The sequence below is a fragment of the Mus musculus genome, chromosome 7 (genome assembly GCF_000001635.26).
Source record: "Mus musculus strain C57BL/6J chromosome 7, GRCm38.p6 C57BL/6J".
Taxonomy (NCBI): Eukaryota; Metazoa; Chordata; class Mammalia; order Rodentia; family Muridae; genus Mus; species Mus musculus.
The window spans coordinates 123,361,516-123,474,963 of NC_000073.6; the positions used below are offsets into that span (position 1 = coordinate 123,361,516).

The following is a 113,448-nucleotide window of genomic DNA, read 5'->3' on the forward strand; positions in this document are numbered from 1 at the left end:
ACAGAACCCTTGAACTCACAAGTACTCCACTAGTGAGCTATATCCCTAGCCCAGCAAATTCACTGTCAACTCTTGGGGTTCTATGGGCCACCCAGCTCACCTTTCTAGTTATTCACCCCTACTACTGTAGTATGTGACTGTGTGAGTTGCAAAAAGCCTTTGACAAAACAAGATGGGTAAGATTCAGACCATAAGCAAAAGTCTAGTGATCCATGGTTTAGGGAAGTGAAGAACATGAGGCAAATTTAAGGATGACGGCCATGAGTTCAATGTCTGCAGCACACTTAGTGAGAGATGTTCAAGACTAAGATGGGGGTATCACCTAGGAGTGGAGTCATACAGGACCAGAGCATGAAACTGCGAATCATCACCCAAGAGGTGAGGGTTGCTGGGCTGAGATCACCTAGGGGAGGGGTTTGGGAAGAGAAGAGACCAACAGTGCTTTGGGGGAGAAATTGCTTCTGATCCGAACAGATTTTTTCCTTTATCACTATTCCCTAAAATATACAGCATAACATTTATACAGTATTTACAATATATTAGTTATGGTAAGCAACCTAGAGATGATTTAAAGTATGCAGAACAACTTCAATGGCTATGTGCACACACTATGACATTTTATATGAGACCTGAGCATTTGAGAATTTTCACATCTGTAGGTGTCCAGAAACAAATATACAAGGAGTGTGCAATGTACAACCATTAAGGTCTGGGAAAGAATGAATAGCATAGCACAACCTTTTTTAAGTCATCCTTTTTAAGAACAGGGCTCCTCTTGTTGGTAATGGTGGGGCAAGCCTTTAGTCCCAGCACTTGGAAGGCAGAGGCAGGCTGATCTCTGTGAGTTTGAGGCCATTCTGGTGTACATACAGAGTTCCAGGACATAGAGAAACCCTGTCTCAAAAAAGTCGGGAGGGGGCTCCCCGACTTTAAAGGTTTATCTATTTTTATTTTATGTGTAGGACTGCTTTGCCTAAACATATGCATGTACATCATGTATGTGCTGTGCCTCTGAAGGCCAGAAGGCAGCCCTGGGCCCTCTGGAACTTGAATACAGACAGCTGTGAGTGGACATTCTGATGCTGGGAACCCAGTCCTCTGGAAGAGCACAAATAATCTTAAGGTATGAGCCATCTTTCCAGCGCTCTTTTTAAAGGAGGGCTTCCATTTCCTTTTCTAAGGTAAATAACTTTGAGTTCAGCTGGTAGTGGTAGATTAAAAGGAAACTCTCCAATTGGCTAGAAAGTAAGGCAGTTCTAAAATAAAATACCTACCAACTTTCTTTTCTTCTTAGTATAAGCTACCGTGTATGCAAAAAGTAGCATAATATGTAAGAAAACAAAACAAATAATGACAAAACAAATTAGCCATCTACATCTTAAGGAGTAGCCTAATCCTAACTCCACAGGCAACAACCTTTCATGCCACAAGCATTAGTCTCTGAGCTAGAGGTCAAGGCAGACAGCCCAAGGCCAGATAAAGTTTGCAGATATGTTTTCTTTGGCCTACATGGATGGAATTGTTTTCATTTTCGTTGCTAACATTTAAGTATCATAAAACTTTGCAGGAAAATCAGCCTTCTGGAGCATCATTAGAAATGGGAGATGTGGGGCTCAGAGATGGTTCAGCTGGTTACAACACTTGCTGTGCTTGCAGAGGACCTGGGTTCAGTTCCCAGAACCCACGTGATGACTCACTGCCATCGGTAACTCCAGCTCCAGGGATCTGATGCCTGTTCTGACCTCCACAGACTCATGCATGCATGTGGTGCACATTGACACGCACAGGCACATACACTTACACAATATATGGATGAGTATGTGTGTCCCTCTTTTTAAAAACAGGGAGTTGTGGCTAAACCATATGCTTATTCTCCAAGGCAACAAGTGGCTAGAGCTGTAAGCAGCCCCCCTGTAAATGGATGTGTTCAACAGCCCCCACCACTCCCCAGCCTCACACCCGCCTCTCACCTCAATTCTTTATCTGTCCTGCAACTTGAGTGTGTGAGCCTTGCTCATACATAGTTTCAATCTCTTGGAGTATGGGAAACATTATTTGAAATAAAAGATTTATAGACAATCATATAGGTACATTACTAAAACGAAAATAGATCCACAATCCTTTTTCCTGGGGGGTGGGGAGGACAAATATAAAAATAAGCTTGAAGCCCACTGACTATAAACTTGGCCTGTGATGGCAATAACATACTGTGCATGGATGGCTACATTTTTATGTATCCTTTGGGGTAATTATATGCACATGTTTTGCTACAGAAATAACATGCTGGGTGTGAAGAGCTGTTAGGCAGATTCAGTTGGAGGTTACCTGTAACACCGGCAAATACACACAAAAGTTTTGAATTCTGAAACTCATCTGAAGCTGATACATCCTTGTCATCAAAGCACATGGGAGGCTAGACAGGAGTATCATGAGTTCAAGGCCACCCGGGCCTATACAGCAAGACCCCGTCATCAAAACAAAGATCTCAGGGGCTCCACATCTGGAACCACAGGTCTTTCTGCCTTCAGGAAATTACATAAACAGTCAGTAGATGGAGTGCCATAACATGTTTCAATGGATTTTTACTTGGTTACCATGGTATCCACCTACGTTAGAACGATACATCCAAAATATTCCATAGTCTGGCATGGTACACCCTTCCTTACAACAACAAACCATGAAGGGTTCTCCCCAGCACCAGAACTTCTGTCACCAGATGACTCACAACAGTGTCCCATGTTACCTTCATAAATAAAGATGATCTAGGCGACCGAATCCTTCTGGGGCTGGTGTTTAATTCTCCGGCACCCGGGCGGGGGGAGGGGGTGTGGATTTTTATATACCTGTAAATAAGCTGTTTGAGATTCTAGAATTCTACAACCTGCCACTCACCCAAGGTGGCCTCAGAAAGCCTAAGAAGATGCTCAGATAGAGATCCTTTCCCTAGCCTGCTGTATCAGAGGCTAGATGGAAGCCACTGGGCTTGGGACCTCGCTTTCCTCAGACGCTTTGTTCAGAGATCTCTGGGGAAAGGTAGAGCAAACCCCACGTGTGGGAAGACGCTTGTTAAGTCAGTGAGGACTACACAGTGTTCCCACAGGCAAAGCAAGGAGCTGGTATGTGACAGGCATGCCCAGGTAATGAATGCTGCCTCACGGAGAAGTTTTATACAACATGGTACCAGGGGTATACCATGGTACTGTGACATCAGCAGGCAGCCATGCACTTCGACTGCAAACTCCTACTGCTGTAATGGACAGCTACCTCTGCTCCTAGACAGAGTCCTAAGATCTCGATGATCAGGAAGAGGTCAGCAAGGGATATAAAGAGATAAAACCCATTAGCCATGGACTGCACACACAGGGAGCCGATGACCATCCCCAATGGGAAAGCTGTGGCTTGCTTCAGGACCTGTACTGGACAGGGATATCAGATCCTGACAGAATTTCCAAGATTCTTCTAGAAAAAGCATGAGTTCCATATTTTTCAGATGACAAGTACTAATTTTTTAAAGTGACAATAAATGTACAAGCATCGAATAATACAAAAAGAATACATCTGTGACCTGCAAGCCAACAGTGCATGTTTGGCTGTGACCACTCATATGTCCAGAGAATATATGATTTAAAGAGGACTAAGTCAGGATTCTAAACCTCGGCACAAATGTGGCTGGTGCTGTATAATTCTTTGTTGTTGGCACTGTTCAGCACGCATGTCAGCAAAAGATGCCAGCAGCAACTCCCGCCCCACCTACCCAAATTATGACCATCAAGAAGGCTGGAATGTGGCTCTGTGATAGAGCATCTGTCCTAAGAAAGGCATCTAGATACCGCCTAGGGTCCCCTGAGGAAACACAGCCTCAGGTAGCAAGCCCGCTATTACAGTAACACCCAACTCACAGCTCCCAAGATTTGATGGAGGCAGCACTAAAAATGAATCAAATACCATGCATGTCTGCTTTGAGGTCAGAACCTGGTTTGGATCCACAACTCTGTCATGTTCCAGCTCTGTGACCTCTCTGATCTCTGGCTTCCTTATTGTTCAATTAGGAATAAACAACACCACCCCAGAGCTGCCCGGAGAATGCTGTGAGTTCCTTATGAGAAGTGCATCAGCTTAATGATCACGGAAGATGTTCAAGACATTTGTTCATAAACACGCCACCTTTCCTGGTGAAGAGTTCTGTGGTTAGAAATATATGGGCTGCAGAGGCGGAAGGCCCACACCATGTCCTGTGTGGGTCACCGAGTAGATGTGCCAGCCTGGCAAATCATTTGTCCTTCTTCATAAAATATAAATGGTAGTCACTGTGGGTGAGAACCAGGCCAGGTGCTGAGGCACAGCCCTTGGTAAGACACGCCGCTGTAGAAAGGCGAGATGATTACTGTGTCCCTATGAAAGATCTCAGCAGTGAGAATGAGCTCTCCACAGAGCCAGAGAACCAATGGCACCATGGGGTCAGGTAAAGAAGGAATCAGGAAGTGGAAACTTGCAGGTCCTCTCAGATAAGCAGTTGCCAACACAGCCACAGACCACATCTAGCCTCAAAAATTTTTGAGTAGTGTAATGTTGTAATACTGCTGTGCTTGCTTGAGTTAAATATCAGCTAATGTTCCCTTAAATTTACATTTTAGGCACTCCAGAGGTTGGGACCCATTATTAGAACATGGCCCTTCAGGTTCTCTGTGGTCCTTCCCTGGACCTTGACTTGCCAAATGAAAGCACTCAGAACAACTCCTGAGACTCTCAGGGCAGACTCTCTGCCAGGGATGTACTCCTGACCCACAGCAGCTCCTAACTTCACACTCCTTATCCTCCTGTCCAGTCTCCTCTATCCAGACAACACTTGCCCACCATCACCCCTGACTCCCTGCTGCACCATCTGCCCTCTCTAGATTATCTGAAGCCAAGAGTGAGAGAATGCTTCTCCTTTTCCACAACCAGACTGCAAAAGCTCAGCAGGGCTTTTCTTGCTTAACTGATCGGTGTCTGCCCATTCTCCTTCTGCTGGTAATAGTGCCCCAGTTTACCGTAGGGAACCAGCACTCCTCCACTCTCTATTTGGGTGGGGTTGAGTCCATTTCATTTCCCATGAAAGGCATGTGACCCAGAAACAAGAGCCAATCCGGGGACTTTGGCCACAGTCACACAGTATTCTTTTCCTCTGAGACTTGCGCTGAGGATAATGGAAATCTGTGAACACGGTTTGTCTAAAGAGTGAACCATCCAGAATGCCCTCAGATCCAGCACTGGGAAGGCTGGGGCAGGAGGACTGGGAATTCTGGGCCATACAGTGAGATTGTCTCAAACAAAAGCCGTCCTATGCCTAGACTCCTGCTCACAGGCCAACGAATTCTTTTCTGCTCGGGTACCTTGAATTATGTTTTTTTTCTTCACCAGAAGAGACCTAATTGGTATCAGCAAGTCTGAAAGAAGTTGGAGAGGGCAAGAGAGCACAGGCCCTGCTCACACCTCCCAAGAGCAGCTGTTCTGAGCGTCTCCGTGCAGTGGCAGGCAGGCTCTCCTCCGTGCACTGCCATCCTTCTGCAAGTGCTTATTTTATGTGTATAATGACTTGGGGTTTGCCCATCTCCTCCATGTATCTACTGGGAAGCTCCAGGGCAGAGATCTCGTTTGTATTCTTGGTCTTTGATTCTTTAATATCGCACAGTGGTGTACAGTGTAGCCTCACTCAGTGCTCACTGAATATGAGACTCAACAAAGAGCAGGTGACAAAAACATCCACCCCACTACATTGCCCACACTGTGAGACCACCCCATAAGCCTTGCCCACAGACTCATCCATCCACCCTCTGCACACAAAGTGCATCATGTTAGCTCATCCTTTCTAGGCATTACTAATCCTCAACCATGCCAGGCCCATGAAACTTCTCGGGGGAATTACTCACGAGCATTCCATCCTAGCGAAATTCCTCACGGCAAGATAGCACCTAGAACTCCACAAACTGATAACTGTAGTCGATTACACAGATAAACTCCTCCTCTATCCAGATCACAGCTGGGAGAAATCTGTGCTAGAAAAGCATTCTTCTTTGCCCAAAGACACCCACGATCTGCTTCTGATGGGAGTGTACCAACCATCTGGCTCACTGAATAATAATTCTCAGTTCTAGCCTCCATTTTTCTTCCTACCCCCTTAGGGTTACTTAAATAGGGAAAACTTGAGCTCGTGTGCGCGCGCACACACACATACACACGGGGGGGGGGGGGGGAGTTATCTAGGAAATCAACGACAAGAGAGCAACAGATTTTCAACCCAGTAAAAACAGATGTTCTGACTTTAGTCTCATGGCTACCACACCCTTACAGCTCTGTAATAGCTGCAGCTTCCCCTGGCATCCAGCAATAAAGACTTTCAAACAGAGTCAAAGGTCAGGGCCAGAATTACTGTCCCAGTATGAATCACTACCACTCCATCCTGTTCATATTTTCCCAAACTTAATTCCGCAGCACCAGGCAATGCAGGACAAGCTGGAGTCCCAGAATTGACAATTTTGACAGGTCATCTGTCCTGGGATGGGAGTCACACACAGACCCTGGGAATCCAAGACTCATAGGAAAGACTCTCCCGGTGCTCAAATAGCCAACACGAGCAGGTAAAGAGGACGTTTGAAGATAGAAAGCAGGTAGCGCATGGCCTCAAGACGGTGCCCATCCAAGACATCAAGGATCTTCTAAGGACATGGAGACTGAGAGAAGTGAAGAGCATGAAAGGTTATCTATCGGCCAGGTGTGGTAAGAGAGGCTTATGGGAATTCCAGGAAGAGGTTAACATATAAGAAACATAGGCCTCCTGTGGGAACTGAAAGTGGGCAAGTCTGGCCAGAATGTAAAACTAGGAAGAGAGACTAAGGAGAAGCAGGGGCCCACAAAACCCTAACCAGCTTTCAAGGCAGAAAGCTCTCAAGACTTTGCATAAAACCAGCAACTTTCCCTTGTCCCACACAGGACGAAACCTAATCAATAACAAATCTAACAAAGGCATTGTGGCAGCCACTAAGTTTTGATTCTGCCATGCATATCTGCAAGGAGTACAAGACTCACAAGAAAATTATCACTTCTCATCATATTTCTTGTTCATGCCATTAGGATTACTCGCCTTGACCCTAGTCTTTCTCTAACTCTACACGCAACAAAAAACTAGGCATGTGTGGGTTTAAGGGGCAGGGACTGAGTCTGGATAGAGGATACCAAGATTACATGATGGAGGGATTTTTCTTCCCTTCTATTTTTCTTTTTAGAAATTCAATAACAAAACTTAGCAAAAGGTTGGGGGAAATGAAACATTGTAAAAAGCAAATTTAGAAAACCCAAGAGGAAGTAAAAGTATTTTCGTACACATAAAAAAAGAAGTGTCTCACGTGCTTCAACCAAACCAAACTGTCCTTAACTGCTAAGGGAGGAGGGTAACAGCAAGAGCTGTGAAAAACCCATCTATCTTCGTGCAGAATAACCAGCAAATTGGTTCGGCAAAGCTATCCGCCCTGCAAGACCTTGAAATATTTGTTCCAGATAGCACAGCACATGACAACAGCCTCCTGAAAGCTCTAAAAACCGCAAATCGTTCCTGTTCTACAGCCTACTCATCTACTGTCCCTCCTGTATTCTTTCATTAAAAAAAAAAAAAATCAGTTTCTTGTCAAGCACTCACTCAGTGTCAGAAAATACCACATCCAAGGTGAGATGAGAAAAGGCATCCTTTTCGCTTTCCAAACCTCTAGACCTCAAGAACTCACAGCAAACTCCCAAAAGCCTGGATTTTGAGACTGCAGTTCTCGATTCCTTCACAGAGGGGAGGGGGGCTGAACTTAACTGGGCAAGCCACAGTAGCCTAACACCCCTTAGGTTCCCAGTGACCAGCAAGCTCTTCTAGGAGGAAGGCTGCAACAGCGGATCAGCGGGGAGAGCCTGAGAACACCGGCCCCAAAGCTGCGCGCCTGGCACTGCGAGAGGCACACAAGTTTACGGAGTTTTCGCACCAGGCGGCGAGCTCCGGCTGGCGGGGACAGGGAGGAGTAAAGACCCTCGTGAGTCTCCCGAGGACGATGCTCCTCCGGCCAGGACAATGGGCAGCGCCCAAGCCGTAGCTAGGCGCAGACCCCCGCCCCGCGGGGCCCAAGGCCGGGCCGCGCCCGGCTCTCCCCGCTCCCCGGCTCCTCGCGCGCAGGACCGGCCCGCCCCCCGCGCGCCCCCCGCCGGCGCGACCCGCGCACTCGCCTGCCGACAGTCTGATTGGCCAGCTGCTTCATGCGGTTGAATTGCTTCTTCATGGCGGCGGCGGCGGTGGCGGCGCGGCAGGCGGGCGGAGGAGAACTGGGGACCGTCTGGCGGGTCCTACCTACATCGCTTCCCGGCCCCGGAGGCGGTGACGGAGGCTACAATTCGGCCCCGCCCCTCGCCGCGTCACTTCCAGCGTCGCCGCCCGCCCCTACCACGAGTTGGGCCGAGCCTAGCCGAAAGAGGCCGAAACCAGAGAGGTGGAACAGGTGCGGACGGACCCAACATGGGCGGAGTTAAGTGGTTCAGGGCGGGGACCAATGAGGCCGCGCCGAGGTGGGTAGAGCCGAGCCGAACAGGGTCGAAACTAGATAGGTGGAGCCGAGCTTGGTCCGGCCGAAACCGGAGAAGTCAGGCGTAGCTGGACGGAGCAGAGCTGGGCGAACTTGAGTGGAGCCGAACCAATCGGTGAGCGGAGAGGAATGGAGTTGAGCCAATCGGAGACGGACGAGAGTGGCTCTGCTAAGAAGAGCGGAGACTACCCCAGCCCGGCACCTGGACACAGCGGTTCTGAATTAGAGCTGGGCAGGATGGGCCGAGCAGAGCCAAACTTAGCTACCTACTCTAGTGGTGACAACTAGAACGCAAGTGAGCCTCGCAGATCCTGGTCCGGTCCGGCAAGGCGGAACACAGGGATGGGGTCTTGTCCAGTCGGACCCGGAGTCAGGCCAGCCCGGGAAGGGGTTTGGGGGGAGAAGAGTCCGGCCAAGCCGAGCGGAATAGTAGTCCTAGACGAGTGATGCCCGGTCAAGTGAAGGCGAACTGAAACGAGCTGAGGTTAAGCTGAGCGAGTGGACCTAACCTATAGCGGCGGGTCAGACCAGGGTTTATCCTAACCTAGCAGGAGTGAGCTGAAGCAGATCTATAGGGTGAACCAGCTCCGCGCCCTCAGTACTTGAACTGGTCCATGGGAAAGGCCAAAAGAGTAGGGTCAATCAGATGAGGACCCCCAGACTCCCCAGCCAAAGGAGACTGGCCTTCCCTAGGCCCCTGCACTGATGGGCCTCTGAGTCCCCGCTGCCATAAATGACCGCGAGGTTCTGATTCCCAGCCCTACAGTAACAGGCTGGGGAACTTGGTGGGATCATTTCGCATTGCTGAGCCCTTTCGTCCAACTGAGCCAAGTTAGTTTTATGACCCGCAGCCATGTCCTCCTGACTTGGCAGCCTTGGCTCCACACAACATTCCCTGTGCCCCGTGGGCTAAGGCATCCTTTACAGGCTGTGCGATGGTTTAAAGTGTCAACGTGACAGAATCTAGAATCACCTTGGAAACAAATCTCTGTGTGTGTCTGTGAAGAAGTTTCTACATCAGGTTAATTGACGTGGGAAGATCCACTCTAAATGTGGGCCACAGCATTCCATCATCTGTGGCCCCAGACCGCAGAAAACTAGCTGAGTTAGGAGCTTTCGTCTCCTTCTGCTTTCTGAACGTGGAGGCAGTGTGGTCTTCCTGCGAGCTGCCTCAAAAAACTGTCTATTGCAGTGCCTTCCCCATCATGGTAAACATCCCTTCCTAGAACTGGAAGCTGGTTTAAATCCTTCCTCCCTCACATTGCTTCTTGTCCTGCATTTTCTTAAAACAGAGAGCAAAATAACTAATGCAGGATGCATCTTGAGCTCAAAGAACAAGAAAATTAAAAATCTGTAGCGATTACAACACAAGTGTGGACCCTCAAGTCAGGCAGCAAACTGCAAGTCACCAACATTAATTACAACAGGAAGTGTTGAAATAAGGCTTTGTTTTGGTTTGGGTTTTTGTTTTGTTTTGTTTTGTTTTGTTTTTGAGGAGTCTCATAGCTGAGAATGGCCTTAAATTACTGATCCTCCTGCCTCCACCGGCCAAATGCTAGAATTACAGGCTTGTGGCACCCCGTCCAACAAGATTTATTAAAGCAAGACAGACAGGACTTCAAGACCATTTGCCAAACCTGAGTCAGCCATTGAGTCACTACATTCAGATGCTACCATGAAACTAGACAGTGGCGACATAGGCCTGAAAACCCAGCTACTCAGGAGGCTGACACAGAAGGATCACAAATTCCAGGTCAGCCTGGGCTACAGAAAGCAGTAAAAGAACAATGCAGAACAGATGTTGTCATCCTATCAGGGAACACTGTACAGACTTCATTCAGTTCCTGTACCAGTCATGCGCTAGCTTACCAAGTGGATGGCGTGGATTTTAATGTCAATTCGGTCACAACATGGACAAGTCAAAGTTTTAAGACGTGAGTGTGGAGCTGATCCTTATGGAGTGTTGCTCAGACTTGCCGGGTAGAAGGAAGAGCTAGTAGGTGGAAAGTGGCGTCTACCACCATAAAGAACTTAAACAGGACAGAAGCCAGGGAACTGTCAACCATCAAGTTCAATTGTCAACCACTGGCATCCAGAAAACCTCAGTGACACTGAACCAAAGACAGAAGAGTTAGAAATCATGTTTCAGCCAAGTGGCTCAGGAATTAAAGTCACCAATCTCTAAACCTCAGACCATGCTAAACACCAGTCTAGAGCGCAAGATGGGTTCTAGCTGCCAAACTTCACAAACTGACTTCCATCCCTGGGACTCGCATGGTAGAAGCAGAGACCTGACTGCAGCAAGTTATTCTCTAACCTACTCTCATCACACACATCCACACCCACCACATACATACACACACACACACACACACACTTAATTTTTTAAAACTGGCCTACCTACAAACAAAAAGAAGAGTCAAGCCCCAAAATTGAAGAACTTGAAGATGCAGTTAAAGATTTAAGTAAATTATTCCCTATAGAAAGTAACATAGAGTTTGACATAGGAAGAATGTGTCTCTGTTTCCATTCAAAAGAAACAAAGTCTTAGATGTAGACCTTTGAAAGTACAGGCTTGTGCAGTAGACCAAAGTGATTCCGTGGAAGAAGAAGGGAAATCTGAAAAGCCTAAGGGAAGTTCAGAGTTTCCAAAGGAATTCAATGCATACACCAAAGAAAACAAGAACACTTATAGCATAGGATGAGAAAAGATTCCTCGAATCCACAGATGAACTTCCTGGAAAAGATGGAACACCTTGGGGAACAACAGAGCAGGGTAAGCCTGTGGCTAACCCTAAAATGCTACATGTTGTCACAGAACTATGTGTCAACATAGTGTGTCTAACGTGTCAAACCACTGAGTCTCAGCCACATGTTAGAAAGACCTGCTTAAGGAGAAAGAGCAACATCAGTGAAAACTCCTGAACCTAAAAAGCAGTGTAAGATGTCCCTGCTTCAGTTTTTAAGAGACGGGCAGGGGTTAATTTAAAAAACCAACACAGGCAAACAACTACCTTCCCTATTCCCAATTCTTTTCAGGGAAAATTCAAGAAGCAGCTCAGTTGGTAGAGTGCTTGCCAAGTATCCCTGGGGCTCTGGGCTCAATCCTCAGCACTGTACAAATTGGCTATAGTAATACAGATCCAACAATTGGAAGGTAGAAAGAGAAGGGTTGTGAATTCAGAGTTACTCTTGGCTATATACAGAATTAGAAAGCAGCCTGAACTATATGAGACCCTTTCTCAAAAAAAAAAAATTCACAAAACAAAGTAGAACAGATCAAAATTCAGCTACATAAAAAAAAAGACAAGACTCAAACACATTCTGATGTTTTTCAAGTAGAAAATGTCCAGTATCTGGATATAGAAACTAACGTAAAAGGAAGAAAAGAACAATCATTTGATTGTTCAAGTAGGACACTCCACTTGCAAATGAAGAGAATGTGTCTCTGATTGAGCACAGCCTGAGCAGCAAGAACTTAGCTCATCAGACACCAAACAGGAGCAGGAACTTCCCAGGCTCTAAAACTGTGAGCAACAAACTTGCCATTTAAGAACCACCAAGTGCAGTGATTGTAGTAGAATGAGGAGGCCATGTTCCAGCTCCTGCAAGCAGGAGAACTCAGCAGCTTCAGTCCTGAGTCTCTTACTTGATTGTCCAGAGGAGGAGACTACTGGAACAATTGATGCTGGTTAGCTGAAGCTAAGAAATTAGTGGTGACAAAGAAGAGACCAACATCACTGAGGTGAAATCTTCTGGGTAGTGTTTTCTGAGAGCACAAAGGAGCTGTATTCCAGAGATAGCCAACCAAGGTTGTACCTTATGCTGCAGCTGGACTTGGTAATGTGTAAGAATCACTCAGGTGGCACTGGTTTCGAAAGCATGAAGGGGTTATGAAGAACAGCTGAGGCTCGGCACTGTGAGAGGCTATGGAAGGCCATTGGTGAAAGTGCAGCTTCAGTTGCAGCTTATGGCCCTGGATTGAAGGGGTCATGCAAAGGAGTTGAGGCTTGGCACCATGAAGAGAGCCTATGAGAGGTTATTGGTGAAGACTAGTTGTAGTGGAAGACCCCAATATTGTAGAAGCCAGTACCATGGGATGATCACCAAGAACAGCAGCAGCAGTAGAGTGGGTCAAACTGTGTTTAGGGCAGAGCTGGAAAAGTGATGGCAGCCCTTTGGAGGAGCCCAGAAGATCATGTATGGATCCCAGACATTGGAACAAGAACTATGAAGTTGACTTGGAGCCCCCAAGATATTAAAGATGCCGGAGCAGGGGGATATCTGTTGAGGAAAGCAACAACACTCCTTGCTGCAAACAAGGAGTGGAACCAGCCCAGGAGAAAGCAGGCAACACAGGTGAAAAAGGAGTTAGAGATCTGAACACTGCTTTGACATCAGCCACGGAGATGCAGAGTATGGAGTTTGCCCAGCTGGTTCCCTATCTTGCTTTGGGAATTACTGTTAATTTATTGGTTGAATCTCAGAAGAGACTTAGAACTTTGGACTTTTAATGTTGTTGAAACTACTATAGACTATGGGGACTTTGAAAGTTGGACAAAATGTATTTTGCATTATGCTATGTTTAGGTATGGCCCCCATAGATTCATATGTTTGAACAAGCCTATGGGGGCCAGGGAATGGAATGTTATGGTTTGTATATGCTCAGTCCAGTGAGTGGCACTATTAGAAAGTGTGGCCCTTTTGGAGTAGGTGTGTCACTCCGTGTGTGGGCTATAAGACCATCCCCCTAGCTGCCTGAAATTTAGTCTTCCATTAGCAGCCATAAGATGAAGAGGTAGTTCTCTCAGACCTTTCTTACCATACATGCATAGATGCTGCCATGTTCTTGCCTTGATGATACTGGACTGAATCTCTGCACTTGCAAGCCAGCCCCAATTAAATGTTCTTTAGAAGAAAAAAAAAAAACCTCACCAAATGTATGCTCGTGTGGCTGCCCAGATTTTGGCCAGTTTTGCTGACTTTTGTGCCTTGTTTATAATTTTATTAATATTTTTTTAAATGTGCAAATGAAAGCATCATGCACAAAGATTAATCAGACCCAAAGTTTAAAACTTGATGAACTTTCATACAGTTAGAGTTGGCATTCCAAATAAAACTTGGGACTGCATACCACTCTAATGGCAGGGGTGCATGGCCAAAGAAGTGATTCGTTGCATTAGAATCCCATAGACAACTTATAATCATGTTGGGTCACCTGGAAGCTCCAGAAAACATGAATGGTTACCACTAAGTCACTGAAGGGATCTCTGATGATAGCAACAGGAGTACCTGTCGATTTTATTTTGGAGAAAGTCTAGAGCTTTTTGTTGGAGGGTCTTATTCAAGGCAGTCCGAGTTGTTCAGGTACCCTGAGTAGCCTGACCCTTCCAAGATAAAGCTAATTGTGACTGAAGGGTCATTCAGAGAGGCAGATCATTATGGGATGACATCCCATACAACCTGTTGTTGACATATTTGTTACCTATGGACACCCGCAGGGGGTGTAGAATGAGTGCCACATGAAGATGCTAAGCCTGTGAGTTGCTTTGCAGAGGACTACTTCAGGGAAAGATGTGTTATTTCCCTGTGATGGTTAGCGTTAAATGCCAGCTTGGCAGAATCTAGAGTTTCTTGGGAGATGGGCTCCTGAGGATGCCTATAGATCATTCTCCTGATAATATTATTTGAAGGAGGAATACCCATGCACTATGGGTGGCACTATTCTCTGGCTAGGATCCTGGGGTGTATAAGTGGAAAAAAGGAGCTGAGGCACTGCATGCACCCACTGCTCCCTGCTTACTAATCATGGATTCAGTGTGACCAGTAAGTCTCCTGGTCCTACCAACATGTCTTCCTTACCTACTTTCATGTCTTCCCTGACATTTATCCCCCTGGAACTATGTGGTGGTTTTAACAAAAGAAACCCCATAGGCTCATGTATTTGAATGCTCGGCCTATAATTGATAGAACAGTTCTGGGAAGGATTAAGAGGTGTGGCCTTGTTGAAGACACTGTGTCACTGGGGGTGGGCTTTGGGTTTTAAACCCCCCCCCCTCTCTCTATCACTTCCTCTCCCTCCTCTTCCTCTTCCTCTTCCCTCCCTCTCTCCCTCCCCCTTCTCTGTCATTCACTCTCTTTCCCTCCATCCCTTCTCCTCCATCCACCCCCAACTCTCAGGCTATATTATCCAAGCCTGCTTACATGCTGCCCTGTTCACCATTATGATAGTCATGAAGTGGCCCTCTGAAAATGTAAGCAAGCCCCTGATTAAATGATTTCTTATATAAGCTGCCTTGGTTATGGTATCTTTTCACAACAATAGAAAAATAACTAAAATAAACTGCAAGCCAAAATAAAGTATATTGCCCTTTAAGTTGCTTTTGTCAGGGTAATTTATCATAACCCCTCAAGATTAGCTTCAACGACACTTCAGAACTCCAGTTATTCCTTTCGCCATCTCTCCCTGAAGTATCAGTGGTTACTTGTGTCTCCAGTGAATAATAAATAAAACAAAATATATGAACATATATAGGTTGATTTGCTGTTTTCTTTTTTAAGGAATTGAGTCAGTATGTAGCTCAGTTGGTAGAATATTTTCTAGATTGCACTAAACTCAGGGTTTGAGCCTCAATAGTGTACAAATTACATGTGGTTACACATACCTACAATCCCAGCACTGGAGACGTGTAGGCACCAGAAGTTCAAGGTCATTGAATTAGAAGTTCAAGGTCATTTTTGGCTACACAGTGAGTTAAAGGCCAGGCTTCATTATAGGAGAACTCATCTAGTTTTTCTTTTTTTAATTTGAAATATAGTCTTGCTATATTATCCAGGCTGACCTCCAACACTAGGCTCAAAGGATCCTATTGCTCTCGCTTCCCAAACATTCTCTCTCTCTCTTCCTCTCTCTCTCTCTCTCTCTCTCTCTCTCTCTCTCTCTCTGTGTGTGTGTGTGTGTGTGTGTGTGTGTGTTTCTGAGCTCAGATCCAAAAACCCTGGAAAGGGTGGGCAAGTGTTTATCACTGCCCTATCGCCACAGAATTTTTATGGGTATGATTTAGACTTCTTAAAGCTAGAGCTTATCCCTTCCTCTCTCCCAAACAACAAACAAAATAGAAAATAACCCTTCAATTTTATTTAGAGTTTTATAGTGATCCATTATGGAATACCTGTAAAGTACACTGCACACGCACAATTATGAAACATATTTACTCATTTGAGAAACTGTCCTCCCTCTGTCCTTTCACTGGTTTCTCTTCCCCCACCTTCCCCATTCATGTCACCTAAACCTTGATTTCTATTCACTTGTTCCTCAGTCCCGCAGACTATTTTGATTACATCTGTTGATTCTGAAACAGAGTTCAAGAAATTTTGTAGCCCCATCCCCAATTTACTCTCATGGTTACAAAGTTTTCCATTTTGTTCTTCACAACTCTCTCTTTCACAACTTTTTCCCCCTTTTCTTTCTGAGAACCCTACTCCCAGGCGAGCGCTCTGAGCTATGTTCCTAGTCACTTCCTAACATCTCAAAGGCATTGATTAGCACAGGACCTGACACAGTGTTGACTCCCCGACTAGAAGTTTGTTACAGTGTTGAATGATCTAAATGGAGACAGAAAGTTAATACATTAAACTTGCTTCTTTTGGGTGGACTCTCTGCCCTTCAGCCCTGAATTGACTGTGTTTGTAAGTTACTGAGCGACAAGAAGCCACTAAGACTACATTTCCCAAAAAGGATTGCGGCGCCACCAGCATGTCCGGGCTCTCTAGAAACTTCCGGGTTGTGCGGGCGGAGCCTAAAGAATCCTCCAATGGTCTGACTGGACGAGGAACTTGGTCCGACAAACGTCATGTCCCGGGAGCCAGTCAGCTGAAAGGTGGGTGGGCGGTGCGGGGGCGGCGTCACTGAGCAGCGCCCGCCTATCGCGCCTTATCTTTGCAGCTTTAGTCGGTGCCTGTTTCTTGCCTCTTTCCCCCACTGCTCGTTTCCCCGTTTCCATGTCCCTGGTGGGTGCCGCACCCCAGAACATCCCACGCACATGGCCTCCAGCTCGAGGGAGTCCTCGTTCTCTTCCTGCTCGTCGAGCTGTGACTTGGACGACGAGGGAGTGCGCGGCACCTGCGAAGATGCTTCTCTCTGCAAGAGGTGCCTGGGGGCGCTGGGTTTGGGATGGGAGCTGGTGTCCCGAGCCTAGGTGGCTAGAGGGCCACTGACCAAGGCATACGCTAGGACACTGGGAAGGGGCTGTCGCACTCATCTGGAGCGGCCCTGGCTTCACACCTGGGAAGTGCACGGAGCAGGGAGAGGTTCATTTAAGTCACAATTAACGAGTGTGTGTGAACCCGGGGTACCACGACTGGGAGTAAGGCTCTGAACAAAGCTTGCAAGATCTTAGCCTTCAGGAAAGACAGGGTGTGTTGCAAGTAATAACTACAGCTTTGCTGGGTTAGAAAAGGAACTTTGCTTGGTAGGTTACAATCCTGTTGAAATTGGTCATTATTCCCCATTGTGCAGCTGAAGCTCAAGTCTATGAGGGAGGGGTAGATTGCAGGTCCCAGCACCCGCAGTGTTTGTAGAATCAGCACTATACATAGGTCACAGTATTTATGGAGTTGTAGTAGGTGGTGGTGGTGGGTCTTGTCAGTGCACAAGAAAACATAAAGCTTGCATGTCCTTCATTCCTGCAACAAAGCTATTGAGACAGTACACTGTGCCTTACTTTGAGCTAATTGGTAGGGTTTGCTTTCAGTGATTGCAAATACTTAAAGGAGCAAAACAGACATGGTGTTGACATACTAGACTCACAGCCTCGTTGGGAGGAGCAGTAAACTCATACTTTAGTGTTGGGCTCTTGGAGATGTCTTTAGAGTTTGAAATTTATCCAGGGATGTTTAAACTGGCAAGAAAAAGCCTGAGACAGGGAAGTAGGACAATGTTCAGAACTAGGGACGAGTGTGGGCTTTGGAACAATTAGGACAATGCCCTGGAGAGAGGCGTGGGCTGGGGGCCAGAGAGGTGTTATAGTGTGGGGAATACAAGTTTTGGAATGAAGTGTTGCACTCTTTGTAGGGTCTTAGAAACTAAGCAATGGGATTTAAAGCATCAGTCCTGGAGCCAGACTGCCTAAGCTATATAAACTTGGGCAAGTTCCTAATGTGTATGTGTGTGTGTGTTGGGGGCATGCATGTGTGGGTGACTACCTGTGCATCCTAGAGGAGGATGTTGGGTATCCTGCTCTATCGTTCTGCCTTGTTCCCTTGAGATAAGATCTCTCACCTTTTCAGCCAGACTGGTTAGGTAAGGAGCAAACCTTAGAGACCTCAGCAGTCTTCCTGCCCCCAGCCCCCATCACGGGTTGCAGGTGCGTGAAAAGCCATGCCCTTCTTTTTTATTGTGCTGGGGATCCAACTCAGTCCTCAGGCTTGTACAAAAAGTGTTCTTACCCACTGAGCCATCTCCCCAGCCCCCTAACTTTTTTTTTTTTTTTTTTGCCTTAGATTTCTTGTCTCTGAAGTAGGGGCTGGGGAGAGAGCTTAGTTGGGAAAGTGCTTGCTGTGCAACCATTGTGACCTGAGCTCATATGCCTGTAACCCCCATCCTGGGGATTGGGAACAAGGGGTTCCCTGGAGCTCCCTGACCAACTTGGTCTAGCTAAATTGGCAAGTTCCAGGTTCAATGAGAAACCCTGTCTCAAAAAATAAGGTGGAAAGTGATAGAGGAAGACACCCGCTATCAATCTCAGGACCGAGCATGTGCATGCATAGCTGTATACATCTGCACATGCAGGTACGCCCGCGTACATCACACAGTAAAAGCGTGTGTGTGTGAGAAAGAGACAGAGACAGACAGAAGCAGATGTGGCGTGGCGGGTGGCAGCGATCTGGTCTCTTAAGTGGCTTTGAAGATTCAGTGATACTCTCTGCTATCCACTATCAGTAGATCCTTTCGAGTAGTGGAGGCTGTGGTTTGCATTCAGAGCTTTTTGCACTGGATCCTTGTCTCTGAGAATCTGGTTTGGATTTTGTTGTTGTTGTTGTTTCTGTTTTTTGTTTTGTTGTTGTTGAGTTTTTTTTTTCCCTTGTTTTGTTTTTCTACACAGGGTTTCTCTGTGTAGCCCTGGCTGTCTTGGAACTTGCTCTGTAGACCAAGCTGGCCTCTAATTCACAGAGATCTGCTTGCCTCTGCCTCTTGGGTGCTGGGACTAAAGGTGTGTGCCACTACCATCTGCCATATGTATATTTGTGTCTTTGTGAGTGCACATTGTGTTGGCAGGTCCTCTAGAGTTGGGGTTATAGACAGTTATAAACCACCCAATGTATGTGCTGGGAATTGAACTTGGGGTTCAGTACTTGATCTTAAGCATTAACCACAGAGCCATTTCTTCAGCCCCATAAATTAATCCTTAAGCTATATGTGAGTATTCTGTGTCTCTTGGTTTCTGTGATACTGTAATAGGCATCCTTGAACAACTTTTTTTTCAAATTACATTTATTCACTTTATATATATGTGTCAGCAGGCAGTGTAGGACAGGTCATTTCTCTTCTTTCACCCTGTTGGGCCTGGGTATTGAACTCAGAGCATCACATTTGGTTGCAAACACCTTCTTCCTAAGCCATCTTGCCTGTGAGACCAACATCTTCATTGTATCACATAAAACTTCTCAGTCTTGTCAAAGGTTGTGATATCACTAGATGCTTGCCTGTGGGGCATAGGAGCAAGTTATCCTTCTCTGCCGAAGTCTTCCTTTCTTTTTTTAAAATGGGGATCACAAAGTTAGCATACCTTTTGGTTGTTACTACAGGATTAGTACAAAGTGAAGTTGTCACTAGTTTACTGGTAGTAGTTTGGATTTCCTTCCCGTCAGAATATTATTTGGTTGAAGTTGCTGAGCATGTATTAGCAGTGGGTCTGGCTGGTTCCTGCCACTGTGAGTTACAGCATCAAATCCATAAGGCAACATTTAAAAAGTCCATTGGTCCCCCAGGGTACCTGCAGTTCTGTCACTGTGTGTTGGTTTGCCCCCTCCGTTGGTACGGAGTCCTGGAACAGTGGTGAGGTTGTCTGCGTTCGGAGGCTGTGGTGAGGATTGAGTGTGGAGTGTTTTCAGCAGTGGCTGCAGCAGATGCTTCAAACTGGCTATCATTGCCACTCTTACGTCGTCAGAATCGGGGCCTGCTCTGACACATCAGGTTTGTAATTACGTGGTTCCTGATGTGTCACTGTTGGTAGATGGTGCCCGTGAGAACTGTTGAGGCCTTTAAAAAGGTTTAATGTATTTCTTTGTTTCCTTTTTCTTTTTTGGTATATATGTGTGTGTGAATATTTGTGTGTTGGTTAAGTGTTGGTGTGTGTGTGTGTGTGTGTGTGTGTGTGTGTATGTGTGTAGGTTCATGATCCTGTGCACACCCGTGTGGCGGCTGGAAAAGGATATCATAGGTGTCCTTTCATTAGACCTTATTCCTCCAAGGCAGGGTCTCTTGCAGAACCTGGAGCTCTCAGTTTTCAGTTAGGTTTACAACCTGCAGGTCCTGTCAATTGACCCACCCCACACTGGGATTACAGGCATGTGCAAGGCCAGGCTTGGCTTTTTGTGTGTGTGCTGAGATCATAACCGTTGAGCCATCTCTCCAACCCTGGATATTGTTTCTTTTTGTTTTGTTTTGTTTTGTTTTGTTTTTTTTTTTTTTTTTGTTTGTTTTTCGAGACAGGGTTTCTCTGTGTAACCCTGGCTGTCCTGGAACTCACTCTGTAGACCAGGCTGGCTTCGAACTCAGAAATCCGCCTGCCTCTGCCTCCCGAGTCTTGAGGGAGGGGATTTTCATTCTTTGAGACCTGGTTGATTGCTGTGAGTGGGCTGTCACGGAAAGTTCTCTTGCTCTCTTTTTATATGTCTTCTCTCCCGTCCACGTTTTCACTCTAACATGACACAGTCAGGGTGTCTTGCCAAGTTGGTGCCTTGCTGTTTGAACTTCTAGTCACCAGACTCATTTGCCAGATGAACCTCTTTGCTTTTTAAGGTACTGAGCTCCGTTATTTTGTTATAGTAACATGACTCAGACTCACATACTCGCCTTGTCTTCTCGTTACGCTCACCATGCTATGCTCGGGGTCACTCTGCTCTTTGTTTACCAGTGACCCAGGGCCCACCACTCCTGCACGGTGTCCTCTCAGATGGGTGCTCCATATTCTGTAAGTCCCTCCAGCTTATCAGCCTCCTTGTGACCATTCCTTCCTTCCCTGTACCTGAACTTCGGTGCTTCCCTACAGTGGCCTTTTCTTGAAGTCTTCTTCTCTCTCACATGTAGGATCCCAAGGACCAGGTGTTTGAGATGTGTGCTCTTCAAGCTGTTTGGTTTCCTCTTCCCATTTTTTTGAGGTTCGTTCTATCCAGCAGGACCCCTCCCCCGGTGGCTGTTGTTTACCCTTTCTGAGTTAGTCAGGTCCCTGAAGGCTTCACCTCCTCTGGTCTTCCTTCCTTCTTTCTTTCTAGGCACGGGCCTTACCCTTTCCAAACCCCACAGCTGGCCCCTGTTAGACAACCTTTGTAGGAACTGATGCAGGATATGGAACACTGTAAAATTTTTGTACCATCCTTGCACAAAGACCGTGCTAACCTCTGTGTCATTGCAATTTTAGATTATCTGCTCCTGAAACAAGCACCCTCCTTAGTTCTTGACGTAGCCCCTGGGTGAACTCAGTGTCCTGTAAGCACTCAGTTTGCCTATATACCCTCATCCCTTTGTGACCACCCTTTCCCACCATGGTACCCTAGGTCTCCGTCTTGGTGCATAACCATCTTCCTCCTTTGCAGTTGCCTTAATCAGTTATTAGAATTCAGTCGACTTTCCTCAGAACCATGGCTTTTCCTGTCAAGTCAGAGCTTAGAGTTCATAGTCCGTCATTCAGCACTTGAGTTGGCATTGCCCATATCTATCTTGCCCTTTGGTAATAGACCTCCTTAAATAAGGTAAGTAGTCAAAGGGTAGACAATAGCAAGAAGGTGTGGTCCAGCAGGGTATGGTGAATCTCAGAGAAATGGCACAACTTCTAGTTTCCATTTCCTCCTAGAATACTTGTGGTACACACATAGTAGGACAACTTGATACTACTGTGAATTTGTGTCTGCCAGCCTGGTCTGTACCCCTAACTGCTTCTCTGGACAACTCATTCTTACTTTTTTTTTTTTTAATTCTGTTTGTGTATATGTCTGTACACATGCACATGCATGCATATACACGTGTACTGGTGCATGCACACATATGTGTGTATGTGGACATGAGAGTTTGATGTCAAGTGTCTTAAGCTGTTGTACTCTTATCTTATTTTTTTTTAATATAAAGGGCAATGTTTTTTTTAAATTAAGTATTTTCTTCATTTACATTTCAAATGCTATCGAAAAAGTCCCCCATACCCTCCCCCCCAATCCCCCCCACTCCCTCTCCCCACACCCACTTCTTGGCCCTGGCGTTCCCCTGTACTGAGGCATATAAAGTTTGCAAGACCAATGGGCCTCTCTTCCCAATGATGGCCGACTAGGCCATCTTCTGATACATATGCAACTAGAGTCAAGAGCTCCGGGGGTAGTGGTTAGTTCATATTGTTCCACCGATAGGGTTGCAGACCCCTTCAGCTCCTTGGGTACTTTCTCTAGCTCCTCCATTGGGGGCCCTGTGTTCCATCCAATAGCTGACTGTGAGGATCCACTTCTGTGTTTGCCAGGCACCGGCATAGCCTCATAAGAGTCAGCAATATCAGGGTCCTTTCAGCAAAATCTTGCTGGTGTATGCAATGGTGTCAGCGTTTGGAGGCTGATTATGGGATGGATCCCTAGGTGTGGCAGTCTCTAGATGGTCCATCCTTTTGTATCAGCTCCAAACTTTGTCTCTGTAACTCCTTCCATGGGTGTTTTGTTCCTAATTCTAAGAAGGGGCAAAGTGCCCACACTTTGGTCTTCGTTCTTCTTGAGTTTCATGTGTTTTGCAAATTGTATCTTGTATCTTGGGTATTCTAAGTTTCTGGGCTAATATCCACTTATCAGTGAGTACATATCATGTGAGTTCTTTTGTGATTGGGTTACCTCACTCAAGATGATACCTTCCAGGTCCATCCATTTGCCTAGGAATTTCATAAATTCATTCTTTTTAATAGCTGAGTAGTACTCCATTGTGTAAATGTACCACATTTTCTGTATCCATTCCTCTGTTGAGGGACATCTGGGTTCTTTCCAACTTCTGGCTATTATAAATAAGGCTACTATGAACATAGTGGAGCATGTGTCCTTCTTACCAGTTGGAACATCTTCTGGATATATGCCCAGGAGAGGTATTGTGGGATCCTCTGGTAGTACTATGTCCAATTTTCTGAGGAACCACCAGACTGATTTCCAGAGCGGTTTTACAAGCTTGCAATCCAACCAACAATGGAGGAGTGTTCCTCTTTCTTTCTCCACATCCTCACCAGCATCTGCTGTCATCTGAATTTTTGATCTTAGCCATTCTGACTGGTGTGAGGTGGAATCTCAGGGTTGTTTTGATTTGCATTTCCCTGATGATTAAGGATGCTGCACATTTTTTCAGGTGCTGGCACAACTGGCGGTTATCATGTAGAAGAATGCGAATTGATCTATTCTTATCTCCTTGTACTAAGGTCAAATCTAAGTGGATCAAGGAACTCCACATAAAACCAGAGACACTGAAACTTATAGAGAAGAAAGTGGGAAAAGCCTTGAAGATATGGACACAGGGGAAAAAATTCCTGAAGAGAACAGCAATGGCTTGTGCTGTAAGATCGAGAATGGACAAATGGCACCTCATAAAATTGCAAAGCTTCTGTAAGGCAAAAGACACTGTCAATAAGACAAAAAGGCCACCAACAGATTGGGAAAGGATCTTTAACAGTCCTAAATCACATAGGGGACTAATATCCAATATATATAAAGATCTCAAGAAGGTGGACTCCAGAAAATCAAAAAAATCTGAGCCCATTAAAAAATGAGGCTCAGAGCTAAACAAAGAATTCTCACCTGAGGAATACCAAATGGCTGAGAAGCACCTGAAAAAATGTTCAGCATCCTCTATCTTATTTTTTTAAGGAAGAGTTTTTCACTGAGTCTAGAGCTCACAGATGCAGCTAGATTCTCTGGCTAGTGAGCTCCAGGGTCTACTTATCTCAGCCTTTCCCCCAGCCTGGGGTGGCAGCTGCACAGCTTCTGGATTTTTATGTGAGTGTTGGGGATCTAAATCCAGGTCATCTGCTTTACTTGCCCAGGAACTGCTTTGTTTCCTAGGAAAGCTGGGCTTACAGACACTCGTGGTAGGCTTTTATGTGCATCCTAGGTCCTAGGGGTTAAAACTCGGATCCTTATGCTCGTGTGTCAAAGCATGTTTACCTGCTAAGCCATTGCCCTAGCACCTGGTTTGTTTGTTTTTGAGATGCGGTTTCACTGTGTAGCCTAGACAGGTCTTGAACTCCTGTCCTCATATCTCCCACGCTGTGAGCAGCTGGGACTGAATTCCATACTTTATCTACTTGCAAACTTGCCTTCTGTTTCCGTCCAGGATACTTGTTGACAGAGGAGGGCACTGAAGCCTTCAAGTGGAACTGCATTCGTGTTCCTGTAAGAAACTTCACAGTCCTTTCCTGGAGGACATTTGTCTCTGTCCTGTAGAACACACTTGTAGCTAGAAAAGATGATTTCATAGTTGTAGTCTCCCAATAAGAGGGAGCAGAAAATACTTCTTAGGAGGTGTGCTTCAGCTGGGTTGTTCGTAGGAGGGTCCATGAAACAGCTGTGCTGTGGATCAAACGCTAACAGCCGAGGCCTGGCAGCTCTGTTGGCGAGGCACACTCAGGGCGTTAGAATGTTTGTCTAGAGAAGGATTGAAGGGGCAATAGAAACCCAGTCACTTGTCAGCTAGAAGAGAGGGGGCTTGGTGTCTTTGGGGGTGACACAATGCCTGTGCTACTTAGTGTTTGTCCGTTTGACACAAGCTCAGGCCATCTGGGGAGAGGGAACTTCAAATGAGGAAAAGTCTCCGTGAGAGTGACTTGCAGACAAGTCTGTGGAGCATTTTTTGGATTAATGATTAATGTGGGAGGGCCCTGGCCACTGTGACCAAGTGACAGTACCTCCCGGGGGGCGGGGGGTGGGGGTGGAAGGTGGCCCTGAGTTGTCTAAGAGAGCAGGCTGAGTAAGCCATGGGGAGCAAGCCAGTAAGCGAGGGCTTCTGCTTTGGTGCCTGCCCTGACTTGTAGTCATGCTAGACTGTGATTGGGGCATGCAAGTCAAATAAACCCTTTCCTTCCTGAGCTGCTGTAGTCTTGGTGCTTTATCACAGAGATAGAAAGCAAGCCAAGATAGGGATCTTGTTTTTAACCTGTGTTTAGAATTTAGCAGTGCATATAATCTGCACCCCTTGTCATTCTTGCAGAATGCCTCATGCTAGTGTTCTGCAAAATTGTTTATACCCAGCAGGAAAACATCATGGCCTCACTGTAGGTACCAAGCCAGCTGCCCCCAAATGAAGGGCTAGCTCATGCTAACCAGCTAGTTCCTAGAGGCCAAGGCTGCTTTCTGTGCACAGTAGAAGAGTGAATCTTCACAACATGCACAGAGGCTGCCAGGTATGACCAGAAACATGGACAGAGGCAGAGCAGTGTGTTAGGGGAACTTGACAGAGGTGGGCACTGGGCAGCAGGAGAGTCTGCAGAGGGATGACCCATAGAAGGAAGGCGGCGTCATCCTCGGGGATGTAAGTAGTGGACTGACAGGGTGTAGCAGCACTCCTCTACTGGCTGTGCAGGAGATGGGCAGTGGAAAGGGAGCTTTCTCTCTGCTCCAGCCCTCTTCTCTTCCCCTCACTCAGTCTCTTCATACAGATCCTTATTCTGCTCAGGGTGGCTTTTTACATTTTTTAAAAGTTTTTTAATCTTTTTTTTTTTTTTGAGACAGGGTTTCTCTGTGTAGCCCTGGCTGTCCTGGAACTCACTTTGTAGACCAGGCTGGCCTCGAACTCAGAAATCTGCCTGTCTCTGCCTCCCAAGTGTTGGGATTAAAGGCGTGTAAATTTTTTTTTTTTTTTAATAATCACAAATATTGTCCTGTCACTTGAAAATCTTCCAGCTCCCTCTTATCCACAGGCACAACTCTACATACAATGTGATGTTTGATCCACGGTGGCTTTTTAGGATCTGGTCACTCTCCATTGGATTGCCACCTAATTAAAAATACCTACTCAGATGTCTCCGAATGGCCTCAGATGCTCTACTGCTAACCTAGCCTGCTAAAGATTACCCTGACACGGTCTTCCTCTCCTGACCCTACTCAATCGGTCACTAGGTCACAGGTAAAACAGGGAGACGTGGTCTTCCACGTCTTCCACTTATGTGATCTGTTACCTAGATCCATTGCTTTTCCCCTTAAAGTATTTCTGGAATCTACTTCCTTCTTTCCTTCCACCTCTGCTCCTGGTTTCCTGGTGCAAGGTGAGGTTAGGTATGATCAGAGTTAAGGCACTCCTCTGCCTCCTGGGCTTCCTCAGTCATTCTTTCTTCTACTCCATAAGTCATAGTGAAGCCGGAAGTTGTAAAAGGCTGTCTGGATTGTGTCCCTCCGTGGTTTAATAGTTTCCTGTTGACAATGGCCTTACCCAGTTTTGCAGGGTCCTGCTTGTTCTGCTATAGGTCCCCAGTATCACTTCACCCTACTCTGCCTCCCTCTCAGCTCTCCTTCCTCAGAGCCATCAAGCATGCTGGTCCCTCTGCTTTAGACTAGTTGGTTTCATGTCAGTTTATAGAATTGTACTTACATTCACCCAGAATTTTTTTTTTTTTTCCGAGACAGGGTTTCTCTGTATAGTCCTGGCTGTCCTGGAACTCACTTTGTAGACCAGGCTGGCCTCGAGCTCAGAAATCCTCCTGCCTCTGCCACCCGAGCGCTGGGATTAAAGGCGTGCGCCACCACGCCGGGCTAAGAATTCTTTCATGAGTGCCTGCTTTGTTTATGGAAGTTGTGTTCTAGACTATAGCTATAGAAGTAAACAAATCAAATGGAGCTCTTAGAAACCAGACAGGAAGCAAACCACATATGTGTCATGCCAGATATGATTTCAAGGTGGAAAGGTCAGAGAAGGTCCCACTGAGAAGATACATCTGCAGCAAACACTTGCAGAAGCTGAGGGAGTGTGCCCTGGAGACATCTGAGGAAACAGAATCCCAGGCAGAAAATAGAGCGGAAATGGTCCCAAGCCTGCTGGACTTGTTTTATATGCAGCAATACAGAGTGATTGGGAGGGAGAAGAGTCTGTGCATAGTAGGTTCTTGGAACTTAAACAATCCTTAATATTATTGTATGTGTCTGAGTGCTTTGCCAGTATGTATGTGCGCCACATGCATGCCTGCCAGGTGACCACTAAGGTCAGAAGTGGATCCTGGGACTGGAGTTACAGATGGTTGTGAGTGATGGAAGTCAACTGGGTCCTCTGGAAGAGCCCAAGTGCTCCTAACCACAGGCAACTTTCCGCCTCCTCTTGTAGCTTTTCTCTTATGAGTTAGGAGCCATTAGAGGATTTTGAGCGGGAGAATGAAGTAGCCTGGGTTTTTAAAGGCTGAGAACAGACCGTAGGAAGCAAGGATGGAAGCAGGGAGACGAAGACTGTTACCGCCAGGAATATCTTAAGCGAGAGCTGCTGGTATTCAGGGCAGGATGGTCATGGGGCAGGACTGCAAAGCCATCCCATTCATGATGTGGAAGGTGGAGCAGCTGATAGAAGTGCTGACTGATGGCTGAGGACTCTGAAGATTATTCCAGGTTGTTTGGCTTAGCTCAGATGGGATGGAGCTCCCCCAGACACCTCGATACATAGCATGAGCTGCATGGCTTTGGGATTGACCTGATTGGGGTGAGTGGAATGAAGAAACGACATGTAGAGATACATACTGGAAAAGGTGGAATTGGATGGGCCGTGCTTCTGAAGGAGATGCGCCAGCAGCCTAGAAACTCAATGTACTGGCTGGCTTTATGTGTCAACTTGACACAGGCTGGGGTTATCACAGAGAGATCCAGCTGTGGGGCATTTTCTCAATTAGTGATCAAGGGGGAAGGGCCCCTTGTGGGTGATGCCATCCCTGGGCTGGTAGTCTTGGGTTCTATAAGAGAGCAGGCTGAGCAAGCCAGTGGAAGCAAGCCAGTAAGGAACATCCCTCCATGGCCTCTGCATCAGCTCCTGCTTCCTGACCTGCTTGAGTTCCAGTCCTGACTTCCTTGGTGATGAACAGCAGTATGGAAGTGTAAGCCAAATAAACCCTTTCCTCCCCAGCTTGCTTCTTGGTCCTGATGTTTGTGCAGGAATAGAAACCCTGACTAAGACACTCAATGTGCTTTGTTATGTGCTGCTGAACAAGAAGTCAAGTTAGCTGATCTCTGTAGGAGAGGAGTCTCAGGCTGCAGTCACCCCAGAGGAGGAGGCAGCGGCTGAGACTTTCTGCACACGCTGCCAGCATTTGTACGAGGACGCGTGGAAAAGGCTTAGCTGTTACTCCGAGCCTGACCTGGTGAAGGCCTTGCTGTTACCATGGGTCTGAGGCATTAAGGTGCATGACGTGACTGCGCCCATATCAGCAGACACATTCACTCAGTACTTGATCTGTTCCCCATACCCACAGGCACATGCCTCTTGTCAATTGTCTAGCACCCAAGTGTATTCTTGTGGTCAGCAGTTCAGACATAATTCAAAACCTCATTGCTTAATGTTTGTATCTTCCAGGAGAGTGATTCACCACAGAGCAGGGATGCATGTTGTAAACGCACAGTGAACATTTGTCAAATGAGAAGCTGAATCCAAGTGGCGTTAAGGATTATATTCCTGATGGGTGAAGTCCTGTGAGTGGTCAGTGTATTACAGAAACCAGACCAGGCCTGAGACTGACATTCCTCTGAGCTATTATAGACCGTAATGATTTCTCAACACAAGTGACACAGGAGCAGGCCATATGGTCATTTCTAGGCCAAGTTAGATTTGCCCTGAGGGCTTTGGTGCCGGCCTTTCTGGTGTACTGATTACATCTTTAGAGCTGTGCACCAGAGAGCAAGGTAGAGATTTTGATCTAAAATATTTTCAAAGCTGGTTCTGCTTTCCATTTCAAGAGAAAATAAACTATTGTAGAAGTGGACCATTCTAGTCAATAAGTGAGCTTCTAAACTTGCTTATAAATGAAGAAAATTATGCCATGTTTTGCCTATCCACCCACCTCTTTCTTTCCTTTCTTCCCTCCCTCCCTCCCTTCCTCCCTCCCTTCTTTTCTTCCTTCCTGTTTCTGGTTTGTTTATTTCTCTATCTCCCAGGTGGCCTCAAGTTTATTACCTCCTGCCTCTCTGGGAATGCACGCACACCTTACCAGGCCACCTTTTTGCATCTTACCAGACTGAGTTTCTTTTTTCTTTTTTAAATTTACATTTGTTTGTTTGCTTGTTTGTATATGTGCATTCATACATTGTTACAGTTGAATACCTAGGATAACCAGTGGGTGTCAGTTGCCTTTCTGAGTGGGGATTGAACTCAGGATGTAAGCACTTGACAGCAAGCACCTTTAGCTGTTGAGCTAGCTCACTGGTTCCAAAGCTTAATTGCTTATTTTTTAAGGTTTTAATTTTTTTAATGATTTTTAAAAATTTTACATGCATTGGTGTTTTGTCAGCATGTGTATCTGCATGTAGATCTCTGGAAATGGAATTATAGATAGTTGTGAGCCGCCATGTGGGTGCTAGGAATTGAACCCAGGTCCTCTGGAAGCTAAGCCATCTCTCCAGCCCCAGAACTTTAAAAGGACAGTGGTAAGCATTCCCTCCCTTACAGGCGTCTGTGTGGACTCTACTGTATATCTTCTTTCGAGTGTATTAAAACTGTTCTAGTGTTGCTATTAAAGTCGTACTATGTAGCCAGGAGATGGCTCCACACATAAGACCACTGGTGGCTCTTCAAGAGGACCTGGGCTCAGTTGTCCAGCACCCACCTGGCAGCTCATAACCACCTCTAACTCCAGTTCCCGGGTATTTGACAGTCTTTTTTGGCCTCTAAGTGTACTATGGCACACATATAATATACAGACATATATGCAGACAAAATAATCATAGTCATCAAATTTTTAAAGAATAGTGTCTTAGTTAGGGTTTTACTGCTGTGAACAGACACCATGACCAAGGTAAGTCTTATAAAAACAACATTTAATTGGGGCTGGCTTACAGGTTCAGAGATTCAGTCCATTATCATCAAGGTGGGAGCATGGCAGTATCCAGGCAGGCATGGTGCAGGCAGAGCTGAGAATTCTAGTCTTCATCCAAAGGCTGCTAGTGGAAGACTGACTTAGAGTGAGAGTGTTAAGCCCATACCCACAGTGACACACCTACTCCAACCAGGTCACACCTATTCCAACAAGGCCACACCTCCAAATGGTGCCATTCCCTATCCCAAGAATATACAAACCATCACAAATAGGAAGGAGGAATAAAATTATATTGTGGCCACCACCAGTTCTCCATATGTTTTCCAGTAAAAGACCCCTGTGGTGAAGTTGGCAGAATCATACAGAAAGAGATTGTATGAGTTTACATTCCTACCCAAAGTGAACATGTTATGAATTATGGAATATTCTCAGTTTCTTAAGTTGTTTATCAACTACCAGGTAGAAAATATTCTCTCTTGTTAATTTGTAACGGGTAGCAGCTCTTATTTTAATTCACAGTTACCAGTTAGGATGTCCATTTTTAAGCTGGCTGTTGGGTTTACATGGATGCTCGCCACTTCATCTTTCTCCTGGGTTGACATTCTTCTGTTTTCTGCTTTTGTTTGTTTTTGTTTTCACAGTGTAGGGGTTGAACCCAGGGCCTTGGATTGGTACTAGGCAAGTGCTGTGCTGAGCTACATCCTTACTGTTGGTTATTTATGTTCCTGTTGTTGACTTGTAAGACTTTGAACACCAAGGATTGTAAATTTTCCCTCTACATTTTTTTTTTTTTTTGAGACAGGGTTTCTTCGTGTAGCTCTGGCTGTCCTGGAACTCACTCTGTAGACCAGGCTGGCCTCGAACTCAGAAATCCGCCTGCCTCTGCCTCCCGAGTGCTGGGATTAAAGGCGTGCACCACCACCGCCTGACTCTTCCCTCTACATTTGATGAAGTATTTTCTGTAAGGCTGATGTGTGTTTAAATTTCAGTTAAATTGTTTGGTGTATTTCATAGTAATGGAAGTTGTTAGTGTTTATGCTACTGTGTCTGACACTTGCTAGGTGTGTGCATGTGTATGTGTGTGCATGTGTGTGTTCACATGTATGTTTGTATATGTGGGCACACATGCATTTATGGAAGGATGTGAATGTCAGGCATCTTTCCGTGATCACTCTCCATCTTTACTTTTTGAGACAGAGTCTCATGGAATCTGGACCTCATTGGTCAGTTAAGCTCTGGCCAATGAGTGGCAGGAATCCACCTGTCTCTGTCTATACCATGGTGGAGTCACAGGCACACACCAGTGTGCCTGACTCTATGGGCTCTGGGGAATCTCAACTCAGGTCCTGTTGTGCATGGCCGGCACTTTCTCAAGTGAGCCACCTAGTGCAGTCTTTACTTTCTGGCTAACCCTTAAGGAAGGCCATTTGTGATCACTGAAACAGTTTCTTTCTGCACTTCTATGTTTTAAAGAAAGGTTACATTATCTATGTTACAAGGGTGCAGGGCCAACTCTACCCCTTTGTACTGACCGCTCTGACTTAAGCACACTTTGCCTGTGTACTCAGTCTTCATGTGTGCTGTAGTGCACCAGTGGCGTCCACCTCACAATGCTGTAGTGCACCAGTGGCGTCCACCTCACAATGCCGTAGTGCACCAGTGGCGTCCACCTCACAATGCCGTAGTGCACCAGTGGCGTCCATCTCACAATGCTGTAGTGCACCAGTGGCGTCCACCTCATTTTGCAGCTGAAGTTGCTTTTGCTCATTTTGATGACTGAAATCATCGACTTAAAAGTTACGTAGTTGTCTTTTATCCAGGGTCCCATTCCTTGTTTCTCAGGATAAGGGAAGTTTATAGAGCTCTCCTGGTCCGTTTGATTGGCCGTGCTTTGGAAAGGAAGAGTGAAAGCAGATGTTGACAGGAGATGCATGCCTTGAGCCCCCTTTCATCAAGGGAGCAGTCTCTTCTGGGGGAGTCTACTGAGTAAACTTCTTTTTTGTTGTTGTTGTTGTTTTGAAACAGGGTCTCTCCACGTAGTCACGTTGTCCTGGAGCTTTCTATATAGACCATGCTGGCCTCACACTCACAAAAATCCATCTGCCTCACCTCCCGAATGCTGGATTTAAGGTGTGTGCCACCGTCAGGGAGATAAGAGCTGTATTCCCAGCCCTAGATTTAACTGTTCTTGTACATTCTTTAATAAATCATACAATACATATTATTTGTTTTTTCTGTTTTGACCTAGGGTTTCACTGTGAAACCCTGGTTGGCTGGAATTTGCTGTATAGATTAGGCTGACCTCAGACTCACGGAGTACTGGGATTAAAGGTTTGTTCCAGCATGGTTTTGTATCCAGCATATTCTTTGAGGTTTATTCATGTGCATATCAACAGAGATACACAGACCCAGATAATAAAGTGGGTTTTAATCAGTAAAGCTCCCGCAGTCCACTCCAACTCAGTCCAGTGCAAACTGAACGGAACTTCTTGTTCAGTAGAAATGACAGGCTGAAGAGTGAGACAACGGAAGTGTGCAGTAGCTCAATGGGGCTAGGGTGTTGACAACTTACAAATCCTTAGAAGACAAGAGTGGCTCATGTAAAATCTCCCGCTAATGCTAACTAGTGTTTGTGAAGTTAGGCTCTTGCCCTACCTCAGGGGCTGGGAGACAGACAGGGCCCTGCTCAGGTGTTGACTGGAACAAACAGTAACTTCCTTTAGCAGTCTCAGATTGTCTTAGACATTTACCCTAAGATGGCTTAGGCTCACCCTACAGATGGGTCCTTAAGCTGTTAGCAGTTATAGCCTATGGCTAAGCTGTAGTCAGCAAAGTAGGCTCAGGAGCTTGGCTGAGTATTTGGTCAGAAGTCGTCCAGTCCTGTATCTGTTGTCTAATTTGTTCATTTACTTGTTCTTGTTCCTGTATGGGCCATTGTAAATAGGCTTTGGTCAGCACTTTTTTCTGTCTTTCACTTCTCTTGTGTTCTTTTTGTTTCGTAGTTGCCCCATGGTAGCAATGCAATACTCTGAAAATATCTTAAGAGATATGTAATGTAAGCATTCATTCTAAGTTACCAAAACTTTGGCTAGACCTCAAAGCCAGAGTTAACAATACACTTTGAGGCCACTTAAGACTGATAGCCTACTGTGTACTCAAACTGTTTGTTTAACCTGCCTTTAGGAGAACAATGTAACAATCAACCTTACCTGCCCTAGATTCTCTTGAAGTCAGCTCTTACAGCCCTAGCTAGTGCATAGCTGCAGGTTTTAGTTCTGTGCTCTTCCATTTCTCTGACCAATGCACGGGCACGGGCGTCGTTAGCTGAGAGCGGCAGACACACGGGCTGAGAGCAGTTCCCTAAGATCTGCAGAAAGCTTGAAAGCACCCGTTGATGGACGCTGGTTGATAATGTTTGTTATCTGGTCAGGTGGGATCAATTGGAGCCAGTGACTTTAACCTCTTGTAAAACTTGGTTAAAGATTTCTGTCAAGTATCCCATCTCTTCCTCGTGTGATACACTCTGTGGTGTTCAGTAAATATAGAACAAAGCTCTTTGTGTGGGTCAGACATATAGACACAGATATACACACATACACAAAGACACAGTTACATGTAGAACACACAGATACACGGATGGATTTACAAGACAGCTTTCAGGCAGGCACAGATTTAAACTCATGCCACAGACAGACAGGGCAGAAGACACAGGGAGTACAAAGTAGGGAATTCGAACCTGGACTCAATTAAATGACTCCAAGGGGAAGTTGTTTTATTTCTCTTCTTCATGCCACACTGATGCATTATAGGTGACTTAAGAGTTAGTTACCAATTTGTTACAGTTGTCAAACCCAGTCATAGGTGGGTTCGTCTTCAGCAGGCACACTAGGTCCCTCCTGGTTTGTGTGTTTACAAGTCCCTCCAGTGATGCAGCAGAACTCCAGTCGCATGTGGCATTGCCACTGTATGTGAAATGCATCTTGTTATGGTTTTAAATAGCATTCCGCTGGTGACTAATGGCAATCAAACACGTTTTCATGCATTCATTGCTGTTTCTTGGTCTTTTGCCTTCTGTGTTAAAATCTTTTGCCTGTTTTTATTGATGTTCATTTGTTGGAACTCATTAAAGATTCTAGGTAGAATCTTTTTTTAAGGTTTATTGATTTATTTTATATATATGAGTACACTGTAGCTGTACAGGTGGTTGTGAGCCATCATGTGGTTGCTGGGAATTGAATTTAGGACCTCTGCTCCCTTTGGTCGGGCCCCACTTGCTCCGGTCAACCCTGATTGCTCCTGCCCTGCTCGCTCTGGCCCAAAGATTTTATTTATTATTATAAATAGCTACACTGTAGCTGTCTTCAGACGTACCAGAAGAGGGCATCCCATTACAGATGGTTGTGAACCACCATGTGCTTGCTGGGATTTGAACTCAGGACCTTCAGAAGAGCAGTCAATGCTTTTAACCTCTGAGCCCCTAGGTAGAATCTTTTGTTAGGCAAACATGTTCTGTGTGCATATATCTACATGCAGGAAAATAAAACACTGGAATATCATTTGTGATAGGGCAAAAGATAAACTATTCATGATAGGAATAAATCTAATGAGAGATATGAAACCTCTCCACACAGAAACCTGCTTTGCTTCTTGAGATTAAAGGTTTAATTGGAGATGTACTTTCTCACATTGGTGGTTGTAATCTCCCCTCCCCCAGCCTGAAACCTGCTTGCTCAGGGATGGAGCTTCCCGCTCAATCTTTCTGTCACGCCTACTGCTAGAACCTGCTGCTTTGCTGTTCCGAAGCCATCACGTGATCACCCTGCTACTGGATCCCAAGATTATTTGGCGGGAATTGGGCCCCTCCCCCTTCCTTTATAACTGAATGCCGAAATAGTAAAAATTGAACCTTGAGCAGAGAGCTTTGTCTTGGTTCCTTCCTTATCTCGCGCAGCCCAGCCCCTCTTCTCTTCCAGGTTTCCAAAATGCCTTTCCAGGCTAAAACCCATGTTGTGATCTACTGGCCAGACACAACAGGTGGTAGGGCATTGCTAAGACATCTGAGCCAAGTATGGGGTTGTGCACACCTGTAATCACAGCATGTCTGAAGCGGAGGCAGAAGGATTAAGAGTTTAAAAGGCCATTTATAGCTATATAGTGAGTTTATAGTGGGTCCCTGCCTCAGAAACAGGATAAAACAAAAAATGGATTTCTGTTCTATTCAAGTTGATATATAGAGTCATTTCACTCTGGTCTAAATTCAGTCCATCTTTTTTCTTTTTTCTTTTTTTTAAGAAATAACAGGCTTATTCTGAAATATATATGGAAATATAAAGGATCTGGGAAAAAAAGATTCAAAGTGTTTTGAAAAGGTCAAAATTGGTACTTCACACTAACCTTAGTTATAAAGCTTCCTGTAAAAGTGCAGTGAACAGTGGCATAGAGGGAGATGAGGCCATCAGACGGGAGCCAGGCGGGCAGCAGAGAGATGGACACTGGTGCTCTTTATCCAGTTTAAAATTCCAGCCACAGAATTGTGCTGCCTACACATCAGTTAACCCAGGCTAGAAACTCCCTTACAGAGAGAGTTGCTTCAGTGTTGATCCGATCAAATTGACAATGGAGATAGACCGTCATGGCGTCCATGAGTACTGACTCATGGTTTGGTAAGTTGGAGACATTGGACCAAGGGACCTTTCTGGGTGAGCTCTTGCCGTTGCACCCTGCTGTGAGTGTTGGTACCGTTTCTCAGTGTTCAGTGACTGCTCCCTGCTGTGAGTGTTGGAACCATTTCTCAGTGTTCAGTGACTGCTTTCAACAGTGCATGGACTCCTTTTCCATTGCTGTGGCCAGATTGCCTACTGTAGATAACTTAAGGGAGAAAAGATCTCTTCTGGCTCCTAGTGTTAGGAGGATCCATTCAGTCCATTGTTTCTTTGCTCCAGAAGCCTGAGCAGAAACATCCTGGTGGCAGGAGCCTGTGGTGGAGGAGAAATGCTCTGGCCCTGGCAGACCAGGAAGCAGAGAGGGGAACACAGGTGCTCACATAGCTCTTCCTTTCCCTCCTCTAATTCTGTCCAGGCCCCCAGCCAGAGGCGTGGCGTCTCCCACATTTGGGGTGGGACTCCTGAGGTGTGTCGTTTCTTGCATGCTTCAACAAGTTAGGTCAGCAGATCCACTCAGACCTCAGTAAATGCTTAGTTAGGGGCAGCCTGTGACCCGGAAGAAGCTGCTTCTGCTTTCCATTCATAAAGCAAGAAGAAACGCTCAGGCCATGGACAGTAAAAGGGAAACTGAAAGACGTGAAAGGGCGGCAATAAAATTACAATTGGAGGTAGTAAGAGGCTTTGGAGACCACAAGCAGTTCACACCCAGGCTGGAAGCTTGGTACTGAGAACGGTCTTTGCAGTCAAATCTATGTGTTATGTACACACACACACACACACACACACACACACACACACAAATCTATGTGTTACGTACATACACACACACACACACACACACACACACAGAGAGAGAGAGAGAGAGAGAAGAACCAGCAAGCAGAGTTGGTGCTTAGCATCATGGGTGGTGTGGTGGTATTAACTGCTGCTAATACCATTTCAAGCGATTGGTATCTAGTGGGGCATCTTGGGTACCTGTGGATTAGTTCCTAACAAAGTTGGGACATCTTGCACATGGAATTGTCTTTGTGCCCGTTCTTGGTTATTAGGATGAAGTGGGATTGTCAGCTCCTCGCATATGCACGTATCCCATGCTTTATATTCCTGTTGGCGCCGCACCTGTGGCACTGGTGTGCCTGCCACCACCTGGCAGCCATGCTTGAGCGCTGGCTGCTTCCTCGTCCTCCAAATCCAAGCTCTGCTCAGAAATAGATTTGGTGCCAGTTTGAAAAGAAAAATGGTGCTTTATTTGAGCTCTTCTTTTGCCTTTAAGAATTGTTAAGGCTGAGCTTTTATGTTTATTAGTTAGTTTTTATTTCTTTTGTGAATTGTCCCCCAAATATGTGTTTTCATCCATTTTTACCTCTAGGAATTTCTTCCTACTTTTTGAGAGTTCTTTATTTTGTGATAATATAAGTGCTTTGTAATGAATGGGCTTCTGGTATTTCTCCTGGGTGACTCCTTGCCTTTTAGGTTTACCCGATAGTCAGGCTTAAGTGTCTCTAGTGAGGAAGGCAACCGTTCAATTCTGTGACACGTATTTTTCTCCTGTGGCATCAGATACCGTTTATCCTTTGTGAGTGTCATGGAGTCTGTCAGTAAGGGTTGCTATCACCTGTGCAGTTAGATACAGTAGGCGTTTGTTGGCAAGGCTGGGCAGTTGCCCTCCCAACCCCACACACCCAGGGCTATAGAACGTAGACCTGAATTGCTGTTTGAAACTGTTGTTTGATGCCTTCTGGTCCAAGTCAGATGAAAGAAACTTCAGAGAGTAGAGTGGCATTTTGTTTTCTTCTTTAAAAGGACCTACCCCAAGTCATGGGTTCTGGGCCTTGGAGACCGGTTGGCATTCTTTGTGTTGGTGCACCAGTTTGCTTAGTTAATCCCAAGTGGATGGCTGTGAACCCCAGATTCCGATGCTCATCTTCCTTCAAGTAGTCTTCTTTTCCTTCCTCCCTACTGGGGATGAAAAAGCCCCAGTGAGCTGGCGCCTGTCAAATGGTGAGGACCTGAGTTTAGCCACTCTGTTGAGAACACGCCCTCCCCCTTCCCTCTAAGGATTGATTGGAAAGAACTGTTCTTCAGCTGAAGATACGCCTTTGCCACTAGATGGCACTGCACGATTTCCTGAAAACTCAGATCTCTACAGCGAGGACTCTTAACACACATTCCCAAACTTCTTCATGCTTCCTATTTGTAATACATGGTATTTTCTATTTTGAGCTCTTTTTTTTTTATATTTAAAAAAATGAAGATTTGCACACTGTTCAAATTAAATTTGATAGTAGCAAGTCACATATCATTGAAAACTATACTGTTATAATTTTTTGTTTGTTTGTTTTTATTTATTTTGTGGTATTGGGATTGAATGTAGTGCCTTAGGTAAGAATGGTTCCGCTGAGCTGTTTTGCTTTGTTTTATGTTTGGCTTTTGGGTACAGGATTTCACTACATAGCCCTGGCTCACTCTAGAGATCAGCTTGGCCTCGAGCCCTCAGAGGTCCATCTGCCTTCCCTCCCAAATGCTGGCATTAAAGGTGTGTGCCGCCCTGACTGGGTCTACCTCTGAGCTATAGGCACTGTTTAGGGACTAAGGAAACTAACTGTGATCAAACTATAAGTGTGCCGTTTGCTTTGGACTATAGAGATACATGTAGCAAGGCCTGGCAAATCTGTATTTTACATGCTGCATTGACAACCTCATTTACATGCTTGCTCATGGTATCCACACATGTGCAGGCATCAGAGAGACAAGCTTGTACAGACAATGGTACCCACAATAGCAAGTAGAGTCAGCCTTGTTACTTAGTGTGGTAGCACATATCCGTAACCTCAGCCCTTGGGAGGGTGGGGCAGGGCGGATTCAGGCGCTGAGACCAGCCAGGATATGAAGTGAGACCTTGTCTCAAAACCAACACCAAATAAGAAAACGAGATCTTATTGGTAGATATAAAGAAAAGATGTAATGTCTGCTTCTAGGAGCTTCAACTAGCGTGGAGATGTACTGCATGCACCCTTAAGTCTTGACTTGGTTATTAAGGAATGTGGGGTTTGAAGTGTGAAGACTTGGGGTAGCGGTTAGGAAACTTTGTGTTACACTTGATAAAATCTCGATGTGAGTGGCCTGAGTGTTTACATAGTGAACAGATGCTCACAGGTCCTGTGAGGGTGAGCTGAGGCTGGCTTGTTTGGGGTTCTGGGGAGGAAATGAGCAGTGTGAAGAGGAGACCAGACATGATGAAAGTAGGAGGTGTGTGGGGTGGTGTCACGTGAGTGTGGCCATGTTAGATGGGTCTTAGAGGGCTGTTAGGCAGTCCACGTGCATATGTCGGTCTTTGAGGTCGTTGGTTTTCTTCCAGACCCTCTCTCTTGTTCTTAAGAACTCGACAGTGGTCCTAAGGGCTGAAAACTCCATGCTCACTGCCTGTCTTTTCTACTTTTCCAGGTTTGCGGTGAGCATTGGCTACTGGCATGATCCGTACATCGAGCATCTTGTAAGGCAGTCTAAAGAGAGGAAGGCCCCCGAAATTAACAGAGGTAAGTGGCTACCTGCCTCCCTGCCATCTCAACCCCACGGCCCTGAAGGTTTACAGATTTATTCTTAGAGAGCCTTCCAGAGTGTGCTCTTTACAAAGAACAGGAAAGGGCTTAGTTCCCAGCTTCCTCACCAATATGGCACACTATAAAACATTTTAATCTCAATTCGATCATAAAAGTGATATTGCTGAAACTTTGTTGTCTAATTCTCCCATTTATAAGACCCTATTTATGTCTGCAGATGTGACTCAGTCATATAGTGCTTGCTTAGCATGTACAAGTTCAGGGGTTCAGTCCCTAGCACTGAAAAGTGTGTGAACACACACTCGCAGATACACACAACCTCTTTATAAGCCAAGTATGGTGGGGCATGCTTCTATTTCCAGTACTCTGAAGGTTCAAGCAGGAAAATGGTGGTTTTTAAAATCCATCTGGGCTGCACAATAATACCTTGTCTCAAAAGAACCAAAACACCAACCAGAACAAAAATACCGTGCATCTTTTGCTGTTCACTGTCTGCCCGCGTGAGGGTAAACTTTTGTGCCGTTTTATAGTGTTTAGTAACAACTGATAGGCTTTTAAGTAATTTCGTGAAGGCAGCAACATGGCTTACTTTTGCCCCAGTGAAAACTGACTATGTTATCTTAATTCATCTGTGGGTAATGTAGGGGGCTCTTGGCCTCGAAAGGTGGATCTTTGTAGATAGTCTCTGTGAGCAATGCAGAGAGATTTGAATGGCAGGGGTCCTGAGGCTGGTTTACTTGGCAGCCTTCCCTGGAGTCTTGAGGCAGATTTCCTAATGAGTAGTGCTGAGCCAGGAACCCTTGTGGCACCTTGTTCTCTGATGGCTTTGAGGGATAATGTGTGTTGTCCCTGAGTGACTGACAGCTTGTTTCTCTGGAACTCTCTTCAAGGATATTTTGCCCGAGTTCATGGTGTCAGTCAGCTTATTAAAGCTTTTCTCCGAAAGACAGAATGCCATTGCCAAATTCTCAACCTTGGGGCTGGGATGGATACCACCTTCTGGAAATTAAAGGTAATTAAAGGTTCTCCTCCTACAGTTGCTCCAGCTTAATTTTTTTGATGATGATTACCTAGTTTAAAAATTTTAAAATATATTTAAAGAGGGGACTGTCTCAGCTGATAGTCTAACTAAGCACAGAGACCTGAGTTCTGCCCCCAGGATCCATAGGAAAAAACTGGGCATAGTAGTTTGCTCTTGTGATCCCAGCACTGGTGAGCTGGGGGGCAGACAGGTGGGTCCCTTGGGCCAGCTTCACCAGACTTTCTTATAACAGCAAGAAAATGATCCTAAAACCCTGTGTACTGTATGTGCTGTGTTTTGACAACTCTCAACTCCTCCCCACTATCCCACTTCAAGCTCTATAGACCTTACCTGGATAGATACAAAACCTCTTAGTTTTTCCTGCATCTATTCTTTTGCTAATACATGTGTTTTGTGTGTGTGTGTCTGTGTGTGTGTGTATCAGTCAGGGTGGCAGTGATACATATATATATATGTGCATACAAACACACACATATGTGTGTGTGTGTGTGTGTATATATATATATATGCATATGTGTATATATATATGTATATATGTATGTATATGTATATACATGTGTATTCAAACACATATGGAGGCCAAAGGACAACCATGGGTGTGGTCCTTAGGAGCATTATCCAGCTCCTTTGAGACGGAGTTTCTCATTGGCTTAGAGCCCAGCAAGTAGGCTAGACTAACTGGCCAAAGAGCCCCAGTGATCCTCCTCTCTGTCTCCTGGGCCCTGGGATTACAAACTCACACCACCATGCTTGGCAGTTTGACTTGAGTTTTAGAATTACACTCAGATTCTCACACTCCTAAGACAAGCACTTCACTAACAGAGCTGTTTCCCAGCCTCTGTATTCATTCTTGCTCCCGTCAGGTACATTCTTATTGAGACCATAGAAATTTGAAAAATGCCTTTGGGGGTGAAGAGATGGCTTATCAATTAAGAGCACTTGTTCTTGCAGAGGACACAAGTTCAAGTCTCGGCACCCACATGGCAGTTTACAACCATCTTTAATTCCACAGGATTTCATGACCGTTGAGGGCAGCAGGTACAGACACGTTGTGCAGACATACACGCAGGCTCAGCAGACATTCGTACACACAAATAAAAGTAAATGAGAAGATTTCTGACCATATGAGCCTCCTGACCTAAAATCCCTAAGTACCCCTATTGCAGTTTGGTAAGTGCTTAGTGCTTGCTGCATATAGTGTCTGTGAGCTAAGGAGTGATTCTGTGTGTTTTTCTCCAGGATGAAGGTCTTCTCCCAAATAAATATTTTGAAGTCGACTTTCCAATGATAGTCACAAGAAAGCTGCTCACCATCAAGTAAGTGTGGCTTTGTTGAGGGGACAGGATGCCAGTTGGAGACTCAGCTCTTGGTGTCTCGGAAGAGAATGCTGCCTTTCGGTTTCCTTTCTTGCTCTGGGACCATGAGTCCAGCATGAGTGCAGTCTTTAACAGTCAGTGCATCCTCTGCACGGCCCTCCTTATTCATTAGTCTAACTTCTCTGAACGCTAAAAATCGACCTATGCAGAGCATAGCTGAATACTCTGAAAATTCTTGGTGATTACTGCTTTATCATGGGGCCCTGAATTAACACAGCGATTTCCCTTTGCTCTGAGTATGTGAAGCGCTGCGAGGGCTCCTCTCAGGGCTTGCAGAGCTGTGGGTGGTGCGCTTTTCTCTGCCTCTTGCTGTCTCATATTTTCTTGGCTGGCCCAGTCCTCATAGACTCGGGAGCGGAGTCCCCAGAGCCCTCTTCTGGAGAGGAGAGTCTTCTGCTCAGACAAGTTGCCTCACTCAGGGTCACCTGGCTAGAACTGAGATCAAAACCCTGCTTTGAAAGCCCTCTGTCAGGACTTAAGAGTTTTTTGTTTGTTTGTTTGTTTGTTTTGTTTTGTTTTTGTTTTAACACTTCTGCCCCACTATAAGTAGATATTTAAATAAAAGCCTTACTATTATGTTGTAAAATCCCCTAGACATTAAAACTTTGTTATGCTGCTGCATCCTTACACATGGGGAGTGTTTTTCAGCCTTTTCTGTGGTCCACGATGAGTTTTGCAGTTTTTCTAAATATTAAATACATTTTATATTAAGTAGGCATTTCAGATGGTGAACAGGGACTCAGAACTGTGTGGTTCTGCTGAGCTCATTATTACCCTGGCTGAACTAGGAGTGAACGGCCCTGGGTGAAACTGAAGCTCAAAGTGGTTTCCTGGAAAGAAAAACAGGTTTTACCTGTGCATAGCCACGCATAGCCATGCGGGTCTCTAGTTTCTGACTGTTTTTCATTTGCTGGGTTGGCTTTAAGAGTCAGTTCTTTGTACCTGTATGACAAAAAACAGCCAGGATCATAAGGTACAATTTTGTTTAAGAGCAAGCAAGAAGTTGGAGGTAGCTGGAAAATCCTGGAACACTTAGAAACTTTGTGTTAGTCTTTTAGTTATTTTTAAATTGAATTATTTCAGGATCAGTGTGTGATTTGAATGACAGATGACAGAATGACTATCCTAACCTGCCGCCTGTGTGGATAGAACTGCTACTGTGCACGCAGGGCCAAATGCAGGTCAAGTGAAAGATTTCTGAAGTGGCCCTTGTGCTGACATTAGCAGTATACCAAACTTCCCTCATCCAGAAGTCTGAAACAAAAGTGCTTCAGAATCAGAAATGACTTCAGCATCATGACCAGTTAGGGACGTGTAATGGTAATGTCTATGCAGATCTAAAGACACCCTGGATCTGTGTCCACAGTTGGTGACAGATGGCTGCATTTTGGCAGTAAGTTCACTCGTGCATTTGCTGACTCCCTTTTCTCCTCTTTTCCATCTTCCTGTAGAAGCAAGCCGCTTTTATTCAGACCCATCATGGAGTTACACCCAGAGGACACGCTTCAAATGGGCAAGTATAGCCTGTGAGCAGTGGGTACAGTCAGGGTCATAACACGCTTAGTTGTCTGAGGCAGGAGCCCCTTCACGCTGTAATATTCTCACTGTAAATGCAGTCTATTCTTTTATACTAATCTGCTCAGCTCCTGCCGTCACCTAGGATCTTCTACATGCCTGTCATGCCCGTTACCACTTAGCCATATCCCAGACCCCTGTGCAGTTATAACTGTTTCTGACACATTCTCTCAGCGCTGAGTTTTACAGATTGTGGTGGGTATTTTGTCTGTCTGTCTGTCTGTAGATCTCTATCAACATTTTCCATTGTGTTCAGAGGTCAAGGTTTTAATAGTCACATGGGTGAGAGAACATATTCAGAGAGTGGCCTTCTCTGATGATCAACACAGTAGTCTTCAGGCACTCCAACAGACCTCCTTTTGTGTACAATTGCAATGGTGCGGCTATATTCCCTGTTACTAGAGTCTACTAAAGTTTCCACAGAGGTGTGAATGGCTGCCAGCCTTTGTCTCCTGTGCAGATCGACTGGACCTGTTGTGGCTATTCACTTTTCTGTAACAGTCATCTATGTACTTGGTTAATTGGTGTCACGTTAGGATGTCAAGGCCACCCTTGCGCTTTGCATCACTTTGATCAACAATGTGCAGATGTGTGATATAGAGCCACCTCCCATCGTACACACTGCCCATGTGTTGTTACCCTGCTTGGCTGGGTTCGGTTTTCATCTTTGCGTTGGATAATGAGCCCCATGATGACAGGAGCTTATTGCCGGCTGGTTTTTGTTTTTTCTTCAGGACCCTGCTAGGTAGCTTGGGCTAGCCTAAAACTTGGGTTTCTTCTGCCCACTTCTCCGTAGTGCTGGGGTCACAGACAATGCCATGCCTAGCTCACACGACATTCTTGGTTATTCTTGTATTCTGAGAATTGGCTCAGTGCTCTGTACATAATGCCAACAAATTATCAGATGAATGGGTAGATGGGTAAATTAATCTTGCATGTGGTCAAGAAATCCTCCTGAGACAGAGTCCCCATTACCTTAAAACAAAAATAAAAAACAAAACTCAAGTGTTCTGGGAAAATTTCTTATCTAGAAAGAGCAGTTAGTAATCTTTAAAAAATAATAAATTAGTCTTTAATTGAACGAATAATGGGTTGAATTGGATGAGTTCAATTCAGATAAGTGTCTTTTGAAATGCTTACTTGAAAAATACCAGTGCTATTGAGTCACTCTGCACACATGTGTGTGAGTGTTATTTTTAGACCTCTGCTTTGCTCATGTCTTTCCCCGAACTGTAGCTTTAGAAGGCAGATGACCACAGTCTCTATCAGTTACCCTTTGCTCTGTCACAAACCACTGCAAACCATGTGGCCCAAAGCCTCTGCCATCTGTTTAGCTCACAGCGTGACTTGTCTCTTTAGTTGGGTTCATTTGGGTAGAACTTCTTATCTGGGCTCTTGTGTTTGCTAAAGGCCTCCTGTGTGTCCCCAGGTATTGTGCTGGGTCAGGCTGACCCTATCTGTTTAAAACAGTGCCTTGAAGGTCTCAGTAACTCCACAGTACTCTAGGCCAAAAGACATCTCCCACACTTCAGTTTACTAATTAATTGGGTTCAAACTTAAGCATAAATGTAACAATTTATTAGTCAGTTGAAGGCAATGGACAGGTTGGACAAGCAGTATTTAGTCATTTAGACATTTAGACATGCTGTACAGCCAAGGCTGCCTTAAAGTTTGATTCCTTCTACCTCAGCCTCCCAAGTACTAGGATTCCAGATGTACACCACTTCTTTACGTGTGACTGTTTCAGTCTTTAACTGCTATTGCTAATGAGAGCTGTGTACTTCACCTTGGAATCAGGTTGGGTACCACCTGTGTCTACATCAACATTCATGGTTTGCTTTTTATCCACAGCGTATGAGAGCTTAACTTCCCGAGGGGATGGTAACATTGGAGGAATTCAAAGGGATGTACTGTGAGACTGTGCTTTGCTTGTATTTGTCTGATGTTAAGAATCCATTTCCTGCAGAAACTCAAAACATTCTGCTTCATCCATGTGAGTTTGCTGTGCCACCCAGGGCACCTCGATGCACTCACTGTCATCAGTTTAACATCTTCAGTACTAAATATAATCATTTGAGATCAGCATTGTCTACACTTATGGTTAAAAGAAATGTAGTCGTGTGGTTATGTTACTTGCCCAGAGCTATAAGGTTGACAGTGGCCAAGTTGAAATGTGACCATGGACTGTAAATTCCATTCAAAGAAGGTTTTGCTTTTGGGTTTTAGTTTGTGATCTGCATAGATCACAATGTGCTGTGATTCCTCAATCACAGAATATTTAGGACCACTTAAAGATTTGGTTTGTTTAAGGTGGGTCTCTCCATGTTGTCCAGGTCGGTGTCAAATTCCAGGGCTCAAGCAGTTCTTTTGCCTCAGCCTTCTGAGTAGCTGGGACTATTTGTTATTTAGGGACTTTTAACAATTTACTACTTAGTAAATTGTGTTCTTGTGCCTCTCTTTATGTAAGGGTCTCGTTGTGTTCATTATTGATGTTTAAGGGTCTGATCCTGCTCATCTTGGGATACTTCCACAGCACATCCCTCAGTCATGACAGGCAAATGCATCTTTAGATACTGCTCCAAGCTCTCTAGTGAAGTTGCTCTGGCTGAGAACCACTGCTTGTACTGAAGAATGGCTCCGCTTATGTAATGAGGATTTGCGTAATTGTCTCTCCTTTGGCTCTGTATAAGCCAGCTCTTAGTTGTTACTTTGTATTCGTTGTAAAGCTTCTCCTTTGTCAGTTCTCTTAGCAGCATGTCCTCTAAAGGAGTGCTGCTCACAAAGCTGCCTGTAGCAACACACAGGTGTCATTTATCATGGTTTTCCCCCAACAACAGAATCTCATGAAGTCCAGGTTGGCCCAAGCTTACTATGTAACAGAGGCTGTCCTTCAGTTCTCAGGCCTCTTGCCTCTACCTCCAAGTGCTAGGATTCCAGGATTGTACCCTACTATCCAATATACAGGTTTTAAATCAATGTTAATTGGCTTTCCAAACCTGGATTTGTCTGCTATTTCAGAAAGCCCTCAATAAACATCGCACAAAACCTATAAACCTTCCTCCACGTTTCCTTACCAGGAAACCTAGAGAGGAGGAGTGCGTCTCTGTGGTTACGGGAAGTCCATCCATCACCTTGGGGAGGCTTCAGGGGGCAGGGCTTTCAGCTCAATCTGAGGGTCCTAGCCAGTGCTGGATTTCATAAACGTGTCTGTCTTCTCAGAATAATAATAAAACTTCTTTGGAACTTACTCAGAGCCCTTGTCTCCTGTAGGTCCATTATGCTCCCTGTGACAATAAAGAGGCTCTCTCTGAGGACAGAAAATGGACCTTGTATATCTAAACAACTGGAACAGCTTGGACTTAGGGAAACAGTATATGGTGCTAGTGCATGCTGTTCTAGTCCTCAGAGTCTGTCACATCAAAGGCTCAAGGTCATGTTGTCCAGGGCTTCCTGCCTGTTGTGTGGATGCTGGGCCTGAGAGCCTCAGATCACTGTGTGCATTCACAGCTACTGTCCCTGTGCACGTTTGCTGTTTGATATTGGTCCTAGTAAGATAAGTCTCTCCCAAACCACTTGGCTGCCCCGTCCCACCTTTGTGTTATATTATTTCCATTATATTAGAGAACTGCATGCCTCAGGATTCTGTTGTGTTCTTCAAGTTTTTGTTGGAAAGGGAAGAAACTCATTAAAGACTTGCTTGCTATCAATGTATTGTTTTTAAGAAGGCACACAGGCACACGGGGATTGTTTGTTTCTGTTATAAGCCAGACAAGTGCTTTTGTATTCTTTATATTATTTTCTTGATACAGTGTTGTGGTGCCCTGGGGCTGACTCTGAGTTCCCTGTTTGTCCTTTATTGCTTTCCTGACATCTAAGGGACTCCCAGAAGGTGGGTTTTGTTTTGTTTTTGTTTTTGTTTTTTTCTTTTCAATGTATTTTCTTCAGCCAAATGAACCGATAAAGATGATAAGGGGGCCTGCTTCCATGCTATAGCGCTTCTTTTCTTTAGTCCTGGGGATTAAATACAAGGTTTTATACATGGCAGGCAGGCAGGTACTCTGTCACTTTCTGCACCTGTTGGTAAGGGATCTCAGAGCCAGAACTTGAATCAGTAGCAGTGGCTCAGGATGACTGTTGCTTGTCACCTTCTTACATTTTCTGTACCTCCGAGGAAATAGTAAATAAGGCCTGCGGTAGAAAGATAATTGGTCCAGGCATGGTGACAGACACCTGTCATCCTGGCACTCAAGCAGTGGGAGAATTGCTGTGAGTGCAAGGCCAGTCTGAGTTAAACATCAAAGCCCTGTTAAAACAAACAAAGCCCAGTCATTGGATAATTGAAAGAGTTTGTAAGGGCGCACTGAGGCATCAAGACTACACTGATGACCTTCAAAGGCCAGTGTCCTTATGTTTGAATCCATGGTTCCATGAGTATAGTGTCCAGACTGTCAACATCAGAGTCCCTGGGAGTATGCTAGAGATGTAGGAGTCTACGGTGGTGGCAGGGTCTACACAATCGTGGCTCTGGGTCCTGAAGCTTGAGAAGCACTGCAGACACCATTCCATCTTACCTCTGGCATGCCTGAAAATTCATGATCTTACTCATCTTGAAAATGTATTGCTACATAAACTACTTTCTTTTAAACATAACATATTACAGATGGTGTAGTGTTTGGAGAGCCACTCACCAATGGGTATCAGTAGTTAAATAGGCCTAGTCTTTGACTTCGTAATTCCACTCACAATCCTCTGCCTTGAAGAAATGACTGACAGGTATTTCATCAGTGTACGTATCAGGATGTTCATTGCAGTGTCTCAGATGGAGAAAATTTGGCAATACCAAGTGTCCATAGTAAGGGATTGGCCAAATACAAGGTGTTTTGCTTGGTGATCACATATGTTCAGTAGTGAGAGATTGTGTTTTCCTTTTAGTGGCATGCTAGGAAAACAATATAGAAAATGGTGCCCTGAGCTGGACATAGTGGTGCAGGTGTGTGGTCCCAGATGGACAAGCTGAGGTTGGAGGAATCAGTTTGAGCAACATAGTAAGACCTCATTTTGAGAAAACAAATCAAAACAAAGAGAATGATATCTTCAGTACTGTTATTAGGTTGGAAACACAGTTTGTAAAATAGGTACTAAGTGGTCCTATTTTCTTAAATACCCGCATGTGAGAAAGAAGTGTTTTACTTGAGCTTAAGCATAAAAGAAAAAAACTACATCTTTAGAAGTTGTAACTTGGGCTAATTTTCACTCTCATGTGACTTATGTGTGTGTTCAAGTATGTGTTTATGTGTGCATTCGCGTGTGTGTGTGTGTGTGTGTGTGTGTGTGTGCACACGTGCATGTGCCCATAGGAGACCAGAAGAGGAAGGAGTCCTCTTCTATTGCTCTCCACCTCATTGCAGTAATGCAGGGACTTTCACTGAACGTAGATTTTTCTGTTTCAATATTATTATTATTATTATTACTACTACTACTACTATTATTATTATTATATTTGTTTCTTTGAGATAGGGTTTCTTTTGTAGCCCTGGCTGTCCTGGAACTTGCTATGTTGACCAGATTGGCCTTGAATTCACAGAGAGCCACCTGACTCTGCCTCCCCACGTGTTAGGATTGCATCATAATACTTGTATTAAAGTTATTTTAATTTTTTTAAAGATTTATTTATTATATGTAAGTACACTGTAGCTGTCTTTAGACATGCCAGAAGAGGGCATTAGATCTCATCACAGATGGTTGAGTGAGCCACCATGTGGTTTCTGGGATTTGAACTCTGGAACTTTGGAAGAGCAGTCAGTACTCTTAACTGCTGAGTCATTCTCACCAGCCTCCTTACTCTAATTTTGAAAAAGCCATACCTAGGTTAGAGAGATGGCTCTGCAGTCAGAGCACTTGCTGCTCTTCCCGAGGACCTAGGTTTGATTCCCAGTATCCACATGGAGCCTCAGCCACCTGCAGCTTCAGTTCCAGGGGATCTGATGTACTCCTCTAGCCTCGGGGACCCCAGGCATGCATTAATATGCAGCTGTACATACAGGCAAAACACTCATACATAAAAAGATTTAAGATTTAAAGTAAAGTAACCTTTAAAAGAACAAAAAGCCATGTCCGTTAAAAGTATGATGTCATCGGCTGGTGTTGCAATGAGCATTTCATGTTTTGCATTTGCAGATAGTCACATGCTGGATTCAAAAAGATATGCCATCATTGGAGCAGATCTCCGAGACCTTTCTGAGCTGGAAGAGAAACTAAAGAAATGTAACATGAATACACAGTGAGATTTATTTTTTAACTTTATGTGTTTGTGTTTCACGCGAGGTATGCGCTCCAGCTGGTACAGCTTGCTGCCGTCTCTCTTTATGCCGTACTGTGTCGTTGCTACTTGTGTAGTTTTCTGAGATTTCTCAGCAGTCCTTTCCTTAAGTGTGCTTTTCACCAGTGATTTCCTTTTAAAATTCTGGCCCTAATATAATAAAGTAAGTGTGCGAGAGCCTATAATAACAACATGCAAAGAAAGAGTAGTGACCAACAGTCATGGAAAGTGGCCAAAGATAGATAGCTAGTGACTGCCACAGGACGTCAGGATGTATAAGGTATGCCCATCATACAGGGCTGTCAGACCATCATAGCCACCAGATAAAGTCTGGTATTCTCTGACCAAAGTGGCAGGAATGTGTCAATCTGACTGTATGAAGTTGGTGAGGATGTGGGTGGTAGGGAGTAGGCTGCAGTGACTCACCAAGTGGGAGTGGACTGGCTACAAGCCATGGTGAGGAGTAGTGGGAAGTACCTAGCAGAGTTGTACTGTGTGATACAGAAGTCTCACTTTGGGTGTGTTCTCCAGAGAAGGTACTTCATGCTGAAGGTGGGTGTTCACTGCAGGAAATTGGAAAGACTCACTAGAAGGTAACTGGATGAATGAAATACAAAGTGCATGACTCAAGTCCACATGGAGAGAACTCAAAATCCAGATAAAGTAAAAATCAAGTTGCAGAATAGCACTCACACTGTGAGACCTCACACATGAAGCCACACCTCTGGATCACTGTGCTTTCAGAAGGACACACTTAGATTGCAGAAATGGCTTACGGGTGCAAAGAAGGGTCCGCCATGCCAAGTTTCTGAGATTGCCCTCTGTAGAGAAGAGGGGAGTGGTGTGTGGCCTTGGAACCAAGTCAAAGTCAGACTGCACAGATGAGGATGGCGTTGGGTAGTCACCATCTGAAGTTAGCACCCAATTTAAAGGGATGCTGTGGTGAAGGGAACGTTGCTTAAAAGACTAAACAAGGGAAAACATCAATTGCGGAAGGTTAAAGAAATGAGCAGAGGGGACATAAGTGGGAGGAGGGTAGGAATGGATGTGAAATGTGGTGAACTCTGGGGATGGATAGGAGAACGGGGAACATCAAGTCTCCGTGGCTTTCCCACTCATCTGCCCAATGTGGGAGCTAGTGTCCTTGCACATTGGAGCTCTTCTTGACATATTCATCCTTCACTTAGCAGCACTGTTCTCCTCAGTACGACTTGTAGGTCCACATGTCCCTTACAAGAGATGGCTCTGATGAGTAGTGCTATCCAGGGGTCTTTGTCTGTCTTTGTCTCACTGAGTATTCAGAGAGCACTGTTGGTTCCCAGGCCATGGTGCCTTTAAGAGGAGGTGGGGCCTCTAGGAAGGGAACTTGGTAGGAATTATATTGGGTGCAGGTTCCTGAAGGATATTGGAGCCATAGCCGTCCCTTCCTCTGTCCCTGGTTAGGAAGTGTGTGTACCCTATTCTGCTATTTGTCCCTGGCCATCTGGAGTCTGGGCATGAATTCAAAGCAACAGGGCCTACCAGTCTTGAATGGAAGCCTCTAACAAACACTGTGTGCTGAAGTAGCCTTTTCTGTATGAGCTGGCTCTCGTGTGTTACAGAGTGGAGAGAGAACACAGTCGGGGAAGTCTGAGGGCATGCCTGGGTCTTCCACTCCATGGATCTCCAATTATAGCATGTAGCATAGTCTCCTTTGGCTGAATATAACGTATTGATTCAAGGACACTGGTTTCCTTAGGCTTGTGCTTAGAGAGCATGTTAGTGAGAGTCACAGGGAATGGAATCGGATGTCCTACCTGAGCATAGTGCCAACCTTTTAATGAACTAGCTATTTGACAATGGTCCTTTAAAATATATTTTTTAATTTATTTGGTCCTTAGTTCTTTTCTACATTGTGAAATGGGATAAATACTGTATCACCAAATGGATTTGAAGATTTGATGAAGAAATGCATGTGAGGGTGGGAGAACAGAAAGAAGTGTGCACTGGTTACTTATGGAGTAAGCCACGCCTCAGTCTGACTTCAGCTCTAGGGACCTGTGGCTTCTGCAGTGGTGGGACAGAGCAGGGAATCACCAGCTCGTGAGCGAGCTGACGACGGGGGAATTGGCCTCCCTTTTGGAACTCAGTACCAATGGAGAAGAGCAGTGTTACAACAAGTGTGAGAGCTGTGCTGATTTCCCAGGTGGCTTCCTTATCTTTTCACTGCTTGCTTTTCCATCTGTTTTGAAAAGTCGGGATCCTGAACTGAGCCATGTGGCTCATGCTGGCCATCCCAGTACTTGGGAATCTGAGGCAGGTAAGTCACTGTGAGTTCGAGGGCAGCTGGGGTTACATAGCACACAGTAGGTGAGAGCTTGTCTTTAAAAAAAAATCAAATGTTAATCCTGGTTTTAATGTTAATGAGTACCTTAAAAGTAGTTTTTTGGGGCTGTAGAGCTGGCTCAGCAGTTAAGAGCTCTTCCAGAGATCCTGAGTTCAATTCCCAACAACGACATGGTGGCTCACAATCATCTGTAATGGTATCCAACACCCTCTTCTGGTGAGTCTGAAGAGAGCAATAGTGTCCGCATATACGTAGAATAAATAAATAAAATCTTTAAAAAAATAGTTTTAAGTAGCTGGGTGGTGGTGGCACATGGCTTTAATCTCAGCACTGGGGAGGCAGAGGCAGGCACATCTCTGAGTTTGAGACCAGCCTGCTTTATAGAGTAAGTTCCAGGAAAGCCAGAGGCTATGTAGAGACACCGTCTAGAACCCCCACTACCACCACCAATAGTTTTAAGTGGTCTTTGTTTTATATTTCATTTTTGTTTTTCTTTCGTGATACCAGGCTTCCCCATGTAACCCCAGGCTCGCTCGTGCTAGATCATGGATGTGTGCCATTACATTTGGCTCTAACCATTTTTAACTTAGATTTCAAACAACTCAAATTTATTTCTTAGTTTCTTTACACTGTGATTAGATACTACAACACAAATAAAGCAACTCAAGGGAGAAAGTGTTTGTTTCATCTCACAGATCAGGGTATTGTCTATGATAGCAGGAAGTCAGGACAGCAGGAGCTGGAAGCAGCTGCCCGCGTTGCTGGCATCACACGCACAGTCAGGAAGCCGAGGAATGGCTGCACTTTGTCTCACCTCCCTGTCTCTGCTTATGCAGCCCTGAACCCAAGCTTAGCTCACTTAAGGTCACTCAAGTGTGCTGGGGAGGAAACAGGTAGATCCACAGGCATTACCAGATGCCTGTTTCCATGGTGATTTTAGATTCTGTCAAGCTGACAACACTAACAGCACAACTTAAAACTACAAAACTTTGCTGTGAAGCCTTTCCCTTCCGTCATAGCTTAAATGACAATGGTTGCCTTTGCAATGTGTAATGTTTGCCACTGAGCCTGCAGTCTGAGTTTGATCCTTAGGACCCTCGTATGGTGGGAGAGGCGAGCTGACTCCCACACCTTGTCTTCTGACCTCCTCACACATTCACATAAATTAGTATAAATAAGGAATTTTTTTTAAAGCTTGGGGCTGTTTTTCTTTGGCCATTAACTTATTAGATGAGATATGGTAATATCACATTTTCTCACTTTTTGTAATCTTTCTAGTATGTGCTTTTGTTCTTGTTTGTCTTATTTTGTTTTGTGACATGGTCTTTATTTACTCTAGGGTGGCCTTGAACTTCGTATGCCACCAAGGGTGACCATGAACTTCTGATCCTCCTTTCTCTACCTCCCCAGTGCTGAGATTGCAGGCATTCACCACCATGTCTAGTGTGTGCACTGCTGGAGTATTAGCAGTACTCCATGGGATGCCAGCCTAGCCTGAGCGTTATCCCCGATCCATGTAACGGAAGGTTTTAGACTTAGATTGTATCGTCAAATTGAAAAAAGGTGGCTTTGCTTTCTGATATTCACTGTGTTTGCAGTACAGGCTTACTTCTGTCTCCTGGATTCACTGTTTTCCCTTCTGTACTGTCATTCAGCTGCACTGAGTTTAAGATGTCTGGTGGAGCTGGGGACATGGCTCAGTGGTCTGAGGTCTTTCAGCACACATATATGGATGGACCAGTGTGCTGGGGAGGAAACAGGTAGATCCTGGTTGCCCACTGGCCAGCCAGCCAAATCGATGAGCTTCGGCTTCTGTGAGAAGCAATACGGTCAGAGTGGGAGACGAAGGCATCTGATGTGCGCGCACACACACACACACACACACACACACACACACACCCTACACATATCTGGTGACTGGCCAGTATTGTAATGAGCAATGGGTGGTGTGTCTTAGCCAAGTGGAAGTATAGATCATTTCACTGTTTAAAAGGCCAAAATGGAATCCAGGGGAACATAGTGGCTGGTTGGTGCTATCAGGTCGGTGCTAGGCTGTTGTGGCCACCATTTTTCTCTCACCAATGGCAGTTATGAGCATAGGTGCTATGTCCCACTGTACAGATAGGGGTTCTGGTAGTGTACTAGGATGTGACTGTAGCAGCTGATTTCATATGTCTGTGTTTCTACAGTTTCTCTTCTGAGTACTGGGATAATATCAGAACCCAACAAGCCATGTTACAAGTTTATATCAATGATAACTGACTTTTAAAAATCTGAGAAATGGGACTGGAGATATAGCCCAAAGATAGAGTACTTGCCTAGTGTACACACACCCCTAGTTTTAATTCTTAGTACTGAAAACAAAAGTGTGAGAAATGGCCAGGTGTGGTGGTGTATGCTGCAGTGCCAGCCTTAGTATGATGTATATGTCTGCAGTGCCAGCCTCAGTGTGGTGTGTATGTCTGCAGTGCCAGCCTCAGTGTGGTGGTATATACTGTAGTGCCAGCCTTAGTGTGGTGTGTATGTCTGCAGTGCCAGCCTCAGTGTGGTGGTGTATGCTGCAGTGCCAGCCTTAGTGTGGTGTGTATGTCTGCAGTGCCAGCCTCAGTGTGGTGGTGTATGCTGCAGTGCCAGCCTTAGTGTGGTGTGTATGTCTGCAGTGCCAGCCTCAGTGTGGTGTGTATGTCTGCAGTGCCAGCTTTAGTATGATGTGTATGTCTGCAGTGCCAGCCTTAGTGTGGTGGTGTATGCTGCAGTGCCAGCCTCAGTGTGGTGGTGTATGCTGCAGTGCCAGCCTTAGTGTGGTGGTGTATGCTGCAGTGCCAGCCTCAGTGTGGTGGTGTATGCTGCAGTGCCAGCCTTAGTGTGGTGTGTATGTCTGCAGTGCCAGCCTCAGTGTGGTGGTGTATGCTGCAGTGCCAGCCTTAGTGTGGTGTGTATGTCTGCAGTGCCAGCCTCAGTGTGGTGGTGTATGCTGCAGTGCCAGCCTTAGTGTGGTGTGTATGTCTGCAGTGCCAGCCTCAGTGTGGTGGTGTATGCTGCAGTGCCAGCCTTAGTGTGGTGTGTATGTCTGCAGTGCCAGCCTCAGTGTGGTGGTGTATTGCCGCAGTGCCAGCCTCAGTGTGGTGTGTATGTTGCAGTGCCAGACTTAGGCTGGAGCCTCAGGAACTGATCACCAGCCTGGTCTTCAAAGTGAGGCTGTCTCAAAAAACAGAAGGACTTAAACTGCTATTACATTTCTATAATTTTAGTCGTTGCTTATGGTTCTTAGAGGAAAAGCTACAAATAACTTCTAATCTCAGTGTATAGAAATTATTACACTTTTTGTTGTAATACATTTGAAAGATGTACTATGTTCTTTTTTTAAAATCAGTTTCTTCTTTTTTTTACCATCTGAGTTCATGTAGTTTATTTGTTCAATAATCTAAAGTTAAAGACAAAAGGAAGCCACTTAATTTGAGAGAAATTGTCAGTCATGAGAATCTTGTTATTTAAGGGTAAAAGGAGGAAATGAGGATCTAGCAAAGGAGTCTGAGAAGGAATGTGAATGAACTTAGAAAAGGCAAGTGGAGATGTTCTAGAAACACAGGGAGTGTTTGGCAGTGTGACGATGTGGGCTCACCCTAAACAAGCCACTCATACCACCCTGCTAAGGTGTAGGATGCATTATAGATGAGGGGCTGGGAGGAGTGTAAGAGCCAGACGATAGGGTAAAGGGCTAGGAAATGCTGTCCTGCCAGACCTGACACACCATTGCAGTCATTGATTCACACCAGCTGGTGTCCTGCACTGCTCCACACAGGACTCCCTCTATCAACAACCAGTCAAGGAAGGAGGAGGGGCTCACAGAGCCCTACCCTTTACCCCAACTACTGGCTATCGATGGATTTTGGGAAAGGAGTGATGGTTGTTTAGAGTTGCAGCTGTGCTGCTGAGCACATCAGGCTCCAGCAGATAGCTCGAAACCCATGCTCACGCAGGTGGCCTAGTGAATCTTGGTGGACTTAAAACAAAATGAATAAAGGTGAAGTGAGAGATTTGTTGGAAGTGGGGAAGGGGAGGGGTAATAGAGTGGGTGAGGGTACCCAATATGCAAGGCATATGTATGTGGAATTGTACAAAATATATTACAAAAAGAATTATACTTTCTGGGTAACTATAGAAATGTATTGTTTTTCCTGTTTCATAAAGTATTGTTACTTTGTGTCTGGTAGATCAATGCATACTAATAGTTTCTCGAAGAATATAACCATTTGAAATGACATGTGTTCAGCTTTTTAAATTAATTATTTTGTATTTGGTTTTGGGTTGCTAGGCAAGCTCTGAACCACTTAGCCATTGTTTTTCATCTCCTTATGGCAAACCTTCACTTAATGGGATTAGATTCTGTTAATGAACATAATAATCTCTGTGTATTTCAGCTCAGAGGTTTGAAACAGTTCACATGTTGCTAAGGATTCTGTGAGTTGCAGTTCTTTCTTGAGGCCAAGACTGCTGATAGCTCCAGGGCCCACCTGAGTGACCAGCAGACGGGCTAGCTGGCAGCTGGCAGCAAAGTCCGTTCATTTTCTTCCCATTCCCTGGCTTTCTGGAGTTCTTTCATTTCTGTCAGGATTCCATTGTAGGAACAGGTCATGCTCAGTGTGTGTGTGATCTCCACACTGTCTGTCTGCTGCTGCCCTTTGACAAGAACAAAGGTCTACCCAGCCCCAGTTCCAGGCTAGGAGAATAATCTCTCGTGATGGGAGAGACTACAGGGTTCTGTTGCCCATGGACAGTAGGCACACAGCAGCAGCAGACCTGTCTTCCTTTCTACAGTCTGCCCCATGTCCTTATTTTCCTAAGATAGACAGACCCTAGCTCCTTGTCCTCCTTTCCATAGTTGTGTCTCTTGACACTTGTACTGGACATGGATCAAGCCACATGCTGATTCTGGATTTCTTGGCTATGACGCACCAGCTCTGTGATGTTTGCATAAGTTGATGTCTTGATGAAAACACGTTTACCTCCTCTGTTTTTCCTTAAGATTGCCAACACTCCTGATAACTGAATGTGTGCTGGTTTACATGACTCCAGAGCAGTCAGCCAACCTCCTGAAATGGGCAGCCAGCAGTTTTGAGACAGCCATGTTCATAAACTATGAGCAGGTAAGTTCCTGAGAGGCGGCTTCCAGATGGGCTTTCAGAGTAGCTTTGCCCCAGTCCTTGTTCAGTTCCTTCTGTCACAGCCACACGTGTGCTTCTCCCATCTGTTCTAGCAGCCCTGTTCTCCTGCTTTCTGGGCTAACCCCCAGCTGTTAGCAGAGATTTTGGACCTTGATTCTCCAGGAAAGTTTTCCAATTTTTATTTTATCATATGTTATTAACAAACTTGTAGAACATGAATTGAAATAATTTTGGCCATATTAGAAGGAAGAGCAAGCTTCAAGTCCCTTATAGACAGGCAGGAAGGAAGGTGAACAGAAGGCATTGACTGTGTGATGGTGTGGAGGATGGGGACTGAGGGACCTGGGGCTGCTGGGTGGTTTAGAGGGTGTGGCCTGAGAGGGGCTGGAGAGGCTACTTATGAATGATGCGGAGTTGGGAACTGAGGGGCCTGGAGTGGTCACTCCTTAGGTCCAGCCAGGAGCTTCTTGTGGGCATTTGACCTAGAGTTGCAAGAGCTCCTAATTTTGTAAGAGAAGTCTGATATACAGGATTGTAAGTATAAAGTGCTCTATCCCTATAGTCACTAACCACTGACATTGCTCCAGTGGCTACAGAAAAGGCCTTTTTTGGAGCTTTGAAAGGATCCAGCTTGAGCCCCAGTCTTCTGTGGGTTCATACTCTCTGTGCCTCTGTTTCCTTGCCTGAAAGTAGTAATGCCCCTGCTTCCTAGTGTGAGGGACACAAGAGTTAGTGTGTATGTTTACACCAGGGCCCCCTGCCCCTCAGCTAGTAAGTGTGTGCTGTTCAGACTCTTCTGAGCACTAGTTGTTTACTGCTGGGGATACGGGTGAGGTTACACACCCATATCCACCATGTGGAGGCCTCTGTTGCTCTCTGCCTCGTTCCCTTGAAATGGTTCTTTCACGGAACCTGGAACCTGCAGCTCATTGGCTAGGTTGAATGGCCAGTATAGCTCCAGCGATCTTCCTGTCTCTAACCCCCAAGTACTGGATTATAGTGTCGGGTGGCCAGACTGGCTTTTGATATTGGTCCTGAGCATGGAACTCAGATGTTCATGCTTGCATAGAAGACTTCACCATGAAGCTGCCTCTCTACCACAGTTCTCTGCTGTTGAAGAAATCCTTGAGATGCTACACACAATGCATGCTAGATGTCGACATTATTTACTTGCTTAGTTTGAGACAGAGTTTCACTGTGTACCCTGGCTAGCTGGGAGCTTGCTATGTAGAACCAAGATAGACTCATCCCTGGGTAATCATTCTACTTCCAAGTGTTGGGATACCAAATTCGTACCACGGTAACTGGCTTTGAAACAAAACAAAAACTCTTTTTAATGGGATCTCACTTATAGCCCTACCTCGTCCACTTAATCATTTCCTTTTTATTTCATTGTATGTAAGAGCAACACAAGTATAAGTGTGGACAGGTCTAGGCTAGACTAGGAATTGCTACTTCCTTTCCCTCTCCAGTTCTGGGGTCGTTGGTTCTCGGTTGGCTGACTTTCTTCCTTCCCATCTACAACTGCTGCCATGTGTCCAGGAGCATTGGCCATGGAAGCCAGCCCCTCAGCTTCTCTCTTAATACGATTGCAGCCAGGGCACGGTCTGCTTTTGCGGCATACATGCATGGAGAGTGACTGCCATATGTCCTGTGTGTGCTGCTTTGTTCATTGGCCTTGCCTCTGCTCTGTCCAGAGCATTTATCTAGCACACTCTGGGAGATGCCAGGTTGATTCAGACTCAAGGCTTCTCACTCAGGAGCACACCTGGGACTGGGCCAGATTCGATGGCACCACCTCAGCTGTCTGTCACCTGGTTTAGCTCCCACCATTCTCACTTTGTCAGTAGAAATTTAACTTGAATCAACAGTGTAGATTAGTTGCCTGTGTGTTTTTCCTGGTTAATTGTTTACAGCGACAAAGCCATGTTGGTAACTGCGTGATGACAGTGCACTGTGCTTTCCGTACTCTGTACTGGGTACTACTGGGTCAGTTTTCCATGTATTTGCTTGTTTCCTTACATAGAAGTCCATAAGGCTGGTGTTAGTCTCCCCCGACAGTTAAACCGTCCAGTCTTCTCAGGGTCACAGCTGTTGTCAAGGCAGGATTCAAGCCATCATTCATAAAATGAAGATTGTGCTCTCAGACACCTTCTGTCCTGACGCAAATGAGGGAGGATAGCATTGCTGACAGTCTGCCTCTGGGGTGGGTCTTATAGGTAAAATGATTTCTTTGTGTTCACTTGCGTGTGAACAAGGACTGCTGTGTGTACTATGACAGCATACAGTGACATCATGTCTTCCAACACTTGTGCACGGACATAAGTTAATTGTACCTGACAGAGGATTGGTGCTTATGCTATGATTGCCCACAGTAACACCATTTCTTCTGCCTCTCTGGAGGCTGAGGCAGGAAAAAAACACCTGTTTAAGGCCCATTTAGGCAAGAGACGGTCTCAGGAATATAGGACTGGTTATAACAAGACAAGCAAATCTCTCTCTGACCCTAGATCTTAGTCTTCTGTCAGGGACACAGTGCTGCCTGCTGTGTTTTATGTTTTTAAATGCAGGGGAGACAGGCAGGAACATTCTGTTCATTTCTCTAAGCCTTGCTGCTTCTTACAAAATTCTTCTTTACATTTATTTATTGTATATGTTTGTGCATGTACATGGTGAATGTGGGGTGGTGGGGGGACACAGCCTGTGTGAGTTGGGAGTTGTCCTCTTCTACCGTGTGGGTCCTGGGAATTGAACTCAGGTGGTCAAGCTTGGCAACAAGTGACTTTACCTGCTGAGTGCTCTTCAGTCCTGTACTCTGCTTCTTAAGAGAGTATCTTAAAGTCATGTAAGCAGTATGGTATGTCATTTTATGAAGGTAATAGAATTGATGGAACTTAATAGGTATTTCTTTCCATATTCTTCCAGTTCCACGTAGCATTGCATCTTGGCACATGTATGTGAGCCTCTCTGCCAGCAGTAGGATTGTTGTACTAGGTGGGCATGTAAGTGTGTGTGCCACTCTTTGTAGGGTGCACCAGCTCAGCTTTGTGTCACGTGTCCCACAACCTTCCCGGGCTGCTCCTGTGTGCATTACCAGATGTCAGCCTTGACCGGGCGTTGTGCTCTGCTTATTTAGGACAGATCTTTAAGGTTGTGGCTAACCAGCTTTTCCCCGTCTCAGGTCAACATGGACGACCGGTTTGGGCAGATCATGATTGAAAACCTCCGGAGGCGAAGTTGTGACCTGGCAGGAGTGGAAACCTGCAAATCACTGGAGTCCCAGGTCAGAGCATCCCCTCAGCCAGCAAAGCGGGGCACTCGGTGGCAGGTGCACCCTGAGAAGCCCTGCTGTGCCTGTGATCAGGCACAGAGGGTTCCTATGTAGGACGCCTCAAGTTCTCCCTGTCTCCTTGATATGAAAACACAAGTTAACATTTCCTACAGTGCGCTATTTTCATTATGCAGATCTTTTGTACACTTGACTTAGTATTTTGCAAAATTTCACCCAAGCATAAAAGTAGAAGGAACAGTGCAGTAAGCAGCCATATCTTTTCAGTGATTATCACTGTTTTGCCAGTAGTAAATAGCTCATGGTCTCGTCCACAGTGTTGTTTGGTGGTGGTGTCAAGAGTATTTTAGACATATACTGGACTATTCATGGTTTCACCCTAAATACTTGTCAAAGACCCTCCTAGTGTGGACCATGTCACTGTGCTCCCTTCTCACAAGTCAGCAGAGCTCCTCATACGCCTGACTCTCAGACCAGCGTCAGTCTCTCCTGGCAGGTTAAAGGCAGTTTTACAGGTGTGTTTGATTTGGCATCTCTCCATGACCTACACTTTATAGATGGTTAACATAGCTGTGTATCTGATTAATCTGTAGGAGTCCCTTTTTAAAAAACAATCATTTATTTATAGCTGGAGATAACGGCCTGGTACCTTTCACTTTAAGTAAACTTTGTCACATGACTACTAAATGGCATGTTACTTAAGCTGAATGTAGACGCTCACACCTGTAATCCTACTACTTGGTAGATTGAGGCAAAAAGATCACGTTTGAGACTTTCCTGGGCCAGCAAGTTCCAAAACCAGCCTGGTCTACATGGCAAGACTTGAAAGCAGCTAGTCATTCGGCCAACCAAACAAATACCAGTTGTTGATGAAGGAGCGTGTCTTTTGTGTCTCTACACTCTGGTGGGTTTCCCTATGAAAACATTGTATGTTCATACAAAAAATGAAAACCTGAGAAGAGAGATGAAAAGCAGGACACCTCTCAGAGAGATCTGTGTGTACTAGGGCCTTGGCCTACACACTGCGATTTGAGTCCTCCTTGTGTCTCTACCCCTTCCAGAAGGAACGGCTGCTGTTGAATGGGTGGGAGACAGCGTCTGCAGTGAACATGATGGAGCTGTACAGTGGGCTACCTCGGGCAGAGGTAAACAGGTATGTGAGTGCCGAGCCCAGGCTCCAGACGCTTGCGAGTCAAAGGCTGACTGTTCTTTAACGTGAACACAAAGATAACCTTAACCAGACTTATTTTGAAGTAAGGTAAACATTGGTAGGAGCTTGTAAGAGTAACTCATTAGCCACTGGCTGAGATAGCACCTTTGTCAAAGCAAATGATTCGAACCTAAATAAGCAGTTACACCCAGAAAGTCTTCCGAGCCGCCTCTGCTGTGGACACTGTGTAATCCCTGTCTGAGAGAAGATGCTGCTGCCATGACTTCAAGGGAAGTCATCTTTAAATGGCATCCCTTAATGGACTTAGATGACACCTTTAAACGGACTCTTCCTTTGTAATGAAAGAAAGTTATACTCACTGTTCTAAAACCATTTCATGCCGAGGGCTGGTCTTCTGCAGCCACACTGTACTTAGTGCCCATTAACAAGTTGGGCTTAGTCTCCAATGGTGTCTACACACATATTTACTGATACATAGACTTCGGGCTTCTAAATCAGTGAGGTCATACTGTACACCGTGGTCACAGAAGTCACACTCCCCTTTTAAAGCTTAATGGATCATATTTACATTTGTAGTATCAAAATACTGAGGTCTTCACGTCCTGTTTACATGTACATAGGCTTGCATATCAATGTACAGAAGACTAATTGGGACTATGGCAATTTTGAAGAAATTGTAAAATGGTCTCGTGTTTTATTTGTTTTAGTGTCTCCATTGACAGTGCGAGGTAACATCGTCTGTGTTGGTGCCTGCTGCGTTCATTTCTTACTCTGTGCTTTCTCTCTGTCCTTTCCCCTTTCCTTTGGAGAGCCAGAGCTACATACAGTTTGGGGTCTATTACAAAGTCAAGAACCTTTGACCTTGCTCTTGCTCAGAACTTACTGACATTTAAAAAAGTTTAACTTTTTCTTTTTTCTTGTGTCTAAGTATCAGTTATCTAGGCAGTGATGCCTTGGGAATGCAGGCTTGTAGGCTGGTGCTTTCTGGATTCTTGTGGAAACTGCTTTCTTGTGAGGCTGGCTTCCACTGGATACACATCAAGGCAATGTTTTGAACATCCCTGGTCTGGCGTTTATAATGCAGTTGCTTTGACAAATTTTATTCTAGACTGCCATCGGGGAATTAGTGGTGAACATCAGCCACAGGGAGGGTAACTTTCTTCCAGGCATTCCTTTGTCCCATGCAGCCCATAGCCTTTTACAGACAGCAACATGTCACCCTAACAGAGACAGGAGATGGGCTTTGCTCTGTTTACCCTGAACAGGTTTCCTAACTCTGGGTGTCACACGGGTTTTATCTGCACGAGGGATATGGGATCAAAACAGGCCCTGAGCACTCCCGTTCTTGGGGGCCCACATGCTAGTGACCAGCCTCACAGTTGTGCTGTGTTCTGTCAGTGATCGCTGTTCCATTCTGGAAGCTCCATTAGGCTCTGCACTCTTTTCTGGACCTTTGTTTGCCCTGGCTGTTCTGTCAGTCGGCATCTGTTGCACTGACACATCTGAAATCTACTTAGAGAAGGGGTGTTTTGCTTCCCAGTTGGGGAGTCATCCCACAGCTAGCTGGCCATCACTTTGGGACTATATTAATGTATGTAGCAGAGCACACTGTCTTCTCATGGCCAGGCAGCTGTCGGCGGGCAGGGTGCCCAGTGCCACCTGGAAAGTCTTCGAGAGGAGATGCATTTGCACCTGAGTTGATTGGGGCTGTGCCATCTGGGAAGGACCTGAGTGGTCCTGCAGTGACCTTCCTGTGATTCTGGAAAACGGTTTCTTTATTCAGGTTCTAGTAACTGTACCGTGGGCCAACCTATCCTGTCTCTTTTCTGTCCAGGCCATATCTTTGTTGGTTGGTGTTGGTATTAGTTATTTTTCTGTTCCTGTGATTAAACACTCAAACCAAAAGCAACTTGGAGAGAAAAGAGTTTATTTGGCGTACACTTCCAGGTTGTAATCCATCCTTGAAGGCAGTCAAGGCAGCAACTCAAGAACTAAAGCAGAAACCACAGAGGGATGTTGCTTACTGGCTCATTCTATCACGAGTCCATGCTCAGCTCCCCTTCTTATGTAGCCCAGGACCACCTGCCTAGGGATGGCACTTCTCATAGTAGGCACTTCTCATAGTAGGCTGGGTCCTCCTACGTCAGTGAGCAGTGGAGACAGTGTCCTATAGACATGCCCACAGGGCCATCTGATCTAGGCAATTTCTCTAAGGTTCGTTCTTCTCAGGTGACTCTTAGTTGTGACCAGTTGACAATAAAAATTAACTTGACCATTTAAAAACTTTTATTTTTGTGTATGTGTCTGTTATATATGCTACACTTGTGGGGGTATTTGTGAGGCCAGAAGAGTACATAGATCCCCTGGAGCTATTTTTACAGGCAGTTGTGAGCTGCCCAGCTTGGGTGCTGGGATTTAGGTGTCCCCTGGAGTGAGTGCTGACAACTTGAAGAGCAGGAAGTAGCCCCACCCCTGCCTGTAGAGCAGTCTTTTTCCAGGCTGGGCTTCATTCTTTCCAACCTTTCCACTCCAGTGCTTTGGCTCTGAGTCTCACTGTGAACAGTCCTGCTGCTGTGGACCACGTGCTTTGCACCAGACAAACCAGTCTGTTATTTTTCATCTCAGTCCACACATTCTCTGGCATGGACAGGATGCAGTCAGTTTGTTTGTCACAGTGTGTCAAGGCTGGTCTCATGTCCAGTTCCTTTCCACCATAAACTTCCCTGGCATTGCCCTAATGTCTGCTCTTTAGCAGCATCCCAGCCTCGCCCTGGCCTGCCTCTCTACACTTCCTGCACTCCTCCAGCACAGCAGCTCCAAAGGCTGTCCAGCAGTCAGGTCTGTGGCAGCAGCAAAGCATGTCGTACTTACATGTCTTACCAATCTTGTACACTACGTAGCTTTCTGTTACTAATAACAAATACTCGAGACAGCGCTGTATAAAGTGAAAATACTTATTTTTCTCAGACTTTTAGAGGCATCAAGTTTGCGACTGGTGGGAAGCATTCATTACTTTTGACCTGTTGTGAGGTCACGTGATGACAGGAACATGTTAGAGCAAAAGTTTCATGACCTCATGACTTTGCAACAAAAGCAAGGACGAAAAAGGGACTAGAACCTCACAGTTGTGTTTGGGGACAAGCCTCCAGTCTCTTCCTCCTGCTAAGTCCCTTAAAGGCTCCACTACTCAGCAGCCCTGCCCTGGGCACAAATCCCCTAACAGCTGGGCCTTCAGGTTTATCTTACTCAGACCACGCGGGATGCCTCTAAGTAGGAGTAGCTGGGAAGCAACCACAGTACATTGTGGAGAGTCGCTCTCCCTCCAGATGTGGTCCTTAGGCTCACAGGCCGTGATAGGGATGAGCACACAGCTACAGACACACACACACACACACACACGTGCACACACACAGTGCCCTGCGGAGATTCCTAGCAGAAGCTATTGCACACAGGAGGGGTGTGGGCCCTTGTTTATGTCATTCTGATACTCTCTGTTTTTGCCTCCGTTTCCCTAACAATGTGACCATATTCCCGTGGAGAGAGAGTACAAGGAGTATTGCCATTTTGTTTGTACATGTTTCTGTATATATTTATTTACATTTAAAATGCTTTTTTTTTGGTAAAATCATACTGTGTATCTGATATTTCAAATTAACAAAGAATTACAGAGTAAAAACCAAAGGGAAGCCTATCTGTCACTCACTGCCCATTTGTTTACTACCTACCTCTTAAGACAACTTCCTTCTCTAGCTTTGTTTGCATTTTCCAGGTTATTCCATGTTCCCCCAAATGGTTGTATACTAAGCACACATTCTTTGTTAACAGCTGTCTGTAAAGCTCAGCCCTAGTCTTGGAAGTTATCCCGTGTTGCCCTGCTAACCCACAGAGACAAGCACTGGTCCCTAGCCTGGCTTAGAGACCTGATGTCTGAGCGTGTTTAGGTCATTCAGACGGTCCTCTGTAGTTCAGTTTTTGCTTGCTCCTAGGTTGGAGCTGTGGTGCTGTAGAAATTGTCCTTGGCCATGTATCCGTGACACAGGGTAAATTCTTAAGAGGCAGGGTTAGTGGCAGGGTCAGAGGATGTTCTTCGTGTGGAAGAGGCCAAAGTGCCCTCCAGGAAGGCAGTCTTGCTTTGTCATCTCACTAGCAGTTGACAACGTGCCTTTTCTTCTCTGCCTTCAACCTTAGTCTGTCTGAGAGTTGAAAACTATCATGATGGCTACTTTTATGTCAGCCTGAGAGCAGGGAACTGAGAAAGTGCCTTCAAGAGATCCAGCTGTAGAGCATTTCTTAATTAGTGATTGATGGATGTGGGGTTGGTGGGGAGGGGTGGGGGTTCGGCCCAGTCTGGCTTCCTGGATAGGAAAGCAGGCTGAGCAAGGCGTGGGAAGCAGTTCAGTCGAAGCACCCGCTGTGGCTCTGCATCGGCTCCTGCCTCCAGGTTCCTGCCCTGTCTGAGTTCCTGTCCTGACTTACCATGATGATGAACAGTGATGGGGAAGTGTGAGCTGAATAGACCTTTTCCTCCTCACCTTGCTTTGGTCATAAGGTTTCATCACAGCAATGTATCCCTAAGATCTTGTGTCTTTATCTATATTTGTTTTTCTTCTCTATTGGAATGATCTTTTTTCTTCATCTTTTAAATTATTGTACTAGTTTTTCATACTGAAGCTTTAGCTCTTAATAGGGCAAAGAAATTGGTCCTTTTCCGTGAACCTATCTTTCTGGTTTGTGTGTCTTGACTTTTGAGATAAGTAATCCTTCCTCCTCCTCTTCCTCTCTCCTCTCAGCCTTCCTTGCCCCCCCCCCCACACACACACACACTCTCCTTCCTTACCCTCCTTCTTTCTTCAAGAAAAGAAAGAAGCGCGTGTATCTGTAGCTTGCACAAGTGTGTGCTGTTCCCCGGCACTAAAAGTCCAGCCCTCTTTCTTCTTTTTGAAAATATATTTATTTTCACACGTGTGAGTGTTTTGCCTGTATGTATGCACACATGCAGGGTGTGCCTGGTGCCTGTCCCCAGAGGCCAGAGAGGGCACCAGATTTCCTGGAACTAGAGTTAGGACTGTTGTGAGTCTCCATTGGGTGGGTGCTGAATATTGAACCTGGATCCCCTGGAAGAGCAGCAGTGCTCTTAACTGCTGAGCCACGTCACACCTCCCTTCGTCTTAGCCACAGCGTGCACAGTTTGTACCCAGCTCCTTTCCATGTAGTGTCATGAAGGCGTCAGGACTGTGGGTCAGCGGCTTCCTTTCTAACTCTGTGATTCCTGCACAGAATAGAATCCCTCGAGTTCCTGGATGAGATGGAGCTCCTGGAGCAGCTCATGCGCCATTACTGCCTGTGCTGGGCCACCCGCGGCGGCCAGGAGCTTGGTAAGAGATCCATCGCGTTTCTCTCGATTGGGCCTCTCCAAAGAGGAAAGGCACACCTGGAAGGTCAGGTTCAGAGAACTAGGGAAATGTCTATGCGTGCACACAGTGTGTCCAGAGAAGTCATGGTTTCCTCCTTCAGGTTTTAATAGCACAGATTAGGTGAATTCTTTAAACTGCAGTTCCCCAAATAACCAGCCAGCCCTTGTCCCACCAGCTAAGGGGTTTCTGCAGTTGGGAAAGTTGAAAACCTTGAAGAGTTAAAGTAATAATTGTAACATAAATAACCAGCATTTATTTACCCTCCACAAGCACAGAGCCCAGTTTACTAGATACTAACATGTGGATCATTTGGTATCCAAAAGACCCACTCAGGGGCTGGAGAAATGGCTCAGTGGTTAAGAGCACTGACTGCTCTACCAGAGGTCCTGAGTTCAAATCCCAGCCCCCAAATGGCAGCTCAAAACTGTCTGTAGCTTTAGTTTCAGATAATCTGTTGCCCTCACATAGACACATGTGCAGGCAAAACACATAAAAGTAAATAAGTAAGTAAATAAACAAACACACATGAAGATAGATAGATAGATAGATAGATAGATAGATAGATAGATAGATAGATAGATAGATAGATAGATAGATGGACCTGCTCAGCTTCCCGGGCAGTTTCTCTCTCCTTGTCTAGGGTTAAGGTGACAGAGGCAGGGAAGACCATGGTTAGACAGGCACCTTGGCACCTGACTCTCCATGTTTCGACCCAGCGTCTGCTGACTCTTGCCACTGTTGTTTTTGCTTCCCAGTGACTGATTTTTCAGAATAGTCCAGCGAGAGCACATCAGATTCCAGGTCCCTGGTACCTCCCACAGATGTGACCTGAGAAACCCCTGACAGGCAGGCAGTGGCTGTGCAGCCTTCTTGGGCCCCTAACTTCCCATGGAGTCCCACCAATGTGGTTTGGATGGAAAGCCCTTTATTGCTGTGTTTTATATCAGAACCTCTCCTAATTATAAAGGAAGTTGTACTTGGGACTTGGGAAGCTTAGGAAAAGCAGAGCACAGCAGGCCCCATGGCCTGGCCTCAGGTGGCCTCCAGTGGTGCTCCTTGCCTGGTCTCTGGACACTGCTGTTTAGTTATCTGCTGACATTTATAAAAATTAATTGCCATTTTTCTTTGATTGTTTTGAGACATGTCAGTGCAGCCTTACCTTAAACTTGGCATTCCTCCCAGAATTCCAGCTGTGCCTCACCTGACTTGATGGAGTCATGAGGAGGGTGGGACACTCCTGGCCTTCACCCTGCCCTTATGCTGCTGGAGCCCTGCATCTTTTCAGTGTAATCATGTGACATGAGCCTTCTTAATGAACATAACTATAACGAGTATATTAAATTCTATCATAAGGCTAGGTCAGAATATACTTAGCCTCCCCAAGCGTTTGGAAAGAGAGGTTTCTAATGAGCTAAGCTAACTGTTGTTTGGTTGTTTGTTTTTGTTTGTTTTTGTTGTTTGCTTTGGGAACAGGGTGGTCTCACTCTGAAGTGCAGGCTGACCTCAAGCTGGCTCTTGTGCTTCAGCCTCCCGAGTGCTGGGCTTACAGGTGTGCACGCCACACCCAGGTTGGGTAGTAACCCTTCTAAGGTCAGGCATCTTTGGTGTGCCAGCACAAGGTGAAGAACCCTCTTTGTGTTTGTTCAAAGTTCAGCAGTTAGTAAATTTTGGACATTTACTGCAGAGAGCTCATAAAGTGTTATGAAATGCTTTCTAAATCTGTTTTAAGCCACCCATAAACAAAAGCTGGCCTGACTTTTCACTTCCTTCTACGATCTTGCCTCACACAGGAAGAGAGTAAGGTCCAGCAGTGAGTCATTCTGGTGCCCAGGGCCAGTGTGCACGCTCCCTGGTTCCTTTACTCTGCCACAGCGTCTGACAGCATCTCTGTTTCTCCCTTAGGTTTGAAGGAGATAACCTATTGATCTGCTGAAGGCTCGTGCTGGGGTGGAAGGTGAAGGCTCTAGCTAAGGGAGTGCCAGGGCCTCCTGAGAGATGTGCAGCCTCACTTTGTTGGTCCTGCTGCACATCCGGAACCCGTGGTTACAAAGGTGGTCACACCAGATCCTGTTCCTGTCAGTATCATTGTTTAAATAAATCTCACTTGCCATTTGTGTCAGACTCTGCTACATCTGTACAATGACATTCTTTGCTCTCTGGGGTGGGCCAGGGTTCAAATCCATGGCAGCTAAAATCCTGCATCCTGAGTCTTAACTTGGACCTTGGTTTACCCTGTGAGTCAGAATCCATTTGGGAATTTACTCCTCCCTGTGCTCTTTATTGCAACACCTCATGGGCTGTGACCCTTAGCCCTTGACCTGCTGCGGATGCTGGAGCTCCTCTGTGGAGGCTCCTCTTGCTGCCGCCTTTGCCAGGCTGGCCTGCTTACTTGCCTCCTCCGTTCTGGTTACCTTAGCAGGTTGGATAATGCCTCCCTAAAGGACCCTAACTCCTTGAAACCCGGCCATATGTCACTTGTGTAAATAGGCATTTTGTCAATGAGATTAAGGTAAGGGTCTCAAGGGATCGTCTGGGGCTCTGATTCAACCACAAGGTCCACATAAGCCAGACGAGGGGCAGTGACAGAACAGAGATTGTGGAGAGAGAGATTTCAGAGATGTGGGAGGCCAAAGAATAAGTAATAAAAACAACTAGAAGCTAAAAAGGCCAGGAGGCTGAAAAGATGGCTCAGAGGTTAAAAGCACATACTGTTCTTGCAGAGAACCCAAATCCAGCTCCCAGAACCCATATTGGGTGGCTCCTATTACTCCAATTCCAGGGGTCTCTAAGGCCCTTGTTCTCTATGGGTCTCTGCAATCACATGCATACACCCACAAATGGGTGTGCATGTACGTACATGCATCACTAAAACTAATAAAGATTAGATCTATAAAAAGGCCAGGAGTCCCAGGAGAGCCCCCCACCACACACACACACCTGCCCCACCTCCACAGAAAACTTGACCTTAGGCCTAAAGTTACTGATTTCCTCTTTCTGATCTCCAGAACTACAAGGAGATAAATGTGTGCTGTTTCCAGTCTCCGGGAGGGATTGTGATGAAGCCAGCAGCACTAATGAGATTAATATAGTCATGCTGCAGATCAGGGCCCCCCATCACTGGAACTGCATGAACAGGGACGGCCACGGGGAAGCTGACACAGCTCTTAGCTGAGGTCATAGCCCCCTGCTGCACTGTGGGGAACCTTGAGGCAGTACTCCAGGGAGACTTAGGGTGTGCTCCTCTTGCAGTGTGCGTTAGTGGGAGTAGGTTTGCTGAGACAGCCTGAACAGAAAATGAATCTCCAGATGAGAAAGCTTCTTAGTCATTGAGAGAGGCTTGGCCAAAAACTTTTCTTGGTGTCCCTGCTGGTCCTAATCCTCCTGCCGACTCTTGCAGATTCAGCTGAGGTCTGGCTGTTTCTGCTAGGTTTGAGCTGCTGCTGCTGCTATCCTGACACTGAACTGGACCGCTGGTACGTCCATGAAGAGTTTTCAAGTGTATCAAGTTTCTGCTGCTGACACCTGTGAACTAAACTGCTGATTTCCTGACAAAGCAGATGGGATTCGCTCAAAAAGAACAATTTCTAAGCAGATTTACTTCCTCTGTGTCCTAATAACCTTTCTTTCACACGACCTCTGGTGGGTGGTGGGCAAGAAGGGAGGTTAAAGCATTTAACAACCAATATTAAAAGTAGGTATTTTGCCGGGCGTGGTGGCGCATGCCTTTAATCCCAGCACTCGGGAGGCAGAGGCAGGCGGATTTCTGAGTTCGAGGCCAGCCTGGTCTACAGAGTGAGTTCCAGGACAGTCAGGGCTACACAGAGAAACCCTGTCTCGAAAAACAAAAAGAAACAAAAACAAAAAAAGTAGGTATTTAAATAAACACTCCAAGCCTACAAGATACCATCCTTCCTGGGATAGCATACAAACATGAACAAGCCCTGCAGTGCAAGAGGTACTGTGTGAGAGTTGGAGGTGTCCAGGTGAGGACGAGCAAGTGAAGGATGTTTCTAATAAAACGTAACTGTCAGAGCGACCCGGTTAGTTACATGTGACTATTAGTGGTGTGCTTCTGACGTGCATGTTTCCTCTGGGAAGCTGCAAGAAAGCCACAAGTGCCCTGTGAGAGCACACATATTTGGGCCATTTGGCACTTTAAAAGCCCTCTCCTCCAATTCCAACCCCCAGTATTATCCCCAGATTTGTAGCAGACCGCCTGCTCTGGTCTCTCCTTCCTCTCTTCCCCCATTCCCAAGGATCTATGAAGATGAGGACACTGGTGGCATACTCAGCTTTCCTCCTTCCTGTAGACCCTCTTAAGCTTTGGTTCTAGCCCATCCCCATTCCTTAGTGTCAGCTCCCAATACCTAGAAAGACATTCTACCCAGGACTCCCAATGCCACTCCTGGCAGGATCTCCAAAGCATTTTCTACCAGGCAACCCAACAGCCATCACACTCTCCTAAGAAACAGAAAAAGCAATGGAAGCTCCCACCCAACAAACTCAAGATAAGCTAGTAGTACCTAGAATTACAACCATCCCAAACCCAGATGACTAGACAGCAGTGCAAAAAACACAATAACAGCCAGAACAATATGTCTCCACTAGAGCCCAGCAACCCTACTACAGTAGGCCTGGAGAAATGGCAATATAGCTAAAACACAAGACAGGGACTTCAAAATATGCTCAGGGACCTTAAAGAGGATATGAATAAATCCATTAATGAACTCTGTGAAAACACCATCAAACAGTGGAATGAAATGGAAAAAAAAATCGTTCAAGACATAAAAGTGGAAATTGACTCTATAGTAAAGAAGGTCCAAACTGAGGGAAATCTGGAAATAAAAAACTTTGGAGCTCAACAGGAACCTTTCAGGCAAGCCTTACCAATAGAATATAAGAAATGGAAGAGACTCTCAAACATTGAAGACAAAATAAAAGAAATGGATACCTTAGCCAAATAAAATTGTGTGTGTGTGTGTGTGTGTGTGTGTGTGTGTGTGTGTGTGTGTGTGTGTGTGTGTGTGTGTGTGAAAAGGGCACACCAGAGCAATGGGAACTAACAAACACTGCTCATTGATAATTCTCAACAGCAATAGTCTCAATTTCCCTCCCCCCCCCAAAAAAAACCACACAGTCTAGCAGACTTGATTAAAAAACAAGACCCATCCTTCTATGCATCCAAGAAACACACCTTAACATCAAGGATAGTTATCACCGTAGGGCAGAAGAATGGAAAAATGATATCCCAAGCAAATGACCACATACCCTCCCCCCAAAAGAAACCCAGCAAGCCAGTGTAGCCATTTTAATACAAAATAGACTTCAAACCAAAATTAATCAAAAGAGATAGGGAAGGACACTACATACTTGTTAAAGGAAGCATCCACAAAAAAGATGTTGCTAGTCTAAAGATCTATGCATTAGTGTTTGCACTAGGACACTCAAAGTTGTAAAAAGAAACAATACCACAGCTAAAGTCACATATTGAACATCACATAGTGATACCAAACTCTCATAAATATACAGGTTGTCCAGACAAAAACTAAACAGAAATGCTGGAGCTAACTGACATCATAAACCAAATGGATCTAAGAAATATTTACAGAATATTTCACTGAAACACGAAGGAATATACTTTCTCAGCAGATCATGGAATTTTCTCCCAAATTGAACACATATGTTAACACAAAGCAAGTCTCAACAAATACGAAAAAACTGAAATAACACCTTATATGGATGGATATTAATAACAGCAGAAACAACAGAAAGCCTACAAACTCGTGGAAATGGAACAACTCTCTATTGGATGAAAAATGGATAAAGACAGACATTAAGAAAGCAATTAAAAACTTCTTAGAATGGAATGAAAGTGAAAATAAAACATAACCAAACTTATGGGGCACGATGAAGGTGAGTCTAAGAAACAAGTTCATAGCACTAAGTGCCTATGTAAAATAATGAAAGCAACCGCATATAATTTAATGGCATGTATGAAAGTTCTAAAATGAGAAGGATAAATAGCACATCAAAGGAGTAAATGACAAGAAATTATCAAAATAAGGGCTAAAATCAATAAAATAGAAACAAAAATACAAAGAATCAACAAAACAAAATTGGTTCTTTGAGAAAAATAAGAAAGCCTAACTCAAAGCCAAATTAACCATATTAGACATAAAAAGGGCAGCATAACAACAGACATGAAGGAAATCCAGAGAATCATAAAGACATACTTTAAAAACTTGTATTCCACCAAATTGGAAAATCCAAAGGAAATGGATATATCTTGATATTTCCCACCTATTAAAATTAAAGCAAGAACAAATAAGCAAGTTAAATAGACCTGTTACCCTCAGTGAAATAGAAGCAGTAATTAAAAGTCTCCTGACCACAAAAATCCCAGGACCAGATGGTTTTAGTACAGAATTCTACCAGATATTCAAAGAAGAATTAATGCCAATACTCCTCAAATTATTCCACAAAATAGAAACAGACTGAACATTACCGAGTTTTTTGTATGAGGTCAAAGTTATTTTGATACCTAAACCACATAAAGACTCAACAAAGAAAAAGAATTGCAAAACAATTTTCCTTATGAACATAGGTGCCAAAAATTCTCAGTAAAATACTTGTAAACTAAATCCAAGAACACATCAAAAAGATCATTCCCATGATCAAATAGGCTTCACCTCAGAGATGCCAAGATGGTTCAACATGTGTAAATCAAAAATGGAATTAATCACAAAAGATACTAAAAGATAAAAACCACATAATCATCTCATTAGATACATAAAAGGCCTTTGACAAAATCTAACAGAACTTCATGGTAAAAGTCCTGGAGAGACTATGAATACAAGGGACACAGCACAAAATAAAAAAGGCAATTCACAGCAAGCCCTCAGCCAAATCATTCTAATTGGACACAAACTTAAAGACTTTCCACTAAAATCAGGAACAAGACAAATTGTCCACTTTCTCCATGCCTACTGGTGATGGCTGTTCTTGATTGTCAACTTGACTACATCTGAAATTGACTAAAACCAAGAAATGGGCCACACCTGTGAAAGATTTTTACATAATTTGAAGACCCATCCTTTAAGATCTTTTGAGGTAGAAGACCCACCTCTAATCTGGGCCATGCCTTCTGCAAGAAGCCTATAGGCTATTGAAGAAGGAAGTGTTATTTCCTTGCCTACTTGGTCTTGCTCTTGCCTGCAAGAGCATTCCTTCACTGGCATTAGTTTACTTCTTCAGGATTCCAAGCTGAGGCATCTAGCCACACAATTTGGATTCTTGGACCTTCCATTCATGGGCAACCATTATTGGATATATTTATGAATGTGTGTGTGTGTGTGTGTGTGTGTGTGTGTGTGTGTGTGTGTGTGTGTCTAGTGTAGTGTAAATTCGGTTACTCTACAGAACCCTGACTAATACACTGTTCAGTATACTACTAGAAATCTTAGAGTGGTAAGATAACTGAAGGAGATCAAGGGGATAAAGATAGGAAGGGAAGAAGTTGAAGTATCTTTATTTGTAGATGGTATGATAGTACATATAAGTGGCCCCAAAAATTCCAGTAGGAAACTTCTACAGCTGGTAAACTCTTTTAGCAAAGTAGCATAATACAATATTAACATATAAAAATCATTAGTCTTCATATAAACAAATGTTAAGCAGACTGAGAAAGAAAATAGGAAAACACCTTTCACAATCCCATCGAAAATATCTTGGGTAACTATAACCAAGCAAGTGAAAGACTTTGTATGATCAAAACTTTAAGACACTGAATAAAACAATTGAAGAGGATATTAGGAGATGAAAGCTCTCCCATGCTCATGGATTGAGGATTAATATAGTGAAAATCCTATCAAAAGCAATCTACAATCAAAATTCCAACACAATTCTTCATGGAGCTTTAAAGGACAATTTTCAACTTCATATGGAAAAACACACACACACACACACACACACACACACACACACACACACCACGACCAGGCTAGCTAAAACATTCCCGAATAATAAAAGAACCACCTGTCCCCATCTCAATTTGTACTAAAGATCTATAGTAATAAAAACAGCATGGTGTTGGCATAACACAACAGAAACATTTAATTTGGAATCAAATTAAAGACACAGACATAAGTCCACACACCCATAGACACTTGATTTTTTTGAAATATAGAAATCAGAAATACATACTGGAAAAGACAGCATTTTCAACAAATAGTGATGGTTAAACTGGATGGCTACATGTAGAAGAATCCAAATATATCCATACTCATCACCCTGCACAAACTCATTTCCAAATGGATCAAAGACCTCAAAATAAGTCCAGACACCCTGGATCTGACAGAAGAGTAAGTGGGGAACAGGCTTGAACTCATTGGCACAGAAAAAAAGATTTCCTGAACCATACACTGACAGCACAGGCACTAAGAACAGCAATTAATAAATGGGACCTCATGAAGCTGAAAAGCTCCTGGAGAGCAAAGGGCACTGTCATTCAGACCAAGCAGCACGCTACAAAATAGGAAAACACTTTTACCAACTGCACATCTGATAGGGGACTAATATCTAAAATATACAGAGAACTAAAAAACAAACAAAACAAACGAACTGGACATCAAGAAAACAAACAACCCAATCCAAAGTGGGATATAGATCTAAGCAGAGAACTCTCAAGAGGAAACTCAAATGGCTGAGAAGCTCATAAAGAAGTGCTCACCATCCTTAGTTATCAAAGAAATCCAAATCAAAACTATTTTTAAGATTTTGTCTTATACCAATTAGAATTGCCATGATCAATAAACAAATGACAGTGGATGAAGAGTACATGGAACACTCATTCATTGCCAGTGGGAGTGGAAACCTGTGCAGCCACTGTGGAAATCAGTGTGGTGCTCCCTCAGGAATCTGGAAAGACATTTATCTCAAGAGCCAGCTCTACCTCTCTTGGGCATGTACACCGAGGACATTTCATCCTGTGCTGAGACGCTTGCTCAACCATGTTCATTGCTGCTTTATTAATAATAGCCACGCATTGGTAATAGCCTAGATGTCCATCAGCAGATCAATAGAGAAAAAAATGGTACATTTACACAATGAAATACCACTCAGCTATTAAAAAATGGAATCATGAAATTGCCAGGTAAGTGAGTGGAGTTAGGAATGAAAGGATCTTGAGTGAGGTAACCTAGACCCAGAATGGCAATTATGCCATGTATTTGCTTATATGTGGAAATTAGCTCTTAAGTCTTCAGTATGCAAACTATAGTCCATATAATCACAGAGGTTAGGTAGGCATAGAATAAAGGATTAGAGGGGGAGGATTGGTGTAATAGTAATAATATTTAATACAAATGTATGCAGTAAATTAATACAGCAGCTGTTTTTTCTTTATCCTTGCTAATTCCCCAATAAAGACACAGAGAGACCAAGATTTATTTAATCAAGCATTACTGTAATACCTGGACAATCATTTGATCTGATTTAATCCTCTAAACTAATCTGGCTACCTACCACCCCAAATCCCCATAACACTTGCATTTAGGGCCTTCCATGCTCCAGCTGAACTCTCATGATATCTACTTTCCTCCCTCCTTGTGGCTCAATCTGTCTTACTCTCTCCCTCCCTCCCCTGGCTGGTGGAAGTCCCACCCTGTTCTCTCTTATGCCCAGCCATTGGATGATCAGCTTTTAATGACAAGGCAGAGAATAAATGATTAGCATTCTTTATACAAACTTGAGACAGGAGATTCTTGACCTAAGTATTACAATGGCCTGTCTGGATTGAAACAAGATATGAGGGCAGAAAAATCAGCATTTGAATGACACAAGGATAATCTTTATACAATGCACAAAATATTATGCCTACAGGATGGATCTCTGTAATGAAGGGGACACAGAATGGATAGTTATCGATGAATAAGGTGAGGGGGCAGGAATGGGAAGTCAAATATGGAGAAAAGTAAGGGATGGGATATGGGGAGGGTCAGCTAAAACTAGGGGTCATTTGACCCTTGTGTGGAAATCTAATACAGTAGAAGCTTCCTAAAATGTATACATGTGTGTGTGTGTGTGTGTGTATACATATATGTGTGTATATGTATATATGCATATATATATATATATGTATGTATGTATGTATGTATGTATACACACACACACAATCTTAATGAAACTGCTAAATAGTGGGAGAGATGGAGCCCCAAGTGGACATTTCTTATCACCAAATGAAGCTTTCCAGTGACAGGAATGGATTATCTCTAATTAAATTATTGGCCAAAGGGGCCCCATGGAAATCCCCAAACAACCTACACTATTGCCATAGTTATTGGTTGCTCTCCACATGCTGACAGTAAGACCCTATAGCTGAAGACAACACCTACAAAATTCATTGAACATATAGAAATCAAGCTGGTATCTACCTAGAGCCTTCACCCCTACTGACTAGTGTTCATGGTACTGGAAGGTACTCAGCATACTACCAAAGGAGAAAGATAAACACAAACCCAGCCTCAAACCTTTGTTCTACAGTGACGACCTTCCTGGGTCATGTGCTAATGCAATAGTGGCACAAAGTTTGTTAGAGTAACTAGCCAGTATCTGATTGGATTTAAGGCCCACTCCATGGGATGGAACCCATTTGTCTTAGTCACTGTTTAATTGCTGTGAAGAGAAATCATGACCAAGACAACTCTTATAAAGGAAAGCATTTAACTAGTACCTTGCTTATAGTTTCACAGGGTTAGTTCATTATCATGGCAGGAAGCATGGTGGCCTGTAGGCAGGCATGGCCCTAAAGCTAAGAGATTTACATCCTGATCCACAGGCAGAGATACTCTGGACCCATGATGGGCTTTTGAAACCTCAAAGCTCACCCCCAGTGAAATTTTCTCTAACAATCCTAATTCTCCTAATCCTTCTAATCCTTTTAAACAATTCTTCTCCTTGGTGATTGAGCATTAAAATATATGAGCCTATGTAAGCCATTCTCACTCGGACCACCATGCCATCTCTGACTCTGCTTTGATGGCCAGGAACCTGAAGCCAGATGGGCCAGGGACCTAGGGGAAAACCAAATACTACTGTTGTAAAAGAACATAGATAAAAGAGTCCTAACTACACTCTGCTGTATCCATTTTATTAGTGTCCCACTCAGCAATCATCAGAGAATGTTCCTCCTGTGCTAGATAGAACAAATACAGAGACCCATAGCTCGGCAATGTACAGAGAACAAGAAACCTTCAAATACTCAGTTGTAAATGAGATGTCTCCATCAAATCCCTCCCCTCAGGGCTCAGGAAACTCGAGGTAGAAAAAGCGTAGGAGCCAGAGGGCATGGAGCACACTAAGGAAATAAGGCTCTCTAAACACAGCAGGATCAACATACACAGGAACTCACAGAGACTGTGGCAGCGTGCTCAGGGCCTGCACAGGTCTGCACTAGATGGGGTCTTACTACTGGCAGAAGTGGAAGTGGACATCCCCAGCCCTAACCCAGAAGCAATTTTTAATTGGTAACCACTCAAAAATGAAATACATTTTCTTGAAGGGAGTCTCACTGGAGATGTAAACCACTCTTAAGAGTAGGCATCATGACCATGAGTAGATGGCCAACACAAAATGAACTCAGTAGCATCTTGGGAGGTTCTTTGTTCTCTCTCTCTCTCAAAGATTTATTTATTTATTTATTTGTTTATTTAATGTATATGGGTACACTGTGGCTGTACTGATGGTTGTGAGCCATCATGTGGTTGCTAGAAATGAAAGTTGCTCACTCAGGTCAGCCCTGCTCGCTCTGGCCTAAAGATTTATTTATTATATCTAAGTACACTGTAGCTGTCTTCAGACGCACCAGAAGAGGGTGTCAGATCTCATTATGCATGATTGTGAGCCACCATGTGGCTGCTGGGATTTGAACTCAAGACCTTTGGAAGAGCAGTCAGGTGTTCTTAACCGCTGAGCCATCTATCCAGCTCTTCTTTGTTCTCATAACATTTTGTCAGGATGTTATTTTTCCTTTTCATTTTCTTTTCTTCTTTTCTTCTTTTCTTCTTTTCTTCCTTCCTTCCTTCCTTCCTTCCCTTCTTCCCTCCTTCCTTCCTTCCTTCTTCTCCTTCTGCAACTGCTCCTCTTTCTCTTCCTCCTCTTCCTCTTCCTTTAACTTTACAGGTTCTCTGTGTATGTACTATGGCTTCAGGTTCTCTGTTTTTATGGGATCCTTATGTGTATCCCTGTGTCTCTGTGTGTTTCTTGTGCTTTTTATTTTATTTTTTATTTATTTATTTTTTTTTTGTTTTTTTGAGACAGGGTTTCTCTGTGTAGCCCTGGCTGTCCTGGAACTCACTCTGTAGACCAGGCTGGCCTCGAACTCAGAAATCCGCCTGCCTCTGCCTCCCAAGTGCTGGGATTAAAGGCGTGTGCCACCATTGCCCAGCCTCTTGTGTTTTTCCTTTGGTTACTTTCTTCTGTTTATTTGTTTGTTTTGTCCTATTCCCGTTTCTTTTTCTTTTATCTTTTTTATTACTAATCTTTAGATGCCTGTCTGTTTTCTAAGGAGAGACAGGAAGGGTGTGACTCCAAGTGAGAGGGGAGACGGAGAGACTCTTGGTGGATTTGAGGGAGGTAAAACCATAATCTGAATATGTTGCATGAAAAAGAAATGGCTTTCAGTAAAAAGTGGTGGTGGGAGGACTGGTTTTGTGGGGGGTTAGTTATTACAACCCTCCCTAAGAACATCCTTCCCGAGAATATAAAGAGATGTGTCTGCTGTGTGGTGATACAGATGACTGGACATAATATCTAAAGACTTCTTAGAGGGGATGTGGTGGTTTGAATATGCTTGGCCTATGGGGAGTGGCACTATTAGGAGGTGTGGCCTTGTTGGAGGAAGTGTGTCACTGTGTATGCTTTGAGGACTCCTAGTGCTCAAGTTCTGTCCAGTGCAGAAGAGAGCCTCCACTGGCTGCCCATGATCAAGATTCAGAACTCTCAGATAGGGAAGTTTCCACGAGGAGAAGGGGGAGGGAGAGAAAGAGAGAAGGTATGAGTGCAGAGAGAGAAAAGGAGAAGAGAGAGAAGAGACCAAAATGTCTGGATTATATAGGGAAGACTCTTTGGAGGAAGGCAGCCCAGCCCCTGGACTGGAAAGTTCAGGGTTGGGGTCAGGGCATGCCAGGTAGGGTCTGAGGGATTCTGGGAGAACCTGGAGGCCAGGTCTGCTTTGATATGCAAAGTATGCACCTTAGCCCCTTGTCCTGGGGTCCAAAAGCAAACAGGAAGTGTCAGCTTAATTTTTAATATTGGGCCACTGTGATGGCCAGTCTACACTGTCAACCTGATAGGGTGAGAATCAGCTTGTCTTTAAACCCTGCACTCAGGGCCAAGCGTGATGGCTCATGCCTTTAATCCTCACACTCAGCGGGAGCCCTGAGTTCTGGGCTAGTCTGGTCTAAATAGTGAGCTTCTAGATGCTCAGGACTACATAGAGAGGACCTTCTCAAAATCAAAATGAACAGAAAGCCTGCACTCCTGTTATGTTTTTATTCGTCAGAATATTTGGATGATCTTGGCAATCCACATATTACATCACTCATTTTCTTCAATGGTGTTCTTTCTTTCTTTCTTTCTTTCTTTCTTTCTTTCTTTCTTTCTTTCTTTCTTTCTCTCTCTCTCTCTCTCTCTCTTTCTCTCTTTCTCTCTCTCTTTCTCTCTCTCTCTCTCTCTCTCTTTCTTTCTTTCTTTCTCTCTCTCTTTCTTTCTTTCTTTCTTCCTTTCTTTTTTTTTAAAGATACTTATTTTTGTTTTATGTGTATGAATGTTTTGCTTGCATATATGTAACTACACCATGTTTATCCAGTGCCCATAGAAGCCAGAACAGGGCATTAGAGCCTCTGGAACTGGAGTTACAGACAGTTGGAAACTTCCTGGTGGGTGCTTGAAACTGAATCCAGAGTCTCTGCAAGGGCAGCCAGGGCTCCCAGTCACTGAGCCATCTCTTCAGTCCTTTGTATGACATGCCAGGGCTCCTAGTCACTGAGCCATCTCTTCAGTCCCTTCTATGACATGCCAAGGCTCCTAGTCACTGAGCCATCTCTTCAGTCCCTTCTATGACATTTCTTAATTGGAAAGTAGCAGAATGCAGCCAACAGTTGCTGATCTCAGTAACTTTGCTTTTTTTGTTTCACACCCAGCACTGCAGCAGGTATCTCTGAAGCTGTCACGGGGGATTGAGAAATAGTCACTGTGATAGGGGAGGGCTGGCTTCCACTCTCACATATGTTCCTTTAACTCTCTCCTGATGAACATGTGTTTTCCCCTAAGGTTTGTAAATATGTTTTCTGTATTTCTATCACCATGTAAAAATTACATTAAATACTAGGTTGCATACAGTGAGCATGGTGGAACATGTTTGTAATCCTAGGATTTGAGAATCAGAGGCAGAAGGGTCGGAACTTTAAGGTTCTTCAACAACATGGCAAGGCCAGTCTAGGCTACAAGACACAAGGAAGGGAAGGAGGGATGGAGGCGGGGGGGGGGAGGGAGGGAGAGAGGGAGGGAAGGGGAAGAGGAAGAGGAACAAAAAGGAAGGAAAGAGAAGAGAAGAGAATGTCCAACTGGTTAATTTTTTTTCTCTTGCTGGCTTAGTGGTTAAGAGTACACATTACTTTTCCAGAAGAAAAGTTTAGTTGAGTTCTTTTCTAGCACCCATGTCAGGTGACTCACGACAGCCTGTAACTCCATATGTATGTATGTGTGTGCGCACGTGTGCGTGTGTTCACACAAACACATGAGCATCAGTGGATGTGAGGGCCAGGGGTCCTTGTCAGATGTTTCCTCCATCATCCTCCACACACGGTCTCTCATTGACCTTGACGCTAACTGACTCAGTCAGACTAGTTGCCTGGAAAATCCCATGATCCTTCAGTCCTCATCTCCTCAGCACTGGATGAGTCCTGGTACACCTGGCTTTTTACATGAGTCCTGGGGCTCTGAACTCAGGTCCTCATGAGTGTGAGACAAATGCTTCAGTATTTGAGCCATCTCCCCAGCCCCTGTAAGAAATACTACTCAAATACTCCCAAGTGGCCTTTATGTCATGAAACAATTTTCACTAAAACTCTCATCTTCTGCTTTCACTGTGATGCTAATTAAACAGAGACTGCTTTTCCTTGAGGTCATCTCTTTACAACACTGAGCCTTTACGGACCTTGTTTCTGGTGATGACTCTTCTGGTTTACAAGTTCTGTTTTGGATCTCCTGAGAACTGATGGGTTTCTTTGGACTTCTTTACGAGAGTGTTCAGGCTCCAGTCACGAGAGTGTACGTGCTCAGGTCATGCCAACTCATCACCTTTATAGGATGCCCTCCGTGATTTATTTTAGTGCTGCCATGCTTCCCCTCACAGGCTGACCTTTGGCCCACTTAGCATTTATTTTAAGGGTGGGGTGGTACCCAAGGGGGGCTCCCCTACTCTGAGGAGAAGGGGAGGGAGCAATAAGGAGAGGGATTTGTAAGGGTGGGAATGGGAAGACAGGAGGGAGAGGGGCTGTGATCAGGATGTAAAGTGAATTTAAAGAAAGGTAAGATTCAGTTTCAACTTTGTTTTATTTACTTATTTTTAAACGGACAGCTCAGCTTTCTGCCACTATATAGGTAAGTTTAGCCACTATCTACAAAGCCAGTGATTTCCACGCATATTCTTGAGTCTAAAAGGACTCATCTAAAAAAAAACTTACCAGTTATCAAGAAACTGAGTATTATTCATGCTGGCTTTAAATCAAGAAGTCCTTGAAACACAATGCATGCCTTATCTTTGCCTGATAGCATTTATGCGTCAAAGGTCTTCTGTTGTTTTCATTCAGGTTGATAGGGTTGTTTGTGTTTCCTGGGCATCATGGAATTGAGAACTACTGTTCTCCCTGTCTCTCTGTCTCTCTCTGTCTCTCTGTCTCTGTCTTTCTCTCTGTCTCTCTGTCTCTGTCTCTCTCTCTCTCCCTTCCCTTCCCCTTCCTCTTCCCCTTCCCCTTCCTCTTCCCCCTTCCCTCCCCTCCCCTCCCCTCCCCTTCCCCCTTCCCTCCCCTTCCCTCCCCTCCCCTCCCCTCCCCTCCCCTTCCCTTCCCTACCCTTCCCCTTCCCTTCCCCTTCCCCTCCCCTCCCCCTTCCCCTTCCCCTTCCCCTTCCCCTTCCCCTTCCCCTTCCCCTTCCCCTTCCCCTTCCCCTTCCCCTTCCCCTTCCCCTTCCCCTTCCCTTCCCTTCCCTTCCCTTCCCTTCCCTTCCCTTCCCTTTCCTTCCCTTCCCTTCCCCACACCGTACTGATGGAAATAAATGGTCTTCTAAGGGAAGGGGATTGCAAAATGGCCTTTGAAAAGTGTCATCAGTTAGACAATTGAAAGGTATCAGGTACTGGCTTTGGAGGCCAACTTGGTCATTTCCAGCTCTACTATTCACAGGTACATGGTCTGGCCACATAGTCCACCCTTTACCTCTTTGAACCTTGACTCTGTCCTGTATCAAATAAAAATAATACTTAGATAACCTGCCTCCTGCAGAGAACTGGGTACATTAAACAAGGTCATAATCCATTGTGTCTGAGGTTACCCGTTGGCATCCAGGTACCCACCCCCGCCCAGACATACACACTTGTGTAATCATTGTGAATCTATGTGTGTGATCATGCATGTGCATGAGTGTGTGTAGAGACCAGATGTCAATATTGAGTGTGTCTTCCCTAGTCTCTCTTCATTTTATTCTTTTTAACGATTTACTTTCATTTGATGTGTCTGAGGGTTTTGACTGAGTATATGCATGTGCCATGTACATGCTGGTACCCACAGCGGGTTTGGGACCCCGTGGAACTGGAATTACATATGGTTGTGAGCTGCCATATGCTTGCTGGGAAGCAAATCTCTGCAAGAACAACAACCACTTTTGGCCACTGAGTCGTTGTCTTTCCAGCATCTCCACCTTCTTTACAAAAGCAGGGTCACTCAAGGAAATTGGAACTTGTTGATTTAACCGAGCTGGCTGGTGAGAGCCAGGGTTCCTCCTATCTCTACCTCCCTAGCACTGGGATTAGAGGCTCTGCCTAGCTTTCTTTTGGTGTTGTTTTTGCTTTTGTGTTTTAAATAGGGGCACTGGGTATCAAGCTCTGGACCTCCTGCTTGTACTGCAAGCATCTTACTGACTGAGCCACTGCCCCCTGACTTGTCTAGTTTAGCCTTCAACCCCATTCCACAGTGGCTCTTTACTTCCTTTCAGAGTCTGGCTCTCAACAAGCTGGCTCCAGACTGACTACACAGTTACTCAGTCAAACCCTTGACCCTTTTCCCCATCACTCCTTATTGCTGCCTGGAGTTCCACTCTCCTTGAAAACCAGTATCACTTCCATTCTTGCTGGTAAAACCTTGGCCCACCTACAGCGACTGCCTCTGCAGTCAGAGGCCACCACACCACTGTGTGCACTACTTGGGCTTCTGGCTGGGACCCTGCCACTCGTCCTTCCTTTCTCAGTCTCAGTTACTAAGGCCCTAGACAGACTTGTGGATCATCACCGCTTCTTAATTCTCACAGGGGACATCTGCATCTCTGAAAGGATCCTGGAGAATGATTCACATTGCCAAGATTCCTGAAAGGGTGACAAAGAAGGATGTCCGGCCTGTCTGTTGACCCGGGGCAGGTCACTGGTGGTGTCACTAAGTCCAAGGCAGTTTCTCTGAGTGTGGCTTTTGCTCTCGCCTTCTGCCTCACAAAACAGCCATTTATGTTGACTGTGCTGGCTATAAACTCCTGAGATAGTTACTCATCTCTTTCCTGGATAGATAGGTGTGCTGAAGGATGACTAACTGTAGCCCTGCCCTTTACCCATGAGCAATGTCGGTGGTCCAGGAGACCAGGTGCATGCCTCCTCACTCTGATGTGTCTGACCCAAGGGCGCCTAGAAATTCCGAAGTCTGAAAAGCCAGTGGTAGCTTTGGAAGAAGAATGGAAGCAGCAAGCACAGGTCTTCCTGTTTTTCTTTTTGCCAAAATAAACCCCCAGCTTGAAGTGACTTAAGGAGGGGACCCAAGCAGAACAGATAGATGGTTAGACCCAAGGTGCATATGGGCGCCCAAGTCTTGCTCTACCAAGTCTGTCTTCCCCTGAGTAGCCCTGTCCTTCTTCTGCTTTTCTGTCACAGAGACGATGATATCTTCCAGAAGCTTCTGGTCTACACCGTCTCTCTCAGCAGGCCACAGAGAGCGGACACTTTCCATTGACCAGAAATCCCTGAGCCAGTGAGTGTGACCTGAGAACTGGGATGTCTGCGGAGCAAGGTCCTATGCCTCAAAGGGTTGGGGAAGACGTCATTTCAGGGAGCTGAGCATTGGTGGCAATGGGTGGGAGTGCTACCTGATCCATGTGACCTGAGGGTGGAGGAAGGGTGGTTCCCCCAAGCAGAGTCAAGAGGCTATTATGAAAGGAGGGATGAGTTAGGTCTTAAACAATACCCATCACAGAGGTGGGGCAGGAGAGAGAATGTAGGAGAAAAGGCAAGACTGCTAAGGATCACAGCCATTTATACGGGGAAGAAAGAGACCAAACACAATTATGAACAGGCATGGTGGGGCCCAACTGTAACCCCCAAGGAAGCTTAGGCAGGGGACTGACACCCAAGGGCAGTATTCAGCATATATGGTACAGTGGATTACAGTGGTCATAAAGAGAATGGAATTATGAGGCCTGAGGCACGGATGAGCCCTGGGAACAAATACGATTCCATCTTGATGTGGTACTTAGAGCAGTCGGGTTTGTACAGACACAAAGAACTGTGTCTTCCGGGGGCTTGCAGGGGAGAATGGGAAATTGTTTGATGGTCTATTAAATGTGTTGCATAATTCAGGTTTTAAAACATGGGATGGTTTGGGGAGGTGGATAACGGCAATGGTTGTACAAGAGGAAATGTCCTTAAAGCTGTCAAACATAGCATTAAAGATGGTTAAAATGTCCACTGGCTGTGGTGGCCTACACCTGTAACCATAGCCCTTGGGAGGTGAAGCCAGGTGGACCAGAAGTTCAAGACTAACTTTGGTTATGTAGAGAGTTCAAGGCTAACTTGGATTACATGAGGCCCTAGCTCAAAATATACATTGACAAAGGGTGGCAAGAGCGCCCAGTGGGTGAAAGCAATTACTGCCAAGCCTGTTGTCCACGGACCTCCACAGGCATGCAACAGTACACTCAAGCATGTGCATGGAGCCACACCAACAAACAAGCCATTCATTCATTCATTTATTCATTCATTAAAAACTTAAACACAGAGAGACAAAAAAAAGAAAAGAAAAGAAATATTTTTCTACCAGTATTCTGGCTTACTCCTTTAGTCTCAAATTTTGAGAGGTAGAGATAGACGCATCAGTGAGCTCCAGGTCAGCCTGAGTTACATCTTGAGTTCTAGGCTGGCCTACGCAGCAGAGTAAAACTTTTTCTCAAATAAACCAACAAACAACAAATAAGTTAGAATGATGCATTTTATATTATATAATGATGAAATAGATAAGCCATTCTAGCTGGGGCTGGGAAGAAGGGCTCCTTTTTTGTTCTGTGCCTTTAACAAAATGCTAACCTCAACTTTTCTCAAGATTTGATGGACGTGTCAGTGTAGCTTAGATCTATCTTCTGGTCCCATCGCCCAGCAGGAACAATCTCTGTGTGAACACTGAGGTCATCGTTGGCGAAAGACGAGGTCAGTCCCTGGATGCTGGGACCTGTGTGGGGACGTCAGCACTACTAACAGAGAGAAGTTCAGTCATTGGCCTGTGGGTATCAGAAAGAGAAGCCATTAGCAAGAGGCAGCTCTCTATAGTCTAGAAAAGTATTTTACTGCAGGCAATGAGATAAATGTATGCATGCTTGTGTGAATGTGTGGGGTGTGTGTGTGTGTGTGTGTGTGTGTGTGTGTGTGTGTCTAGCCCTGGGAACCCAGGATCGTTTGTATGTTAGGTAAAAGATCTACTATCTAGCTATATCCACATCCTAAAAAACAAAAAACAACAAAAAAAAAAAACAAAAACAAAAAAACAAAAAAAAACCCAAAACATGGTTTTATTTAGTTTTTTTTTTTTCCAAGATATAATCTCATTATGTAGCCCTGGCTGTTCTGGAACTCACTATGTAGACAAGGCTTGCCTTGAATTCATGGAGAGGAGATCTGCCTGCCTCTGCCTCTACCTCTGCCTCTGCCTCTGCCTCTGCCTCTGCCTCTGCCTCTGCCTCTGCCTCTGCCTCTGCCTCTGCCTCTGCCTCTGCCTCTGCCTCTGCCTCTGCCTCTGCCTCTGCCTCTGCCTCTGCCTCTGCCTCTGCCTCTGCCTCTGCCTCTGCCGAGTGCTGGAACTAAAGGTGTGTACTCACACACCTGCCTTCTGCCTTCTCTTGATTATCTTTTTAAAAAAACTTTTGTGACTGGGAGACACTGCTGGATCTTGTTGAAAGACACCAGAGTGGCAGCCGAATATCATCCATGCACAGGCATAGGCAGGTCTCCCACAATGTAGAGCTGTCCCTTCCTAAGTGTGAACAGCACACACATCCACACACCCACAGACACCCACACCCTCACCTATACCCTCCTAGGTGCCTTCCTGGTCTTTGTTAATTTTCAATGAATCACGGGAAGTTTATAGCACAAAAACACACTCCTAAAAGTAGCCTGTTACATAATGCCCTTTAAGACTAAGGGCCAGGCAATTGGTGTGTTGTGTATGCAGTTCTGTGCTGGGGCCCTGCTTAGGGTGCTGGGAGGTGGAGAAGGAGGGAAGGGCACCAGGCACCTGTGATCATTTCCTCATCAGCATGTAGATGTGCATCTGAGGACTTTAACACACAACAGACTTTCTGGAGATTGTAGGGAGCATTTGGTGTAGGGAAAGGAAGGCACGTGTGGTGGGGGTGGGGGGTAGGGAGTGGGGGGACAGATGTATGATGGTATGGTTTTGTTTTTTATTATTATTATTATTATTATTTTGGTTTTTCGAGACAAGGTTTCTCTGTGTAGCCCTGGCTGTCCTGGAACTCACTCTGTAGACCAAGCTGGCCTCGAACTCAAAAATCCGCCTGCCTCTGCCTCCCGAGTGCTGGGATTAAAGGCGTGCACCACCACACCCGGCTTTGTTTTTAAATAACCAATCAAATGCTTGACATTATACTTGACATTTCTGTGTTTCTGGAAAAGCAGCACCGCTTGAAGATGCTACAATTGGACACATTAGATCAGAAATTCAAATTTCCATTTAATTGTCCATGTTCCTCTGTCCAAAAAAAAAAAAAAAAAAGAAAGAAAGAAAGAAAGAAAAAAGAAAAAGAAAAAGAAAAAGAAAAAAGAAAACAAATTAGAAAAATAGAAACAAAACCAGAAAAGTGTAATTGTTTTATTCTGTTTATGCTCCTCCTCCCTTTTTGCTTTGTGTTTTGGGGACTGTGTGCACTCTGGAGCCCTGGCTGGCTTCAGCATCCTCCCCCTCCCGCATCCATGCTGGGATGGCCGGCTCCTTCTCCACAGCCGGCTCTCTCTGCTTTGATGAAGTGCTTTTCCCTAGCCAGCTTCTGGGCGGATGGGTTAAACTCAGGCCCTTAGTTTCCTTTGTATGTGTGTGGTTCACATTTACTTGCTTTTAAAGGTCGTTTGTGGGCACGCATCTGCATGCATGCAGAGGTCAGCGCATAACCGCGGGGGTCAGATCTCTCCATCCACCGTGAGATCCTAAGGCCAAGCTGTCAAGCTTGTTGGCCAGGGCCCTTGTCTAATGAGTCCTCTCACCAGCCCTGGTTTGGGGTTTGTGATTATTTTCCTTCTAGGTTTTCTTTCCTGTAGCTCAGGTTGACATTGAAATTGTTTTGTAGCCAAGGCTGACATTGAACTTAAGAGCCTCTTAACCTCTACTTCCCAAGAGCTGGGGTTATAGCCTTGTGCTCTAAGACCTGGCTCAATTTAAAATTTTTTGAGACAGGGTCTCACTAAGTAGGCCTAATTGGCCTGGAACTTGCTATGTAGACTAGACTAGCCTGGAACTCAAAGAGATCCACCTGCCTCTGACTCCTGAATGCTAAGATTAAGCTCTATTTCAGCTTATTTATTTAATTATTTATTTATTTATTTGTTTGTTTGTTGATTGATTGATTGATTGTTGCAACAGAGTCTCATGTAGCCCAGGCTAGCCTTGACCTTCCCATGTAGCTGAGAATGCCCCTGCTGTTACAGTCCTGTTTCTGCCTCCCAAGTGCTGGGCTTATAGGCAACCACCACCTCACCTAGCTTTTATATCGAGCAGTGATTCTTAAATTCAGGGAGCCTTTTCACCTTCCAGATTAAAAACAAGTCTAGGACTGGGGAGATGGTTCAATGGGTAAAGTGTTCGCCAGAGTTCATATCTGCTGAACAAGCATATGAAGTCAGAAAAGTGAGGTCAGAAAGGTGTGGCAGCCACTTGTAACCCCAGTAGTGTGGAGATAGAGACAAGGAGTCTACCCTAGGCAAGCTGGATAGATAGACTAACCAATCAGCAAATTTTGTGCTCAGTTGAGAAACCTCACCTCATTAAATAAAGTGAGAGTGATGAAGGAGGACAACCAATGTTAACTACTTTGGGATCTCTCTCTCTCTCTCTCTCTCTCTCTCATACACACACACACACACACACACACACACACAGAGCATGCAAGCAAGCACACACACATGCACGCATTCATGTGTGCACACCACTTACACGTACGCACTAAAGGGAAAAATAACAGAAAGCTGGGCTTAGTAACACTTGCCTCTAATCCCTATATTTGGGATGCAGAGGCAAAAGAATCCAGAGTTCAAGATCATCCTATGCTACAAAATGGGTTTGAAGCTAGCCTAAACTCACACAGACCTTATAGCAGAAAAACCAAAACAAAACAAAATAAGCAACAGCAGCAACGAGTCCTTCCACAATACACCCCAACCTGTGTGAGCCCTTGACAGTGAGAGCCTGTGTTGTTATCTACAAAACCTGATAACAAAGTTACTAAAGCAATAGAAAACAAAAACTAGCAATGCTTTAAGCCAGTTTACAACATTTTGTTGAGTCACATCTATAACTCTTTGGGATGTTTGTGGTCTAGGGTCCATAGGATAGACAGGCCAGGAATGTTGTCTATGCGTTGTTCATGAATTTATAGGTCCTTAGTCTATTATTTTTAAACAACAACAAAAAAAAAAAGCCTGTAGCACTAACCCAGACTCAAAATCTTTGATCTGCAATTTGTCCTGCCTACAAGATGTGCTGTGGTAAAGGGGGTGTAAAAACTGGGGGGATGGCCAACTAATGACAGTCGAGCTTGAAACCTACACCATGAGAGCAAGCCCACTGGTGACACTGCCTGGAGGGTCAGAAACCAGAGGCTGGATAGCTCAAACACCTAGGATAGAACCAAACATGACCAGAAAAAAAAAAAAAAGTCAATGAAATGATTCCTAATGATCTTCTGCTATATTTGCCGACAGGAGCCTAGCAAAATCGTCATCAGAGGCTCCGTCCAGCAGCTGATGGAAACAGATGCAGATGCAGAGACTCACAGCCAAACATTAGGCCGAGTTAGGAGAATCCTGTGAAAAAAAGGGGAGGAAGTACTGAAGGAACCAGAGGGGTTAAGGACACCCCCAGAAAATCCACAGAATCAACTAACCTGGGTTCATAGGGGCTCACAGGAGCCCGAGCTAGGCCCTCTGTATATATGTTATAGTTGTGTAGCTTGGTCTTCTTGTGGGACTTCTAATAGTGGGTGTGGGCTGTCTCTGACTCTGTTGCCTGCTTTTGGGATCCTTCCACGGGGTTGCTTCATCCAGCCTTAATACAAGGGGAAGTGCCTAGTCTCATTGACATGCCATGTTTGGTTGATAGCCCTGTTTGGAGATCTGGGCTCTTTCGAAGGGAAATGGAGGAGGAGTAGATGGGGTTCGGGGAGTGGGGGGTGACTGGGAGGAGAGGATGTCCTGCAGTCAGGATAAAATATATGAGAGAAAAAAATTTCAAATACGATTAATTACTCTTTTGGGAAAAAAAAAAACCCTTTAAAACCTAACTTTTTTTCTTTCTTTCTGTTTGCTAACTTTTCTTATCCCTTAGCTCGCTAACTAACCTTTTCTTCTATTACTGGGCTAAAATATTAAATGGTGCTTTTGAGAAAAAGTGGATTTTTCTCATTACATCTGTTTTCTGCAGAACTTGGAGATTATGGAGAAGGAAGAGAACAAAATGAATTTAGAAGCTGGCATAGTGGCTCATACTTGTAATCCTAGCACTTAGGAGACAGAGGCAGGAAGGTCATGAGTTCAAGGCCAGCCAGGGGTTTCAGAGTGAGACTTTCTTTGGGTAAACAAAGTAAGTTGTTTAGGGGCCGCGAAGTTGCTCCGACCTGGCGTTTGCATCTGATCTTTAGTGAGCCTCAGTCTTTGAACTTTGGCTTACACAGGACAGGCATGAAGAATAAATAGGTCGGTGCTTGCCAACTGCTCTGTCCAGCCTGGACAGGACTGCTGACTCTTAACCAGCATTAGTATTGATAGCAGTCTGATGGCTGCAGCAACAAAGGCATAGCAAAGGGCCCTGGTTTTCTACTCTTTTTTTTTTTTTTTTTGAGGGAGCAGGGAACGGACACTCCATACCAGGATGAAACTTTTGGTGATTCTCATATATTAGCCTCTTGACTGTTGGAATAGCAGGCGTGAGCCACCACAGCTGGCTTATGGTTTCTGATCCTAAAAGGTGGTTTTTCACTGTGCGTATTTCCTTATTTACAGCAATAAAATATTGCCTCCAATGGCTTCAACCCTGAATTCTATTCTATTCTGTAGGGCTATAAATTCACCTCTGGACTCCTTCTTTATTTCTAGAGCAACACGACCAAAATAGAAACAACACATATCTAAATTCGGACTTGGTTTATTTTTAACTTTTTACTAAAGTGTAATGCACACAGAAACCCTGCTGCCTCAGCACCGCCAGCTATCACACAGTGAACACACCATGGCAGCGACTACACTGTGACACAGTGTCTACGTGCTTTTTAGCCTGGTGACCTCCCAAAGCTAACATGATGGCCGACTTTGCTCATTGCTGAACCCTGCAGCGTTTGGGGTGTATCCTTTTGTATCTACCTTCTTTTTCTTCTTTTTTTGAGATTTATTTTCTCATTAACCGATGCATGTAGGATCCACACCTCTCCTCATGCTTCTCTCATCAAAACGTTATCATAGTTGCGTGCAGTATCTCATGAGAGCTCAATAAAGCTGTTAATATTTATTAAATATAGTTGAGACTTGGAAAAGGAGCAGGCTTTTGCCAGAGTCAGGGAGCAATGTAGGTGGAAGAAACAGTCTGTCCAAAGACTCAAAGGGCGAGTGGAACTCAGGGGCATTAAGGAACCCACAGTAGTCAGGTTGCTGGAGTAGATAGCCATGTTCAACTGTTTTCAGAATTGTCACACCCCAGCTGTGCCCTATGTTTTTCTATAAACATAGAATACACAAGTAACAATGTCATCCCTGTCCAAGAGAATATCCTCTTACACACAGGAGGTTTTGTTTGCATGCATAAATGTATGTGTATATGTGTGTGCTTGAATGGATGTGGGTGCATGCGTGTGCAGGCAAATGTGGAGGTCCTAGCTTGACACTGGGAGCCTTCCTCCATCACTCCCTCATACTCGCTGAGGCAGGCTCTCTGAGTTGGAGCTAAAGCTGGCCAGTGCATCCATCCTGCTGGTCAGCTTACTCCACAGATGCCCCTGTCTTCTGAGCACTGGGATTGCAGGCAGGCTGCTGTGGCTAGCCAGCATGGAGATCTGAACTGTGACCCTCACACTTGGGTGGTTAAGTGCTTAGCCACTAGCTGTTACCCCAACTCATGGGAGTTTTATTTCTGTAACTTTCCAAATCTGACATTTGTTGGGCCTGTGCATATGTATGTGCACATAGTTAGTAAATATTGCAAGGTTGTGTTTCAAAGTCTGCTGACTCCCATTTCCCAGTTTCAGTACTGGTTGATCCTTGCTAGAGTCTACCAATCTAACATTGAAACGATTATTTATATTGCTTTATTTGATTTTTCCCACATGAAAATATTGCATCTTTATATTTATTGACCCTTCAGTTTCTCTTTTCCTTTTCTTTTTTTCCTGTACTAATGACTGAACCTTGGCATGCCTTCAACCACTGAGCTAATGAAAGAAAGATGAAATTTCAAGACCTGTAAGTCATATAAAGTACTCAGAAATTGCTGGTTGTTTGTGAGCCTAGAGGCTGCCTGGGGCTGAGAAAAAAGAAAAACAAACCTGGGTATGCCCCGTAGTTAAAACATTCCTGGGAACATCCTGACCATAAGATAAAGGGGAATGTGAAGACATAACAGGGCTATCTGAACTGAGTCAATAACTCATAGAACTCTGACACCCTGCACATACATGTAATTTTTCTGCTGATGCTTGAATAAGCCAATAGTGTCTCCCTATGCTGAATTCCACACCCCTAAGCCCCTTACCCCATAAAACCCCCCAGCTTTCGAGCCTCGTGGCTGACATCTGTTATCTCCTGTGTGGGATGCATGTCAGTCCGGAGCTCTGTCATTAAACGACCTCATGTAATTACATCAAGATGGTCCTTCGTGATTTTTTTGGGTGCTTGCCGAATTGGGAATTGAGTGGGGGTTTCCCCACTAGGTCTATCACTATTACCTCAAGCCCTGAGTTCTCCCTTTGTAGACATTATCTAACAGGACACAGGAAAAACAAGAATGAAAAAGGAGAAATGGAGAATCGTAATCATACATATAATGTAAGACAAGGTGGTCTTCAGATTAGGCCCTCATCGATGGCTGCCATGGATTAAGCCCTCAGCAAATGGATGCCATTTTTATTGCTTTACTACTGTTGGAAAGATGAAGAAGATGCTAGGAACATGGCCCATTGTTACTAATGTTTTAGTGACCTGCTGAATGTCCAGCAGATTCCTGGCTGAAAGGAGTTGTGAAATAGCCAACATGTCTGGTCATCGATGACTCAGATAACCGTAGGTTCTTGTGACATGGGGCCTGGTGGCTTCTATGAGAAAAGGGGTTGCTCAGGTTCAAACATATCTTGAAATTTGACACTGAAAAGAAGATTCATTTCCTGCAGTCAGGTTGCCCCAGGCTCTAAGGCACTACACAGGCTAGATAATCACAGAGCTGTTCCCACAGAGATGTAGCCTGGGTTTTAGAACACAGATATTCACTATAGTTTCTGGAATTTTCCAAGGAATACATAAGTCAGCACAGGCCTGAAACGAGCATGTGTCACATTGTAAATGGAGTCCTGCTTCAAGAACAGATTGTATCTCCAGTGAAGAGGGTGGGGGTTGCGTAGGGAATCAATCTTCTTTCCCTGGGGCCCATAGTTAGAAAGACATTCATGGTTACTAAAGAGGCCTCTCAACTTTCATGGTTCATTCAGTGCCTAGCCTCAAAATAGCTGGCTACAAAAGTCTTGTTTATGTGCGGAGAACTTACTTAGTCATTTGGGAGAGAAATGCATGTATATTGAAAATTTAAACATATAAAATTCTACATACATACTAATGACACCACAATACATAATTATATTGAACCTATTCCTACTCATGTTTTATTTTTTATTACATAATTATGACTAAGAAATTAATTTGTGTTCTAAAATGGCATCTTTTACATGTATACATGTGTGCTGCATATGCATTGTGGGGGCATGCCTATGTATAGGTATGTGCGTGTGTGGATGCATGTAGAAGCCAGAGATTGATATTCTGGATCTTTCTTGACCATGCTGCACTTCATTAAGTCATTCATGGTGGGTCTCATGCTGAACAGAGCTCACCTGTGAGACTGTGTCCCTGCCTCCCAAGTGGTAGGGTTATAGGCAAGCCACCACTTGTGTGGGCATACTTGTGCTCTAGGGATCTTGTGGACTTGTGTGGAAGTGCTTAATTCATTGACCATCTCCACAGTCCACAACATTATTTTTATTTGTTTATTTAAGGCAGGGTCTCACTATATAGTCTTGGCTGTCTTGGAACTCCATAGGTAGACCGTGCTATAGATCAGTATGGCCTTGAGCTCACAGAGATCCTCCTGCCTCTGCTTCCCAAGTGCTGAGATCAGAGGTGTGCTCGAACACTGCCCAGCTAATTTCTCAGACTATAATCAGACCAGGCACCGCAGTTCTCATTTTTAAAACCAAAACCTTTTAACTCTCATTTTTGTTATTTACCCAGGCATGTGTATGTGACATATGAGTGTATTCAATGTGTATGTGGGGGAGGGTGCCGGAGGAGGGAGTGGGGTCCCCACCCCTGGCCTCCTGCTGGATCACAGGCAGAAGTGAGCACTGAGCCATTTCTCCAGCCCCAGTCATTTGGATTTTTATCATGGTGACTGCTGTAAAATCAACCTCATGAAGAAAGAAGATCTACTGCCATTACAAGGGAAGGTAGTCCTGAGCCTGTCTGGCAGTGGTTTCTGAGAGACTCTGGACATTACTGTGTTTTCTCTGGAAACTTAAGATGTTCACAGCCTTCCTGTGAACTTGTAAGAGCCCCCAGCCCCAGACTGGCCACAAGAGCTGGCACACAATTGGCAACTGCAGGGCCATTTACTAAGTCTGGAGTTAATATTCTGGATTTGATTTGGTATCATGGTCATGATGTCATCTCAGATCTGTCACTGGGAAATTGCAGCTCATGGTCTCTAGATGAATGCCCGTAGCACCAACACCACATTCTTGCATGAGCAGAAGAGCTATCCATGCCAAAGAGGGGAGGGGAGTGGCAATGTACTATCACATGAAAACCACCTTTGAACTCCATCAGGAGCTGATAGTGGGCTACAGAGATAGCGTAAGGTATCAGCATCCAGATAGGAATAAAACAAAGGCTTTGATCATATCAACTAGGGGTGGGAAAGCTGTGACGCTATTAGGAACATTCTCTCATCGTAGCCTAGTGGGATCTTTGTGATTTGAGAAACCACACCGGTGTGTGGGCTCATCCAGACCCTTGGATTTCTCAGGGTGAAAAGTGCTGATTGATTAGATTTACCCCTTGTTTTGGAGCTGTGGTATCCAAGCTTGCCCTGAGTGGGGGAGGGGCTCGTCTAGAGGACTAACAGCTAGTTGTCCCAGCAGTCAGGGAGGAACTAGTTTGGTGTTTGAAGAAGTTGAAGTGGGTCTGAGGAGTCCAAGTAAAATATCAGAGACAAGCATGAGAGTCTGGCTCAACTCTGTGGACCCCTGTGGTGGGAAGTGAATCAGGACATAGGATGGAAGGCCCGTGTGGCTGGCCAAGGGCTTCACTTTGAATGTGAAATGCCTCCAGTGCTCTCCTGTGTTTGTACACTTGGTCCCCAGATGGTGGGGCTGTTTGGGAAGGCTGTGGAACCTATGTGAGTGGTGGCTTGAGACTCGAGCCTCTGGCTCCACTTCTGACCTGTTCTCTGCTTCTTGATTGCAGATGCAGTGTGACCAGCCACTGACAATCTGCAGCAATACCTCCTGCGCCAAGATAGATGGTGTTCTCAAACTGCAAGCTAAGATAGGCCCTTCCTCCCTTCAGTCGATCCCTTGTTGGAGATAATTGTCAATTGGATTGACCATGCAGAGAGCAACCATCCTGTGGTACGGATCCCTGGTACTCATACACTGCCTGTCTCTGTCTTCCTGCGCCCATAGCTGGGCTGTGATTCTCAGATTCTTCTGCAGTCAGGTGACGCCGTTTCACCAATTTCTAGCCCATCAAGAATGCTCGGAACAGCTGGGCAGTGGTGGAGCACACCTTTAATCCCAGCACTTGGGAGGCAGAGGCAGGAGGATTTCTGAGTTTGAAGCCAGTCTAGTCTACAGAGTGAGTTCTGGGACAGCCAGGGCTACATAGAAGTCTTATTTCTAGGCTCAGCCCATAACAACTTCTTACAGAACCCTTTATAGTCTCTTTTGACATTTGCTGGAAGGTACCCAAGGGCTGCACCATGGGAAGCTTAAAGATGGAAATATCCAGATACTCCCAGTGATCCCTTAGTGGAAATGCTGTGTGGCTAGTTCTGTGAGCTATGAACCCATTTTGATTATGTTATGACATTGAAGTGTTGGGGGACACATTTGTGATGGCACCTCTCCTGGAAGCCACTGCTATGGCTGCTATTTATTGGGTCTTATCTTAGTCTGTTCATTCAACAAGCCTACGGAGTGGGCCCCTTCCATAGATTAAAAGAGGAAACTGGAGCCCTGCTGGCAGCAGGTGAAGAACAGAATATTCTGCTCCCAAAATGCAGACCCAAGTACGAAACTATGCTCTACGGTTCCAGTGGGAAAGGAATGGGCGAAAACTAGGTAGGCAAGAAGACCTCATGAGGAGTTGTTGAAGTGTTATTAGCTGGGAGCCTGGGAGATGGGGAAACAGGGTCTTGTCCATGCTGATTGAGAGGGAGACTGAGGGGATCAGCGAGGACAAGCCTAATGGCAGCTGTGTAGTAAATGGTGGCTTTAATATCATCATCATCTCTCTCTCTCTCTCTAAATATATATATAATGTATATTTAATAAATATATTTATTATATGTTAATATATAAAATATTTAATAAATATATTTGTTATATATTATACAACAAATATATTTATGTTTATTATTTATTAATATTTATACATGTATTGTATCAATATATTTATTATATATTATATATAATTATAACTATATAATTATATATATAATCTGTCTGTCTATCTATGCATATGTACAGGTGTATGTGTGTGTGACAGCTTTTGTGTGGACAGCCTTCTGTATTACTCCTCACCTTCCACTTTGCTCTTTTGAGACAGAGTCTTTGCTTACTAGTTGCTGTACACACTAGGCTAACCAGCCCACTAGTATCTGGGGATTCTCTTGCCTCTGCCTCCCGCCCTGCCTCTGCATCTCTGTGTGGTAGGAACTCTGGAATTGTGACTCGCTGGATCGTTTCAGGTTTTATGTGAATTCTGGGGATTCAAACTCAAGTTTCATGCTCATGGGGCAAAGACTTTAACCACTGAGCCACCTTCTCACTCCTAGTTTGACTTTCTAAAACAGGAAGCGGTGCTGATCTGGGCAGAAACAGAGAGAATTGTTCTGGAAGATCTGCTGGGAGGATGTGTGGTGACTATCTTATCTTGCTCTCACAGGGACCAAAGAAACATACTGTGTACTGTGATGTTGGGGTAGAAGGAGGCAGGAAACAGGATGGGAAGACAAACATCGTGAAAGCAAGGCCTAAACCTTTGGCCATACAAAGATGCGTAGGGAGGCCTGCTTCCCTGCCCTGGTTTACAAGGCAGGCAATTGTCTGGGTGTGTCTACCTCTGTCCTGGAGTGGATAGTTTTAATCTGTACCAGTGTGCTCAAGGTCTCTAGTCTCTTTGTGTCTCCTTTAATCATCTGACAGTAAGGACAATGACTAACAGGACTAATCTCAGGGATGCTGGGAAGAGATTCAGCGTGATGGTGGGGCTGGATGCACATGTTGTGCGTTCTCGGTAAGTGCTAGAAATGATGGTTAAACTCCAAGCCTTTAATATTAGTCCTCTGTCTCCATCCACACAGTCAGGCCAGAGCTCTCAGCCTAGCAGAATCCTGAAACTCAACGGTTACAGTAGTGATGGGCTCATAGCAGCTATTTAAACATTTGTGAGACAAAGAGGAAGGAACATTGCATCTTCCTGCCTCCCTTTCTCCCTCCCTCCCTCCTTCCCTATCTCTCTCAGTCTCTCCTGTCCTTCTGATAGTCTCTTCAAAGCTAATGGATATAGTTGAGTTTATAGCCTTTTCTTCCACTAAGTGGCAAAGTGTGTGTGTAACAGAAAATTGACCACTTTAACTATTGCGAGTGTACAGCTTAGTGGTGTTAATTATCCTCAGCTGCTTGTTATCTATCTCTAACACTCATCTCTAGAATGTCTTCATCTCCCCAACCAAAAAAAAAAAAATCACTCTACTTCAGGCTTTGGAAACCACTAACCAAACTAACAAACAGACAAATAAACAATTTGTTTATTTATCTATTTATCTATCTATTTAGAGAGAGAGAGAGAGAGAGAGAGTGTGTGTGTGTGTGTGTGTGTGTGTGTGTGTGTGTAGCTCAGAGGACAGCTTGCAGAGGTTGGTTTTCTCCTTCTACCACATAGTTAGGTCCTGAGGATAGAATTCAGTTATTAAGCTTGGGGAAAAACTACTTTTACCCACTAGGCCACACTGCACAGTCTCCCTCCCCCCTGCCCTGTTCCTACTTTTTTTTTTAAGATAAGATCTCATATAGCCAGGTTGGCATCAACCTTTCTGTGTAACTAAGGGTGACCTTTCTGTGTAGCTAAGATGCCCCCTCCTGCACTCACCTCCCCCGTGTCGGCATTACAGGTGTGCACCACCACGTCAGGTTCTGTGGGGTGCTTAGGAGAGGATCAAACCTAGGGTTCAGAGTGCAAAACACGCATCCCACCAACTAAGCCCCTCCTGACCCCATCCCTCCTTTTGTATTTACAAACCCGACTGTCCCGGTCCCTTATGTAAGTTGATTTACGTTGTCCTTTTGTCCCGGTCCCTTATATAACTTGATTTACATTGTCCTTTTGTCCCGGTCCCTTATATAACTTGATTTACATTGTCCTTTTGTGACATTTCACTGTTATTATGATCTTAGGCTTTGTCATCGTGAAAAAGTGCTTTTTCTTCTGCGGCATGCTGTAAAGATTGGACCCTCCTCATGGAGTGTTCTCCAGGTGAACCTGAGGCAATGTATGCAAGGCTCTTAGCCAGCTGCTGGCACTGTAACATCCGAGTGTGCATTCTAAGGTTGGTGGACGTTAATACATATGAACTCTTGCCCGTGGGTGTCTATATGGGTATTACAGGTCTGTGGGGAAGGGGAACTGGTATAGCTCATGGGGTGTCCCCCCCCCCCCGCTGTAAGTTTTATAGCTTTGAAGGGAAAGGTTTCCTGGCAGTTGGGAGCCAAGGGATACCACAAAGCCATTCTGCATGACAAATTTCATACAAGAGATTTATTAGAAGGGAAAAACCCAGGAGGGTGGCTACCTCTGCTCAGACAAGAAGCGGCAGAGAACTGAGCAGAAGACAGGCTTTATTTTGGGCTTAGGGGTAGGGGAACAGAACTTTCCAGGGTAGAACTTTCCAGGGTGGGGATTAGTGGGACTTCAAATCCTGATCTTGGGCTTTTTACTCTGTAGGGCGGAGCTGGGCCACCTGAGTGGTGATTATAGCAGTTGGAGATCCTCAGGGGCAGGGCCTGGCCACTCGCACGCCATGAGGGGCTTACACATATATTCTGAGTTCATGGACTCTGGCATTTTTGTACTGTATCTGGAGCTACCTTGAGTCCTTTTCATTTCTTCACTCATTGAAGCCCTGTAAGGATGCCATGCCATTAGCTCAGTCGCTGTCATTTGCCGATGAAACAGTGAAAGTGACTCGAGCTCAGTGGCACTCAATTGCGTGGTTAGCTCTTGGCTTGTACAAGCTGAGCTGGGGTGTCAGTGCAGGCAGTGTGAGCAGAGGGGTGCATCTCACTGGTGGTTCCCTGGCTTTGGGTAGGTAAGCCCGTAGGTCCTACTCCTACTCATCCCCAGGTTTCCAAAGTCCACCAGCTTTACCATACACAACAGTGCCATATTGTCCCTACTGCCTTAGGCAGCCAGCAGCCATCATCAGCTCACACACTCGCTGGGTCAGGTGATCAGGGTATTTGTGGAAAAGGTCCTGGGTGGGAAAGAGACCCACGAGGATGGTGGAATGTCAATGGTAGCGGAGCTGGCTGTTACTGAGTGTGCAGTGTCTCCTGCTGGGACCTTCCTCAGGCCTGAGCACTCATGCACATGATACAAGCTAACCACGCCTTTCCTGTTGCTGGCACTAAGCCCAGCAATCATTGATCCCACGTGGCCCTTGCCCTGTTGAGATTAGAAAAAAAAAGTTGACTCTTCTGGGCCACCTCCCATTCGGGCTTTATTGCTTTCTGGACACCTTTGGTGAATGTCCCCAGTCCTTTAAAAGCGCAGAGTCCGCTAGACTCTACCTCCAGTCTGTGACCTAGAGATAAGTGAGTACAATCTAGGGCAGCCGGCGAAGCTCCTGGTAGCTCTGGCTCGGATCTTCTTGAGCAGATGTCTGGGGAGGTGAGTCTGTTGCCTGGGCAAGGGCACTAAGGATTTGGTCAAGGCTGGGGGTGGGGGCTTTTGTCTTGGGGCCTCTGCCACCCATGTTTCCTGTCTTTTTTTCCCCCTACGGCAGACACCAATGTGTAGTATGGACCTACCTGAGGTCAAGGTGAAGACCAGCATGGCTGGCAGATGCCGTGTGTTCTGGTATGAGCAATACGTACAACCATGTATAGTGGAACTTGTGGGCTCCGCTCTCTTCATCTTCATCGGATGTCTATCGGTCATTGAGAATAGTCCGAATACTGGGCTCCTGCAGCCTGCCTTGGCTCATGGGCTGGCCTTGGGGCTCATCATTGCTACCTTGGGGAACATCAGGTGAGACCAGACCTCATCATTAGCTTAGTGCCAATCTGGGGAATTCTTGGGCACCCACTTATGGTCTTACAAACGTGGGGGTGGGTCATCTAGCTCTGCAGTCTGTGAAGACTATTAAATAGGAGTCATACTGTTACTACATGTTAAAGTTAGCTTCGAGCCAACATATACCCATTGCTAGCTATTGCCTCTGCTCTATACTGAGCATGATTCAGATATTTGATTCTAGTGACAAACTTAAGAAATAGGTTCTGTTATTTCCCGTTTTATATTTGCAAAAGAGAAAAGTCCACATCACTGAGATGAGGTATTTGCTACCAGGTGGTGGAGCCAGGAGTCAAATTCAAGCTGTCTGGCTTAGTGTCCAAAGCCGAGGGATTGTCTTGGGGAGATGGGATCGTGGGGTGCTCAGTATTCACTACTGTTGCTGCTACTCTTTGGGAGTGAATTGGAAAAAGCAAAGCGCCGGGTTTTTGTCCACTGCGATGCACAGAAAGTGCAGGGGCTTCAACCTGACAAGAGTGTTTTGTTTTGTTTTGTTTTTTAGAGGCAGAAAAATGACCATCCCTTGGTTTTTTATCTGGGTAGGAGCCCAGTAGAATGGGTTGATGGGAGGTGGGCTGTTTCCCAGAAGAGCCAGCTGTAATGGTAGACATTCCGATTGGGTCATCTGACAGGGGGACTGGGATAGGGCTGTTCTCTATCTCACTCGAAATCAGATCTGAGTGAGGACATTGAGTTACTGCCCTCTGGGAAGAAACAATGGACAGTTTATTATCTCTTTAAATGGGTGGGTGGGGGTGCAGGAGTTCTGGGCAGGGTGAAAGGCACATGACCTTCTATCTAGGTAGGCCTGGTGGCTTCCTGGCTGGGCAACCAAGGCGAGCCTCTGAGCTTGTGTTTAGCTGTGTGATGCAGAAGAGGGCAGCATCAGCTTCAGTGAAGCCCGGAGTATGACCAGCAGGCAGAGATGCCTGCTGAACACGCACCAACATCTTGCTTTTGCAGTCAGCTGTACCGACTGTAGGTACAGCACTTTGGCCACATTTCTGAAAGGCCAGAACAAGCTCTGAGGAGTTGGAGTAAACCATGGATGTTCTCTGTATGTGTTTGTCTCTAAGGCCAACTAGGGCCTGGGGTTAGGGCCTGCTCCACCCATCTGCAGCTACCTTTGCTCCTCTCACCCCAACACAAAGCTCTTCGTGGAAAAACGGGAGCGATTTGCACATTTCTGCTTATGGAAGGGACTGGGCTGACTCCAGCCTGCAGGCTCAGCTTGGAGGACAGGCTGAAGTACATATTCCCAAGGGATGTCCCTGTGGTGAGCCTTGGAGCATGTCCTCATGGCTTCCTTCTCTTCTTGGTTGTAGCGGTGGACACTTCAACCCTGCTGTGTCGCTGGCAGTCACAGTGATCGGAGGCCTCAAGACCATGCTGCTAATTCCCTATTGGATCTCCCAGCTATTTGGAGGGCTGATTGGGGCTGCCTTGGCTAAAGTGAGTGGTCCCTGCTGGGATAGGACTAGTGGCTTGGTACTGATGGAGTCCCCTTTCCCCTCTCTTACCTTTGGGTTTGCTTGAAATCTTAGAAATCTTTCTATTAGTCAAAAAGGCTACTTCCCGGGCCAAGGAGATGCCCCAGCAGTTAAGAGCACTGGCTGCTCCTCCAGAGGACCTGGGTTCAGTTCTCAGCACCCACATGGCAGCTCACAACCTTATGTAACTCCAGTCTTAGGGCTCTAACACTCTTTCCTGGCCTCTGTGGTTACTAGGCATGCACGTGGTGCCCTAGCAGGAGACTTGAACATGCCAGAGAAATGGTCTACCATAGAGCTTCATCCCCTGGATGGGCTCTGTATATAATTCCTGGGGCTCCTTCCCTCCATCCCTCCTGCTCCCCCTCCTTTCTATTCTTCCCTTCTCCCTCACTGTTGACTTCCACCAGTGCCTGTCCCCATGAGACTGACTCACTTTCAACCACTCACTCTGTTTTCTCAAGGCCCTCAGGTCCCTCAATGTCTTCATCTTGGAGAGCTTGAGGCAAGCTAGTTTTGCGCTCTTTTTCTCAGCGAAGATTATTTAGGGGGACTAGGGCCCAACACCCATTATCCTCAGTTTTCAAAGGTGCAAAGCAAGGCTCAGGGAAGTCTTGCAGCTTCTTCGGTTATACATGAAAAGGGGAGAAGCTGGGAAACAGACATGGCTCTGCCCAAATGCAGATGGGTGGGAGCACGGACCTGTGTCAGCTCCCAGCGTCTCTCGTCTAGGCTGAGTGGCTTTTCCTCCACAGGTGGTGAGTCCAGAGGAAAGATTCTGGAATGCATCTGGGGCAGCCTTTGCCATCGTCCAGGAGCAGGAGCAGGTGGCAGAAGCCCTGGGGATAGAGATCATTCTGACAATGCTGTTGGTATTGGCTGTGTGTATGGGTGCTGTCAATGAGAAGACAATGGGCCCTTTAGCCCCATTCTCCATTGGCTTCTCTGTCATTGTGGACATCCTGGCAGGGTAAGTATCCCTCAAAAGTGTGATGGCTGCCCCGTGGCAAATGGAGAGTGGGCTGGCTTTAGGCAGGCAAGAGGCAATGGTGGGTAGGTGGTATCAGGCAGTGCTAGGTGATTTTTGGCTAGAGAATATGGCCACCCTTCTACTTCATTTAGGGCTAAGTCAGAGGTCTGGATGAAAATTCCTAATTTCTGTAATAAGAAATAAAGCATTCCCTCGGGGTGTTGACTCTGTCTTACAAAAAATGATCTCTAACCCTGGTCTCTTTGATTTCAAGCTTCTTGTTAGTTTTGGGAAGGCATTAAGGAGACTCAGGAAAGATTTCTCCCTTGTATAGGTAGTCAAACTGTGGTTCCGAAAGGCAAGAAATGACTCAGGGTCACTGAGAGTCTAAAGAGACAAATCTGGGACAATTATTCACATCTGCTGAAATGTAAGAGGTCAACACCAAAAGTTCAGTTCCTTTTTTTCATTTGGACACAGAACCAAACCTTTCTCAGGCTCAGGGCTCTGTCCCCTTGAATGGTCCGGGAATGCCGTAGCTCAGCAGTAGTGGTGCTTTGCTGCCACCTAGTGACACTTGCTTCACTTACAAGTGTGCTCCCCTACCTGGATGGGCTTCTGGACACAGAACCCACTGAAGGTTATAGATCAGCCTGAAGGCACTGGGTTTGGAGACAGAACCCAGAGCTGAGGTGTGCCTTGGAAACAAGCTCCTTCTGGAAGTAGGGCCCAAGTCTGTGGCATGAGGTCCTCAGTGTGCCAGACACACTTTAGTAACCATCAGGACATGCACATTGTGTCATTTGTTCCTGGCTACAGCCTATGGAGTGGATACTGCCACCTCAGTGGATATGTAGAGAGGTTAGACAAAGGTCACAGAGTAGAACTGCCCGGGCTGGACTTTGAATGTAGGTCAACTCCAAAATGGGCGGAGCTCCTTGGACTTTGCTTTCTAGACTTTGGAAAGGAATGTGCTCCACTTTCCCCTCCTGTCGTGACTAAGCAGGTGCTTTTGCTGACCATTTGTTCTAGAAGTGTGTATGTATGCGGAGGGGCTGATATGATGGTCATGTAGCAATCACCCTTTGTCAGCCTAGAGCTAAGCAAGGCTCCCTTACAGCCTCTGGGATCCACCCAGGGGCCCTGGTATGGGCGTTTAGAGAGGATGTCTGCTTGAGGCTGGCTGTAGGCCTGATTAAGGATGTGGGTTTGAGGTAGGACCTTCTGAGATGCTGGTAACTTGGGTACCTATGTGTCTGCAGTGGTAGCATCTCTGGAGCCTGCATGAACCCTGCTCGTGCCTTTGGACCTGCTGTGATGGCTGGCTACTGGGACTTCCATTGGATCTACTGGCTGGGCCCCCTCCTGGCTGGCCTCTTTGTAGGACTGCTCATTAGGTAGGAGGGTGACAGAGAATCTACAGCTACTAGATTGGCATTCACATAACCTTGGAGGAAAATGGGAATCTTCAGAGGGAAGTGTGCTGCCTCTGCCTAAGGCCTTTGGCTCCAAGTGATAGAGATCCACTTTGCAAGGGGAACTAACTGGCTCTTAGGATTGAAGTGTTCATGGGTGTCACTGGCTCCAAGTAGGACTCAAATGTGTTTTGAAGGACTTGGGATAGTCCTATGGGTGGGTAGGCTTCATGTTTAGGTTGGCTTTAAAATATTTTTTTATCTATTTTTTTTACAACATATTTAGATAATATTCTTTCCCCTTGGAGCACCAATTCCTCCCAGACCTTCCCTATCTTCCCTTGGCTGTGTCTGGGAGGGCTGAGTCTGGGCTGGATGCGTAGCCTTCTTGTAACATTACCCACTGCAGTCTAGAGGCTTCAGGCTATGCCTGGAGCCGGGTGTAAAACACCACTAATCACTCCGTTGCTGATTTCTGAATGGCTACCCATACACACCCTTCTGGATAAGGTATGTGTGGGACCAGAGAGGAAACTGCCCACCCACTGCCTGAGAGGACTCAGCTCAGGAAACCACCCGTCTAGAGAGTTCTGGGCTTAGAGATTTGTAATGGAGAGCTGGGTCTTTCTTGCAGGGGAATAGAGACCTCACAGGGCAATTTATTTTTAGGCTCCTCATCGGAGATGAGAAAACCCGCCTAATTCTAAAGTCGAGGTGAAGAAGAACTGCTGGCGACGTTCCCACTGCCTGGAGTCCTCAGCTGCTTGTCCTAAGTTGAGGACGGAACAATTCCATTATCTCCTGCAGGACCTGAGCTAACAGGAGTCACCATGACAGCAGCTGACCTAGGCCTGGCTTCTCAGGCAGGCAGGCAGGCAGGCGGCTGCTGCTCTGTCCTGAGCATGCTCCTGGAAACCTGGAATTTCTCTGTGCTCATGGAGTGGGCCTGGGGCCCAGCCTAAAGACAGGTAGAGACCGCATAGAAAAAGAGGGTAGGCCTCTTTTCTTGCGAGAGGGCAGGGATTAGAAGGGCTGAGAAGGTGGAGAATGCACACTGTCCATTTCTTCAGTCCTCTTTCTTTTTTACTAGGTTGGGTTTGGAACCCAATTCATGCACACTAGGTGAGCACTTTGCTACTGAGCCCCTGCTCTCCACACCCTCTTTTCTCTTGATTACAGTTACAGAAGGTCTTTCAGGAGCCCAAAGATCTTGCTTCCTCAGCTCCCAATCTGACTTTGTAATAAATGGCTTAGCATTTCATCCCAGGTGTCTGTTGACTTGTCTTTTGTTTAAGACATGGGCACTGATGAGGAGGAAATAAAAGTCTGGGTGGAGAGGCTGGCTTGCAGAGCCAAGGTAGGTACTTATATGGTCCCTTTCAGAGTCTGTCTGCACTCAGATGGAGCCACTGTGGCATTAAGCCCAGAGCACAGTGTTCATTTACTTACGCTCTAGTTGGAAAACCTGCTGAAAATTGAATGTAAAACCCAGGGCCTTGGTGAATGCCCAGTACTACCTGGATATGGACCAATCCATTCATTGCACTCTAGCTAGGGATGAGGTGGGGGTGGGGCAAAGATGCAGGAATTCTTCATGGAAGGAGAACAGCAGCAGATAGCATAGACTGATGAGCCACTGGCATGTGGGTGAGAGACGTGAATAGAATAAAGAAGGGATAAGGAGACACAGTAGTAACACATCTTCCAAGTGGAGCATGTATCTACTCTAAGAACCATGGGGCATGGGTTTGATTCTCAGAACCCACATGGTGGCTCATGAGTGTCTCTAACTCCAGTCTCAGGTATGTCTGGCTCCCCACTCTGGTCTCCTGGGAATGGCATACACACGGTGCACAAACCTAAATACAGGTGAAACACCCACATACCTAATCTAAGAACACATCAAAAAGATCATCCACCATGGTCAAGTTGGCTTCATGCTAGAGATGCAGAGTTGGTTCAACATACAAAACCAGATAAATATAATCCATCACATAAACAGACTGAAAGAAAAAAACCCCACATGATCATCTCACTAAACTCAGAAAAAGCCTTTGGCAAAATCCAATATTGCTTCATGATAAAAGTTCTGGAGAGATTAGGGATACAACGGACATACCTCATCCTAATAAAGGTGATTTGCAGCAAGCCCACATCCAATATCAGCCTAACATTGGCCAATATTAAGCCAATATTAACATAGTTCCATTGAGACCAAGAACAAGACAAGGTGTCCATTCTCTCCATACCTGTTGATTATAGCACTTGGACTCTTAGCTAGAGCAGTAAGCCAAGTGGAGGAGATCAAGAGAATAGAAAAGGAAGATGCAAAAAAAAGAGTGTTTATTTATAGATTATATGGCTTTGTGCATAAAAGGCCCTAAAAACTCTGCCAGGAAACTTGTACAGCTGTTAATACACTCAGAAAAGTGGAAGGGTACAAAATTAACAAACAAAAATCAGTTGTCTCTTTCTATACACAAACCATCAGTAGTCTCCCTGTATACAACCAGTGCCTTCCTATATACAAACATCAGACTGGGAAAGAAATCAGCAAAACAGCACTATCTTACAATAAGCTAATTCCAGCCCCCCCTTGGGATAAGTCTAACCAAGAAACTGGAGGACTTGTATAATAAAAGCTTGAAGAATTGAAGGAGGAAACTGAGGAAGATATCAGAAGATCAAAAGAGCTGTGCTCATGGATAAGTAGGGCTAATACAGTGAAAATAGCCATCCTACCAAAAACAGTTTACAGGTTGAATGCAATCCCCATCAAAATTCCAAGGCAATTCTTCACAGAAATTGAAAAAAAAAAGTTTAAACTTTATATGAAAACTCAAAAAAAATCCAAGATATCTAAAACAAACGGTGGGAAGTATCACCATCTTCCCACAGAAGTGCACTACAGAACTATTGTAATCAAAATTGCATGGTACTGGCATGAGAACAGACATGTTGGTCAATGGGATCAAACTGAAGATCCAGACATATTCCACATATCTGTGAGCACCTGGTTTTTGACAAAGAACCTTTAAATAAAAAAACACTGGAGAAAAGACAAAAAATGGTGGTCAAATTGGATGGGTGGTATTTGGAATAATTCGCAGAGATCCATACTTATCAACAGACACAAAACTCAACTCCAAGTGGATCAAAGGCCCCAACATAAAACCAGATACCCTGAATCTGACAGAAGAGAAGATGGGGAGTCAGCTTAACTTGTTGACATAGGAAAAGATTTTCCTAACAGGGCACTAAGAGCACATGCACCAAGAAGAACAATTAATAAATGGGACCTCATAAAACTAAAAGGCTTCTGTATGGCAAAGGACACCATAATTTGGAAAAAGCAGCAGGCTGCAGAATGGGGAAGATATTTACTAGTTACATCCAATAGAGGGTTAGTATCTAAAGTATATAAAGACCTACAAAAACTGGACATCAAGGAAACAAATAACCCACTTTAAAAATGGGCTACGCCAAGTGTTCTCAGAAAGTGGAACACAAATGGCAGAGAAACACCTTAAGAGATGGATGGCCAACATCTTTAGTTATCAGGGAAATGCAAATCAAAACTACTTTGAGTTTTTTTTTTAATTTTAATATTACATGAGTCAGAATGGCCCAGATCAATAAAATAAATGATAGTACATGCTGGCAAGGATGTGGAGAAGGGGGAACCCTCATCCATTGCTGGTGGGAGTGCAAAGTCATACAACCATTATGGAAATCAGTGTGGCAGTTCCTTAGGAAGCTGGAAGTAAAGATTTATCTCAAGATTCAGCTATACTCCTCGAGCACACCCCCAAAGGATTCTACACTGTACTACAGACCATTGCTCATCTGTGTTCATTGCTGCTCTATTTATGATAGTTAGGAATTGGGAATAGCCTAGATGTCCATGAATAAATACTGAAAATGTGGCACATTTACACATGGAATATTACTCAGCTGTTAAAAATGAAATTATGAAATTATCAAGGTAAATAGATGGAACTAGAAAAAAAAATTACCCAAGTGAGATATCCCAGACACCAAAAGACAAACATTGTATATTTTCCCTTATATGTGGATATTGGTTTTTAAGCCTTTGGTATGCATGCTACAGTCCATATACCACAGAGGTGAGGTATCAAGTAAGGGATATGGGGAAGAGGTGGACCTCCCAGGGATGAGGAAATAGAATACATAGTTATGGAGAAACAGGGAAAAATGTAGTGGGAGAATTAAATGGTGAGGGGATGGAAGAGAGGGTTAAGGAAGAGGATATGGTGAGAAACAACTAACTTTAAGGGCCATTTGAGGAACATATGAGAACCTATTATTGTAGAAGCTTCCTAAAATATATACATATATGAAAGAAATCTAAGTGGGGTCGGCAAATAACAGGGAAGACAGAGCCCCAACTATATATCTTTCACCACTGAGTGAAACATCAAGTTCCAGGAATGGAATTGGCCAATGGAGCCCCAGGGATGCCCTGTAAGTATCTCTGACTAATGCCAAAACACTGGTTGCTTTCTGCGAACTAATGGTAAGACTCTATAGCTGAAGACAATACTGTCTTAGGGTTTCTGTTGTACAAAGACACCATGACTCTTATAAAGGAAAACATTCAGTTGGGGCTGGCTTACAGGTCAGAGATTAAGACCATCATCATCATGGCAGTAAACATGGCAGCATGCCAGCAGACATGGTGCTGGAGAGGTAGCTGAGAGTTCTACATCTAGATCGGTAGGCAGCAGGAAGGGAGAGTGCCCCTAGGCTTGGCTTGGGCTTCTGAAACCCCGAAGTCCACCCCCAGTGACACACTTCCTCCAACAGGGCCACAACCTACTCCAACAAGGCCACATCTCCTAAAAATGTTACTGCCTATGAGCCTATAGGGCCAATTTCATTCAAACAACCACATTTACAAAGGCTAACTGAACACAGAGAAGTTGTGCTGGTGTTTAACTAGAAGCTTCACTCATAATGACTAGTGTTCACAGTACTGGAAGGTGCCAGAGGAGAAAGGTAACCATCAACCTAGCTATAAACCCTGTGATCTACAACAGTGACCTGCTTGCAAAAATGCTGGTGTACTAGTGGCACAATGTTGTTGGAGTAACCAATCACTTTCTGAGTGGTTTAAGATGCAGTCCATGAGATGGAACCCATGTCTGACACTGCTCAGGTGGCCAAGAGCCCGGGACTGGATAGACCATTGGCCTACGGAAAAACCAAACACTATTGTTCTGCTAAAGGATTATAGCAATATTATGGCTCCTAATGATGTTCTGCCATACCCACAGATCAGAGCTTTGCTCAACCATCATCAGAGAAGATTCCTCTTGTAGTAGATAGGCACTAACAAAGAGACCCAAAACTAGACAATATGCAGGGAATAAGTGATTTTGGAACACCCAGTCCTAAATAGGATGTCTTCATCAAACCTGACCTCAGGGCACAGGGATCTATGTTGAAGAAGAGTTAGAAACATTGTTAAGAGCCATGGGGGATGAAGGACGACAAAGAAACAGTAATTTCCAGATACAACAGGACTGATGCACCGAGATGCATGCACGAGATGGTGGAGAATGCAAAGGGCCTGTACAGGATCAAGCCAGATGGGGTCCCGGTGCTGAGGTGGGGAAGTGGACATGGCTCCCATTCCTAAACAAGAAGGTCTCTACAATCAATATCAACCTGCAAAGTTAAAATTAGTTTTCTCCAATGGAATCTCATTGGGTATGTTAACCACACTTTAGCGCAGGCCCTGTGCCCAGCAGTAGATGGTCAACACAGAAGTAACTCAGTGGTAATTTTGTAGACATTTTGTCTCTTATTGCTTTGGCTATTTTTTGTCTTATTGGTCTTTTGCTTATATATTATGGTTTCTGATTTAGCATGTTTTTTTTTTCCTGTAAGGTTTTTTTTTTTTCATGTTTGTTTTCTAAATAAAAAGCGAAAGGACATGAAGTTGGACAGGTAGGCAGGATCTGGGAGAGTTGAGGGAGAAAAAAAGCATGAAAAATAATAAAAGAAAAAAATCAAAAAGAATCCTGGGCTATTTATGAAAGAAAATAATTTTGATACTGTAAAGCAGCTCCCGGGAAAGACCACACTCACTGTGTTCACACTCACTGTGGCAGTTTGAATATGCTCGGCCTAGGGAATGGCACTATTCAGAGGTGTGGCCTTGTTAGAGGAAGTGCGTCACTGCGGGGGTGGGGGTGGGGTGAGTGGGCTTTGAGACCCTTCACCTAGCTGCCCGGAGGACAGTCTCTCCTGGCTGCAGTAAAATCAAGATGCAGAACTCTTTAGCTTCTTCTCCAGCACCATGTATGTCTGGATGGTGGGTGCCACGCTTCCTGACATGTTAATGGACTGAACCTCTGTAAGCCATTAAATATTTTCCTTTATAAAAGTTGCTTTGGTCATGGTGTCTCTTCAGAGCAACAAAGTTCAAACTAAGACACTTGCCATCTGTGTAAGCAAAGCACCCAGGGTAAAAATGAAGAAGAATGCTCCTTCCTGGGGAAAAGGCTCCATGACAATGGAGGGCTTCTGTGGCTGGCAGGGTTTCTGTCTACATGGAACTTCAGAATATGATCTTATTTAGAAATACAGTCTTTGTAGATTCAACTGAGGGAACTATCAAAATGAGACTATATTGGCATTGGGTGCTAAATACAAAGAGAGAGTTATTGTAAGAGACAGAAAAGGACACACGCTGGATGCAGTTTCTGAGCGCACCACAGGAAAATGCAGACAGCTGATGTGAGAGGAGGCAGGAAGCCTTTTCTCTAGAGCCTTTGGAGGGGACACATTCTTGCGGATACCCCAACTTTACGTCTCTCGGCTTTTAGAATGGTGAGAGGATAAATTTGTCATTTTAAGTTACAAAGTTTGTGGAAATGTATTATGTCAGCCCCAGGAAACAAATGCAGGTGGGCACTCTTATCCTCATCTTCCAGTGACATTAACGGACACTGGAGTTACTCAAGGTTACAGTACGTGGACAGACAAACTTGCTAAGATGACCTTCATTTGGCTGCAAGTTCATTTCTGTTCCTAAGGGACAATATTATGTCTTTTGCCTTGGCTCTTGTCCATTTGTCCCGGCTAACACAGGGACAGAAAGGCATGTTATAATGTTTCACTTTAAGTTTACAAATGAGTTTCACAATCCAGTTTTCAATTAAATTTCTCAACTGCAACCCCCCAGGATGGATATGAACTCATCCCTTTAATACCACAGTATGTGTTTAGGGTTTGCTCTATAGAAGGGTCTCAGAGTGTACCACAGTTAGACACTTGAAATCTGTTGGTCAACTGCCAGACCCAAGCCATCAGACTTAGCTCTGTAATAATACTTGCCATATTATGCTACACTTGAATGTGACTTCTATCTTTAATTACCTACTATAGAGATACATGTAGATATTGGCACTCCATAGTGACTCAGCAATTAAAATTCTTGAAGTCTTTGGGTGGTATTAAAAGTTTGCCACACAAAACAGCAGTGTATAAAATCCATGTGACAGAAACCCTTCATGTGGAATGCACTCTGTATTCAGTGAGTGGACTGAACCATCTTACTGCTCCTCTCATGGTTTCTGCATGTATAGCTGAGAGCATACACCCATGGAGGAGCTGGCCTTCTATACTGTTTCAAAGGCCAAAGAACATGATTTGGTGAGGGCTGTATGGAGACCACAGAACTTTTCCTTCTATCAAAACAGTGGTCAAGAGCAACACTGTCGAAGGGTTAATGGCATATATCCGCAGTTTCAACACTAGGTTGAGATGGGAGAATTGAGAGTTTGAGGCAAACTTAGGTTAGACAGGCCTCATATTCCATCCCCCAAATCAAAAAAGTGAAATACTGTGAAGGATGATGGAATCTGCCACCTCTAAGCAAGGCGTCCTTTTTGGTATGGGATATTTTGGGTTAAAAGCACTTGGAAACTAGCCAATGCAAGAGGTGGTGTTTTGACTCTTCTTCTAGAAGCAGGGGATACCTATATAAAATATATTTCCCCTTACCAAGAAGAAACATTCTTAGGATGAGAGGTGGAGAAGTGGGGTTGAGAGAAGTTTATACAGATCTTGTTAAAACCATGTGTCTCCTTTTAGCTTTTCCATCCTAGAGATGTTCCATAGTCATTTGTTTTTTCTGCTTTGTAGACAAGCACTCAGGGTTTACTTTTTTGGACCTTTATCTGGAAGACCCTCCT

The 113,448-nt window shown here is 45.0% G+C and overlaps 3 protein-coding genes across 14 annotated transcripts in view; 2 read left to right on the top strand and 1 right to left on the bottom strand.

Annotated features, from left to right (window-relative positions):
- The window catches only part of Arhgap17 (Rho GTPase activating protein 17), a 90,800-nt gene extending 82,367 nt beyond the window's left edge, over nucleotides 1–8,433 (bottom strand). For 6 of the 9 annotated variants that reach the window (NM_001316713.1, NM_001122641.1, NM_001122643.1 and 3 more), the window contains exon 1: nucleotides 8,239–8,400. Coding sequence is in view for 6 of the 9 variants with exons in the window: in NM_001122641.1 (NP_001116113.1) it covers nucleotides 8,239–8,291 (53 nt within the window). In the remaining 3 variants the exon portion in view is untranslated. Of the gene's footprint in view, nucleotides 1–8,238 lie in introns of all 9 variants that reach the window. The other 3 variants (XR_869745.3, XM_006508201.4, XM_030242982.1) reach the window with 2 other exon arrangements.
- Nucleotides 8,434–16,287: 7,854 nt separating this feature from the next.
- Nucleotides 16,288–68,843, top strand: Lcmt1 (leucine carboxyl methyltransferase 1). 3 transcript variants are annotated; one of them, XM_030242666.1, is made up of 12 exons: nucleotides 16,288–16,740; nucleotides 38,923–39,014; nucleotides 39,929–40,050; nucleotides 41,320–41,396; nucleotides 42,908–42,969; nucleotides 46,302–46,920; nucleotides 49,209–49,311; nucleotides 56,703–56,823; nucleotides 60,023–60,124; nucleotides 61,192–61,283; nucleotides 66,579–66,676; nucleotides 68,618–68,842. In XM_030242666.1, the coding sequence occupies exons 7-12, from the start codon at nucleotides 49,217–49,219 to the stop codon at nucleotides 68,638–68,640; spliced, it is 531 nt and encodes a 176-aa protein (XP_030098526.1). In that variant the 5' UTR covers nucleotides 16,288–16,740; nucleotides 38,923–39,014; nucleotides 39,929–40,050; nucleotides 41,320–41,396; nucleotides 42,908–42,969; nucleotides 46,302–46,920; nucleotides 49,209–49,216; the 3' UTR covers nucleotides 68,641–68,842. The 3 variants fall into 3 exon arrangements, with proteins under 3 accessions (XP_030098526.1, NP_079580.2, NP_001341979.1); NM_025304.3 differs by lacking the exon at nucleotides 46,302–46,920 and having other exon boundaries at nucleotides 16,467–16,740; nucleotides 68,618–68,843; NM_001355050.1 differs by lacking the exons at nucleotides 16,288–16,740; nucleotides 38,923–39,014; nucleotides 39,929–40,050; nucleotides 41,320–41,396; nucleotides 42,908–42,969 and having other exon boundaries at nucleotides 68,618–68,843.
- Nucleotides 68,844–100,778: 31,935 nt separating this feature from the next.
- Nucleotides 100,779–106,488, top strand: Aqp8 (aquaporin 8). Of its 2 annotated transcripts, none has more exons than NM_007474.2 (6): nucleotides 100,779–100,943; nucleotides 101,056–101,303; nucleotides 102,674–102,800; nucleotides 103,594–103,808; nucleotides 105,071–105,205; nucleotides 105,893–106,488. In NM_007474.2, the coding sequence occupies exons 1-6, from the start codon at nucleotides 100,932–100,934 to the stop codon at nucleotides 105,939–105,941; spliced, it is 786 nt and encodes a 261-aa protein (NP_031500.1). In that variant the 5' UTR covers nucleotides 100,779–100,931; the 3' UTR covers nucleotides 105,942–106,488. The 2 variants fall into 2 exon arrangements, with proteins under 2 accessions (NP_031500.1, NP_001102515.1); NM_001109045.1 differs by having other exon boundaries at nucleotides 101,059–101,303.
- Nucleotides 106,489–113,448: the final 6,960 nt, after the last annotated feature.

What these genes read in the sequence shown, in the direction of transcription:
- Lcmt1 (NM_025304.3), top strand. Translation starts at nt 16,634, where the DNA reads ATGGCCTCCAGCTCGAGGGAGTCCTCGTTCTCTTCCTGCTCGTCGAGC. An exon ending in GGCCCCCGAAATTAACAGAG is followed by an intron (nt 39,015 to 39,928) that starts GTAAGTGGCTAC and finishes ACTCTCTTCAAG; the next exon opens with GATATTTTGCCCGAGTTCAT. An exon ending in TGTTCATAAACTATGAGCAG is followed by an intron (nt 56,824 to 60,022) that starts GTAAGTTCCTGA and finishes TCCCCGTCTCAG; the next exon opens with GTCAACATGGACGACCGGTT.
- Aqp8 (NM_007474.2), top strand. An exon ending in ATTGTGGACATCCTGGCAGG is followed by an intron (nt 103,809 to 105,070) that starts GTAAGTATCCCT and finishes ATGTGTCTGCAG; the next exon opens with TGGTAGCATCTCTGGAGCCT. An exon ending in TTTGTAGGACTGCTCATTAG is followed by an intron (nt 105,206 to 105,892) that starts GTAGGAGGGTGA and finishes ATTTATTTTTAG; the next exon opens with GCTCCTCATCGGAGATGAGA.